The sequence below is a fragment of the Mastigoproctus giganteus genome, chromosome 10, assembly GCF_048544385.1.
Source record: "Mastigoproctus giganteus isolate SK-2022 chromosome 10, ASM4854438v1, whole genome shotgun sequence".
Lineage (NCBI taxonomy): Eukaryota > Metazoa > Arthropoda > Arachnida > Uropygi > Thelyphonidae > Mastigoproctus > Mastigoproctus giganteus.
Genome location: NC_143584.1, coordinates 70,912,957 through 71,057,135, shown reverse-complemented (window position 1 = coordinate 71,057,135; position 144,179 = coordinate 70,912,957). Strand labels below are relative to the sequence as shown.

Here is a 144,179-nt window from a genome sequence, read left to right as displayed (position 1 = left end):
TAACAACTCTCTGTCTTCCACACCCTTTTATCCATAGCAAGAGAGAGAGAGAGAGAGAGAGAGAGAGAGAGAGAGAGAGAGACATTCGTTGTTTCGAATGTGTCGACGAGTGTGTAGCATCTGTTACAGCCTGCAGAGTCGCCAGCTATGTCAAATGCTCATGTCGCTGAAGTGCCCTTCATACCTTTCCTGCACAATTTGTATCCAGTCGTGCTATTCATATCTTTCGTACACTGCCTCTTTAGTCTGGTGCGACGTAAGCACTAAGGAATGAATGAACTTGTTTCGCAAGAATATTCAGATATACCCGTCAAGTGAGAGGTAACCCAAGGACCATACGAAAACAAGCTACACTATCGATAAAGTAGATTCAGGATCCATTGTTTCATGCCGATTCCTTCACATCCCTACCCCCATTTCATTCTTCCGAGTTCTTCAGCAATCATTGCTGTTGTTCCTCTTAACCTTGCTGTGGTGATAGGAACGAAACCAAACCGATCCATCAGTTCAGCATACGCATGAGAGCTTTCACATTGCTATTAACCTGCATAGACCAATTGTTCTGAAATCCCTGCGTACTGTACTGGTAGAAACGGATTCTTGCAGTTCGGTTTTGAAGGGTATGGCAATATGTTTGCAATGTTGCTTTGCGATATTTTGGTACAAGGCGGGAAGACGTGTGGTTTCCATCGCGGAGTATTTTCTCGTTGCCACTGAAGACTCACTGACTGTTGACTCAAGAAAAAAAAAAGACTCATGGAAAATATTCGCTACTGCTTATAATGATGGTCGTGCTGCAAAAACATGTATGATTATGTCTTTCGTTAGGTCGCTGATGTCACTTGCTTTCCCCATTAGTACATTTTTAACGACTCCACTATAGTTCCTCTTGCATATCTTTCGTACCACATGACCTAGAACGTTGCGAGCTAGTTCATTTGCCTGCGAATATCGAAACTCTGGATCTTCTACTCACTTTAGCAGAGTACATCGTCTACATTAGATTCCAGTTTTTTCCCTATGTTTTCGAACTCTCTTAATCACTTTTTAATTATTATATGTATGTATGTATGAGTAAAGCTTATCCTGTAATATGAACTTTTCTTTGTTCAGGACAGTCGCCTGCTCTCGGCATTTGTGAATATCACGTGTTCCTCGTGGCATCTGCAATATTCTTTGTAAGTGATTTGTAATGATACATCAAACGTTTAAATGTAGTTTAACTTTTTATAGTTAAAGCCTGTTTTAGACTGCATTCACCACTTAAGGAGACTCCAGTACATGTGGTTACGTAAATAGATTTGAAATCTTCAATAAATCTATACTGCTAAAGAATATATAAGAGTGTTTTCAAAATTATGAAAAAGTAGGAGGTGAATTACTTTTCATCTTATCTTATGTTTTTGCGGCTGGTTGCTTTAAATTATTTACTAGATGCAGTGATCTCCATGCTCCCATCTGCGGTCCTGTGGTAACGTGCATGGACGCCGATGGATTAGCACAAAAAAAAAAAAAAAAAAAAAATGAACGCCCTTGCTAAATTTTACATTGATATTTTGCTACAGTAAAGGAATTACGATGAAATTGTGAACTCCTCAGGGGTTCGATCTTGGTATCAACGGAAATTTATTTGTTTTATTTATTAGAAAGACGCCACTTTTTTTTTTTTTTACTTTACTGCGTGTTGCCGTGGCATTGAACTGCTTTTTTAAACAAATGGCGTTGGCAAAAATTTAATCTGCCATTTATTTAAAAACTATTATTTAATTATATTTATTACATTTATTAATTATTTATTTAATAAAATTATGAAAACATTTGAAAATATTAAAATATTGAATGTTAAAAATTAAATATTAAAATATGAAAATATTAAACATTTATTTAAAATATTATAAATATGTGGATTCTTCTTTTTTTATCTGTTTTCTTAAAGTGGATTATATATTTAATCAACAAGTACATAATCCACTAAGTATATACGTATTTAGTATAATGACATTTAACTTGTTTATGGATATAATCGGACGATGATTTGTTTTACAAGTTATTGTTAAAAATAAACCACCGTCAGTATCAGTCGATTTAGTTATTGTTATGGAGAGGGATTTATTTAAACTGTGGTATTTATTATTATTATTATTATTATTAGCCATATGGTGCAAGAAAGCCTAATGCTTATGCTGCACCAGGAGCGAGAGAGAGAGAGAGAGAGAGAGAGAGAGAGAGAGAGAGAGAGAGAGAGAGAGAGAGAGAGAGAGAGAGAGAGAGAGAGAGAAAAGAATGATGATATCCGGTTCGGGACCCTGGGTGTGCCAAGCCCATACTCACCAGATGTGAGCGCGCTGTCTAAATCTCATCTGTTTATTGCTCCATTCAAAACCAATTTGCTTAAATATACCTAGGGTATGTATATTTAAGTAAATTGGTTTCTCTTTATTTCCATATTGATTAAAGGATCCGTAGCTTTATAATTGTTCTAGTTTTTCGAATTGAATGAATTTCAAGCAATTTAATATTCAATATGAAGAATCACAGTTTTGACTTCATCTAGCCCAGTAACTGATCTCTGGTCAAGAATCCGCTGTTTCCTAAAGGGTAACAGAAAGTTTTTCGTTTTCATTTACACAGATTGGCTGTTACATTTCTGCCACATTTCATCGTTTCTGAAGTTATTTTAAAAAAAAGACCTAACTGAATGGTTTTTTTTAATTATTATATGTAGTGTATAACTGCTGTTAGTTTAAATATCATTGATGTTAGTTTAAATATCGCTGATGTGAAGAACGTTAATTTTTTTTTAAATAAAAGCAGAGCTTTTAACTAAATTTCATCTGGCTTTCAAATTCAACTCATAATATAAAATATTAAAAAAAGGAAGCCTTGCAGAGAAAGAAGCTTTGGCTCTTATTTATAATAGTCGTCATATTTAATCTTTCACATTTCAAGTTCCCCATACATTTTTCCTGTCGGTATTTGCACTTCAGTATATCGGAATTCGGCAGCTTTTGATTAATTTACTTGTAATAAATTTCTTTTCTGTGGCACTTTAAAAATATACAGTATGTTTTTTCACGTTGAATTAGGATGTAATGGTTCGGAATTGCAGTGACCTAAGAACTTGTACAGGTACACAGTAGTCTTAAATACGTAAGCCGTTATCGTTAAACATGACTACGATATGCACAGGACTGTTTGGATCGGCGGAAGGAATGACACGTATTAACTGTATTACATATTGTGGTGTATGTGACTCAGCATGTTAGAGTTGTGGCTCACTCGCTAGTCAATAACTTCGAAAAGGTGTCTGCAAACAAACACCTACATCCTCTATATAAAAGGCTACATTGCCAACAACGCTGATTTACTAAAGCAGTGCTCATGGTGAAATCTTTGTGTTGAACAACTACAGCGGAAATGACATGCGTGTTAAGATTACAACACTGGTATGTTATCTGTGATAAGGTTAACTTTACATTTGTATATTCTTACCAGGTTACATCACTAACTGATCATTTCTGATAGAAGACTTCCTCATAAAATTCCCTTATTTATCAAGACTGCAAATATAAGAATGAAATATACATACAAAGGAATACCTCACCAAAGGAATTGGGTGGGAGAATAATTAGTTAATCAACATTTGAGTTGGCGAAAGGGAAGAAATCAGCAATATACCGATTCTCCTCAAGGGATGAACAGTAGAGTAGATAAATGTGAACTTTTATTCGTAAGCTGCACTTTATAAAAATGTGTTTCTTCGCACACTATATTTTTAGCGAAGTTTCGATATTTCTACAAAAAATATTAAAGCCTTCATTGAGGATTAAGTGTTTATGTTCAGAAACAGACTAGCATTTTAAGAAATTCAAAGCGAAGGGTGTTTTTAATGAATTCATTCCCTTGAATGAAGATATTTGATTTCCCAATTTTTCTATTTTTGACATATAAACTTCGGAATCCAGTGTTCTTCCCAGAAAATTTTTTCAGCCCGGTGACATTATGAAGTATGGTGGGGAAGTGTAATACTTCGCAATATTATAAAATTTTCTGTTATTTATAAATGTGACTTAAACGATCCAGAGCAAAAATTAATAGCATAATTTACCATTCCTGTATATGCTCCTATCGCATTGACCTCGATCGCATAGTATGTTCGAATTAATATTGATCGAGATCAGTGAGCAGTACCATACGGTACCGAGAGAATTGCATAAATTTTATCCGGGCGGTCATTTAAATTCACCGGGTGGTGCGCCCATTCGATAGATCCTGGGGAGGAGAACACTGAAATCTGTAAGCATGATCAGGATTCCGTTGAATTATCATTAGTAAGACAAAATGATGCAAGTAAGCGGACTTTTTCTGCATTAGCCAAAGTAAATAATTAAAATAAAATAATAATAGCAAAATAAAATAGAATATTCAAATCATTCTCACAAGGTAATCAACAATTCTGCTTTGAACTTAGCCAGATATTTCTACAACCTGTTGCCCACAGGTGAACTCCATGCAGTCTTCTGTTATTCCCTGAGAGTTTACATCAGTGCCTCTGGTTCTTGTTGCACTTACTCAGGAGAAGAAACCGTCCTCATATATTTTACTCAACTCCTTCGGCGCTCAATACACTTCAGTTGGATCTCGCCTTAGATGTATAGTTGATTGTCACACTTCTAAGCTGTTCTTAGTTTGTGCTTCGATTTGTACTCATCACTAAACTGGTTGCCCGTCTTCGAGCTTTTTTTTTTTTTTACGTACGGTCTCTAGACCTGAATGCCCTCGTGGGTAGCACAGTTGGTAGGATCATCCTCCTCCCCACACCGGGTGAAAAAGACCTTATTCGAGTCCCATCAATGAAGAGAGGAATTTTTATGGGCCGTTTTCACAACGTGGGTGAGTTAGTCGGTTTCAAGCGTGGGTAGCATGAATTTTTCTCCCGGAAACTGGGGTTTTTTATGCAGCAAACAAAATCGACCTCAGGACACACCTAATTTACAGACTATATACACATAGCAATAAAGCTTAAAACTCTACAACAGCAACAACCAGACCTGAATACAATATTTCAAATGTAATCTAACCATCGTCTTGGGCAGAGGAATAATGACATCCTTTTCCCTAATAGCAAAGGTTCTATAAAACATGGAAAGGACACCATGTGCCTTCCTAGCCACCTGTTTACACTGCATAGAAAACTTCATGTCATAATAACATCTCTTTTTTTTTTCTCTCGTCTTGAACCACCTTTAGCTTCTCTTCTCCTAGTTTATAATATGTGACTCTGCAATTTCTGTTCCCCAGATGACGGACTATGTATGCAACCGATCATTTTTCGGACTATGTATGCAACCGATCCAAGTCTTTTTGAAGTATTAAGGTCTGCCTCGAATCGTTAGCCTCTCTTCCCATTTTCAAATCATGAACAAACTTTGACAGTTTCTCTTGGATGCCCTCGTCAGTCAAAATCATTTAGGAAAATCAGAATTAGGTACGGATCCAACACCGAGCCTTGAACGATCCAACTTGTTATACCAGTCAACCCCGAAGGCTGGCCATTTATGACAACCTTCTGGCTTCTATCTTTTAGCAAGTATGCGATCCAGTATAGGATTTTACCAGTACCTCCAACTTCTTTCAGTGTATCAACATCTTTCAATGAGGGACGGTATCAAAAGCATTATTGAAGTCTAGATATACTGTGTCAAAATTTATACCTGTGGCCAACTATTTAATGACAACATCGTAGTGATTTACAAGATTGGTCAAGCATGACCGTCTTTTAACGAAGCTACGCTGGGATCTATTTAAGATAACATTCTTGTTGAGATGTTACTGAATCTCATCCTTAACCACAGACTCCATGCCTTATCACAAAAGTCAAGTTAATTGGCCGATAGTTTCCCAACTCCTCTTTAACACCGACTTTGCCGATTGAGGAGATATTAGCACTTTTTCAGCCCAAGGGATCATCCCTGAGTTTAATGACGCTTCCATTAACATTCCCAGCGGTTCGATACACTCATCCTGTTTAATTATATACCATTCTCCCCGTGCAACCTCGCCCTACTCTAACCTCAGTATTTTTTATAGTAAATGCTTATCTGAGATCATTATATCAGTTATTTTGCAGAAATCTGACTCCTTTCCGTTCCCCAGAGATTCTGCTTCTTTCGACTGTACTTATCAGTGAGAAGTACTGTGTTTGTTCAACTCATTTTGAATTTCTCTAGGCTATGAACTTTCCAGATGTTCATTGCAAGAAATTAAGGGACCTATTTGATTTACTATCTTACTTTTTTTTGTATTCACCCATGAGAACTCCTTATCTCTGCTTGTAGCTCCGTTTGCTAGTGCTTTCTCGTATTCAGTTTTCGCTTGCCTTAACCCATAATGGTTCTTATAATACCTTACAAATAGGAATCACGTGATTGTCTATAACTATCCCATTTTTTGGTTTTTTTGCTCAGTTAAATTCTTAACCTCGCTCGTTTTCAACCCTTTGAATATTTCGCATACATTTGTATGTGAAATATTCAAATTTGTATCCGACACCAGGAAATACACCATTCCATTATAGTCTCCTCTCTTTAAATTGAGATTCTCGCCTTTATATTTTACTGCATAGGTTTCTTTAGATACCACCCATTTTATGGTATTGTGGTCACTGCCTGATATTGGTTCAATTTTTTTTATACGGTTAGACTGCATATGGTTGAACATCAGATCTTGGATATTGAAGCTTTTTGTATTCTCTCGGACACTTTAAGAAGTAGCAATCATCCAATTTGTTCAAAAATCTGTTGCTATATAGTGCATTTTCGGTCCAACTCATAAGAGGAAGGTTGAAGTTGCCCATAATAAGACAATCGTACTTAATAGTCCATTCAATCTACCTAAAGAGATTTTTGTCATACTCCCAGAGTCATTTGGCCTGTAACATATCCCAACTATCACCTCCCGTTTAGCGCATGTTATTTCACACCACCCGACTTATCATTCATGTTACTTTGAACTGACTCAAGGAATATTCTTGCCACCTAAGATTAGAATCCCCTTTATGTCTAAGAGCTTGGTATATTCTTGCAGTGTGCATGCCGTATCCAAAAATTTAATTTCTTCATACCCCACTTTTCCTTACTACTGAATGAACTATGATTAGTAACATTAATATAAAAAAAAAAAAAAAACAACTTATCTGCGAAAGGAATCTGAACCTCTAAAACACTTACTTGTTCATTTCACAAATATGCGTAGTCTTAGTTCCAATCCCAATGATGTCTATTCCCACTTGCAGTCTTCAAAGTCTCACTTCCTTTTTCTGACAGAATCCCAGAATCAGTTGATTCAACCACTGCTCATCTCATTAAGCATTAGTAGAGGCATACGATGCAAGAAAGCAAGCATCAGCAAAAAAAAAAAAAAAACAACCGCTCCCATTTCACCCCTCCGTTCGTTCCAAATACCTGTCCAGCTCAGCCTTAAATCTATTTAGGCTATCAACATCCACAACAAAAGATGGAAGTCTGTTCCACCAATCAACTACCCGCTGGCTAAAGGCAAACTTCCGCAGATCTGTCCTACAACTGTCTTTCCTCAATTTGAATTTATGCCCTCTCAGGTGATTATTCTGAGCAAGAGGAAGAATCCCATCAGCACTGAGCATGCCCAAACAATTCAAAGCTTTATACACCTCAGTCAGATCACCTCGCAGGTGCCTAGTCTCCAGACACTGTAATCTGCAAAACTTAAGCCTTTCTTCGTAAGAGCAATCCTTCGTTCCATTTACTAATCTTGTTGCACTTCTCTGTACTCGTTCCAACAGCTCTACATCCTTCTTAAAATGAGGCTTCCAGACCTGTATACAGTACTCAAGGTGGCCTGACTATTGCCTCATACAAGGGGATAATCACCTCCTTATCCCTGCTAGAAAAATTGCAATATATCATTGACAGGACACCATGAGCTACTCTTGCAGACCGTTTGCACTGCTCAGAAAACTTCATATCTGCCTGTACAATTACCCCCAGGTCCTTTTCATTCTCTACCACTGTCAGTGTACTACACTGACAGTGGTAGAGAATGAAAAGTACCACAGAGTTGATACGTTACTTTGGGGTTACTGCTTCCCATATGTAGTACTTTACATCTGTCAATGTGAAACTTCATTTGCCACCTCTCAGCCCATCTGCTCAACTTTTCTAGATTCTGTTGCAGCAGCGTACTGTCATTAGTATCGTTAAGAACGCTGCCAACCATCGTATATTTTGCAAACTTGGACATTAAGCCTGATATACCATCATCAATATCATTTATAAATACAGAAAACAACAATGGACCCAACACTGAACTCTGAGGGACTCCACTAATAACATTAATCCACGAAGAGCAGTGTCCATTGATTACCACTCTCTGTCTTCTCCCACTCAACTATCCCTTTATCCATAGCAGAAATTTGCCTCCAATGCCACACTGCTCCAATTCGTGCAGCAGTCTTTCATGTGCAACAGTATCAAAAGCCTTTCTAAGATCTAAATATATGATATCAAAGTTATTCCCTGCATCTAGTTCCTTTGTGACCACATCATAGTATCCAATCAAATTGGTCAGACAAGACTTCCCATGCTGTGTCCGAGCTATAACGGAAGTCTTGTCTAGATGGTCCTGCAATGCTTCTTTAACCAGTGCCTCCATTAATTTCCCTGGAACAGAAGTTAAATTAATAGGTCTATAATTACCTGTCTCCCTTTGATCCTCTTTTGTGGATTGGGGTCACATTTGCACATCTCCAGTCCATGGGTACCTCCCCTGAGTCCAAGGAAGCTCTCATAATTATGGCTAAGGGTTTGCTTACTTCCTTTGCGGCCTCCTTTAATGTAATTGGATAGATCCCATCCACCCTGGGTGCAATTGTCAGATCAACAATTTTTCTTCCACTTTCCTCTCAGTTATTACAAAATCAGCTAGCTCACTGCCAAGCACCTGTTGCTATTCTTAGCTACCCTAACACAACCCATGTGTTTACTTGTACCGCAATGACTCCCAGCACTCTCTGAAATACCCTACATCTTGTTTTCCAGGCTGCTGCTCATTCCAATAGAAGCAGTGCAAGAATCATTTTCACCTCTGCCAGCGGCTACTGTTAGTCCGTGTTCTATTAGTAGTCCTAATTATTCGCTGTACCATTCCTTTCGTTTCAGAGGTGACACGTGTGCATGTCCTATCTGATATTTCTTGTCACAGACGTAATAATTTGAAATCTCTTCTTTTCGATCTTCTTTGGCTTCTTTTGCAAGGTGATATTCTGGCATATGTTGCCCATCTATGGACAAATTCAATGGAAAAGTTTTGAGAAACTCAAGCAGTTGCTCTTGACCTTTCAAAGATTTTTGATCGTGTTTGGCATAACGACCTTCCAAATAAGCTTCCATCGTTTGGTCTGCCAACTGCTTTTTTGTAATTGGAAATCCAGTTTTCTCTCTGATCGTTCACTGCGGGTAATTGTAGATGGCTCTATGTCGTCTAAATTCTCCACTAATAGTGTTCCCAAGGTTCTCTTTCCAACTCTTTTCTTCTTGTGTATTAATGACCTTCCATTGACCAGAAATTCTAGCCATCTGATGATAGCACATTGCATACACTTTCCAGTTTGAGAAACCTTGCTCCTGCACAAACAGTTTCCACTTCTCGAATATCCAATATCAGATCCTTAAATTCTGATCTCTAGGTAATTTTGCAGTGGGGCAAAGATAACTAGTTACTTTCAGTCCTTAAAACTCAGTCTTGTCTTATATCTCGCCAAAAGGATTCTTCTGCTCCTATGGCGACACTCAAATATCTAGAAAACATATCTCTACTAGAGAGTGCCCTGATTTATAATCTCCCTTGGCATAAACACATCACAAACATCATTTCTTTTGCATCCAAAAAACTGAGGTTTCTCCTTCTCTCTCCGTGTTAACTTTCTTCTAAACACATTCTCACTCTGTGAAAATCTCAATTTCCTCGCTACCACGTAACATTGTTCCCACACGTGGGTTGGTGCCCCATAACTTCTCCCAGGCTTCTAGATTCCATTCAGAAGAGGGGTAGTTTCATTCAGAAGAGAGGTGGAAAGAGGTTAATTAATGACGTACAAAATTTTCTCCACTATCTGTGTCATCTACTCTGAATTGGCTTTAATAGTTCCTCTTGTCCGAACACGTGCAGCAACCATTTAGCTTCCTTTTTACTGCCTGTTTCAAACTTATAGGACAAACTTTTCTTGTCCCTCATTTATTCTTTCAACTTCTGTTTTCTGTAACAGACTCCTTTCACAGGTATTTCCTGGAAATTACTACCAAATCATTTTGTACCAGATGATCCATTTCTGGAGCTCAGAAGTACATCGCCCGAATATTAGCATGGACGTTAGACAGTCTCTGACGAGCACCCTGAATGAATTTGCTCCAGGGCATTAACTCGCTTCCTCAGAGACTCATTTGTGCTTGACAGTATGTTAAGTTTTGAATTTGATTCGCCCGCATTCCTGACATTTTGCACAAAGAAATTACTCCTCATCAGCTAGCGAAAGTTCAGCATACATGTGACAACGAATGTAGTTCAAAAAGGCCGTAACTCATAAAAGAATCTCCGCTGCCATTTCCGCCGTCAGTCGTGGCACTTTTTAGAATATTTACAACTAACTTTTTAGGTGAATAAATAATCCATTTAAAATTACATAATATCTAACTATAAATTCAAAGAAGCATTGGTTAATTATATATACATAATATGTGAGTGCATGATTTATACTATTTAGTAGTATGTAAAGCTCCAGGAGAGAATTCTTACTTGACGACTTACGTATTTCCCGCCAAAATTACCGATCTCAATGATGACAAACTCAATGACGACAACGACCCTTTGAATATTAACCTGTAACTTTCTAAATACGTAGCAAAATACGAAAATTAGCTACCTGCTTGACCAGCACTCAAAGCTATTTATTTGAAACACTGCAGTTGATTATGATTACTACAATTTATCAATTATAGTGTTCCGCCAAAATTACAAATATCAAAGACTCTATGAATATTAAGCTGCTGTAACTTTTTATATACATAGAAAAATGCAAAAATAAGCAAATCTATGCGATTAGGGAAATTAAAACTATTTATTAACCACAATTTATTATGTTAATTTACTAAATAAAAAGCTCAAAATTGTTCCCAAAACAAAGGAAGCTGTTTGTTTGTTATTTGGTTTTTAGGAGCATTAGCAACTAAGGCCATATTGCTCCGGGAATATGCGGTGGTCATTCCCTGACCTTTCCGCAGCTTCCGTATTTGGTGGGCACGGGCTCGAACCCCGGTCTAATTAAGAAGCGTGTGCTACGCACTGCTGCTCCTGCCCACCTGGACAAAGGAAGCGTAGCGAGTGAGCCGCCTTGTGTTTTTATCCTTACTATAGATTTTTATCCTTTTATTCGTTTTTATTCTTACTATAGATATCTCCCACAACACTCAAAGTTGTCATCATGCTCATTCACATCGTATACAATGCCGGATAAATTGATAGCAACTAACCCATTTTTTTTGTATCTTTGCTCAAAAATACATGTTAATTTTTATACGAACAAAAAGCTGTTGGCACTACGAAATTCGTATTCTTAGAGTATATTGACTGAAGAAAATATCTATTTCGGAAAAAAAAAAAAAATCAGGCATGTATTATTAATAGACAAAATAATATGAAACCAGTACAAGTTTTTTAAGTTTTATTACTCAACTATATAAGTAATATTTAGTCGGATATCGAAGAGAATTTATGACATCTTTACAAAACTGGTGTGGAGCCCATGACATTTTTTGTTCCTTGTGGTATTTGTGAGCATGTGAGACTGATCTTCAGAGTTTGGTAATTTGATCCGTGTGCGTGACCATGGTACCTCTTGTATTCCCTCAGAGCTTGGTATGTTAATATGCATGCGAGAGTTTAATCAATTTAATGAACATGGCTGAGGGGAGGCTGGGGAGGAGCTGTTAGCAATTTTGAAGGCTGTATCTCTTAAGAATTTCTGGATCATCAAGTGTGCCATTATGGTCATCAGAATCAAACTCACAGGGCCTCTCATTGAAATGACCAAATTTCTATTGTTTGAAGTTATGTCAGGTCGACCAAAAGCGCTAAAATAAACATGAATCCGATGATTTATAGCGGGATAAATCTTTTTCTTTCTCATTTATATTCTAACATGATAAAATAATTTTATTACGGCAACAGTATTTTCTACTTTATTTCAAGTATTTATTGTAATTTAGTTTTTATCTAGTATTTTAATTTCAGTTTTAATTCCTTTGCTTTTTTTTAATATTTAAATTTTTTAATTTTATAGTTTTACTTATTTTTGTCATAATAAGCCAGTGACAGTTCTGCTTGCTATCATTTTCATGCGTCAAATGGCACACTGCAGTTTAAAGATGTTTTAAAAAGAGAATCAGTACATGTTTTATACTTACATAGTATATCGACTTTTTATAGACTCACTTTTATAGACCCTTTTTATAGACTCACTTTCAATAAATTTATTATTTATTCTTTAAACATACACTACTAATCGTAAACTGTAAGTTGGTAGTGAATATGGTATATAAAAAGTTCAGATGTCTTCACTTGAAGCGATTCCACCTATTCCAAAATCAGCAGGAATAAAAATTATGTTGCTACCAAACATGAAATTCACAATCATCATATTAGTAATTCATTCATTTAGCAGATATGCTGTCCATGGGGAAATAACAGGATACGAATAGGAATTTGTGAGATATGAATGAAAAGATGAATTCTGCGTGTTTAATGCATCCAGAATTCATCTGGATAAAATTGGAGGTATCCATTTCTAATGCTGATATGTAAGACAGGGAATACTTAATTTCACACAGGCACGAGAGTTTATTCTCCACCAATTTCGATGTTGCAAATCGAAAAATGGCTAAATTCGGTAAATTCGAGCGTTATGCCACATTGCTATACTGTAAGGCGTTCATAATTTTTAATTGTAAAACAAATATAAATTTTAAATTTATATTTAAAATTATATAAGTAAATGTGAAAACCCGTTTACCTTTTACTGCACCATACGATTCATTTTAACACTTCAGAAAGTAAAATTTTAAAGTCAAATTAAAGCACAATTTGAATACTTAATTTTTAACCCTCAGTAGGTGTCTTTGGTGTTTTTGCTTGTAATTTTAACAGTGTTAGCGAAATTCATTAACAATGTGTTGGGTATCCAGATATTCTTCTTCATATTGATGTTTCAGCTCCCGCGCGTGCTTTGCAGTTTGAAGGGTTTATTTTACTCTTTGTGCTTTGTTAGAAGTAGTGAGAGGTTCACTGTACTCTATCAGCGTTTAAATGTTAGTAAAAGGAATATGTCCAGAAATAATGCTAAAATAACGGTTATACTTGGAAAGATGTGCTTCTGATAACTGAGCATCAAGATATTCTAATATAAAAAAATAAATAAAAATCATAAAAATAAGAAAACGTCAAAGCAATATTCACCCCCAGCAGTGCATGATTCCTCCAAGGAAACTCTCCCTCACACCCACCAAGTTATGAGTGTCAGGGAACTCTCAGCACAACCTCTTCAGCACTCGTGAACTCCGAAAATAGTCTTGAAGACTAACCACGTTTCTCTTTAATAGTAAAGTTTAATGCTGGTTGGAATTTTTATGAAGCTTTTTTATTTCTCAATAAATATTTTTGAAATATAAAAAAGTTCGTTTTGATTTCCTTTATTCCAAATAATTATGCATAGTGCCTGCTGGTGAAATTTTCTGCCTGTTAGAAGACTGTCTAAATTACAACTGTAATAAAAGATTATTTTCTGAAGCTAAAAGTTTTGTTGATCAGGATCATGAAGAAAGGCTTAAGTTCTGCAAATTGCAGCTTATGGATACTAGGCACCTGCGAGACGATCTGATTGAGGTGTATAAGGCCTTGAACGGGTTAAGCAAGCTCAGTGCTGATGGGATTCTTCCTCTTGCTCAGATTACAAATCTGAGGGGGTACAGATTCAATCTGAGGAAAGACAATTGTACAATAGATGTGCGGAAGTTTGCCTTTAGCCAGCGGGTAGTTGATTGCTGGAACAAACTTCCATCTGTTGTTGTGGAAGTTGATAGCTTAAATAAATTCAAGGCAGAACTAGACAAACATTTGGAATGCATGGATCATCTGCCTTGCAGCACGTGCCTCTACTAATGCTAATTACTACCATCAGTCTTCTTCAGAGGATGCTAACAGCAAAGGAGAAGATTCTTCTATTTCAGTTGTCCAGTCCAAATAAAAATATTTACTTGAAAGTGATATATTTGAAGGTGTATGGAAACTGTTTCGCTCAGGTATTTTGCCATATATTGCGGCCAATAATGGCACCTCATCCATCACACGAAAAGAATTAACATAGTTGTAATTGTTTGCTACACTTGTAAGGAAGGTGTCACTAGTTTGTTTGCTTCAGATAGCACAGTAAGAAGATATTTTTCATACAACCATGAGTGTTATGAGATTCTTGTTCATTTTTCTGGTACTCAGAGTTGCTTCTGCTTCTACTAGCATTTTTACTAGCTTTTAGAAGTTTTTCTAGAGATCCCACAGGAATTTAAGCCACATCGCAATCGAGCAGTTACTCTTAACTAAATTCTTATATTTTTTTAATATTTTAAAATTTTTAAAAAGAAATTTTCATATAATTCCAAACATTGTAAGTAATCAGGCCTTTTTTTTTTCACCACGAAATAAAATTCATGACTAAGTTTTCAGCTTTTTTTTTTTTTTTTTTTTTATGTTAACCTTGCATTTACATAGTTTTATCAAAATATAAAACTACATTGCTAAGTTAATTTACGTAAACTTGACATAACATATGAATACTATGTCGTGTGTAATTTTATAAAATAAAACATCGTGCTTCTTACATTACTACCGGGGATCTGACAGGTCCCATCAGCATGTGTGTGTACCATTTTTTTTTTTACTAGAAAAAATTAAAAGGGTTAATGATAAGGTTGGTTTAAAAAAAAATAGGGTATTGAAGTTGTAAAAATTTCATATCTATTCTAAGTAACTGCTTCAACAGGTAACTGCACTTGTACTTTTTAATAAACACGCAAAGGGAAAAGTCGCTAAAAAAAGTTTCTTTACTTGTCATTAATCTCAAATTGTCAGACTGCTGGCCAGAACTGTCTCACTGCTATTGTAAAAATAAACAGTAGTTTTCGTGAAGAGGGGTACCGTATAATGCTGCTTCTTTGTAATGTTTTGCCACCTGTTTGTTGTTTACCATATTTATTTAAAAAGCGTGTGCAAACGTTGCCTTGTATTTAGATAATAAGGTCAGCTTAACAACTAGCAGATCTTATGTTTTAATATGTTTTCATGAGTTCTGGCTTCCGAAACCTTTTACATCTCATTTATATCACTTCGTTCAATTTTCTGTCAAAATAATCAAGAAATAGTTAAAAAAAAAATAAGAAAAAAGCGCGTATTGCTGGATTTAATTACGTATAAATAAAAACACATTTATCCATTACACTACGGGTTAAACTGTTATCATCGTGTGCATATCAAGATTTACAATGTGAGAAACTAATTTGTGCAAAAGCATCAATTACTTAATTCATATTTAAAAATTACCTAAATAAATTGTGGTTTATGATAAACCTATTTCTGGTTGAGACTTCGAATGAATGTGGTTTATCATTTTGAATGCAAAACTCGAGACCAGTATCTTGAAAAACGTATACAACTGTTCAAGAATGGTTTTGATAACGTATAATATATTTTTTAACTCTTCCTTGGATCTTGTATCTCTCGTGTTAGTATTAGACATTACGTCTAATACTATAATGGTATAATATACTATAATATTATACAGTTTTATAATCCCTTAATACCATTCATTGTTTGAATTGGGTGGGAATGCTTTACTGGTTGATAAGCTAGTTTTTTGTTAAACTAAGCATAGTGCTTAGTTTAAAAAAATGTTAACTTATGAAGACAGTTTTTCAAAATGTCAAGGTGATCATTATCGATTAATGTGGTATGCGATTACTTACAGAGAATATCTGTAATTAATGAACCTGTACAAATATGGGAACCAATGCGAATTGGTGTATAATGGTTGCACGCGTGTGTTGGATAAGCTTTTTCACAAAACAAAAGAAAACGGAAAAAAAAAAAAAAAAACCCTGTATATTTAATCTTGTTTTAATTACCGAATATATTTGTGTTTCGGTTGTTAATGGCTTCCAGTTCGATCACTGATGCTACTATATAAATGAAAGTGACATCAAGAGGAACATTCCCATTTCAGATGTGTATTTGAGGGGGGGGGGGAGTTATGCCTTTAAAACTTCGTATACATCATAGGCTGAAGGTCTGGTTTGCTAGCACTGCCGGATTAAGACCAATGGGATCCGGAGATGAAACGAAAACCAAGCTCTTCTTTGTATTATGTAATAAATGAGTTTTGCTCTCCCGTGAAGGCTGGGGTGAGAAACTGTGTATCCATAGCTTTTCATATGTGATTAATCGAGAGGTTACTAAAGCCATGATGCATCTGTATAACGGATGTTTTCTGGGGATATTTTTATTAGTTTTTGTGGATGATGAAGGCATACTACAGAATTTCTTATGAGAAAACCCTTATTCTTTTTTCCTGAGATTGACTAACACAGTACAGAGGGAAACAAACCGTATTCTTATTATGTAATAATTATTCTTTAAAAGTGGAATAAATATGCTTATTACACTTAATCACATAAAAGCCTAACTTTGAAATAAGGAAATGCTATAGTAAATCGATATGCAAATCTCCCCCCCCCCCCTCCTGCCAATTCTCAATACAAAAAATCATGACGTTATCAGGATATGTAATTTGGGGGACAAGTGGGGAGAAGAGTATATATTGTGGGGGGGGGGAGACGAAGCGTTTAAATTATAGATAGATCAAAATATACAATAGTTTATTTAATCTGAAAGCGTTTTTAATCCTTAGTGAAACTTCAGGAGGAAAATGGGAGATACCGGTAATATGATTTGAGATTTCAGTAGCCCATTCTAACTGGCTTCTGATCAAATAGAGAAGTATCCCTGATCAGTTCACAACGTATCACGTGTATTTTTTTTTTTTTATTTAATCTTTTAAGTTTTATTGTATTACACAGAAGACTTGAAAAATAATATTTAGTGATCTTTTTCTTTTTTCTATGATTGAAACCATGATTTTTTAATATCGAAAATTTTAAAAAATAAAACTTGATAAGGGCCTTGGCTCCTTAATGAGTTTAAACTGTATTTTTGATTGATGCTAATAATATTGTACTGTATATTGTATTGTTGATTTTATTATTGGGTAGCCAAAGTCGAATTTATATCTATCGAATTAAACTGTATATATAGTTCCTTTATTAAATTTTTAACAGTTAGGAAACACATCAAGCTTTGTTCGAAGACAGAAATGCCCTCTGTAACCCGCAGATTATAAATGGACTACACGTTTAAAAATATCGCGGTCGGACCTTAAACTTGAGAAGCGGAATGAAATTTTAACAAATGCACAAAAAAAAAAAAAAAAAAACTTACCTCCTATGGAAATGCATGCAGCTAACGCGGGTGCTACGTTAGCATTCTGAACGATAACACTACTATTCAGGGGGTGCGATGTTACATTAGAGACAGTGGCTGCCGGCCCGACTAATACTCCAGGCGTCGGGTGATGATCTTCGTTCATGTTTTGCAGCGGGTGGGCACCAGCTGACAACAAGACTAACAAACGGGTGTGCTGTCAGGGTCAAATTTCAGTCCGAGTCGCGGCACTTTTGGACTTGCACCTTTGGGGCTGAAGTACAGCGGTCGCCCTCAACCTGAGTACGCCTCTAGACAACTGCACAGTTTTACCTGCGTTAGCACGTGACACCTTAAGCACTGAGGGCGCTTCAGTCTTGGCCACGTGATAAGAAATTGCGTTTGGTTTCCCTTTCGATTCAAGAGCAAGTCTGTTATAGTAATGCTTTCATGCGGAGTTCTGTTAGTTGGGTTTGGTCCAAATCCAAGCTGCATTGAAAACTGCATGACACAATTCATAACAGTTAGAAATCGTTTCAGGAATTGAAGAACTTCTAAAAAAAACAAAACAACAGCGATACGAAACACCGAGCAGTGAGAAATTATTTTAGGAATTGAAACGAATTCAACTCATTTTTATATCTGTTAGTTCCTTAGCTATAGCATATTGATAATATCGCTTCATAAAAGTTATATCATTATTATTGATTAATCGACTTTAATTTTAAAAAAAAACTTATCACAGAGTTTATTTATTTTTTTTGGATAAATGTACGCCCTATCAGAAATAAATAGCAAAATGTAAATAGTCTAATTGGTAAAAAGATGGTTTCTGCTCATACTATAATTATTATTCACAATTACTTGATGTAGAAGGAAATAACAAAGAAAATCAGTAAAAATAAATTTGTACCTGCTTTTACGCACTGCTTAGTGCGTAAAAACTTGTGGGCAATCTTATAATTCAAATTAGACTGAGAGTAACACACGTCTTGGACGAATAACTGCCAGTTGAACGACACTCTCTCTCTCTCTCTCTCTCTCTCTCTCTGGTAGTTATTTTTCCTTCACTGTTATTCGCAATTTGGATGATATATATATACTAAACTTATATTTCTTATTATTAAATTTGATTCTACGTGGGAACATCAGGTTTGTTGTGACCCCCAACCAACCCACCAGTTATATATAAACTAGCCCTGGAATGGATAGCCTAATGTACCATAGATACATATTAATATATAATAACACATCGAAATTAATGTAAAATTTAAAGAAAATTAGAGAAATTTAAAGAAAATTAATGAAAATTAACATTCTCCCTCTTGGCCATATATCTGCTACTTCCACCAAGTTATGACCTAAAGTTATCCTAGCAAAACTAGTATAGAGATTATAGAGGCTATGTGTCTGCTCAAAGCCTCTATGGAAGTGTATCTGTGGTACATTAGGCTATTCATTCAAGGGCTAGTTTATATATAACTAGTAGGTTGGTTTGGGTCACCATAAACCTGATGTTCCCATGTAGAACCAAATTTAATAATAAGAAATATAAGTTTAGTACATATAAAAACTATGCACGTATAATGGCTAATTGTCCCTATATAGCATTAACGTGGCACATAATAACTCTATTAACACCACTTAATAATTAAAAGTCATCAGACACAACTCATATATATATATATACGCACACAGTAGGGACCGCCAATTAATTGTTTTCGGGATCCTTATTAGAAAATATAAAACTCATCGCGGTTGGATCTCTTTTTCAGAATAAAATTAATAAATCGTCAAGTAAATGTTATAATAGCACCATTTTAGTTTTCATTTATTCCATAACACTTATATAGGAGTATTATTACTGAACATAAAGAAAGGTGCATTTCAGCATGTAATGTGATTTATTTTTTAAAAGTCACATGGCATATTAAAGGAGCTTAAAGAAATTTAAAGTTAAAATAATTGTTTTATGTACGAGTTGACTTAGGTTAAAATTATCTGGGTCACGGTCCCTGATTTGGTGGGTAAATTTGCAGTACTCTGACACTTTTTTTTTCATATTCTTCATGTGAGTGAAATCTTTCACTTAGTTCTTCCCTAACTGCATCAAGGGTATCAGAGAAGCGGTAAAGGTGGCTATGAGGAAAGTGAAGCTTCAAAAGCATATTGCAACAGAAGAGCTGTAAAATTGTAAGTATAATGCAGCGAAATCGTTGTATGTAATTAGCGTCTTGATCTCTGGTCCATCAAATTCCAGCTTTGAACTTACCAGCACCGGTCTGAGGGTAGTTTGTAAAAAGATAGTGAAAGCAGTTTCCATGTTCAGTTCCAATTTTATATGAAGTGGTAGGAGAATTCCATTTAGAGACACAAGAGCTTCATTGATATCCTTTTTTGCTTTCAGGTGTAAGATTGGTTCTTTTGGGCACTTTTTTTATTTTTTTATTTTTCTGTGAACAGATTTATCTCTGTTGTCTCTCGCTGACACAGAAAACTGAATGTAACTGGAATATTGTGCAGACCTCATTATTTGTAAAATTCGTTTTTCGTTTTGTCCAGCTTTTTTCAAATCGCAACTTTCTTTTAAATATACAAAACGGCGACAAGAAATAGTGCTGCGAGAGACGTCCAGTTTTCCAGTTCAGTTATCTACCTATATGCAAATACTGATATATAAAAAAACTGTAATTTCATCATACCTTCTTAAATATGTATTTTATTTGCGCAGGTCCAGGTCAATACAGTGAAATACGGAAGAACAGAAGGGATTTAAATTTGCCAAGCTACTCTAAAACTCTTTTTCGTGATATCTTCTTTTTGTGATTAGAAAAAAAAAAACAGCGCACAGACACACACACATCCTTACCCTACAAGAATTTGTCTAGTTCTTCCTTGAATTTATTTATTCAAACCATCTAATTCCACAACAACAGATGGAAGCCTATTCCAACAACCAACCACTCTCCAGCTGAAGGCAAACTTCCGCACATCTATCCTGCAACCATTCTTCCTCAACTTAAATTTATGCCCCCCAGTAGGGAACGCCAGTTAATTGTTTTAGTGTAATCTTAGCCAGAGGAAGAATAACATTCACATTCAATCCATTCAAGGCCTTAAACATCTAAATCAGATCACTCAGCAGGCGCCTAGTCTCCATACACTGCAATTTTCAGAACTGAAGACTTTCTTACTAGGATCACCCCTTTGTTCCGCTCACTAATCTCGTTGCCTGTCTCTGTACCCATTCTAGCAGATCTACATCCTTCCTAAAGTAGGGCCTCCAGACCTCTTTATTATACTTTAGATTAGACCTGACCATGGCTTTGTACAGAGGGATAATCACCTCCTTATCCCAACTAGCAAAGTTCCGGTATATCATTGACAAAACACCCTCAGCTATCCTGGCAGCAGGTTTGCACTGCTCAGAGAATTTCATATCTGACTGCAAAATTGCAAAATTGTCCTCAGGTCTTTTTCATTTTCTACTACGCTGAGTGTAGTTCCACAGAGTTGATAAGTTACTCTGAGATTACTGCTACCCATATGCACTACCTTGCATATGTCAATTTTAAAGGTCAACTGCCATTTCTCAGCCCATTCACCTATTTTTTCTAAATTTGGCTGTAGTAGCATACAGTCATTACAGCCTTTAGAAAAAATAGGTGAATACTCACAGAATAAAAATAGGTGAATAGTCACCTATTTGTGGACTAGTCACTCACAGACTAGCAAAATCTTGCTAGTCTGTGAGTGACTAGTCCACAAATCCTTATGGCCTTAGCTTCATCAGCTAAGGCCATATTGCTCCGTATATACTGTCTGTAAATTGCGTGTGTTCTGTGGTCGATTTTCTGTTTGCTGCATGAAAAACCCGGGTTCCCGGGATAGAAACCATACTACGTCGCCTGAGTCGACTAACTCAGCGACGTTGTGAAAAAGGCCCATAAATTCCTCATATCATCGACGGGACGAACTCGGGTCTTTTCCACCCGGTGTGGGGGAGGACGGCGATTGTACCAACTGCGCTGCCCATGAGGGCACCTATACCTCTACCTACGGCCCTAGTTAATCTATCAGTCTCTGAATTCCCCCCCCCCCCAGCTAGCAGTTTTAAGACTCACTTATCACTATCGCTATACCATTAGCAGCTGGTACAATTGCGGTCTTCCTCACGAGTGGAAAAGTCGTGAGTTTGAGTCTCGTGATGTCGTTAGGAAGTTTTATGGGTCTTTTACACAACGTGGCTGAGTTAGTCTCAGGTGAGGGTAGCACGGTTTCCCTCCGGGGAACTCAGGTTTTTCTTCCAGCAAACAGAAAATCGACCTCAGGACACGCAATTTACAGACAGTATACTCGGAGGAATAAGGCCTTAGTCGCTGATGTTTCTAAAACCACACTACGACAACTGTTCAACTTCAAACTTACTGTAAATAACTTTTCTTCTTTCTCATTTATTCCTTCAATTTCCATTTTCTGTAACAATATCTTTTTCTGAAAAATGCAATCTACAGAAATTCAAGTCTAATGTCAAGTATTTTCCTTCATCGTCTCAACTTTCAACCCACGCACTGCATTAGGCTTTGTTTTTGGTGCGAGGATTGCAACTTAATTTCTAATACCGGTCTTGCACTCATAGAATCAATGTACATTACACTCCGTATGTGAAAGCTGATGTTGTCTAGGCTGATTTTTATTTCTTGCATTTATGTCATAAAACTGTTGAATTCAACTGTGAAAGATATAAAAACGGTATACGAAGGAAAACATCGCCGCAAAACCTAACGGCTGCATCAGTTTTCGAGCCATCTGTGTGCTAGAAGTTTTAATTGTTGATAAGAACATGAACTTCAAGTTATTTATTGAATATGGTGATTTTGGTTTTTCAGTGTTTTTCAGCTCATTGTCAAAAATAAGTTACAGAAAGCATAGTTTACAAACGAGTTTGATCATGTACGTTATTCTCTTGAAGTAACACGGAGAGACCACTTTGCTACCTACGCTAGCTGAACAACGAGGTGGTTCCCCCCTTTTTAGCCCTCAGAGCAGCCTTGATTCATCGTGGAAAACTCAACGAGGCGGCACAGGAACACCAAAAGAAATCCACTAACAGCTGCTGAGTTGGACTAAGATCTGGTGGGAGATGGGCCATCGCAGCAAGCGATGGCCTCTCCATCACACGACGCATTGTCCTCGGCAGAAACTATTCGCAGATGGATAGACTGCAGCTCTGAAGGGATGCGCCTGGTTGTAAGCCCTTGTCACATTTGGTAGGATTTTTTGAAAGCCCTTGTGGTAGCCCAGTTGGTAGGATTTTTTTGACTTTGTGAAAAGCCCATAGGGCTTTACGTAAAGGCAGGTGGCGTACTGATGGATTTTTCTCCCGGAAACTCGAGTTTTTTGTCCAGAGAAACAGAAAATCGACCATAGAACACACGCAAATTAAGGACAGTATACACGGAGCATTATGGCCTTAGTCTCTGATGCTCTTAAAACCCTACTACAACAACAACCTCGTAGTAAATACCAGGTGTATCCTGGTCTTTACAGTAAAGACCAATTATGACCACTCTCATCTGTAATGGAATATAGCTCATAGCTCGTAGTATAAAAAGTGAAACAGCTTTGTATGCTAGGCCAACGGAAATTTGCATCTGGTTGTGCAAATCAGAGTGATAAAGTAGCAGTTGTTGGACGTAGTAAAGATATCACTGAGTTTCACAAGGGCATGATTGCACTGGGTATGATTGCAAAAAAAAAAAAAAAACCACTGTATTACTTGTAGGCCACCCGGATAATTAAATTCATCTGCCGTGCATTGTGTATTTTATCCGTAAATTGTGTATTCTATGGTCGATTTCCTGTTTTGTTGCACGAAAAACCCCAGTTTCTGGGGGAACCCTTGCTATCTACGCCCGAGACCCACTAACTCAGCCACGGAGTGAAAAAAAAAAACTCATAAAGTCACTTGCATCGTCGATGGGATTCGAACCCGGGCCTTTTCCACCTGGTAACGATATCACTGTGCTACCGCGCAGACGATGCTACATATCAGAAACGACACGTCTTGTTAGTTGCTCACGGCCCACTGTGGTTAAGGTGTGCAAAGAATGGTATCGAACGGCCAAACCACTTCCCGCCGACAGAATTATAAAGGATTAAGCAAGATGGATATTCGGTACGCGAAGGGTACTGCGAGTTATATGGGCTCAACGGCAGGTCACAGTACGGCAGCTGACATCGCAATATAGTATGGGAAATGCAATAACAATATCCCAAATGACGATGCGCAGCACACTCAGACGTATGGGGGTTCCACAGCAGACGGTTCAAGAGACACGCTCTCATAGCCAACGGTGGATGCTGTGGTGTCAACGACATGCTAAATTGGGCACTGAAGGACTGGAAATGAGTATGCTGGTCGGATGAATTCAAATACTTGGTGTAACACGCCGACGAACGCCTTCGTGTGTGGTGCAAGCAACACACGAGTCCATTGACTCATTGTTCATGGTTCCCACTGTCCAGGTAGGTGGCGATTGTTGCTTAATATGTGGTATGTTTTGGTGTTATGAACCAGGATTCATGGTGCGTATGGACCAGCGTTTCACTGGTGAGGTCTACGGGTAGCTCTTAGGAGATTATATGCACCCTTTCATGTTGCATTTTTTCTGGACAGAAACAATATCTTTCAAGACGATACTGCGCCCTATCCTCCTGCCTGCAATGTGCATAAGTGGTTCGGGGCACACACGTGAAGGTATAACCTTGTTGATTAATGAACAATGTAATAAATTATTTTAAGTTATTAAAATAATTTATTTACATAATGAACAATGTATTTATTTATCGTTTTAGGTAAAACTTTTAAAATTAGGAAAATTCCCAAGCTTGAATGAATTGTTTCCTGAAAATTCTGGATTGGATGTGCTCAACGGTAGCTGTTAAAATTATAAATAATTATTTTGGATAAAATATTTTTGAAACACAAATATTTAGAAGTAAAACACAAATGTTCAGAAGTAAATGGGACAAAAACTTATACTGAAAACTGTATTTTGGATGCACTAAGGTATATAGCCAATAGATTATAGAATATAGCCAGAAAAATTATAGAAAATGAACAGAAACGTTTCTGAAATTTAATTACAACAGAAATTATTTCCATCTACTTATAAGAAACTTACTTTGTACATAATTCTTATGTATATTTTGCTGTAATAATTATCCAATCAGTAGAGAAAGCTTTCCAGTGTAAGATTAAAACTGATGATTATTTTGGTAAAAATACAATTGGAATTAGTACATAGGAAACTAGGTACATTTTTTTGTTGCGTTTATCCAAACATGTTGATTGTTGGTAGTGATTCTTCTCTCTCTCTCACTGTGAAAAGAATTTCAGTTGATCCAAAAGCTTCAACAATAGTCTTATCCATTACTCGATAATCATGCACGTCCCAGGTAGTTGCGCGTACTGATCGTTTGGTTTGCAAATAAAGCCCTCTCCGCAAGTACCGCCATGATTCAGCATGCCACCACATTCTTCTCCAATACCCTGAAAACAAATTAGAGAAGTAAAGTATTAAAATACTGAAAAGCCGATTATGGGATATAGATTTGGGAGTTTCATTCTTATAAAAATTGATTTCGTTTTTATTGTTTTTAATGCGTATAATTTTCTGGATTCTTAATATTTCAGTCTGCGCGTTTGTACAGTGGTATCGTCAACACCGGGTGGAGAAATCCCGAGTTCGAATCCCGTCGATGACGCGAGGAACTTTAATGGGCTTTTTTTACTCCTTGGCTGAGTTAGTCGGTCTCAGGCGTAGATAACAAGGTTCCCCTCCCAAAAAAAACTAGGGTTTTTTCGTCCAGCAAAACAGGCAAATCGACCAGAGAACCCACACAAATACAGGTAATTGCCGGGGGACCCTAATATAATACTTTGGTTCTTAATGTTTCATTAAAACTGAGTTAGTCGGTCATATAACAACACTACATGACACACTTAAGTGCGTCTATTTGATGTCGGTCCTCGCAGGTAACACTGTATTTATAATCACCGTCCTCCTCACACCAGGTGGAAAAGGCCTGGTTCGAATCCTGTCAATGACACGCGAGGAACTTTTATGGGCTTTCTTTTTCACTCTCTGGCTAATTAATTGATCTTAAGCGAGGATAGCAAATTTTTATCCAGGAAACTTGGGTTAAGAGATTTGGTTTATACAATGTGTATGAGGAGGGGAAGTTCCCAAGCAGTGGAAGAGAGTTTGTGTGAAGTTATTGTTAAAGTCCTGAGAAGTTGGAGGAGGATATGACAGTGGAAAAATTTAAGTATTATACTGTTGCTGGATTATAGTCAGAGATTGTATGGATTTAAATAGGTTTTAGTACCGAACAAGTGTTGGTTAAGTTGATGAACTTCGTTAAAGAATCAAATAAGAAGTACATCGTCTCTCTTTATCGATTTACAGGGAGCCTTTAATAATTGTGGTGGCCTGAAATATTGCAACGTGTTTTAAAATCGAATTGCTCAAAACTGATATTTATTGTTTTTAAAGAATATTTTAGTTAGTGAATACAGACAAAACAGTAAAGACTAAATTTTGAAAAGTATTAGAAACTAGTTACGAAAGGTTGTTCGCAGGGTTCTGTTATGAGCTCTGTGGTGGGAACTCCGTCATACATGAACTTCTAGTTGTGGTTCCACATGTACATTGACATATGTGGATGATTTTCTTGCCCTGGTGGAGAATGACTCAAGAAAAAAAGTTAGAAAAATCTGGGGAAGTTTTGAAAAAGTGGACGACTGGCGTGATGCGGTCAAGCCTGTGATTTCGCAGTCAGAGTCCGCAACAATATACGTATTAACAAAGGGTCAATTGTCTAAAGGTCAGTGATATCCTCATATTAACCTTAATGGGTCAGTGCACTGTCTTGCCGCATCTCACAAAATCACAGAGCACATGCCATCACTTTGAGGAGCCTTTCTCGATTTAGGCTCCGAGTTTTTGGGAACAGATAATCTCCTAAAATCTTAATATCGCTAATGTCAATATTAATGTGCCTTGTGGCATCATTTTTGATGCCACATTAATACCGCTGCAGTGGAACGAATCAGACAGTGCATCCAATCTGGCAGCGAACATTTTTAGCAGTTATTGGTTAAACTACGTAAACTACAAAATATAATTTTCCTGTTTGGTCAATGTATTGTAATGTAATTTTTTCAATGTACAATGCCCTCGTGGGTAGGACAGTTTGTATAATCGCTGTCCTCCCCACCAGGTAAAAAAGACCTGAGTTCGAGTCTCGTCGAAGACGTGAGGAATTTTCATGGGCCTTTTTCACAACATGGCAGAGTTAGTTGGTCTCACGCGAGAGTAGCGTGGTCTTTTCTCCCGAAAACTCGGGTTTTCCTTTCAGCAAACAGAAAATCGACCGCAGAACACACGCAATTTACAGACACGGAGCAATATGGCCTTAGTCGCTGATGCTCCTAAAACCTTACTACAACAACAATGCACAATGTAATGTAATCGTTTTTTCTAATAAAAATATTTTTTTTAATACCAAATTCCTTCATGCCAAGTTGCACTTCAAATACCCATAGCTCAGTGGTTGTTGTTGGTGGTGTAGGGTTTTAGTGTGTTCGCTGATTGATTTGCCTATTTGCTTGTCGAAAACTTAGTCACGTTGTAAAGAGAATCAATCAAAATTGATGGACTCTCTTCACAACGTGAAAAAAAGATGACGGGATTCGAACCCAGGTCTTTTCCAGCCGGTGTGTGGATGACTTTGCTACCCACGAGGGCCATTGCTTTTTTACTCAGAACGACCTCAGTAATCACCTCCTGAAATTGTCACAAAGTCCCGGGACACTGTTTATGAATTCAAAGAAGCCATATTGTGCCGTATATATTATGTGGATAACCTGCATGTGTTCTGTGGTTGATTTGCTCTACAAAAAAACTATGCAGTTCTCGCCTAAGACTGAATTAATTAGTTAGTATTAACCGTATAATACAGCAAGCTTTTGCTGCATTGGCTAAAAATAAATGAAAATAAAATACCTAAATGAAAATATTCAGTGATCATTCATAATTCAGTGATCGTTGATTTATGACCATCCCATCCGTAATGGACTATGCTGCATAGCTCGCGGTATAAAAAGCCGAACAGCTTCGTATGCTAGAGCGGTGGGCGGTAATTTCCATCTGATCGTGCAAGTCAAAGTTATAAAGTATCAGTTATGGAACGTAGTAAAAATATCACGGAGTTTAAAAAGGGCATGATTGTGGGAGCCCGTGCGGCGGATGCTTCCATATCGTAAATGGCACTTCTTGTTGGTTGCTCACAGCCCACTGTGGTTAAGGTGTACAAAGAAAGGTGTCGAACGGGTCAAACCACCTTCCTCAGACAGAAGTGTAAAGGATGTTTTTTTTATTATATTATATTTAGGCCACCGGAATAATTAAATTCATCTGCCGTTCTGTGTCTTATGTCTATTAATTGCGTGTATTCTATAGTCGATTTGTCTGTTTGCTGGACGAAAAACCTAAGTTTCTGGGGAAAAACCTTGCTATCTACGCCTGAGACCGACTAACTCAGCCACGGAGTGAAGTGTAAAGGATTATTCAAGGTAGATTTTCGTGGTGAGCGAAGGGTGCACCGCGTTGTACGGACCCAATGGCAGGTCACTGTGCGACAGTTGACATCGCAATGCAATATAGGGAATGCAAGACAACATCCAAAATGACGATGCGCCGCACGCTCAGACGTATGGAGTTCCACAGCAGTCGACCAAGAGACACCCTATCTTCGCGCATGCCGTAGTATCAACAACACGCTGGTTGGACACTGCAGGACTGGAAACGGGCGTGTTAGTCGGATGAGTCCAAATACCTGGTGCATCAGGTCGACGGACGCCTTCGTGTGTAGCGAAAGCAACACGAATCCATGGATAGATCCATCGTGCATGGTGTCCACTGTCCAGGAAGGTGGCAGTGGTTGCTTAATATGGGGTATGTTTAGTGGTATGAACAAGACCCCTGGTGCGTATCTACCAGAGTTTCACTGGTGAGGTATTTTTTTTGTGTGTTTCTTGTTTTTTTCTTTTTTTTTTTTGCGATCTCCAGGGTTCCCCCAACACACACTGCTGTATCATCTGTACTAGCAAATTCCAAAGCCTACTGTGTAAGTGTAATGTAGGTTTGCAAGTGTTATGTTTGTTGTGTGGCGGCACCTGGCAACTTCGCAGCCAGGGGGCAATAGACCCGGTCGGCTGTTCCCTGACTCCCAACCTCAGCCACGTGAATGCGCGCCAGAAACTATCCCGGACGGGTCTCGCACCGGACTTTCCAGAAAATTCTAGAGAAGTCCAAAAGGAACATTAAACAGAAGAGGAAATAGTTGGTGAAGAGTGGGGTAAAATGGAGGGGGGGAGAGTAGACAGAAAGGTAGGGGAAGAAAGTAGGAGACATCCCCAAGAAAAGTAGAAGTTACAAGTTTAATGAAGGAAAGTACAAGCAAAGAAAGTCTGAACAGTGGTATCCGTTAATTGAACTCCCGAAGGGGTTAGCAGAAGATTCCCACCTCAGGCTACCAAGGCCGGCTGGTCTCTAAGAGGGTTGTCTATCTTCCTGCTCTGAGCCGAGCATCAAAACTAGCAAAGATCCCAACCCAGCTGGATTGCTGGATAAGCAGGAGGGAGTTCCCACCTGTGGAGGTAAGGGTCAGGTCATCAGTTGACAAGTCCGGGTGATCTCAGGTGGATCAAAATTCTAGTCCAGTGAGCAGTGAGCAGTGAGTCCGGGTGTGTCATTATAGGTGGTGAAATCTCAGGTCAGTATCGTTTTGGATCAATGTTTGTAGTGGAGTCTGCCGGTTAGTAAGCATGATTAAAATGGACAGCGAAGGCTGTCTATGTGGGTATCGAAGTTTGTCAGATGTAATCCAGTTCAGGTGGGTCTCTTCGGATAGTGTTACATCCACGTGGAGAAGGCATGTATATCCTCTGTAAAGACACAGAATATCCAGGACAATTCATTCAGGGTTATATGGTGTTGTTCAGCATCAGACGACTTCTTCTTTTGAAGACTTTGTTGGCATAGTGAGAGAAAGCATTGCAGCTTTCCCTGTAGTCTAACAAAGCGGGTGCTTCTTGAAGTGAATAAACTTCAGTTAGCAACTGAAGAGGTTGCCGAAGATCAGCATAGTGTGAACATTCTAGTAGTATGTGCGCTGCCGTTTCCTGGGAACCACATGTGCAATAGGGGGTTTGAGAGAGGTGGAAGCTATGCTGCTTGGCATTCAGGCTACCGATTCCAGTGATGTTCACATACAGTACTGGGTTGAACCAGGAGAGAAACTGTTTATTAAGCTCCCTGACTGATGTTCACATACAGTACTGGGTTGAACCAGGAGAGAAACTGTTTATTAAGCTCCCTGACTGAAGGAATGAAGTGGAATATGGTTCTACCAAGTAGGCTGTTGCTCCAGTTCTGCTTCCAAATTTGGACAAATTGGGCACGGATCCTCCTCAGTTCAGTTGCCGGTGCAGTCAGGTCCAAAGAGACACCATTTATTTCTGCTAGATTTCCAATTCTCAGGTGATATTTGAGATATGAATGCATGATCTCTAGGTGGATGGGCAATTTTCCCCGAATAGCTTGCACGAATAGGAGACAGTTCTGCAGACTCTGGACACTGTTAGGAGGATTATCCTCTGTGCTTGAGTTCGCTTTTTCTGAATAGACTTGTTCTCAATGCGGTGTCCCCATGAGCCAGCAAAGATCAGAATAGGCAGGAAAAGAGATTCGTAGTAGATCCGGAGAGTACGGGGTTTAAGACCCCAGTCCATCCGCGTGATTCTAGCCATCTTCCCAGTTATATTCTTGATTTTTTCCTTGATGAAGTCTAAATGCCAAAACAAAGAGTTGTTGTTATCCAATACTACTCCTACGTATTTGTATATTCCAGTGTATTTGATCTGGGCATGTGTGTATTTTACTGTCGGTAGTCGTTTGTTTACTTCACACCACTCTGAAAGATCATCCAAGATGCTGTTGGCATCAGTCTCAAGTTGAAATCTGGAGTTTCCTTATACTATAATGTCAAGATGATCAGCGTAAGCCAGCTTGACAGTGTTGATATGGGTTCTTTTTAGCCATTTATCAAAAACAGCATTCCAGCAGAGAGGCTCTAGGACAGAGCCCTGAGGGCATCCTCTGGTAATGTGCCTGATTAGCTGGGAGTGAGTGGTTCTGACAATGAGGCTTCTGTTGTCAAGGTAACTGGACATGAGTTGGTATATGGGTTTGGACACCTCAGCTTTCCTGAACCTCTCCAGTACACTCTGCCACCAAAGGATGTCAATGGCCCGTTTGAAATCCACAGAGGCCGAGGGCATATTTAATATCTGTATTTCTTGCAGTAAGGAGAGCGTGAATTTAATCCTCCACACAGTGACCCTTTTTGAAGCCGAATTGCTGGGAGTATAGCAAATCCTTTGCCTTGTAGGTTGCAGAGAATGTCTGAGCCAATAACTTTTCTAGTATTTTGCGGGGGATAGAGAGCAGGGCAATTGGGCCATACAACTCTGGTTGATCCTTTGGTTTGTCTTTCTTAAGCAGAATTTTAAGATGAGCACACACTTCCAGATGGTGGGGAAGACTCCATCACGCAGTAATGGAGTCTTCCCCAGTTCTCTCCAGCTATACTGCAAAAGAGAGAGCTATACTGCAAAACCCTTTCAGTATGACCCCATCATACTGAAAGGGTTTTGCAGTATAGCTGGAGGGAACTGCCAAATCTTTTTGATAACTTCAACCTCAGTTTTGGTCTGGACCTGGGCATTTCCCAAATTTAGTAGTAGCTGTTGCACTTTCAATTTCCTCTCTGTCAAAGTTTCTTTCATAGGGGTTTCTTTGATAGGCAAGATCATCAATATGCATGTCAGTCTGGATGTTTGATTATTTTCTACCATCATCCTGGTGAATGATGGAGTCCAGAATCAGAAGCTGATTGTTCCCATGAGAGGGTATCAGCATTGTTTCTGGATGAGAAGATTTTATTGTGTAAGGTATATTTTTGTCATGCGGCACCAGGGGTTTCCCCCATCTCCGCGTTGCTTTCTTTGTGGGTGTACCAGTTTCCTGGGAGTGCCAGAGGTTTAAAAGTGTGTGGGTATTGTACCTGTGTAATGTCGTGTACCGTTGTTCATCTGGTCATTTAGCCGCTGGACCCCTGCTGGAAAGATCTAAACCTCCCAAGCACTTCCTAATTCATTTCACAAATATACGTGGTCTCAATTCTAATCTCAACGATATCCATTTCCACTTGCAGTCTGCCAAACCCCATGTACTTTTTCTGACAGAATCTCAGTTATCGGTTGATTCAACTACTGCTCATCTCAGATGCCCAAATTATTCGCTGTATGATTCCTTTTGCCTCAAAGGTGGTACTTGTGCATATGTCCGTTCTGATATTAGGAGACCATATGCACCTTGCCATATAGCATGTTTTTCCGGGCAGAAAGATCTTTCAAGACGATAATGCGCCGTGTAATAATGGCCCGCACTGTGCACAAGTGATTCGAGGAACACAGTGAAGATATTACCCATATTGATTGGTCTCCAAATTCTCCTATTGTTTTGGTGTTTATTGGTGCATTGACAACGGAGATCATAATGCGCCAGTTCATTTATTATACCACACGCTTCTTGATTAGACCGGAGTTCGAGCCCGTCACCACCAAATACGGAGGATGCGGAAAGGTCAGGGAATGACCACCGCATATTCCCGGAGCAATATGGCCTTAGTTGCTAATGCTCCCTAAAACCAAATAATAACAACGACAACAACAACAATTTATTATAGTATGTTCTCTGTATATAAATATTGTTCGAATGTAAGAAGGTTAAATATTTCTGTGGTATTATATTATTATTTACAGCAGATGGTATACATTAATTGTTTATATGAATCTAAAAATATCTGACACGTGTTCCTTGTCACCAAAAAAATAGCTTTAAGGGGCATAATGATGAAAAAATTCGTTGTCTATCATTTTCATATGTTGAGCGTTCTGTAAGTATATGTTTAACTGTTTGGATAGTATGGCGCACTTGGCATCTTGAGGGTTCTTCTGCACGTAATAGATAGCCATTTGTGAAATGCATATGTCCTATCTGCAATCTGGTCAGAACAACTTCTTCTCTCCTTGATTTCCTTATGCTCGTTTACCAGTGCTCAACTTTTGGTTTTATTTCATATAATTTATTCCATGTTTGTTTTTGCCAGAGTTCTTGCCATTGGGTTAGACAGCGATTGTTTATGATTGGTTTGTAGTTCTTATGTGGAACTGCGAATTAGTGTTCTTGAAGGTTAGTAGTTGATTTTGCAATTCTGTCCGCTTCTTCATTTCCTTTTATTCCTTTGTGTCCTGGTATCCAGCAGAAAAGTATCTCTTATTTTTGTTTTGTGAAGTTTGTTAGTATCTCTTTGATTTGCCAGAGTACTGGTTGAGTTATATTGATTGTGTTTTGTATGGCTTGGATTACACTTAATGAATCAGAGTATATTACTGTTCTCAAGTGGTAGGTAGTTCTGAAATGCTCCAGGGCTATCTGAACTGCTACTAATTCTGCAGTGTAGACACTGCATTCTTTCGGGAGTTGGCGTGACAGTGTAACGTCTGGAAATACTGCTGATGGTCCTACCTGGTTCTCTGATTTTGATCCGTCTGTACATATTGGTATGTGATTGAGATATTGCATTCTATGTGCTGCATGCAGTTGTTGAAAGTTGATGTCTGGTAAAGGATTTTTATTCCAGTTTTGTGTGAAGAGGTCATAAGCTGGGGAAGGTTTATCCATGGTGGAATTATATGTCCATCTAGATTTGCAACATTATCTATTTTGTGATCATGTGTTATCAGTAGTTCTGGTAGTCTGATGCCTAGAAGCTAGTTTGCTCTTTTGTGGTTCCTATATATGTTTTCCCATTTCGGTGAGAATAAAGTTGTCGAAGTCGGATGTACTCTTATGAGTCTTATCCATAAGCATACAGCAGTGCCAACTGTTGTTTCCTCAGGAGCAGCGATGGTTCATTAGCCTCTGTATAGAGACTGTATGTAACGGATGTGCGGAAAGCTCCTGTTGCTATTCGTGTAGCACTATGGCGAATCGGATCTAACCATTTGAGGGCGCTCTTTTTTTGCCGATGCGTAAACCGGTGATCCATAATCTATTTTTGACCTTACTAGTGCTTTGTACAGGTTGAGCAGGGTATAACGATCTGTCCCCCGCCGCCCAAGATGCTGTTGTTAAGATTTTAAGGATATTAAGTTTCATACATTTTATTCATATTTGTTTTATGTTCTACAAAGATTGACTAGAATGAGTCCAAGAAATTTTACACTTTGTTTGACTGGTATTATGTTACGTTGCAATGTTAGTTCAGGTTCAGGGTTCAAATTTCGTTTTCTATAGCAGTGTACACAGACTGTTTTTTTGTTTTGATATTCTAAACCAGTTTTTCTGGGCCCAATGATTGTTGTTGTTAATTGCGCGTTGTAGTTGTCTTTCTATTGTTCCCATCTTCTGTGCTTGATATGAAATACTGAAGTCATCTACATATAGTGCATACATTTGTATGACACTGCGGGTGGTAGTTGTTTTGTGATGCTATTTATTTTTATGGAGAATAGTATGGCACTCAGGACAGACTCTTCGGGAACTTGTTCTTCTTGTTTATATGATTTTGACATTGTGTTTTGTACTCTAACTTGAAATGTTCTATTTTTCATGAAATTTTGGATGAATAGTAGTAAATGTCCTCTGAGTCCTGCTTCGGGATGTCTTGTAATATACCGTGTCTCCATGCTGTGTCATAGGCCTTTTCTGTATCAAAAAATACAGCAACCATATGCTTTGAGGTTATAAATGCATCTCCTATATCTGCTTCTATTCGTGCAAGGTGATCTAATGTGGATCGATTATGTCTAAACCTACACTGCATACTGATGAACCAGTTAGTTGTCTCAAAATACCAGACTAATCTTTTGTTGATTATCTTCTCTAGCACTTTGCTTAAGCAGCTAGTGAGAGCTATCGGTCGATAGTTGTTTGGGGCCTTCTGATCTTTATTGGGTTTTGTGTTTAAGCATATCATAGTGTATATTGTCTGGTCCAACTGCATTTGGTTTTGTTTGTGATACTGCGTGACGTAATTCATGTATTGTAATTGGTTGGCTATAAGGGTTCAATCCTTTTTGTATTAAAATTAATTCTGTTTTTTTTTTTTTTTTTTTTTTTCAGTTTTCTCCTTATAGGTCAAAAATTCTGTAGTGTAGGATTGTTTTGACGATACTTCAGCAAACGTTTCTCCTAATATATTAGCTATCTCTGATGGTTCGGTAATGCTTTCTCCATTCCAGTGTAATACTAGTGATGGCTGGGTTTTATACTTCCCATTCAATTTTCTTATTTTATTCCATATTATTTGTGTTTGTTGTTCTATTTATTGAGGAAGTAAACTGGATCCAGGAAGTTTTTCTGGCTTGTTTCCGTGTATACCTCAGCTATTGCTCGTGCTTGTTTATATTTTATCAGATTATCCGTTGTAGGATATCTCCGGAACTTATTCCAAGCTTTGTTTTGTTGTCTTCTTGTTTTCATGCAATCTTCGTTCCACCATGATTTTGGGTGCAACGGAAAACGAGTTGAAGTTGTGGTTATTGTTTGTTCGGCTGCTTGTATTAAGGTATCTGTGACATGCTTCAGAGCTTCATCGACCGATGTTTCTTGGATGATTTTTGGATTAAATATTGCCATTTCTCTAAATTTTTCCCAGTTGCCTTTTTCTATTTTCCAGCGGGATGGTCTGTTGGAATGGTAAGGAGTGTTTCTGGTCAGTATGGTGATTACTGTGTAGTGGTCACTGCTGTTTGGGTGTTCTATTACTTGCCACTCTAATTCCGGTAGAAGGGAAGGTGTGCATATAGTTAGATCTACTGCTGAGATAGAACGACTAGGAAAGTGAAAGTATGTAGGTTTACCGTTATTGAGTAGAGAAAGGTTATGATGGTCTATTATTCGTCCTCGTCTGTTGATGCCAGTGTTTCCCCACCGATGACTATGCCCATTCAGGTCTCCCATTGTACAGAAAGGTAATGGGAGTTGGGAGATTAGTTGGTCTATTTCTTCAAATGGTATATCTGGTTTTGGTGGAAGGTACACTGAATAGATGGTTACCGTAAATCTCAGTGTATTCTTACTGCTATTGTCTCTACATTGCTGTTTAAAGGAATGTGTTCGGTTGGGATGTGGTTATGGACCTCTCCTCCACTTGCCTGACCTTTCTCTTATTCTGTCTTTCCTATACATTCTATAATTTTTTACTGAAAGGGTGTCTTGTTGTCTAAGGTATCTCTCTTGTACAAAAAAGCATATTGGCGTATGGTGTGTTATTAGATAGTATGAACCAGAGCTGTAGATACTGGACATCGTCGTAATTGGCTCGTAGTCCTCTACAGTTCCACTGGATGAACTGCTCCATTATTTGGTTTTCCTAGTGCTTTCGGGGTGCTTCCGAAATGGAGAATTTTTATACTTTGCCTTATCTTTTTTAGGGTAGTCTGGCCAGTCCATGTCCGTATTTTATTTTGTGAAAATTTCTAGTACTGGTTCTTCAGATGTGTTTATTTTTTCTATTTCCATCTGTTCGGTTGCTTTGGTGTTTGTCAGTTTAGGTCGGTCTTCGTTGTGATGCTGATTTGTGGATATCTGTTCTGTGTGAATAGATTGGGGTATTCACTGTTTTCTGTTTTTGTGCCTTCAGTCCCGTAAGTGATTTTTTTGGCAATTTCGGTTTGAACTTCTGCTGATTTATATTGGATTACTGCTTGTGCATATGTTTGCTTGTTTGTAGGCCATAGCTGTATTATTCTCCTTGCTTCTTGGTACGTTGTGTTGTGTTCTGTTTTGTATTTCTGAATTAGTTTTTCTTGTTTCCATTTTTCGCACGTTTTTGAGTAGGCTGGGTGTTCCCCTTTACAGTTTGTACATTTCAAGATGTTTGCAGAGCGAACTGTAGTCTCGTGTTCTTTAGAATCACATTTTGCTGAGTTTCCCATGCCATTTTTCGAATGTCCAAATTTCGGACATTTGTAACAACGTAGTGGATTTGGCAGTTCAGATATCCTGCTTTGACTGTTGTTGGAGGTTTTGGAGTATTAAAGGTTATATTAAGGGTTCTTGTTGGTATTATATTTCCATCACTTCGGATATTAATTCTCTTCACTCCTGTTACTCCTTGGCTTCTTAATTCTGTGAGCTCTTCCTCTGACACATTTAAGAGGTCCCACTCTGAGATCACCCCTGTGGAAGAATTCAGCGTGTTGTGTGGTGTTACAACTACTGGCATTCTTCCAAAAATTGTTGTTGATAGCAACTTCTGGGAGTTTTTGGGATTTTCTGTTTCCACCAGTATGTCTCCGGATCTCAGGCGTCGAACTGACTTTGGAGATCTTACTAGACCCTCTAATGTTTTCTGAATTACGAACGGAGACATACGTCCTAATGTCTGATCTCCTGTTGCATGTATGTCGGTATTTTTGGTGGGTCCATATCTGTCTTTTGTCTCTTTGACTTTGTGTTTTCTGTATCACTACTTGGTAGGGCTCATGTTTGCTCTTTTGGCCCAGGGAGTGTTATTTCCCTCTCCCAGGTTACCAGCCAAGCCACTAGGTTACCAGCACTGTGGACCAAATTCTCCTGACTTCAGTCCAATTAAACTCCTGTGGGGAATGGGAAGTGAGGCAAATGATCACACACACCGTCATTTTTTACGACATTGAGGAAAGCCTTGCAGGCAGCATGGCTGCAGATCTCTACGAATGTCTTCAAACATTTAGTAGAGCGGAGTCAAGGCAAATAGTGGCTGTTATCTGTGTGAAGTGGTCCAACACAGTATTAGGTAGGTTGCCACAATTCAGCGATCACTGAGTGTATACTAAATAAATAAAAATTAATAATAAAATAAACAACTTATATGTTTCTCTGTTCGCATAGATAGCTATCCAGCTGACCTTTGAATTTCCCCTGAATTTTTGGCCCCTTGTTCTGGAATCATTTATAATGAAAGTTTGGTTTTCATTCATTTTACTTTCCCTCTCTCAGCCTCAATAATGAAGCATAGACCTCAATGAGTTCTCTGTAAAGTGCTTGGTTGCCAAGCCCTGTAGCCCACATATTCGAAGTCTTTCCTCATCCAGGTGCCCTTATGCAGATCTTAAGTCCCAAACCAGTTGCCTGTCTTTAGCAAAGAGAGAAGCTCTGTCTTTTTTTAAGGTGTGATCTCCATACTTGGATACTGTGTTATAGTTCCGTTATGCAGTGGGTTTGTGACTTTCCTACCTCTACAGGCAAATGTTGGATAAATCATCGATAGGACACTATGGGCCTTCCTTGCTACCTGTCTATATCACTCGGATAACTTCATGTCTGCCCGTATTGCAAATCCGAAATCCTTCATTTTTTCCCCTCTACCGTTTTTAATTCCTAAGCGTATAAGTTATTTTGGGGTTGAAAACAAGTGTAAGACCTCGCATTTTGCTATATTCAAACATAGCTGCCACTTTACTGACCATCCAAGCCTCTCTAGCTCATCCTGAAGGAGCACTGCTTGTTTCTGGGAGAGTAACCACTCTCCCGATCTTCACATAATATGAAAATTTTGACACCACGCCCTCTATCCCTTCGTCAACGCCATTTTTAAAAATCATAAAAAAACATTGATCCCAGTATTGAATGTTGGGGAACCCTAAGGATAACCTATATGTTCCTGTAACCTATATGAATAAACAATAAGGTTGTTTGACTTAAGAGGTTTATTCTATTTAAAATAAATGTAATGTTCTATTTACATGTTAACAATGCTGCATTGTTATCGGTATTTTACTCATTGCGATGTTTTATTGGCAGAGTATACACCGATGAGCCAAAACATTATGACCAGCGAGTCGTTATGTAAATCGAAGCAACTGCAGGTGAACTACGGCGCGTGAGCGGGTCGGGACACGTTATAAAAAACACCCGATACTGAGCTCCGTTAATCAGTGTTACTCTTGTTCTTCAGATTGGAAAGGCAGCGGACTTAAGCGAGTTTGACAAAGGCCAAATTGTAATGGCCAGACGACTGGTTCAAAGATATCCGAAACGGCACGGTTGGTGGAATGCTCACGGTCAATCGTGGTTAGTGGTCCGAGGAGGGGGGGGACCCACGAACCGCCTGCGAGGTGTTGGACGACCATGACTTATCGATGCTCAAGGTGAGCGAAGACTCTTCCGGATGGTACGTGGCAACAGAAGGGCGACTGTGGCGCAACTCGCCGGTAATTGGAATGCTGGTGACGGGAGTAATGTCTCACAACACACGGTACATCGAACCCTGCTAAAAATGGGGCTGCGTAGCCGCAGGCTGCTCTGAGTGCACATGCTAACCACGGTTCACCGACGACAGCACCTATAATCGGCACGCGAGCATCAAAACTGGACCTTGAGTGATTGGAGAAGGTCGTCTGGTCCGATGAATCACGTTTCCTGTTGCACCACGTGGATGACCGGGTACATGTTCGTCATTTATCTGGGGAAGTGATGCGCCTGGATCCACTATGGGACGAAAACAAGCCGGTGGTTATGGTGCGATGCTTTTGGTTATGTTCTGCTGAGATACCCTGGGTCTCGTCATCCATGTGCCGGGCACTGTGACGTCTACCGCCTACTTAAACATCATCATGACAACGTCGGCCAATAGGTCAGAAGTCCAACAGGCACAACATACTACACGACACATGATCCACACACTTTTCAATCTCTGGTATTGACAGAGTACTGTCCCTCGATACAGTGAACAATCGCGAAGATGGGAGAAATACCTGGTGCCGTTTGACCCTCAACACACTTTGTACCTAAACATCATTGCTGACCAAGTACACCCTTCCATGGCAACGGTCTTCCCCTCTGGTGGTGCCGTCTTTCAGATAAGACTGGTTCGTGGAACATGAGGAAGACTTCCAGGCATTGCCTTGGCCTCAAAATTCCGCAGACATTAATTCTCGTCTAGCATCCGCGGATCGTGTTGGAACAGCAACTCCGATCTGAGGCGTCTCAACGTTACAGGAGTTAAAGGATCTGTATGTTACGTGTTGGTACCAGATACCACAAGACATTTAGAAATCTTGTAGCGTCCATGCCTCGCCAGGTACGAGCTGTTTGTCTGCATGTGGAGGACCAACATCATATTTGGTAGTTGGTCATAATGTTTTGGTTCATTAGTGTATATATACCGGGTGGTTATGAAATAAGTTTCACTATTCAGAAGACCCTAGTGTCAAAACGGTTAGATATAGCGCTGTGAAAATCGGTGGGTATGTCATTTAGGTTATGGGGAAGCGATTTGTTGAAGAAAAAACAAAATTAATTCAAATTTCTTTCACCAGGAGAGAAATTGGCACTGTAAACATGAGAGGGAATACTTAACTTAGATTTAGATTTTAATATCAGAACTTAGAAATCTACAAAAATTTCTCTGTGTGCTTTCCTTCACTTGAGATGACATTCTGAAAATGGAGGACTGCGTGCATTTTTTTTTCATTTATTTGTACACACAATTCTTTACAGATTATATACAAAAACTTACAGAGAAGATATATATACATTTTATATACAGTAGCATTCTCATTATACATATAAAAAATATATATATATATACTGTATTATATACGAACACGTGTGTGTGTGTGTTTTACCTGTATCAAGGGTGGCTCCTAGGCCTTAGCCCATCTCCACCTTGCACGTCTGTGTTGGTGCAGAAACTCTGCAAAGCTTTTTATCGCTTGTGTACGTCCACCTTGCCACCAGGGAGCAGCCAACACCTATGCAGCCGCTGCCTGCCCCCAGGCACAAGCAGCCTGCCTGGGTCTACTATTACCTTTAGTGCCTTGGGCACAATCCCTCACTCACCGGAGATAGTGCAATACCGGTGGGTGCCTGCAATACCGGTGGGTGCCAGCAATCCCGTCTCCAGGTTGCCCAAACCTGGAAACCAGCAAAAAAAAAAAAAAAAAAAAAAAAAAAAAACCAAGCCTCTGCAGATACAAGCCAGTTTGGAAACTCCAATAAACTTAGCGAAGTAAATATTTACATTTGTACAAAAGATAATAGAATTTTAACTCTAAATCCTAGCAATACAATTCAATTTACATCTCTTACAAGTCATCCTATTTATGTTTAATGGGATACGAACATTTATATTAACTTCTCAGCTGTCAGATTTATATTCGATTTTGGATTTGAGTTCTTAGTTGAAGTCTTTTCTTAAAGACCGATTCTGCAAAGGTCTCAAAGTTTGTTTTGTTCTCAACTAGTATTTTCACATTGTCCTCAGCTAGACCTGGAACCTGATTAAGTAGCAATACTCGATGGTCTGTATATTGCGGACAAAACAGTAAGACATGGATCCAGTCTTCCATTTGACCACAGGTGCAAAAAGGATCCGGCTCCAAACCTTTGTCGAATAGTTTGGCCCTCAGAGATCCATGGCCTGTTAATAAATACGTCGTAAACATGCTTGGTGCAAACCACGAAACAGAAGGTTGAGTAGAAGCAAACTCAACATTTTCAATATACTGTACTTCTTTGTGACTTCACCGTGCACAGACTCATTCCATCTACTTTGCCAAATACTAACCATTTCACTCCATAATCTTTTCCGTTCTGTCTTTAAGTTACTAACTGGATCGGTTGTAGTTCCCATAATAGATACCTGCAGTCCTTTCTTATGTTTATAAATCATGCCACGGTATAAGATAAATAAATCTAAAGGCAGTTCTCCTCCAAGGATTTGGAGGGCATTGTTTGATACTGTACGAGGGGCATTGTTTAGTGCCAGAAGCATTGTTCTTTGAATTGATAGTAGCTTATTTTTAATTTTCACCTTAACGACGTTCTGATGCCAAATACCTGCAACGTACGATACTATAGGCAGAAATATTGCTTTATAATATAGTTTCATGGTCTTTTTATTCAAACCCCAGTCTCTTTTGGAGATTTTTATGACCGAAGCGGTAAACTTTCTAAATTTTTCCTTCAGTTTGGTGACATGAGGGAGAAAGGTTAATTTATCATCGAGAATTATGCCAAGATATTTGTTTTGAGGAACATAAGGTATCTGTAAACCATTCAGTTGAATTCTTGGTGGTCTTCCATAATTAAAGTGGTTTTTAAATGTCATGAAATTTGTTTTACTCGAAGATATCTTGAGCTTGTTGATGTCAGCTCATGCCACCAAGTCATCTAATATGGGTTGAATTTTGTCCTCTAATACCTTACGTGACCTTCCTTCTATGGCAATAACGAGATCATTGGCGTAGGCCACCTTTAGAGAATCTTCGTGTGTTTTCGTGAGCCACTGATCTAGTACGGACTGCGTGCAACACAGTTTCACGTAGCATGTCATTGGGGATGTTGGCTGCATGCTGTTTAATATTTGCTTTCAAATCGACAAGTGTCTGTATGCCGCCACGGTAAACTCTGTCTTTCAGGTATCGCCATAGCCTCAGTCTTTCAGGTATCACAGGTGAGATCTGTGGTCGGGCTGGCCAGAACTGCAGAAAGTTCCTAGAAATGATGCGATCATTTCCGAATGTTGGACGGAGCAGTTCCTTCACTTGTCGACCAATGTGGGGAGGGGCACCATCTTGCATGAACACTATGGTCTCCAAGCATTGTCTTTCTTGCAGAGTGGGAATAATGTGATCTCTTAGAAGAGCACAGTACCGTGCACTAGTTACCTGAGTGCACTTTACGGAGCCATGAGGTGTAGACTCTTCAAAGGAAAATTGTCCGATTATAAACTCTGCTGTGAATGCACACCTCTCTCAGTCTCAACACAAATATGGACTTTGTATCTTTCATGCAGAGCAGAAACGAGAAGTTCCCCTTATTCGACAGTGTTTTGTGCATTTACAGCTCCATGAAGAGTGAAATGTGCCTCATCAGACCACAAGATCATTCGAGTCCATGTATCGTAAAGTTCCATACGAGCCAGAAATCGTAGAGCAAAGTCTATTCATTGTTGCTGACGACAGGACTTTAGTTGTTTACGGGAACCACCGTAAAATTATTCGAAGCACTTTACGTACAGTAGACCAAGGAAGGTTCATGTCTCTTGACACACCTCTGGCACTACTGACTGATTGTGTTTCGCATTGTGACCATTGCATCCGCTACTGCATTCACTACCTCCGTTCCAATACATGGTCGTCCCTGCCTGGAATTACACTTAACTCCCCAGTCGGTCGCTTCAAATTTCTTTATTAGTTTTCGAAACCCCTCTGACACCAAAGGTCCTTTATGCAAGCCCTTTAAGTTTACGATATTCACGTAGTGCCACATTAGCGTTACTATTATTCTGGTAGAACAGTTTTACTAAAAGAGCACGTTCCTTTTTTGCAAGAGCCATAATGGTTATTGACGATGGCATTGGCTTTTCTGCTTTTATCTAACAGCATCCTGTTATTTGTCATTTGCGTAAGCAGCGTGTCTTGAAGTAAATGACAACTTTTACATAAAATGTGCAGCGCAGTTTTCTCCTAATGGCGGAAATTTGAACTAATTTTTTTGTTCTACAAATCGCTTCCCCATACCCTAAATGACATACCCAGCGATTTCCACAGCGCTAAAAAGGTGGAGATGGGCTTATGTCTAGGAGCCACCCTTCATATCAGGACACACACAATCAATCTTAACCGTTTTGACATTATTAAACTTATTTAATAAATGCTTGCTAGAAGGGCTTTTACCTATTGAATGGAAGCTTGCGCTCTTAAAAATCTTGCATAAACGGGAAAGGCAAAAAGAAACACCAGAGCATACAGGCCAATCTCTTTATTGGCCAATCTTGGCAAATTATTTGAAAGGATGATTGCCCCAATGCTTTTAAAATTATTTACAGAGCATAAACTCTCCTCTGATTGCCAGTTCGGATTCAAAAAAGGACGAACCACTGAGGACGCAATCTCAACCTTGCTGACATACATTCAGGACGCAAACAGCAAATATGTTCTTGCTGATTTTATTGACTTTGAGGGCGCTTTCGATTCCCACTGGTGGGTGAGTGCTCTCAGGTCACTGTAACTGGCAAAGTGTGATGACTATCTGTTCAAACTCCTTAGATCTTACTTTAAGGACCGACAAATTAGAGTATGTGCAAAGCATTTATCATACACGACTACCGTTTCAAGAGGATGCCCTCAGGGTTCAGTCTTGGGACCTCTCTTCTGGAATGCAGTGCTAGACCAGTTGCTCACGAAGGATAGCGATGAGTTCATCAAAGTTGCATATGCAGATGACTTGGTGGTGGCAATGCAGGGAGGATCAAGACAAATTCTCGAACAAAAAATTCAGTCAGATTTGAATAATTTAGTGGCATGGGCGGGTTTAAATAAACTAAAGATTTCTGTTACCAAGACCAATTTCATGGTGTTTAAACACCACTTCGATTATGAAAGGCCGCCAAAGGTAACCCTATATGGTACTCAAATTCCATATGTAGAGAACACCAAGTATTTGGCTTTAACTTTAGATGATCGTCTCAGGTTTCATGTACATGTCAATAAAATCAATGAAAAAATCAAAAGGTTCGTAGCTGCAGGTGTTAGAATTTCCCGCAAGGAATGGGGTTTATCCCAAAAAAACTCTGGTATTGTACTACAAGACGATATTTCTTCCCATTGTAGTTTATGGTGCTGGTATTTGGTTTGCGGCTACTACCAAGGTTACAACTAAAGCCAAGCTTCTGTCCCTGCAACGTACAATGCTGCTTACAGTTATATGCACTCCCAGGACAGTGTCGACAAATGCCTTACAGGTTATTGCAGGTACCATCCCCTTGGATTTACACATTATTTTCCGAGGTATTGTATATAACTTAAAGAAGGGAAGGGCGTTACAAATACAGAATATCACCTCTAATTCAAATAACAACATAAAGGAGGAAAAACGTAGAATTTGGTGTGAGCTTGTGAATTGCTGGCAGCAACGTTGGGATTTGAGTGAGTATGGAACCATTACAAGAGGGTTCATTCCAGCCGTAAGCTTTGCAATGGACAGGAGGGTGTCTTCTTAGTTTGCTCCCATCATGACCACGAGTTACTTAATCACTGGATATGGCTTAAGGGCCAGACTATTTGAAAGAGGATTAGAACCTGACCCCTACTGTTCGTGCGGTGAGGCTGAATCTTGGAGACATGTCATCCTTGAATGCGGAATGTATACTTCAGACAGGCAGGGATTCCTCAATAGGTTACCAAACCTCACGGAGAATAATTTACCTCTCTTGGTTCAGAGGTGGGACATCTTTGCTTTGCTTCAGAAATTCTCGGCAAAAGTTTTTAAAAGAAGACAGGAGTTAAGAAATCTATTGCAAGATACGAATTAAGGGAAGTGCTGCACATTTGACGACAGAACGCTTCGTGTACTGTCATCTTTATAGGATGTTTCTGGTTTACAGTGCGAGTTGATCTTCTGCTCCTGGATACCCAAATGCAGGCTTGCATTTGTGGATGGACTCTAAGTGGAGATAATGTTAATCTAAGTGTTAATGTTAATGTTTTCTAACTATTATTGTTAAGTTAATGTCATTCTAAGTATATGTATTTACTATTTACATGTAAATAATTGTATAATGTTGCTTTTGTTTCAACAAGTATATATTGTTCCTAGTTGGAATTTTTTTATTATTATTATTTTTTTATTTATTATTTATTTATTTTTTTCCCTGGCCTCCAAGTTTGGGCAGCCTTGGGGGCGGGATTGCTGGCACCTACCAGTATAGCACTACTTTCGGTAGGTGTGGGATTTGTGCATTACAGCACACACAGAGAATGGTTGATCCAGGTGTTGGTTAGACCCTGGTGGCGAAATGGCCTGACATAACACTCTTTTTTTCAGGTCTGTTTTGCAGAGGTTCTGAGCTTTTGCAGGAGTAATAGTGGAGATGGGCTTATGTCTAGGAGCCACCCTTCATATCAGGATACACAAAAGCAAATGCACAGAAAGACTACAGCATATATAAGAGTATGTATATAAAATCTGTATATAAATCTTGTATATAAATTCATTAATATGTGTTATTAATATATGTTATTATTCATTAATATATTCATTAATATAAATTCATTAATTCATTAATTAGATGCTAGAACTAGGGGACATAAATTCAAGTTACGGGGGGGGGAAATGTTTAGGTTGGACTGCAGGAAGTTTTATTTTAGCCAGCGAGTTATAAATTACTGGAATAAGTTGCCTTCATGGGTGGTAGAGGCCGACAGTTTGGGGAAATTCAAAGGTCATCTGGATAGTACTTTCGGGTAAGGGAAGCGCATAGGATGATATGTTTAATTTCTTTATTTATAATTTATTTTATTTATATATATATATATATTTTTTTTTTTATTATTTATTAATTATTATTATTTAGTTATTTATTTTATTTATTTATTTTTTGTTTTTATCATTGTTTTGTTTGGATTTTTTTTTTTTTTTTTTTTGGCTGGTGCAGCATAAGCCATAGGCTTTCTTGCACCATGCGGCCGTTACTAATACTAATACTAATACTATGTATCTTGAGAATGTATATACAGTTGTATGTTAATAAATAAAATAATAAAATAACCGTTTTGACACTAGGGTCTTCTGAATAGGGAAACTTATTTTATAACCACCCGGTATATATATATATATATATATATATATATATATTATTATTTTTATTTTATTTTTTATTTTTTTAAACTTATCACTTTTGTGACTTTCTTCATTCTGGATAGCATTTATTTGGACAATCATCCTCTTTTTATACACATTTTTGAAGTCGCACATTTTAATTATAACCTCCCTTTATAAAAAAAAAAAAGAGAGACACTTACTTTGGAACAGACACTACAGCATTCACACATATCCAAAACTTCTCCATAGTGACACTCATTACTAGGTGGACACCGATACTCGCTGCAGTCGGGGCATAACAATTCCAGAGATGCTGGCAGGCAGCTAAACAATGAAATATGCATGCAAGTGATGAATATTTTATTTCAGTTATGCATTACAAATCATCTCTTTTTAACAACCCATGGATATGGAACCATCATCTCTTTTTAACAACCCATGGATATGGAACCACATCAGTGGGTTGTGATGGAGTGCATTGGAAACTATGGAAATAGAAGGATTGAATGAAGAGGTAAAATTTACGCTATGCCTTCTTATGAAGTGTGGTAGGAAACGCAGTTCGTTTGGGGAGGGGAAGTTTATCGTAACCTTATTGCTGCCTTTTGAATAGTGATAATTTTTATAAGGAAATTTTCGGGGTAGAACGCCATGGAAACTATATTGTATGGTAGATTTGGGAGTCATAGAAAGTTAATACATTTTGAAAAGAGAATTCCGAGAGGGAAAGGCAGTGCTCTAACAATTTTTATTTGTTTCAATGCCCAGGCTTCCTATCCACCACGGAGTCCAAAGAGACGTCCACTTTACACGGAAAGCAATAAATATGCTCTAAAGTAGGAAGCTAGGGTGCCAGCTTCCTACTTCCTACAAAATTCAGGTTGCCAGCCTGAATTTTGTTTCTCAGACCATAAGGGGAGAGACATGGCATTGACACAATTCACCCTTGAGGACGAACTAACTGGATGATTGATCCTGGGCGATCCATCCCAGAACTTCCCCTGTCGTTGAAACAGGAACCAATGATGTGTTGAAGACAAGCTCCTCAATCAGCAGATTCTCCTTTCCGAGTTTCCACGGGTCGCAGCTCACCGCAAACATGCGGATTCTTATGGTGTTATCCCGGAACCCAGGCTGTTGGCATTGGATCCCAGTGATGCTAATCTGGAGACCAGGAGTATCACTGGGAGGTCTCCTCGCCACGTATAAGTTCCCGCATGGTGTAACGATTTGCACCTAACGTTATACTAGACATGACCCGGAGTATATTCATTTTCTTAATGCAAATACTTTATAAATGTTTAACATGCTCTTGGAAGTCTAGCTTGTTATCAAAAATTAGCGCTTGTTATCAAAAATCGTGCTTGGAGAGTAATTGGAATCAATTGCTCTCCAAGCACGATTGGAAAAGAATGGTTGACTTAAGTGTAACTCGGGTTAAAATTGCTTCTTGCAGATGCAGATTTCTGGTTTGATAGTCTGTATCCATTTTGAGCTGCTGGAATGAGTACACGGAAGGGCAACGAGGTTGGTGAGCGGAAAGGCTTCAGTTCTGCAAATTGTAGCGTCTGGAGACTAGGCACCTGTGAGGTGATCTGATTCAGGTCTATAAAGCTTTGAATGGGTTAGCGAGGTAAACGCTGATGGGATTCTTTCTATTGCCCAGGCCACACACACACACACATGAGCGGTCACAAATTCAAATTGAAGAAGGACGGCTTTTGTGTGGAAGTTTGAAGAAGAATTTGATTGATAGGAACTCTTGAGTCTAAGAGTATGGCTACCTCCATGAGCACTATTTTTAAGAGACCTGCTTTCTTGAAAGAGAATATAAATTTTACTGAAGGGGACACTTCTGGTATTAAATTTGTCTTTTTTTAAGCAGATATCCACAGAATGATAACGAATGATTTGTTCATAGATGTCATCTGTGTCGTTGTGAAGCTTCTGCAAATTCGACTGGAATTTGCAGATGAATTCTGAAGTTCCAGTGGAATTTGCACAGAATTAATCATTCACCATGTTGTTCATTTATTTAGGTTTAATTAGAAGTTGAATCTACTTACTTTTTAAGGGCGGTCTATTTGGGACGATCAGTATTCACTTTTTTACTTTTTCTGGAAGAGTGGACCTGTTCCATATCGTCTTCCGCATAGAGATGTAGAATGACTTTACCTTGTAATTCTCAGCGATATCCGTAAGGGAGGTATCAACTGATTTATTCATAATACTGTATAGTAATAGTATTCGTCAAGGTATATTCGTCATATAGGTAACTATCCAATTGACCTTTTTAATTTATTCAAACTGACAGCCTGAACTACCTGGGAGGGCAACATGTGTATCGATTAACATCTGAAGTGCCTGGTTGCAGAGTTCTGTAGCCCACGTAATCTTTGTCTTTCCTTTTACGGTCGTCGTTTTCTGATCTCGCCATTCCAGTTGCCCGTTTTTGGGCCCTCTCAAGAAGCTCAGTGTCTTTTTTTCAGATGTGGCCTCCATATTTGAACACAGTATTCCTCCATATGTGGTCTTTCATTGCCTTATACAGTGTGATTATGACCTCCCCCCCTCTCTCTCTACAGGATAATGTTCGATAACGTTCGAGCACTGGTGGGGGGAACCCTATGGTAGCCGAAGCTACAGTCAGGAAGAGCCCAGTAAAAAAAAAAAAAAAAAAAAGTGGAAGTTAGTATTGGGAAGACAGGAAGTGGAAGGGGGGTTACAGTAGTAGAGAGAATGAGGAGGAAGTAGTGAAGGCGCCCACCTGGTTGAAAGTGGAACAGAAGAGGAGGGACCCCAGGCTGGATGGCAGTGGGGTTACCCACCAGGTGAAGGGGGCCACCCAGGTTGGGGGAAGGGGTTGTGGAGTAAGAGAACAACCAACCCAGGTGGTAGGAGTGAAGGATCATAGGGAAAGGGATCCCTATGTTGGAGTGCCTGTTTGCTGCTCGTTCCCACGCTGATCAGCGTCTGCGTCTCACAACACGCCTGCTAAGTAGTTAGTGTGCTGTCTGTTTAGGTGGTCCTACCAGTCCTTTCGGAGGAGGGGTTAGGGGACAGGCAATTTTTTCCACTCATAAACCGCATTAATTCTCTATTCTTATTCTGGTTGTGTAGTTTTTTTTTCTTACGTTTTACACTAATTTATGCATTTTTCTTACACTTTCTGTTAGGTAATATAGATTTCCCCACCCCACATCCATCCATCTTCTTTCTCACACCGGCGGGAGGGAATGCAATGGTGTATAGTGTACTTGCTATACTAAATATCTAATAATTAAAATTAAGTGGCTAGAGACTAAGGGTTAGTAAATACTTAAATTAATATATGGTTTGCACCCTTTCACGGTCACAGACATACTCTCATTTATACAATTCTTTTTCAATTAAGGTGCAGCCCCAGCTGCAGATTATGAAAACTAGGGGGGGGGGTACTCTGTGTGTTGTTATTAGTATAAAGTACTGTATTTCTAATAAATATATTGTGGTTAACTATGAATGCATAGTGCAGCCAGTTTTATCGTTCCTTCACTCACTCCCATTTACCACAGCACTTAATCACTCTCTCTTGCTCTCTTGCTTCCACCTTCATTCATTTTACTAATCCCTCTCAGAGCCTTATAAACCTCAGTCAGGTCACCTCTGAGGTGCCTGGTTGCCAAGCTCTGTAGCCAACATAATCGGACTCTTTCTTCACACGGTCATCCTTTTGCCGATCTCACCATTCAAGTTGCCCGTCTTTTGATCCTTTCAAGAAGCTCGATGTCTTTTTGTTTTTCAGATGACGTCTCCATACCTGAACAGAGTATTCCAAATGTGGTCTTACAATTGGGTTATACAGTGGGATTATGACCTCCCTATCTCCAGAGGATAGCGTTCGAAAAATCATTGATAGGACGCCATGGGCTTTCCTTGCTGTCTGTTTACACAGTTCAGAAAACTTCATATCTGCCCATATTGTAACTCCCAGATCCATTTCCTCCTCCAATGTTTTTATTTCAACCTCACTAAGTGTATAGTTTACTTGTGGGTTGCTGTTCCTCAAGTGTTAAGACCTTGCATTTAGCAGCGTTAAAATATAGCTGCCATTTCTCTGGCCATCTTTGAAGTCTGTTCAAGTCATCCTGAAGAAGCGATGCTTGGTACTGATCATTAACAATTATGCCAATCTGTACCTCATCTGCAAATTTTGACATCACGCCTTCGATCCCTTCGTCAATGTCATTTATGAAAATGAGAAACAGTGGTCCAGGAAGAGAACTTTGAGAGATCCCATTCGTTACACTAATCTGAAGAATATCCATTAATCACAAACCTCTGCCTTCTGCCCTGCAGCTACTCAGTAATCCATCTTAGAACCTTACCAGTAAAGTCAACATGTAAAAGCTTATATAGCAACTTCTCACGAGGCCCAAAATAAACTACGTGGAAAATTATTCCTTAAATCCAGCTCATGAGTAACTGTGTCAAAATAGTACTGTTAGTAAAACATGATTTATTCTTAACAAAGCCAGCCATGTTGTGTGTCCTTCAGAATGCCATACCTAGGTAAATGTTCCTGGATCGCACTCTTAATCACTGCCTCTAAGATTTTTCCTACCACTGAAGTCAGACTAATCGTTCTGTAGTTACCAACTTCACTTTTAGAACCGCTTTTATGTATTGGTGAAACATCGGCACTTCTGAAATCCAAAGGAATCTCCCTTGAATCTAAAGATTCCGCATAATTAACCGCAATGGTTCAATACACTCCTTTGCGCTCTCCCTTAAAAATTACAGGTATATGTCATCAACTCCGGGAGCCTTTATGCTCAAAAAGTTTTTTGTAATACACAATCATTTATAATTAAGACATCACTAATTTCATATGGCTCAGCTTCTTCTCAGCATAAAGGCTGTATGATTAGCACAGGTTTTGAGAACAAGTGGAGAAATACCATCGGGACCTGGAGCTTTCTTAGCATCAAGATTCGTCAAAATCCTTCTGACATCCTTTTCACGGAAGACCACAGGAGGCATTGAATGGAGCGTGTTGGGAATGGTGGGAGGTTTTTACCAAGATCATTAATACATGAGTTGGAAGAAAAAAGGGATGCTAGCAGGTCAGCTTTATCTTTGTCTGAAGTGACAACAGAACCATCTGGTTTGGACAGAGGTGGTAGCAGAGATGGGCAAAAGTTGCGGCCAATAGCTTTGGCAAGAGACCAGAATGCTCGGCTACCATTAGGGCAAGAAGCAAGTTTTCTACTCTTAGCCTGTTCAAACTCTAGTTTGGACTGATTAATAACTACTTTACAATTGGTGCGCGCTTTGGTGTAGGCAAAAAATGAAACTGAAGAATTAGAAACAAGCCAATTACGATATGCAACATTCTTCTCTTGAACAGCCTTAGTACATATCTTGGAAAACCACGGTTTAGATAAAGTACGAGATTTTAAAGTGGAGTGTGGGATAAAGGCTTCCATTCCTGCAAGAATAATTTCACTGACACGATTTGAGCAAACGTTGATATCAGAAGTTTTGAAACAGTAATCCGACCAAAGAAAAGAAGAAAAGAAATGTCGCAGGTCATCCCATTTTTCATTCTTGTAATGCACAACACGAGGTTGGGAATAGCCATGAGATAAAGGCTCCATTGGAGAAGAGACAATCACCAAGTTGTGATCTGAAGTGCCTAAAGGACCTCTCACTTCGACCGTGTATTTAGAAGAGTTGTTTGTGAGAAAAAGATCAAGCGTGTTGGCTGTATGATTACGATTGTCCAGTATTCTTGTAGGTAATTGAACAATCTGTGCAAGGTCATTAGAAATTGCAAAAGCCGCAGCATCTCGACCAGCTGGGTCGGTGTGACTAGAAAACGGAAGCCCAGCTGGTGCTGTGAATATTAAAATCACAAAAAAAATTACCTCACTGTTAGGAACGTTGGACTGGAGAAAGTCAAGTTGGAAAGAGAGGAAGTCAAAGAACTCCAAGTGATTAGTGGAGTTGGGAAAACGGTAGAGACAACAGATGAATTTGACACAATGAGGTAGAGAGATTTTAAGCCAGAGAAGATCAAAAAGAGGAGATTCCAAATTGCCAAGTCTCTGACAGGGAATATCAGAACGGACATATGCACAAGTACCACCTTTGAGGCGAAAGGAATCATACAGCAAATAATTTGGGAATCTGAGATGAGCAGTAGTTGAATCAACCGATAACTGAGATTCTGTCAGAAAAAGTACATGGTGTTTGGCAGACTGCAAGTGGAAATGGACATCGTTGAGATTAGAATTGAGACCACGTATATTTGTGAAATGAATTAGTAAGTGTTTGGGAAGTTTAGATCTTTTCGCAGATAAGCTTGCTGTATTAGTTTGACAATTCATGGTGTATTCAATAGTAAGAAAAAATGGGTGGGACATGCTGTATGAAGTAATGAAATTTTTGGGTATGGCGTACGTATGGTAAGAATATACCCAGATCCTTGATATAACGTGGCCTCGACAATGTTCCCCGCATACACACTACTCGGATTCCCACCAGCCCGAGTAGTGTGTATACACTAGTTGATCCGGAAGCCTCCTAGAGAGTTACCAATAGTTAAGGTCCGGTGTACTAACTAGCGGCCGTCCTGCGAACACCGTTTTAGAGCTGTACCCTCGAAATGTAAGGAATATTGGATCTCGCCACGATGTTCATCATAATCTCAAAAGTCATCAATCATACTGCATGATGGAAGAGATAGGGAAGGGTTGACCGGAACTTAACTCTAGAGACTAAACATGGGTTCCACCACTTCAAGCCTCCAATAAGCAAAGTGGTGGTATTGCACCGGTTGATGAGAGTCATCTACCACCTAGATTTTAAAACAATTATTCAATTGTTTTAAAATCACTCAATCTGGTTTTAAAATCATCAACAACTTTCTCAATTTCAGAAACACATTTCTCACTATTAAATTCAAAAACAGGATATTTTTGCAAATGATCTTAATATTTGCAAAATGATCGAATTTTTTTTCTTTGAGAACTTTAGCCATTGCGAAAATTGACATTTACATGCAGAAATACTACTAATCATGCCACCCACATTTTTATTTTTTTCCTTGTAATTCCGAATTCATATCACTTAATTTGCTGGTGAAATCTGCCAAAAAAAACCAGATTACACAACCACTCTGTATTTTTTTTGCTGATAATCATGTCCCCTTTGATCAACAAATTTTTTAATTTCATTCAGCAAATTTCGAAATCTCTGTAGAAACTTGCTCCGACCCAGCCACCTGACATCTGTGTGTAATATCAGATCTGGTTCATTTTCATCGAGTTGCATTTTGAAAAGTCCCCTTTGAAGAGATTGTGCCCTCTGATGGAATTCACGATATTTAAAGCTATGTCCATAACACTTTTAGTATTTAATCTTTTGCTGGTTAATACTTGATGGTGGATGATACAGCGGTAACTCAAAAAATCTGGGAATTCATTTGGGAGAATGCGATGAATCCGTCAAGATGCCCCGTCATTGCTTTAGCTTCATCTGTTTTTATTGATACGATCTTAAATAGTGGAAATTTAAGTTGTTCAATGAAATTTTTGAATGCATTAAATATATCAAGACCTCCAGTTCTTTCTTTTAACGAAATCACACCCAGCAGTCCTTTTCTAGTGGCAGAATCATCAAACACCATACGAATAAAAACGAGCAATTGAGCTGTGTCACTGACGTTTGTAGATTCACCCAGTTGTAAAGAAAAGGACACACAATTGGCAATGTGAGCACGCAATTGTTCCCTCACATTTTTACTAATTTGTTCGATGCGTCGCATCACAGTATTTCGTGATAATTGCAGATCTTGAAGAGCACTTTTAATTCCATTTTTGTTCTTAAAATTTTCAAAAAGAGAATCTGTTATTTCTAAAAATGCGTCTTTGATGAATTGACCATCAGAAAATGGTTTGCATTTTTTTCCAAGAAGATGATGCTGCGATTAAAATGGCTGCACTTCAAATGATGCTGCAGTTACTTTAGATTTTAAATTAGGTGTAATGAGGAAATTTTGTTGTGCGAATAATCTGGATTTAAATTCTTTTAATTTATTTTTTCTAAGGTCACTATTAGTCGGATAATCCGATTGGTATTTACCATGCAGTGCGTTGAAGTGCCTTTCTAAATTTCCTTTTTTGAGTATAGGCACGGAAGCATTGCAAATCAAACAACTTTACAAAAAAGTATTCTAGTTCCCATTCTTGATGAAAATGATACGTTTTACTGTATTCCATAGTATTTATTTTAAATCAGAGGGTATTAAATTAACTTATAAGTATTGTCCAGTTATTAATATTAAGTAAGCTAAATAAGAATTCGACACATACACTATGCTCTCCACAATGTAACTGCACGAATATTCACTAGACAAGCCTAGCGACAGCGTGGCGACAAGAGTAGTCACGTGGTTCAGCTGATTTGTAATAAGCTTACGCAGTGAGGCGCATAATAATAATAATATTTAGATTTTGACTAATCAATTTTTTATATATATTTAAAATTCATTGTGATCGACCGAAATTAAAGCCGCGTTCGACTTGTTGGCCACCCCTGTCGTATAGGATAGGTGAGCCCAATTGTTGGCCCACTTTAAGACCCAGAATTCTAGACCCAAAGCGTCTTCAGATTGGACATGGAAGCAGCGGACCTAATTTCACTACCATACTTCAATCAACACTGATGTTAGATATGGTTGCAAGGAGGTTCGTCACTGTGGATCGGTTTCGGATGGCGTAGTGAATCTGTGGCGGCTTATCTCCAAGAATCTGATTCCTTAAGGTGGGCAGCATAGTTTTTCCCATGATTTTCAGGAGCGGTGAGGAGTTAGATATCGGCCGAAAGTGCCTGAGTAGAGTGGGGTTTCGGTTAGGAAAAATTTAGGAAAGGCTTTAGGAAAAATTTTTGTGGTTAGAATTTCGTTGAAGATGGACCTGAGCGGTTGGAGGATGAACGGACTGAGGCATTTTACCATGAATTGTGGCACTTTATCGACCCCCGCGGTAGCTGTCGCTGGAAGGGAGTTTGTCGCTGCTGTCAGCGTGTGTATAGAGATGGTGATGGAATGCAAGTTGTCTTGTTGTAATTCATTGTCAGGACATAAAAGAGAGTTTAGTTGACCTGCAGGCGTGTTGAATCTGGTAATATGATCTAGCCATTGAGTTGGGTCCAGCTGACTAGGAAAGCTATGGGATCTGAAGCGGTATGGGATTTTCCCTTTCTGAAGTTGGGCGCCCAGGTGTGCTGTTATTGCTCTTGATTTCTCCGTATTAAATTGCGCTCGTGCTCTAGAATAAGGTATCCTTATTCTAGAGCACGAGAACTTGTTGAGTACTTTTCCAGATCTGGTATAGCTGCTGCTTTAATAGGAAGCCATGTGTACATTTGGATTCCACCAGGTTTTAGAGTCAGATGAGATCCTTATCTTCTATGATGCGGAATACAGTGCAATAGTGTTTATCCAGTTTGTTAATAGTGTTACTGCAAGCGAGACGTCACATGTTTCAAGGACATGCCAAGGTATAAGGGTGGTGGCTTGCAGGCATTTTTGGATGTTATTGAGCTTGGGGCTGACGATGACGGCGGTTTGAACGTTTTTTCGGGCAGGTGGTCCCCGAATAGGGGACCACCTGCCCGAAAAAAATTAATTTTGCGTAGATAGGTTGGTGATCCGATTTGTAGTGCGTCTCAGGTGGTTCTTCAGTCATACATGCTAAGGAGGAAAATAGCAAGTCAAGATAGTTTTCTTCTCTAGTAGGGCGGTGATCGATTAGGTGTATATTTGCTGACTTTAAGTAGTTAACAAGGATCTTCTTGTGGGCCGTGAACTGTGGGGGTGAGGTTGAAATCTCCGATGACGATATGGTGAGCTGAGGGGGGATAAAAGTGGGTTATAGCCCAGTTGCCTGCGTTAGTTATGATATCAATAGTGGGGGATATACATTAAGCACATATCTATTGTGGATGCGTTTCTGAGCAGTGTGATGGCTAGGGCTTCGAAATGTGGTGAGTCACTGGAGATAGTGTTGATCAATTTGAAGGCCGCGTCTTTGAAGAACATAGCAACACCACCTTCCCTTCTATTCCTCCTGGAGGCGAACTCCGCCACATAGCCTGCTGGTGTAGCTATCACTATGTTCTGTTTCTCATGCTCAAGCCATGTTTCGGAAAATATCGAATTCTCCTACTAGCAGCATTTGCTTCGTAGTCTCTATTTTATTTCGCAAGCTCCTAACGTTCTGATACATTACACTTACGGTGTTAGAGCGGGGCACTTGAATTTAATATTTGGACCTCGAAAGAGGAAGTACCACATGAGGTTGTGAGTGTTTCATTGTGATCACTGTTGGGATCGGCCAGCGTAGCTTGTCTTACTTGCTCGGAGACGGGCGCCTCTGTAGCCAGGTGGGCAGGAGCAGCAGTGCATGCACATGCTTCTTGATTAGACCGAGGTTCGAGCCCGTGACCACCAAATACGGACGATTCGGAAAGGTTAGGGAATGACCAGTGTATATCCCCGGAGCAATATGGCCTTAGTTGCTAATGCTTCTAAAAACCAAATAACAACAGCAACTTGCTCGGAGAATTTGCACTATCCATAGTGCAGCGTTTCCCAATTAATTTTAGTCACGGAACCCTTTTATATTTTGTACAATATAATGGAGCCGACCGGGCTAGCCGGGTGGGTAAAGTACCTGCCTAGCAACCCAAAGGTCGCGGGTTCAAATCCCGCCTCGAGCTCGGATCAAAAGTATTGCAAAAACCTTGGGAGGTGCATTATGGCCACAGAAGCCGATGCGCCAACAACTACCAAAAAATAATAATGGAACCCCTTAAATATTTTTAGCGTTGCACTTAAAAAAAAAAAAAGAAATGCGCCGCAGGGGAAAATTTTTCTTGGTTCAAGGTCAAATACCTTTATATTGAAAATTACATTTTTGCAGGGGGAAGGCAACTACACGTTTTGTCCTCTTTCATGTGCCATTAATTAAATGCAGCCACTCTGTATACGTGCCTGTCAGGGAAAAAATGATAAGGTTTTACTTTAAATTGAATGATAATTATGATATCAGATTCTTTGTTTATTATTAGTAGTATACAAAAAATAGAAAAAAAGTCAACATACATTTTAAGTCGCGCGTGTAACGAGACATTGCTAAAAAAATAGTACCGGAACGCTCGTCGATTAACTAGAAATAATTACCTACGCTCTTTTCATTTGCAAAAATAAATAAGTCAACGATTAGAATATTTGTTCAGTATTTATTTATAACTATTAATCAAAAATTGCAAAAGTAAAAAAACAAATACAAAAAAATTTTAAAAATTAGAAAAGAAAAAAACGAAAACAAAAACTCCAAAATAATATAAAAAATACTGTTCAGAAGAATCATAGAAATTCTTATACAGGATCGATTACGTATTGTTGTGTGACTGCCCTTTTTGTTTCTTGGTCAACAGCAGAACGATGAGACCGCAACTAAGTTCGGACATAAAAATTTGGATTCCATAATTCTAATGGATCCCATATTCTTGTCGAACATGTGGCAACAAACTTGCCACATGTTCGACAAGAATATGGGATCTTTTCTCAGTTAATATTAAATCCATATTGCTGCTCGCATTCAGAAGAAATGCAAGCTATAATTTTGGAATAAGTTTTTAAATGTTCCAAATCTGTGGGCACGCTACGACCACCATTAGCTAAGTAATCCCTGAAGGCATTCAAACATTTTGTGAAAGATAAATTAAAACGTTTACAGAGAGATTCTGTTTCATTTTCTCCAAATCCAAGATCAATTTCAGATGACCATTCGCTTGGTTCAAGAATTCGCAACTCTTTTATAATGTCTGAAGTTGAAATTCCTTCATATTATTAATAATACTGTTTAGAAATTGATCTCTATGAATTAATGTTACTTTGTTATTGTCTCCGTTAATGTTACTGAAAATAATTGCATTTTTTCAATAGCATCTGAGGCTTCTAACAATTTTTTTCCTTTTTGAGGATCTTTTAAAAATTCCGAGTAACGAATTGTACGACGAATCAATTTGTCTGTATACTATTGTCGTATCTCTTTTTTTCAATGACTCTGAATGAATCGATAGCTCAAACAATACATCGTACATCTGGGCTAAATTTAGAACAAACTGTTTGGATGAAATTCATTTATATAATCCATTGAACATGGATTGTTCAGTTTTGTTTCGGTTGTTATCTTTACTGGCATTTTCAAATGCCAGCAAATTTTGCATAAAGATGCAAAATTTTGCCAAACTGCTGATACAGTCCTAAAGGAGCTGGCCACCTTACATTAAATATCCGTCCAATCCTTTTAATTTCTTCGCTGATGCTGGTAGCGCATGCTTCTATTTCTCTGTGGTTTTTTGGAGATTGACTGTACAAAGTGTAGAGCTTGTCCATAAATATTTGAAAATGGTTAATTCCATGAACTTCTGATATTGCATCTCCAACTGATAACTCAAGCCGATGGGTTATTGTGAAATCTGTTTGATCTGACAATTCGATTAAATCAAGAAGCAAGTAACGTGGATCTTTCATTTTATTGGTTTCACATTTTAAATAAATAATCAGAGTAGATTTCTTGCTTAGAGTGGTAGACCCATCAAGGAGAATTGATAAGTTTCCACGTATATCCACAATTTGTTGGCACAATTTTAATTTCATTTGCCTTGCGACATGCTCTATTATATGAGTAGCACTTAATCTTGAACGCAAACCGTGAGCAATAACAGTGCCATTGAATTCTTTAAGTTGTAACAACTCAAAATGGTCAGAATATGGTCGATCATGTTTCGCAATATAATATGCAGTTCTAAAAACCTTACAGGTGCTAGAAATTTCGGTCATTCATTTGATCAATTACTGTTTCTAAATGTTCATTTCATTTGCAGCTTGCAAGATTTTTTCAGCCTGTATAGTGAAGTACTTTTTCAATGTTCATAAATTTTCTTACGCAAAGATGTCAATTGTGCACTTATATCTTTGCCATAAGATGATACCACTATCAAACTCCATTCCTTTGAAATGCTAACTCCCGGCGAGACGGCCCTAATTTTTTTTTTACAGCAGCACAAGTCAAACATCCTAATTTTCTGGCGTCGCTGTAAGCCAAGGATATGCCTTTTTATTCTCAGTCCACATGTCAGCATTCCAAACGTGGGGCCAATTAAATTTTAATTCTCTCATCTTTAGATCTTGATGGAAAAGAAGAGGTCATATCGTTATCATTTCCACATGTTTGTACATTTTCTTGCACAGTTTTCAGCTTTTTATCAAGAAATCTAATGTTGTTTGCTTGCGTTTTTCGCTCATTTTGTATTTAATGAAAATTTCTTCTTTTAATTTTTAAATACTGAAATTACGTAAATTTAAATTTATATATTTAATCCCGTAAAATTAATTTTTATCGTAGAAGAAACTAATAAATAAATTAATTAATCTGAATAGTAGAGATCGGTCATAAACTCACATGTACATATTATATATATAATACATATATGAATGACAAAAAATAAATCCTGTATGTCGTTTTCCAGAAGATTATATGATAACACCACATCGACTGTACAGTAACTGAATCAGACTTCAGACTCACGGTTCATAGAACAATCAGTTCTAGCGTTCAGCTCATGGCGAATCAAAATGCAGCTTTCGCACGCATCACAGTACAAAGGGTACTAGGAAAGTTTTGCAATACATCTTTGTTTATTTAATTTTTTCAAAGTAATTTCCTCTACATTCAATACACCTCTCCATCCTCCGAAACCAATCTTTAAACCAGTTCTGCCAAGTTTCACTAGGGAGTAAAGCACACTCGTTGTCCCAAGCCCGTAGAAGGACCTCATCACTGGAAAACCGCCTCCCTTTTAGCTTCATTTTCACATGCGGGAACAGTGCAAAGTCGCAGGGAGCAAGGTCTGGACTGTAGGGAGGGTGCTCGAGAAGTTTCAGTCCTGTCGTGGTCAAATATTCGGTGCAGGCTTTGGCGCGGTGAGCTGGATCATTATCGTGATGGAGGTACCAGGTGTCCATTCTTGACTTTGGCCGCAGGTTCTTCATAGATCCAATGACTTTAGGCAGGCATTGTTCAGTATACCACTTAGCTGTGACTGTCTTCTGCGTGTCCAAAACGACACGTTCCACAATTCCACTCGATTTGAAAAATACAGCTATCATTTTCTTCTTTACAGATCGGGATTTTCTGACAATTACGGGTGTGTCGTCATCATCAAAGACCCAAACTTTGTTTTGAGCCTTGGTCGGCAGATCGTAATAGTACAGCCAAGTCTCGTCACCTGTCACGATGTTGTTCACATACCGAGATTGTCCCTTATCAAACTTTTTTAACATCTCCCGGCACCAAGTCACACGTCGTGTCATCTGCTCTTCAGTCAGTTGATGCGGCACCCAGAGGGAACAAAGTTTCTTCACGTGCAAAGGATCTTGCAGAATCGAACGAATTGCTGGTGCATTTAGGCCCAAAGTATCCTCTATCTGTTGGTAGGTCACTCGCCTGTTTTCGTCAAGCATTTTCCTCACAGCAGTAACGTTTTCCTCCGTAACTGACGTTCGTGGCCTTCCCGGCCTCTCAGAATCCTCCAGAGTGAAATTTCCCCTTTGGAATTCTCTATACCACCTGAATATCGTTGTACGATGTGGACAATCATCATCTAGTGCAAGAGTCATTTCTTCTAAGCACTGGTCTATGGTTAAATCACGCACGAAATTATACCGCAAAACTGTCCTTATCTCATTTCGTGACCACGATGCCATCGCAAGAACTTGACACTCTCACATAATAAAACACGCCTGTGTGCTCTGGATTCATAATTTATTTATCTTATTTTTGTTACACAGAGCATTAAAATTATGATAAATGAATTAGCTTCGGCTGGGTGGCAGCCTTCATCAGATTAAAATACTTTGAATGGCAGTTAGAATAGAGATGCACTGCCAGGATGGTACGTGAGACACGTGGTTAATTGTTTGTTGATGTTTGTGGCTGTGACGTATGGTGGTGACGTGGCCAGCGTTTGTCTATGGACAGAATTACTGCTTCTGTGATGGGGTTAAGTTGACAACCACTGTTCCTGTTCAACGAGGTATCCGAGCATTTTATACTTAACGATTCCAACCAGGTGCGCCTTAAGTAATGGTGGGACTTGTCTACAACCACGACATCGCGGTGTGGGTCGATGTCGTGGTGGGTTGTCCAGACATGCTCGGCAATAGCTGAGTGTTCTACATCCGCCAAACGGATCGCCCTTTTATGTTCTGAGAGGCGTTTCTCGAGACGACGACCAGTCTCTCCAAAGTAGCAGCTCGCGCAGTCACGGCAAGAGATGCGATAGACCACACCACTCTGTAGAAGGGTGGGGACAGGTGTTTTTATGTTGGAAAGGAGAGAACGCAGTTTCCTGCCTGGGAGTTGGATGCACTTCACCCCATGCGATCTTAGGATTCTACCGATCTGCTGTGACAGGTTGGGGTAGTATGGGATGAATGCCCTCGTGGAAGACTCGTCACTGTTGGTGTTGCTGTTGGTCGTCACGTTGTCGCGTGCTTGTAGATCACATCTGTTAAGGACATCGATGGGGTAGCCACACCTCGTAAGGTCTACTTTGACTCTGGTGATCTCTTTGCGCCTTTCATCTGCAGAGCTGGAGTGTGTCCAGGCGCGAGTTAGCAAGGTTCGGGCGGTTGAGAGGAGGTGGCCCCGTGTGTGTGCTGACTGGAAGTTGGTAAATTGGCCAGCACACATAGGCTTACGATAAACCGTTGTCTTCAAGCATGTGTCTTCGCGCCGGACAAGTGTATCTAGGTATGGTATAGAGTTGTTCGACTCCAGCTCAACCGTGAATTTTATGAAGGGTGACAGTGAGTTGAGGTGGGTTAGGAGTCGCTGACTTGAGTCTCTAGGGATCACTACGAACACATCGTCTACCTAGCGACACCAAAAGGCGATGTGATCCGGTGCGTGTGTAAACGCACGTCCCTCTAACTCCTCCATCACGATGTTTGCTGTTACCGAGCTGACAGGGGAACCCATGGCTGTGCCATGTATCTGCTGGTAGATTGAACCATTAAACATGATTGCACCCCCTGTTAAGCACAGTCTGAGGGCGGCGGAAATGTCATCAGGCGTCAGCTTAGTTCTGTCGCTGAGGGTTCCATCATTGTCCAAGAGTTGTTTTGCGCAAGAGATGGCAAGTTCCACAGGGATGGAGGTAAAGAGTGATACGACATCGAACGATGCCATGACTTGATCTTGCGAGATGGATATAGTGCGGATCCTTTCTATGAACTCAACACTGTTGGAGACGGTGTAGGTGGTCTTGCCAACTAGAGGAGAAAGAAGTCTCGAGACAAATTTAGACAGCTCGTAAGTCGGTGATCCACAGCAGGATACAATAGGTCTTAGTGGCGTGCCTTCTTTGTGCACTTTCGGCAGGCCGTAAAACCGTGGGATCTGACACCCGGAGGCACGGAGGTGATTACGGGTTGACTGTGTGATTTTCCCTTGCTTCAGCCAAGTGTTGGTGAGGATATTCACCTCTGACTCCCATCGTTCCAAAGCCTTGTTGGGGTCGATGGTTAGGGGTTTGTAGACGGTAGTGTCTCGTAAGAGCAGTAAGGCTTTCGCCATGTAATCAGTGTGGTTCATTACAACTGTACGACGGCCTTTGTCCGCCGGTAGAATGACGATGGACGAATCCCGTTTCAGTGCCTTGAGGGTAGAAATCTGTATACGGCTGAGGTTTGAAGAGACGGGGCGAGCATGGTGTAGAACTGCTGCAGTCTTTAAGCGGATTGCGTTGGCTACATCTTCTGGGAGGCGTGATAAGCTTGCTTCCACACCCAAGGCGATGTCGGTGATTGGTGGGTGCTTTGGAAGAACGGCAAATGTCATGCCAAGGGTCAACAAGTTTGTTTGTTCTGCAGATAACTGCTTGTTGCTTAGGGTCAATACGAAATCCGTGCAATTTGTGGGAGGGGCATTACGCTGGCGCCGAAATTGACGGGATTCATTAATCAAAGTATTGAACTTACGTTTCTGTCGGGCACAATAACGATCTGATTCTCTGACGGCCTGGCAACATAAAGTATTGATTACCTTGGTGTAAATAGGATCGGGAATCAGAGCCTTAAGGTCGGCAAGTAGGGCTGCTTTGCTCGCTGAAGCACGTTGTATGTCACGATGGAGGCAGCCGATCCATATGCGTAGAGTTCTGAAGCCGAAGTTCCGACAGGCACGTCCCATACGCTCACTAGGAAACGGTTGTTTGTAGCGAAACCCTTTCGGTATAATCCAGTTAGCTTTGCATCTATGTGCAAACCTCAGGTGTTGCCTGCTACGGGCTATGAAGATAAAATCTTTCTGGAGTCTCACGACCATATCATATGTTGGTTGGCCAAGAATAGTCCGTACATAATAAAACACGCCTGTGTGCTCTGGATTCATAATTTATTTATCTTATTTTTGTTACACAGAGCATTAAAATTATGCCATTGGAATCAATGATCCTGGATCCTGTTGAGCAGTTATTAGAATTCATAAGCATGTTCCAAAATTGCTTCAGGTCTCCATTCACTGTGAAACTGTGTTGAACTGATTGAATATAACGAGCGTACTGATTTCTGATTATCCTTTTAATGTTGCTTTTATGTTCCTTGAATTATGCCATATATGCTTCATCATGTGTCGCCCTAAAGTGTTTTCTGCACTGCTCTTTGGTTCGGATAATCGCAGTTATGTCTGTCGTGATCCAATGAGGGAATCCATCCCTGTAATTTTTACTGGGAGGTAAATTATAAAATTATGTCAGAGGTTTCTGGTCATTTCGATTGACTTTGCGGGGCGTTTTACACCATTTGGTGGCCAACCATCCACACAAGACTGAGACAGGCTTCTATACCAAGGAACCTCTATGACATTATCGCATGCAGCAGCAGCGTCCAGGAGACGTTTGAGTGTGTCGGTTAGTGGAGATTCCGGGCCTGAACCCAAACTGGTTCAGAGTTGCAAGTCTGGCCGCGTCGTAGTGGAATTGTATTAGCATTAGCATTAGTAGAGGCATTTGATGCAAGAAAGCAAGCTTATGCAGCATCAGCCAAAAAAAAAAAAAAAAAACCCACTTCCACTTCACCCCTCTGTTCGTTCAAAATACCTGTCCAGCTGAGCCTTAAACTTATTTAGGCTATCAACCTCCACCACAAGGGATGGGAGTCTGTTCCACCAACCAACCACCCGCTGGCTAAAGGCAAATTTCCGCACGTCTATCCTACATCTGTCTTTCCTCAATTTGAATTTATGCCCTCTCAGGTGATTTTTCTGAGCTAGAGGAAGAATCCCATCAGCATTGAGCATGCTTAAACCATTCAAGGCTTTATACACCTCTATCAGATCACCTCGCCGGTGCCTAGTCTCCAGACACTGTAATTTGCAAAACTTAAGCCTTTCTTCGTAAGAGCACCCCTTTGTTCCATTCACTAATCTTGTTGCCCTTCTCTGTACACGTTCCAGCAGCTCTACATCCTTCTTGAAATGAGGCCTCCAGACCTGTATACAGAACTCTAGGTGTGGCCTGACCATTGCCTTATACAATGGAATAATCACCTCCTTATCCCTGCTGGAAAAATTCCTGTATATCATTGACAATACTCCATGAGCTACTCTTGCAGCCCGTCTGCACTGCTCAGAGAACTTCATATCTGCCTGCACAACCACTCCAAGTCCCTTTCATTCTCTACCACTGTCAGTGTAGTACCACAGAGTTGATACGTTGCTCTGGGGTTGCTGTTTCCCATGTGTAGTACTTTACATTTGTCAATGTTAAACTTCATTTGCCACCTCTCAGCCCATCTGCTCAACCTTTCCAGATCCTGTTGCAGCAGCATAGTGTCAGTAGTGTCCTTGACAACCCTGCTAACCTTTGTATCGTCTGCAAACTTGGACATTAAGCTTGATATACCATCATCAATATCATTTATAAATACAGAAAACAATAATGGACCCAACACTGAACCCTGAGGGACTCCACTAATCACATTAGTCCACGATGAGCAGTGTCAATTGATTACCACTCTCTGTCTTCTCCCCCTCAACCACCCCTTTATCCATAGCAGCAATTTGCCTCGAATGTCACACTGCTCCAATTTGTGTAGTAGTCTTCCATGTGCAACAGTATCAAAAGCCTTTCTAAGATCCAAGTATATAATATCAAAGTTATTCCCTGCATCCAGTTCTTTTGTGACTGCATCATAGTATCCAATCAAGTTGGTCAGGCAAGACTTCCCCTTAACAAAACCATGCTGTGTCTGAGCTATAACTGAAGTCTTGTCTAAATGATCCTGCAGTGCTTCTTTAACCAGTGCCTCCATTAATTTTCCTGGAACAGAAGTTAAGCTCACAGGTCTATAATTACTTGTGTCAGCCTTTGATCCTCTTTTGTGAATTGGGGTCACATTTGCACATTTCCAGTCTATGGGTACCTCCCCTGAGTCCAAGGAAGCTCTCATAATTATGGCTAAGGGTTTGCTTACTTCCTTTGCTGCCTCCTTTAATATAACTGGATAGATCCCATCCACCCCGGGTGCCTTTCTTGTGTTTATCTTCAACAGTTTCTCCTCCACTTTACTCCCAGTTATTTCAAGATTCTGTAGCTTACTGCTAGAGTTGAATACACCTCTGTCATTCCCCTTGCTGAATAACTCCTCATGTGTGAATGTCGATGCAAAATATTCATTTAGTTTGTTAGCTACCTGAGCAGGATCATCAACAGTTGACCCATCAATATCAAGTTGACCAATCTGATTCATCCCCTTCCTCCTAGAGTTTACATAAGTAAAGAACTCTTTGCTGTTTTTCTTTGCATCCCTTTCCAAAGATTTCTCGTAATTTGCCTTCGCCTGCCTAACCTCCTTTGTAACTTGGTTGCATATCAACTTGTATCTATCATAGGCTTCTGTGTCACGTGTTAATTTGTAAGTATCCCATGCATTTTTCTTCTCTGCCATATGCCTCATTAGTTCATCTGACATCCATTTTGGCCTAAACCTTGAACAATATTTCTTAGTTGGTATGTAAAGCCTAGTAGCTTCCAAGATAAGTTCTTTGAATGCTTCCCGTTTTGAATTTGCTGTTGGTAACATCATCAGTTGGTCCCACTGTATAGAATTTAAATACTGTCTCAGTCCATCGTAGTCGCCTTTACGGAAGCAATAACCCTTCCCTTTACCCCTAATGGTAGTTACCTCTTTGAGTAAATCCCACTTCAGCACACTGTGATCACTGCCACCTAGTGGTTCATTTATCTGCAGATTCTTAATGCATGAAGAATCACTGCTGGTAATCAAATCAAGAGTATTCCTCCCTCGAGTTGCCTCCCGAACATGCTGATGTAGAAAACAATCATCCAATAAATCCACAAAAGCCCTGCTAGTGTGTGAGTGACCAGCCCCCAAATTCCAGTCAATATCTGGGAAATTAAAATCTCCCATTATAAGACTCTCTGATTTACTGGCCCACTCTATTTCCCTGTACAGTTCCTTATTATACTCATCAGAGTCATTAGGCCTATAGCACACTCCTACTCTCAATTTTGATCTCCCAATGCTTATGTCACACCAAACTGACTCAACACTGCACTGTCCAGCGATGTCGACTGGCTTCACTTCCTTGGTTTTTATGTGTTTCTTAACTAATAGCATAACCCCTCCCCCCTTCCTATCCTGTCTATCCTTTCTGTAGACGTTGTACTCCCCAAATTGCAGTTCTGCATCCCTTATATCTGTGTGACACCACGTCTCTGATATCTCAACAATATCTGCCTTTGATGTTTTGAGCAATACTTCCAATTCAAATTTATTTACTAAACTCCTAGCATTTGTGTACACGCAAGTATACCTGCACCTGTTTCTATTCTTAGCTACCCTAACACAACCCATGTGTTTACTTGTACCACAATGGCTCCCAGCAGTCTCTGAAATACCATGCATCTTGTTTTTCAGGCTTCTGTTCATTCTAATAGAAGCAGTGCAAGAATCTCTTTCACCTCTGCCAGTGGCTACTGTCAATCTATTGGTCTTTGTCCCCCCCCCCCCAAGCTAGCAGTTTTCCGACCCACCTAACACTGCCTCGATAGCATCAGCAAATATTCTTGCACCCTTTCTATTTAAGTGTATCCCATCCCTGTAGAAGCAATCTCTCCTGTTAACAAGTACAGTCCAGGCTGAAAAAAATTCTACCCCTTGAGCCTTGCACAATCTTTCCAGGGTCGAATTGATCGAAGGCTCTCATCATATACTCCCTCCTATCGTGTCTGGGCAGAATTGCAGACACTTTCAAATTCAACCCTAATTCTCGACTTTTATTCAACAGTGTCCTGTACTTGTTAAGTAATTCTGCCGGTCTCCTACTCTTAATATTATTAGTGCCAACGTGTACAACTATATCACCTTTTGTGCCCTTAAAAGATGATATTCGCTCTACAACGTCATCAACCTTTGCCCCTGGCAGACATACCCTGGTCCTGTTCCAGCTATCTTTTTTACAAAGCATGTTCCCCGTTTCCCTGACAATAGAGTCACCAACAAATACTAGTTCCTTCGGGACCAGCGCATTCTGCCTTGGGGGTTGCCTCTGTGTCACGCGATGCCCAAGTGCAAGCTCTGGCGTTGATGTGGGCAGCTGAGAGCTTGATGGGCCCCTCAATTTAGTTTCTTCGAGGGCATCCACCCTGTCCTTCAAGCTCTCATATAGGCCCACAAGAACGCCGAGTTGTTGCCTGATATCGATACACTCCTTGCATCGCGCACACACAAAGACATCCCCCTTGTCAGTATCATGTCCTGTACCCGATTGCTCTGCAAACATCAAGCAAACAGTGCATTTTATAAGGCTGTGAGTCAGAGGACAACTGCCCCCCTCAGTTCTGCTCTGAGCCACAGCACTTCCATTAGCTTGAGCCTTTTGCTTTGCTGCTCTGGTCTGAGTCATGATTCTATTAATTTATTAATTAATTATAATTATGTTATGTTATTAATTATGTTAAATATAATTAATTATATTACGTTTGTAATCTAAGTCGTTATATGTATTTATTTAAACGTAGAATTTAACTGCTAACGAAGTTCAACTAACGCTATCTAGTACGGTATATAACTATCGTATCACAAAGGCGGGAAAATTACGAACGGTAGCGGAGTTGAAACACGTGGAAACCTTTACCGATACTTTTATGCAATTACAAGGCCGAGTAAAGAATAAATACACCAAATTAATCAGAAAATCACAAAATAATGTTATACTACTAAATTTAAATCAAAAGTTTTAGAAAAACAATAATTTCAAATCAATAAATAAGAAAAATCCACTTAGCGGCTTTGAACACGACCGTCTCTAGTAGCCTCGTCAGCAGACCAGGCTATTCTTCTGGACAGCATCCTTTCAAAGAGTTTGCTCGAAACTGTTAGCAAGTCAATTTGCCGGTATGAATCTGGTCTGTCTACGATTTTTTTAAGGTTTTTCAATATCAGTTTCATGTTCACAGTTTTCCAGACTTCAGGAAAAATACCTGTGTTGATGCATCTGAGGTAAGCGTGTGTGTTATGTCATACAGCACCACACCAGGGGTTCCTCCCATCTCCGCGTTGCTTTCATTGTGGGTGTTATGTCATACGGCGTGTGACATAACACCCACAATGTGAGGCCTGTATTCATTGTGGGTGAACTAGTTCACTGGAAAATGCCAGAGATTTAAAATTGTGTGGGAATTGTTCATGTGTAGTGTCCTGTACCGTTGTTCATCTGGTCACTTAACCGTTGCACCTCTACTGAGGCCCCACTTACGCCCTGTGGAGGCAGACCAGGAACCCAATAACCTTAGATTCACTCTGGCAGGTCCTGCCGCTTAATTTCCTGGGATTTCGGCGGCAAGAACCTAAAAAAAAAAAAAAAAAAATCTGTGCTATCGTAAGGGTAATATCGCTTAGGTTTGCTAGGCCGAGTTTTGGGCGCAAGGTAATTTTATTATGTTAAGTTTTTGATGTGCATCTGAGGTGTTAGCAGCGCTTGGTAAATAGCATACGATATCAACGGCGTTGGTCATAAATGCAGGTATCTCATTCATTAGCGGTAGAAATATCATCGAAAATCACACTGCCAACAAACATCCACCTTGGGTTATACAGACTTCCACCTGCTTGGTGATGCACTGATTCGCTTGCTGAGAAATCTCTTGGTGGACTTCTGAGAAGCTTAGAGATATTACTCGTGAACCCGTAGTAGTTCCCCAGGAGGCACATGAGAGGATTAATCTGTACTGAGTCAAAGGCAGCTTTCAGATCCAGGAGGACAGCATGAAGAACAGAGCCTTAATTTCTTAGGCCTGAAGGGTTTAAAATTCAGAGCCTGTAGACATGTATCACCAATAACATGACTTTTGCACCTACTTCAAACTGAGTGTAGACTTTTCTTCTTATATTTTAATGAACCATTCCCTCAATAAATATTGATGTGGATGTCAAGGACTCCCTGTATATAGCTGTCGTGGTTAGCACAGTTGGTAGAATTGCCTTTCTCCCCACACCGTGTGGAAAAGATTTGAATTTGAGTCTTGTCGATGACGTGAGGAATTTTAATGGGCATTTTTCACAACGTGACTGGGTTATTCGGTTTCAGCCGTGGGTAGCATAGTGTTTTTTCCCGGAAACTCGGGATTTCGTCCAGCCAACAGCAAACCAGAACATACGCAATTTACAAACAATATACACAGAGTAAAATAGTCTCAGTCGCTGGTGCTCCTAAAACTGTTATATGGTTTTTAGGAGCATTAGCAACTAAGGCCATATTGCTCCAGGGATATGCGGTGGTCATTCCCTGACCTTTCCGCATCCTCCGTATTTGGTGGGCACGGGCTCGAACCCCGGTCTAATCAAGAAGCATGTGCTACGCACTGCTGCTGCTGCTGCCGACCTGGCTACGGAGGCGCCACCACTCCTAAAACCCCACAACAACAACAATAACAGCCTGTATACAGGGTGTCTCAAAAATACACGGCATAACTTCAGGAATGAGTTCCTCATAGGGAGACAATAAAAATATTTTATATCAACATAGTTTCGGAAATGCTTGGTTCCCGAGTTATTAACCGGAATGTCTTATCTCCCGCAGGTAAGATCCTGTGGGAAATAAGATCCTTCATCACAAGGTACTGACAGAATCTGGTGGTTTTCCATTCCGACCATGTACTCAAATCAGGAGCAAGCGGATATGCATTTTATGTACGGTTTGGCGGACGGCAATGCTCTGGAGGCTCGTTTGTACCACGAAAGGTTCCCAGAACGAAGATGTCCAGACAGGAAAACGTTTGAAGGTATCCATCGCCTCATTTGTGAATATGGGACCTTTACACCTCGTGCTGCCGACAGAGGACGACCAAGATCTACGACTCCCGAAGTAGAGGGGTGGACCAACTGCTTGGCCTCCACGCTCACTGATTTAAACCCACTAGATTTCTTCTTGTGGGGCCATTTAAAGTCATTGGTGTATTCGACTCCGGTAGCTGATGTGGAAACTTTCCGCAATCGAATTGTGGCAGGTTGTGAGACAATACGAAACATGCCAGGAATTTGGCATCGTCTTCACGAATCCATGAGACGTCGATGTGAGGCCTGTATTCAGGCAGAAAGTGGACATTTTGAACAATTACTATAAGGTGACGTGAGCAGTTAAGTGTCATAGACTTCAAAACTCGGAAACCAAGCATTTCCGGAACTATGTTGATATAAAATATTTTTATTGTCTACATATGAGGAACTCATTCCTGAAGTTATGCCGTGTATTTTTGAGACACCCTGTATAATATCGAAACTGTACAAGAATGCAGTTTATGCTGCAATATCCAGGTGATGTTGTCCTGGATGGCCACCATCTATGAGAAGTTCAAACACTATATTAGTTCATCAGTTTTGTTAATATTTTGTTTTGTTATTTCGTCCGAGTTTGCACTCCAAAATTCACAGGGTACTGGAAATGGTTTTTTTGGAGGATTATTTATCTTATACCCGTGCACAGTCGATATGAGGCGGTTAAAGATGTGGAACATATTGTATGGGAATATCATTTGGTGAGATTTGAGGTGGCTCCGCCTAAGAAGAATGACCAGATAGTGCTTCGTATGATTTGGTGTAGGTTAAATGGTCGAGTGAGAATTTCTACCATGGAGGATGCTTCCATTCTATGGGAGATCAGTCTTGGCAGAGTGAGGATGTTGGTCTTCATGAGTAAAATTGGCCGGAGTGGGTGTGAATCCTTACACTTCCATAAGGAACTTTCTGAACACTTTCTAAATGTGACCTTCATGTATGAGATATTTGATTCTAGAGGGATTATTTGAAGGATAAAGTGTACCGGAACAACATTGAAATCCGGCAGACGTAGAAGACAGCATAACAAGCCTGCTGGAAAAATTCTAGAGATATTTTTTGAGCAAGAATTGACAATTTGTAATGGTTCTACGATTACATTATATTATGACACATGTAGAAAGTCTGGCGAATATTAATAGCCGAAGCGGGCGTTTGCGATCTGAATAAATTATTGCATAGCCATCAACTTGATAGCCGTCTTGCATAAAATGTACTGTACCATTTCGCTTGTCAGCACTTCATAAACTTATATTTTTGAGCCATTCCTTTCCACACTTCCTGATTAAGTTCAGCTGTGTGATTAGCCATATTCCTTTTAAAGCATTCAAAGTTATGTAGTTTATAACTTTCCTATACAATATATTTATCTTGTATATTGTCTTTCTATAAGCAGAGTTTTGTTATTATTATAATTACACCATCATTCAGTAGCAAAATTTATTTGCATTTTTAAATGCTCTTTAGTTAGTATTTAAAATTAGTTTCTAATTTTTAATTAGTCTAATTTAATCTAATTATAAATTAGTTTCTAAATGTATTAAAAAGTAAAGAAAGTTTAAGGGAAAGTGCAAATGAAAAATGATTAGTGCAGAAGTCTGGTAGAGAAAGATTGAAAGGAAAGCTATTTCTCTTACCTGATGTACGTGACCGTTAGAGACACGATAAATATTACAATCATTGATGTCCACATGTTTCTTCACTGTGTTACTAAAGCATGAAAGTATGAAATGATTATATGAACCAGTAAAAAAGTAAAATACAAATCTACAATCTGCACTGATAAAATATGTTCGCTTATTTCTGCATGAGGTGATGAAACTGATACCTTTCGTTCACATCATTGGGATAAAGTACTGTATACAGTATATCAAAAAAAAAAAAAAAAATGTATATACAAAATAATTGATACAAGTCAATGAAGACTGATATCAGAGACCATAATGAATATTCATGTGTCACGTAATAATAGAAGGGGAAAAAAAAGGCGTCGATCATCTCCGTAATAAAATGATATGAACTTTGTTAGAATAAATATATATATAAAAATAAGAAGTGCATATAAACAGGATACAATAATATATACAGGATACAATAAGCTAAAAGCACAGAATATAAGTGAGAATAAATTAAGTTAAAAACATGAGTGAGTCGCTTTCAAGGCAAGGCACATCTTTGTAAGCTAAACCGTGTATGGCGCAATACAATATATGTATATAAATAGCTGGTTTGTCATGTTAACCCAAGCCCTTGCGGTCAGCATAGTTGGTATAATCACTGTTCTTTCCTCACACCCAGGGTGAAAGACCTGAGTTCGAATCCTCTCAATAACGAGAGGAATTTTTGTGTGTCTCTCTTTCGCAGCGTGGCTAAGTCTCGGGCAAGGATGGCATGGTCTTTTCTCTCGGAAATTCGGGTTTTTTTTTTTTTTCATCTGGCAGACAGCAAATCGACCACAGTACACATACAATTCACAGACCTATTATACAATATGGCCTAAGTTGCCGATGCGCTTAAATAAACCAACCAACCAACCAATGTCACCCTAGAACACAATTATGTCTCAAAAAACAGCAATTCATCAGGATCATTATCGTGCCATATGCTATGTAATAATAAGATTCTTTATTAACATAAATTGTATACAATAGTGATTCCTTACACAGCAAGCCAGAGGAATCGTTGTTTATACAAGTGATTTTGTTTTATAACAGAAAAAAATGAAATAAAATAATAATAATAACTAAATAATAATTAATAGATAAAAACAAAGATGATAATCAAAATGTAAAAATGAAGTAGTAATTACAGTGAAAAAGGACTACAAGTTGAGCAGAACATGAAATGACATCGGCTAACTAAGATCGGCACTTACATAAATGTCCTTTACAAACAGCAAGATAGGAGAAGATGCCATCGCGATATGCCTTGTCTGTAGTCCATAGGTCGATGTCGATGTTGAGAGTGTCCAGAGTCACATTAGGGAGTGTCTCTTGAAATTCTGTAACCGCTGGAGCCTTGAGCAAAAGGAGGGGGTCCTACGGAGATGCCTGCCTGGAAAACCCCAACCAACCGTGTTCCAGATGTTGATGTGATCCTGCTTAGCTGAGCACAGATGAAGGAATGACTTTATTTTTAGCACATGGGCTCTGTGAACCATGGGCGTGTATTGCAGGTTGCAGCAGAGAGTCGATTTAGATGTTGTGTAGATCTGGTGCGACCACAAGTTGGCCCACTTCAGCACCCAGAATTCGAGGCCCCATAGTTTCCTGAGGCTAGTGGGTGGTGCCGCCGACCAAACTTCCACGGCATAGGAGAGCACACTACAGAAGTAAGTTGCAAGGTATTTCTTGATTATTTGCTTATTGTGCGTTTTGCACAGATCAATATTCATTCCCCAGAACGCTCTCAGGGCTTTGGAATACTGAGCTTGGATTTGTTTTTACTTCTTGGAATTTGACACTGTCTGTAGGAGTCAGAACATTTCCTGCCAATTCCGGAAGTAGAGAAGATACAGTATCAGCAGAAGTCATCCGACTTGGCGTAAAGATGATTTGTTTGACTTCTCTGGATTGACTGACAGGCCAAAAAATTTGGCATACTTACAGAATGTATTTAGATAGCTGTTTACAGATTCAGAGGAGGTTTGTCTTTCTTGTGAATCACCAACATGGCGTTTGTATGGCAAGTAGCAAACAATATCATCAGCATACGATAGGAAAGCTGGAATTTGATCCATTAGTGGAACGAATATTGCTGCAAATAGCAAGGCTAAGAGAGAACTACCTTGTGGGATCCCTACTTCGACACTTTTAGTGACTGTAATGCCATCGTCTTTGAAATGAAGCATTCTCCTGGATAGCAAATTATTGAGGATCTCGAGCATATTTCCGGATATCCCGTAGAATCTCTCAAGTAAGGCAAGAAGGGGTGTTATTTGGACTGAGTCGAAAGCAGATTTCATGTCCAGAAAAATGGTGTGAAGATCTTCGTTGTCATTCCAGGCGTGAAGTATTTTCTGTTATAAGGACTGTAGGCAGGTTACAGTAGATCTATTAGGCATGGCATAATGGGTATATTCTGGCCTATGCGCAAAGATTGCGAGTGCTACATCATTATAGATGCACTTCTTGAGGCATTTCAGGAAGGGAGAGGCAATTGATATTGGCCTGAAGTCAGCCGGTCTGGCTTCTTCGGAACTGCCACGACTCTGTACTTTGTTGTAGAGTTGAGTGAGCTCTTTGCTGATGAAAATAAGAAGCAATTTTTAGACTAAAAAGAGGTATTGCGTCAATTCCTATGGTGGTGAATTTATTCACTACTTGTCAGGTAGTGAATTTATTATTTTCATTAGCTGTTCTTCAGAAATTTCTGTATTACTAGAAGGTGAAGAAACGTTAAACGTTTGTTCCAATGATATGCTTCGGACACACGGTAATCTCGCTTAAAACGCAGCACATGCTCACACCGTTACCGGACATCTAAAGATAGAGGGGGGTGCAAGTATGACTTGTGGACCACACACGTTTATTCTTCTGGAAATCCATCCTTGCTTTGGAAAATTTGGCATACGACTCTCGTGAAGGCGACTTCTTGTAGGAGACATGGGCTGCCTGTTTTTCCCTAAAGGCTTTGGTCAGGAGGTCATTCCACCATGGTCTTGAGTGGGGACTAAGGATGCAAGTTTTGGACATTGCAGACCTTGCAATGAATTCCATCTATCTCGAAAGCCAGTAGGCAGCCTCATTTATATTAAGTTCAGCCAGTATGTTTCATGGGTAAAGTTGGAAAAGGGTAGTAACTTTTCCAGTGTTGATGTATTTTGGATTGTATACTCTCCTGACTGTTTGTTTTTTTGTATTTGTGTACGTTCATCCTTAGGTGCCTGCAGAGATATCATAGCAGCAATCGGAACGTGATCGGACAGGAGGAAGTTCTCAGTTTTCCTTTACTAAACAGTTTGAGAAGATGCGCTGCAGGGTGGCATCGCCATGTGAGGAAGGAACATGAATAAGATCAATGCCCATTTCCGACATGTTCAATTACAGTATATCTAAGAGCTTCTTTGTGTTTTTAATTGAAAAAGATTCACCCCATCCCACTTGTTTTTTTTTTGTTAAGGTTTAATCGCATCGCGCAAGAGCTGTACAGTCGAGATCTAGAGTGCGGCACAAAATTAATATTATTAGGGCCACCCGTGATCCATTACATGAACCCTATTTTGTGTCTGTAAATTGCATGTGTTCTCTGGTCGGTTTTCCTGTACGAAAAAAAACCCAGTTTCTGGGGGAGGGAAACCTTGCTATCTACGCCTGAGACTGACTAACAGCCACGGGATGAAAAAAGCCCATTAAAGTTCCTCGCGTCATCGATAGGATTCGAACCCGGGCCTTTTTCACCTGGCATGGGGAGGACTGTGACGATACCACTGTGCTACCCGCGCAGATAAAAAGGTGCGATGCAAATGAAGTAGGGTGAATCGATTAGCACTCCATGTCAGACTGAGATAATTCTAAGTATATTAATCTTTTTTTTTTTTTTTTGGTACGCTGTTCGGATATTTATTGTCTGCGCGGGTAGTAGCACAATGGTATTGTCACCGTCCTCCCCCACACCAGGTGTAAAAGGCCTGGGTTGGAATTCCGTCGATGATGCGAGTAACGTTCATAGCTTAGCTTTTATCACTCCGTGGCTGAGTTAGCAAGGTTTTTCGTCCAGCAAGGCTTTTCGTCCAGCAAGGCAGGCAAATCGACCAGAGAACACACAATTAACAGGGTGAAATTATTTTGAGAGAGATTATTTTGATAACGGAGCTGAAAAGTATGGCATTGTAGGAAGCTGTATTAAAGAAGGTAAATATCCTTGTGGGCCGAGCATGTCTAAATCTCCAACACCAAAACGCCAAATGGTGTTAAAAGCCTTCTGGATATCCAGGCATAGAATGATCAGCTGCTGTTTTGCTGTTTTCAGGATATTTGCCCCAACTTTGAGCATGAAATCTAAGGAGAATATCTGTTTGTCCGAAGTCCATACTGACTTTTGGTACATCATTGAAGAGTGCATCTGAAGAGTACATCATCACCTTCAGCATTGAAGAGTACATCATCATTGAAGTTTTGCCGAGACAGCTGATGTGTGTGTGTGTGTGTGTGAGAGAGAGAGAGAGAGAGAGAGAGAGAGAGAGAGAGAGAGAGAGAGAGAGAGAGAGTTTGATCTGTTATACAGATCAAACTCTCTTTCCTGGTGTTTGGGTAAAAAAGCGAGAAGGGTTAAGTGTTGCAAGGAGATGGGGGTATTAATTTTCAGAGAGAATTTGATTGAAGAAAATCAGCAAGGAATGAAGGGAATTGGCATGTAACTGCGGTAACATGATATAGAATACCAGGACCAGCATTGTTAGTTGAATTATTTAAAGATTTCTGCAACTCTTATATTGTAAATGGTTGGTCCTACGGCAGTGAGTGTTTTGTGTTAAAGTTTATTATCTGTCTCTCTGCTTTCTCTTTAGAATTTTGAAAGCTCTGAGAATGTTTCTGCAAAGGCATTCACCATTTCTTTGGGAGCTGATGTATTCTGCATGTTCCAACTGACGATTGGGAGAGGAATTGGTGATGATTTTCCATTGAGTTCATTATTTTTTAAAAATCAGACGGGTATCAGTATCATTTGTTTAATGTTGGATGATATAAACCGAATCCAGCTTGCCTTTCTTCTTACTTGGCGAGCTTTGGCACTAGATCTTTTACAGTTTATGAAGTTATTGGTTGATGCGTGTTTCATGAATCCATTCCATGTTTATTTTTTATTTTTTATGCATTTGTGCATTCTGTATCCCATCAGTTGTTAGGGTATGTGTTTGGTGTCCTGCATCTGACTATAGTATTGCGACATTGGCTTCCGCTATTATCTGCTGTGTTGTGTGTTCATTTATGTCGTCTGTTGATTGACAGAGAATACGTTTTGTATCAAGTGAAACGTGAGTGGCATATTTTTCCCAATCAGCTTTGGTGATTTCCATTTTCTTCGACTCTCAGCTTCAGGTGTAGTTGTTTCGATTCGACAAAGTATAGGGTAATGATCACTGTTGAAGAGATCATCCAGCACTGACCAGTCAATACTTGGATATAATACAGGAGAAATGGTAGTAGTAGTAGGGTTTTAGGAACATCAGCGACTAAGGCCATATTGCTCCGTGTATATTGTCTTTAAATTGCGTGTATTCTGTGGTCGATTTACTGTTTGCTGGAAGAAAAACTCAAGTTTTCGAGAGAAAAAACCATGCTACCCTCGCCTGAGACCGACTAACTCAGTCACGTTGTGAAAAAAGGCCCATAAAAATTCCTCCCGTCATCGACGGGACTCGAACGCGGGTCTTTTCCACCCTGTGTGGGGAGGACAGCGATTCTACCGATTGTGCTACATACCAGGACAGGAACATATGGAAAGGTCGATAGTAGAGGATGAACCTGTAGGAGAGTGAAATGCACATCAGAACCAGTGTTAAGTATAGTAAGGCTGTGCTTATCAAGTGCAGTAGTTTCCTTTGCTTATTTGAGGCGATCTCCAAAGGCGATAGTGTTCATTAAAATCTCCTAGTAGACAGAATGGAGTCGGTATCTTCAGATCGAGGTCATCTAAATCTGCATCGGTATAGGTGTGATTTGTTCGGAGATATAGAGAGACACGGATAAATGTAATGTGAAGCGCAAGGCGACAGCAACTGCTTTAAGGAAGTATGGAGAGGTTACATGTTTGGAGTGAATTCTAGATGTTACTAAAATGGCAACGCTTCCATTTTTTTTTTTTTTTTTTTTTTTGCTTCTCTCTTTCGTCTGTAAAGTGTGTATTTTTTAACTGAGGGAGGCACTTCGGCAGTGAAATTGGCTTTTTCACATATCACTTAAGTTGATGTCATGAGTTGTATTATTGAATGCATTAAGTTCGGAGTGAATGCTGGGAATTTCTAAACGAAATGTTCACATTTTGGCAAAACTGCCCTCAGTCATATGTTTCTTGCCCTTGAGAGCTCCATGCAGTTTATCAGTATGAGCTCAGTTATTTTTTAGGTTATGGGGTCAAAGTTGTGCTGAAAAGTGAGTAAAATGTCTTCACGCAAGTGTTTGAACAATCCGAACTTATTTTGTCATATTTGTGAAAGTTATGTAGTCTTCAAGCAAAGATAATTCGTCAAAATCCTTCTGACATCCTTTTGACGGAAGACCACAGGAGGCATTGAATGGAGGGTGTTGGGAATGGTGGGAGGTTTTACAAAGATCATTAATACATGAGTTGGAAGCAAAATGTGATGCTAGCAGGTCAGCTTTATCCTTTGCTGAAGTGACAACAGAACCATCTGGTTTGGACAGAGATGGTGGGAGCAGAGATGGGCAAAAGTTGCGGCCAATAGCTTTGGCAAGAGACCAGAATGCTCGGCAACCATTAGGGCAAGAAGCAAGTTTTCTACACTTAGCCTGTTCAAACTCTAGTTTAGACTGATTAAAAACTGCTTTACAATTGTTGCGAGCTTTGATGTAGGCAGAAAATGAAACTGAAGAATTAGAAACAAGCCAATTACAATATATGCAACGTTCTTCTCTTGGACAGCCTTAGCACATATATTGGAAAACCAAAGTTTAGATAAAAGACGAGATTTTAAAGTGGAGTGTGGGATAAAGGATTCCATTTCTGCAAGAACAATTTCACTGACACGATCTGAGCAGAAGTTTTGAAACAGTAATCCGACCAAAGAAAAGAAGAAAAGAAATCTCGCAGGTCATTGCATTCTTGTAATGCCAAACAACACGAGGTTGGGAAGAGCCATGAGATAAAGGCTCCATTGGAGAAGAGACTATCACCAAGTTGTGATATGAAGTGCTTAAAGGACCTCTCACTTCGACCGTGTACTTAGAAGGGTTGTTTGTGAGAAAAAGATCAAGCGTGTTGGCTGTATGATTAGGATTGTCCGGTATTCTTGTAGGTTAATGAACAATCTGTGCAAGGTCATTAGTAATTGCAAAAGCCTCAGCATCTCGTCCAGCTGGGTCGCTGTGACTAGAAAACGGAAGCCAACTGGAGTTTTGAACATTAAAATCACCAAGGAAAATTACCTCACTGTTAGGAAAGTTGGAAAGAGAGAAAGTCAATTTGGAAAGAGAGGAAGCCAAAAGCTCCAAGTTATTAGTGGAGTTGGGAGAACGGTAGAGACAACAGATGAATTTGACACAATGAGGTAGAGAGATTTTAAGCCAGATAAGATCAAAGAGAGGAGATTCCAAATTGCCAAGTCTCTGACAGGGAATATCAGAACGGACATATGCACAAGTACCATCTTTGAGGCGAAAGGAATCATACAGCGAATAATTTGGACATCTGAGATGAGCAGTAGTTGAATCAACCGATAACTGAGATTCTGTCAGAAAAAGTACATGGGGTTTGGCAGACTGCCAGTGGAAATGGACATCGTTGAGATTAGAATTGAGACCACGTATATTTGTGAAATGAATTAGGAAATGCTTGGCAGGTTTAGATTTTTTCCCAGATAAGCTTGCTCTATTAGTTTGACAATTCGTGGTGAATTCAATAGTAAGAAAAAGTGGGTGGGACAGGCTGTATGAAGTAATATTTTTGGATATGGTATACATAGGGTAAGAATGTACCCAGATCCTTGACATAACGTGGCCTCGACAATGCTCCCCGCATACACACTACTCGGACTCCCTCCAATCACTATCTGGCAGAGTAGAGATAACAAGGTTATACACTAGCTGATCCGGAAGCCTCCTAGAGAGTTACCAATAGGTTCGGTCCGGTGTACTAACTAGCGGCCGGCCTGCGAACACCGTTTTAGAGCTGTAAGGAATATTGGATCTCTCCACAATGTTCATCCTAACCTCAAATGTCATCAATCATACTGCATGATGGAAGAGATAGGGAATGGTTGACCGGAACTTAGCTCTAGAGACTAAACATGGGTTCCACCACTTCAATCTTCCAATAAGCAAAGTGGTGATATTGCACCGGTTGATGAGAGTCATCTACCACCTAGTACTGCCTGGTAACATAGAGGGGCGGCATTCCGCCATGTGGTGTGGGCCTCACACCTCGACCTGTGCTTGCGTTGGTTCATGCCTGGGTGGTCACCCGCCATGTACTTGTGCATGGGGGTTATACCCACGATTACTAACAGTCCCAGCATCTTGAAGGTGCAAGCAGAGGATTTAGCTGTCACAGATTGTCCGGACTTCGCCGAAATTGGGTCCACTTGACTAGAGTGTCACCCGAATATCAGTTCCATCAGGGTTTTAGACTCTCAGGTAGCAAGTACAGCTTGTCTGGCATATCTGAGAGAATGACTGTGACAACCTCAAGTACCAATGATGATGCAGGTGTGTATTCAGGGGTGGGCAGAGAGGGCATATGCGTCCCTTCAACCAAAAATTTGAAATTAAAGAAAATGAATGCAGAAGGCGTTCTAAAAAAAAAACTCAAAAACCTGGTCGCCATGTCCCCATTACGATGATACCTTGATGGTCGCCATGCTCCCCCTTATAATGATACCTGGATACGCCACTGTGATGATGTACATTTTATCAGGCAGTCGGAAGGTTCTTCGCAGCCCGATCAGGGTTGCATATTTTTCGACGGCATTGTACCCAAAATTCACTAATCACTACAGGGAGAGATATGGCAAGGTTGCTGACAAAGTAAAAGCAGAGTACTTACTGACCAAGGAATGTTCCTTCAGGCATTAAGTCGGGTGGTTAGAAGCTGACCGCTTACTTTTCGCAGTATGTGAGCTCCAACGGGTAACGGAACAAACACTACTCACAATGGCGAACAACAAGGTCCGATTCAACTTTAGCAATACTGCCAGAAAATCCGAAATTACCGGACGATTTAATAGCAAAAAGCACTTCAATAATCACACGTCCCAAACCATGAATATAAATCTAAGACATTCGATGAAAATTAAGATGGTTACACTAGTTTAAGAAACTAAAACAATTGAAATAACGGATCGTGTAAATCACACGACCTACGTGCCCCCAGGGATACGCGGACCCCAGTTTGGGAACCGCTACTGTAGGCCAGTGGGGGACGCCCACGCCTCATCAGTGGTGGTGTAAAGTAGGTGCTTCCCCTTGTGCGAGTCGATGTACGGAAAATGGTGAACGGCAGACCATAGACCTTGGCCTGCAGAACAGTTTCGTATGCTGCTCTGCTGGTTTTAGTTGGAGTTTTACCTCTCGACCTCCATGTGAATATAAAGACCTTTCCTACAGCTTAAACCATGCAGTTCCAACCGAAATTTTAGGCATTACCTGCCATGTAACATTGATTCAACAAGATATTAAACGAGAAAAACGCCGTATCTGGACCGAACTACTAAATATCTGACAAACCCGTTGGGATACTAGTGCTTACAGGATAGGTTCATCTCGCAAGGAACTTTTTAAACAAAAACCGTAAACTGCTGGTTCTCTCCAAATATAACAACCACCTATTGCAAATGTAACAACCACCTGTTGTAGCAACCACTATTGCAAATGTAACAACCACCTGTTGTAGCAACCACTATTGCAAATGTAATTCCAAATGTAACAACCACCTATTGCACATTTCTAGTTGGGATCCACCACTAATGGTGGATCCCAACTAGAAATGAGCAATATCTCGAAAAATATTCACTTAACGATCCATGTTTACTAGGCTTTTTTTGCATATTGTAGTCTGTACAGTTCACCTTTAAATTATTGACCATCACTTTTGAAACACCCTGTATATACACTTAGTGATCACTGAATTATGACCACCTACCTAATACTTCGTAGGTCCTCCTTTTGCCCTCAGTACAGCAGCTATCTGACATGACATTGATTCAACAAGATGTTGGAAGCGTTCGGGAGGTACGGCCAACCAAGCTGTGTGTAATGCAGTCAGCAATGCAGGTATGGAGGTGATTGGTGTATCCAGACGCCTGATATACCTTTCCATGGTGTCCCACAAGTGCTATATGGGATTGATATCGGTGGTGTTCGGAGGCCAATCGATATGCTGGAAATCAGAACTGTGTTCCTCAAACCATTCCTGCGTATCAAGTGCCCAATGGCTGGGCGCATTGTCATCTTGGAAGACACCATCGCCATTCGGGAAAAAGTGGAACATAGCTGGGTGTACACAGTCAGCAAGCAGTTAACGATAGCAGAGAGCAGTGATACGTTGTTCCACATGCACCAGGGGTCCAAGTTTCTACCAGTGAAACATGTCCTACACCATAAAACCGCCTCCAGCGGCATTCACCTTTGATACCATGCGTGATGGATGAAGTGCCTCATGTTATTGACGCCGGATCCGTACACGACCATCCACGGTGTGGAGTAAATAACGTGACTCATCCGACCAGCACACCTTCTTCCAGTCTTTTAACGTCCAACTTCCATGCTCCTTGCACCAAGCGAGTCTTTTACGCCGACGAACCTTGGTTAGGAGAGGATGCCGTAGGGGTCATCTGCTAGTATAGCCCATACGTGCAAGTGTGCGACGCATGGTCATGCCAGATATTGTTCCGGGTTGGCCCATGTTGTATTGGGTAGTCAACTCTTCAACAGTGCTGCGCCTGTTCGCCTGTACGAGTCATCGGACCCGGCGCTCACTTCTAACATCAACCTTTCGCTAACCTTTGCAGTTTTGCCGTCGGGTCTTTGTTTGACCATTTTGATGCTAGTCCTGGTACACTTTAAATCCGGTGGCTCTCGAACACCCCACTAGTTCAGTCGTTTGGGAAATCGAGGCACCAGCTCGTTGAACACCCGCAATCTGTCCTTTATCAAAGTCCGATTTATCGGACTTTGGTAAAGGACCGATAAAAGACTTCCTTTTACCCATCAAGCTCGGAATTTTACTACTTACCGAACCATTGACATCTTATCTATGCTACGTAGGTCGACTAACTCCTCACTATCGTACATAGGCCGCCGTAGCCTAGTCGTCAGGCGCGAGGGTGCATAAGTACATGTGCCTTGAGTGACCGGGGTTCAAGCCCGTGACTGCTGAATATGGTGCTGTTTCTTGTATTCTGTCTATCTTGTGAACTCCTCTGACCGTTTGGTCGTCCCGTAGTATAAACAGAAAAATTATTAATTTTTCTATAATAATTATTAATAATTCTATTATTATTATTACCTCACGTGGTCAACGGGTCGCATTTAGTTTTCATAATTCAGTGATATATATACACTCAGTATATATATATATATATATACATAGTGGCGGACAAAAAACTGCATCACCTTCAAAAAAGTAACATTTTTGTAGTGAACCGTATAAGATATTGTTTGATTACAGTCATTTTGTTTGTCGGAAAGAAAAGGTTTTGCATCAGATAACGCTTCTTTTGCATCAGACAGTAACTGCAAGATATTGCATCCGCCATTTATATAAATACTGCGGTGGAAGGGTATACACGCTCATTAGTATTCTGTTTTGCGGAGGCGTAAGCATGGTTCCATATGTTCAGCTGGTACTATGAAAAAAAGTTTAGCTGTTGCTCTGACCCAGGAAAGGCTTTGCGCATGATATTGCTGATAAAAGAAGCTACCACAAGTCAACAGTATCCTGGGTGCTGAAATTAAAGCGTGAAACCGGTGATGTGATGTGAAGAGAAGACCTGGATCAGGCCGTAAGCGAGTGACTATGCCTTCCCAAGATCGATATTTAAAATTGCTATGCCTTCGCAATCACCATGCTAGTGCTCCTGATCTAGTTCTTCTTCTTCTTCTTTGAGGTGGCCTCTAGTGTTGAAACAAGTGCACGAACTATCCAAAGATGGCTATTGGAATGTGGTTTGCATTCTTATCGGCCCAAGAAGCCTTTGTTGACCAAACAAATGAGGAAGAAGCGACTTGCTTGGGCTAAAACGCATTTCTCGTAAACAAAAGAGCATGGGACACCGTCATCTTTTCCGACGATTCGAAATTCAACCTGCATGGCTCAGATGGGAAGCAATATGTCAAAAGACGAAAATCGGAGACATACCAGAAATCCTTGGCAAAAGATGCTAAGAAAAACAGCAAGGATTTCTTTACTTATATAAACTCTAAAAGGAAGGGGATAAATCTGATTGGTCCACTTGACATCGATGGTTCGACTGTTGATGATCCTGCTCAGATACCCTGTCTTCTCGCACTTAACCATCCTTTTATCCATTGTAGCAACTTACCCTTAATACCATTCTGCTCCAATTTGTACAATAGTCTTCCATGCGCAACAGTGTCAAAAGCTTTCCTGAAATCCAAATATATGATATCAAAATTATTTTTTGCATCCAGTTCCTTTGTAACCACATCATAATATCCTATCAAATTTGTCAGACAAGACTTTCCCTTAACAAACCCATGTTGTGTCTGAATTATTGCTGCAGTCTTGTCTAGATGGGTGGTAATCAATGGGTGCTGCTCTTCTTGGACTAATGTTATTAGTGGAGTCCCACAGGGTTCGGTGTTGGGTCCACTGTTGTTTTGTATATTTATCAATGATATTGATGAAGGTATATCAGGCTTAATGTCGAAGTTTGCAGATGATACAAAGGTTGGCAGGGTTGTTAATGACAGTAATGGCAGTGTGCTACTGCAATAGGATCTAGATAATTTGGGCAGATGGGCTAAGAAGTGGCAACTGAAGTTTAACCTTGACAAATGCAAAGTACTGCATATGGGTAGAAGTAACCCCACTTAAGTACTACACTTCAGGTGGTAGAAAATGAAAAAGACCTGGGAGTAATTGTGCAGGCAGATATGAAGTTTTCTGAGCAATGCAGACAGGCTGCCAGGGCATGTCATTGGGTTTTGTCAATGATATATAGGAATTTTGCTAGCAGGGAAAAGGAGGTGATTGTCCCTCTGTATAAGGCAATGGTCAGGCCACGCCTTGAGTACTGCGTACAGGTCTGGAGGCCTCATTTTAGGAAGGATGTAGATTTACTTGAGCGTGTACAGAGAAGGGCAACAAGATTGGTGAGGGGAATGAAGGGATCCTCTTATCAAGAGAGGCTTAAGTTCTGCAAATTGCAGTGGCTGGAGACTAGGCACCTGCGCGGTGATCTGATTGAGGTGTACAAGGCTTTGAATGGGTTGAGCATGCTGAATTCTGATGGGATCCTTCCACTTGTTCAGATTACGAACCTAAGGGGGCATAAATTCAAATTAAGAAAGGACAGATGTAGAATAGATATGCGGCAATTTGCCTTTAGCCAGCGGGTGGTTAATTGCTGGAACAAACTTCCATCTGTCGTTGTGGAAGTTGATAGGTTGAATTAATTTAAGGAGAAACTGGAGGGAATGGTGTCGTTTTTTTTTTTTTTTTTGGGCTGATGCTGCATAAGCTCATACATTTTCTTTCTTGCATCACATGCCACTACTACTACTACTACTACTACTACCATCCCGACTGCATAATACCGACTGTAAAGTTCCCCGCTGGTCAGGTCTGGGGATGCATAAAAAACAAAGGGGTGGGGCGAGTTAAGTTTATTAACGGAATGGTGAATGCAGAAATTTACACTGCTATCTTGGAGTAGAGCATGAAACCTGCTATTAAGGATCACCACACAGCCGTCCAAAACTGCATTTTTCAACAGGACTCAGCACCTTGCCACACAGCAAAATTGGTAAGTTTTATGCTATTTAGATTTAATGATGAGTTTGTCTTCTTGTCTCACAAGGCTTAAAACATACTTACACCAATGTTTTCCTTCGTTTTTCTCCTTAAGGCGCAGTCATACCTCAGAAATGCTGGTGGCATTACAGTGTTCATCTGGCCCTGCAACAGTCTAGATTCAACCTGCATGGCTCACATGGGAAGCGATATGTCAGAAGACCAAAATCAGAGGCATACCATCCTGTCTACATAACACCGACTGTAAAGTTCCCCGCCGGTCAGATGGTCTGGGGATGCATAACAAGCAAAGGGTTGAGGCGAATTAAGTTTATTAATGGAATGGGGAATGCAGAAACCTACAATGTTATGTTGGAGGAGTGCCTGAAACCTCCTGTTATTAAGAATCACCACAGAGCCGTCCAAAACTGCATTTTTCGACAGGACTCAGCACCTTGCCACACAGCAAAATTAGTAAGTTATATGCTTTTTAGATTTAATGATGAGTTTATCTTCTTGTCTCACAAGGCTTAAAACATACCTTCACCAATGTTTTCCCTCATTTTCTCCCTTAAGGTGTTGTCATATCTCAGAAATGCTGGCATTACAGCATTAGACTGGCCCGACAAGTCTAGATTTGAACCCTATTGAAAATTCTTGGTACATAATGTCGTCTAAAATTGCTCAAAAGAAGCCAACAAGTAAGATTCAGCTGCAGGAGAGCATTGTAAGGGTGTGGTACCACAAAATTGGGCAACCGTATATCCAAAAGTTGATTAACTCTATGCCAGATTGTTGCAAGGCCAGCTCGAGGAGGAACAACAAAATATTGAGGACCCATTTTGCTGATTTACAGTACATAATACTATTACGTTAACTTGTCATTTCAGTTTATGCAATAAAATGTATGTTTGGTTGTCATGATTGCCATTTGCACGATTTCTCATATTTCCATTAATTACACATTTTACCCTTTGGGAAGATATTTATGGCAGTGAAGTATATCAGGTGGAGTCTTTTTATTGGATTTCATTCACAGAGATGTATATCCCATCTAACAAATGCATTTCGAACATTTCTGAAACCCACAGTGCAACGCAAAACACATTATTTGCAAAATTCACAAGTGATGCAGATTTTTTGTCCGCCACTGTATATACTGCATATATATATTTCCATTTTTTCCTTTATTTTGATTTTTCCGTTATCTAGAAAGTTTTATTTTTAATGTATTCAATGTATAGTATTTTATGTATTCAATGTATACAATTTATTTTTAATGTATTCAATGTTTTAATGTATAGAGAGATTAAGAATCCAATTTTATTAACTGCACATAAAAAAAATAAATAAATAAACATGTTGACGATCCAATGTTATTTTCTTCGATTATTACACTTCTGATTACGCCCAGTTCTATTTTCTTTATTATATCAAGTTGAGTCTGTGCGGGAAGCACAATAGTAACGTCACCATCCTCTCCACACTGGGTGGAAAAGTCCCAGGTTCGAATACCGTCGATCGTGCAAGGAACTTTTATAGGCTTTTTTCACTTCTTGGCTGAGTTAGTGGGTCTCAGGCGTAGATAGCATGGTTTTTTTTCTCCGGATTTCTTCTCTGGGCTTTTTTCTCTGGGTTTTCTTCTAGCAAACAGAAAACCGACCGCAGAACACACGCGATTTACAGGGAGTATATACGGAGCAATATGGCCTTAGTTACTGATGCTCCTAAAACCTTACCACCACTATTACTTCCTCTCAGATATCAACCCTTTGTAGGAATTTAACTTACTGTGGGGAAAAAGGTTTGTTAACGACTTCTGTGAATGTTTGGGGTTGGCGGTTTCCACTAGTATATCCACAGATCTAAGGCATCGAACTGATTTGGGGGGGGGGAGGGATTCTACTTAGCTTTATATATATTTTTTTTTATCACAAATGGAGACGTTCGTCCTAATGTGTAATCTTCTGTCGCATGTATGATGTCCACCAAAAAAAGTTGGCATTTTTGATAGTCCATATCTGCCGTCTGTCTTTTTGCCTTAGTGTTCTCTGAATTATATGCGCGTTGGTTACATGGGGCTTTATCTTGAACCCTGTGGAAGTAGTGGGTTTGCTACTCATGTTTGCTGTCTTGTCCGTAGAAGTGTTACTTTCTTTCTCAGGTTTCCATGAGCAGTGCCACTTACTGACCAAGTGGTTATTGGATTAGCTATATTAGTAATGTTAAAATGAAAGATGGAAACTGTATTTTAATTGCATAATTGAGATGAAGCCTTATTCTTTTAAGAGCAAGTGGAGTTCATTAGCTTCTGCATACAAGCTTTGAATTAGTGGCGTTCATTAGCTTCTGCATACAAGCTTTGAATTAGTGGCGTTCATTCGAACAGCATCGAGAGCTATTCTAGAAGCACTATGTTGGATAGTATTGAGGCACTGGAGATGGCTTTTTCGTGCTGAATCATAAACATGAGCGCCGTAATCAGAGCGCCGAGCCTGATTAATACTGAATATAAATGAAGCAAATTATAGCCGTCAGCACGCTTTGTCTTAGAAAAGATTGCTTTGAATTTGCTGTTAAATGTTTTAAAAAATTGAGTTTGCTGTTAGAGATTAAGCCCAAAAAGCGAATGGTATTGTGTGAGAGGTGTAAGATTTTCTCAGCTGTAATTTGGTTTTAGGATGCAGTTTGCATTCCTTGCAAAATTTGATTGCCGTAAATGTGAAATTCGTAGTTCTCTTTTGCTTTTTGTAATTTGAATTCTTCTCAGTAGTAGATATATTCTGTGAGCGGCACGGAATGGAGAGGACATCAGTATAAAAGATGCTTCTACTGTACATATTTGGAACGTCTTGAGTCATATGGTTTATTTTGATTGCAAATAATGTGGCACTGAGTATAGGCGTCTTTGGGGTCATAGGAGCATAGAAGAAGAAAGAGGCTCTGCGGGATTTCTTCTTCCTGGATCGGGAAAGAACATTTTGTTAGCGAACTTGGAAAAGTCTGGATTCTATAGAATCTTTAATTAGGAGTGGTAAGTGACTCCGCATTTAAGGATTCCGTAGCGCCATGTAATGTCAAATGCTTTTCAATATCCAAATTAACTATGACAAGATGTTTCTTTTCTATAAAATTATTTCGTATATTTGAGTTAACTTTAACCGTGAAACTACCTTTTGTAAATTTGTACAGATTACAATTCACGAGCGTCTGGAAATTAAGGTATTGAGTGTGGCGTTCATGTACGAAGGATGCTTAAAAACATTCAGAGAAGGGATTATAAAAGATATAGGTAAAAATTCTGTTCTTTTTTATTTCAATGTATCCACTTCGAAGTTCAATACACTTATTATATTTAATCTGCAGACTAATCCTTTAAAAAAATTCTTCAGGTTGGACATGAAACCAGGTTACATGATGAGACTTTTAGGTGTTCATGATCTTTAAAATAAATTCTATGAAGACGAGACTTGAGGTATCTGAACAAATAGTAACATTGAGCCACAATTGGACTGTACTGGGAGGTGATTTAATCTGTTTGCTTATGGGATTCAGTTTGGTTTTGCCTGTTCATTCTTGTTTTTTCCCCTTTTAGGGAATATTGGACTGCTGATGTCCATGTCTTCCTCCGCATATAGTTTCAAGAAGTGTTAATGTCCATGGTTTCATTACGGGATTTTTGATTCTCTCCTTCAGAACTTGTTTGCTTGTTTGGGTGCTGTAAAGAGGTGTTTTAACTGGAGGTATTGTCAGTGGTGTATTTACTGAGAGTTTTATGCTGTTGCGTAGTAAGGTAAGGACTGAGGTTTCTTTTAGTGAGGTAAGAACTGATCTTGCTCAGTCAGATACTAACGTGCTTGGAGGAACTGAACAGTCGGTCTGTGCCGTTTGGAGCGTAGTTGCTTTTGCACAACTGAAGCATAAGAAGGTGATTTAGTGAACACTAAAAACTGCTTCTTTTCTTCATGGTATGGAACTTTGTGTTCAACTCTGTATTTTTTGAATTTTCTTTTTTCTCTGCCATTGGGCGCACTCCTTTGAGTATGCCGAATGATTTCTTTGGCAATTTGGACAGCACTGCGTTTCAGTGTGTGTGTGTGTTATGGGGGTTTAGGAGCGCATAAGCTGCCGAGAATATAGTGCGCCTATTCATAGGAAAAAGCTAAAAACAAAGTTCAGACGTAACTCCTTCATTTTTATTACCAAGATCTTTTAGAATTTATGATATAATCCAATTTTTTTTAGAAAAGAGAAAAATTCATTGATGTTTGCATCCTCGCCAGTAATATGTCGTAGTGTCATCGGTTCTCGTAGATTTGTCAAAGGAAACAGGATGGATGTTCTGTCATGTTGATAGTGCGGACATTCAATCAGGATATGTTTCACTGTCAAAAGTGCTGAACAGTGTGGACATTGAGGATCCTCTCCTGTCAGTAGATGGAGGTGAGTCAGATATGTATGTCTTATTCGTGCCCGTGCAAGTACCACTTTTTCTCTTCGCACTGTTTTGGCGCTAGAGCGCCAAAGCTTTGGTTCCTGTTTTAATTGGTAGAGTTTGTCATTGGTTTGGGTGTGCCGTAGCTCTTTCCACTATACGAGACATGCTGTTTGTATGATGATTATAATCAAAGGATGGACTGGGACTGGGACGGAGGTTAAATCAAAAGTTGTTGTATTTTTGTCAGTTTTGTCAGCTAGTTCATTCCCCTTTATCCCCGAATGTGCAGGGATCCAGCAAAAGGTCACTGATTGGTGACTTTCTTTTCAATTTTCAATCAACTTCTGATATGATTTAACACAGGGTGAATCTTGTAAGAAGAGTTTTGAACTGCTGTAATTCAGCTGAGTGAGTCCGTGTATACTAAGTATTTTAGAGAAGGGTAGTGTAGTGATTCAAGTTTTCTAAGGTTAATTTTATTGCATGGAGTTCTGCTGAGAAGCTGCTATACTCATGTGGAAGAGCAGCCGAAATGATTGTAGAAGGAAATACTGCCGGTGCTCCAACGGCTGAATGTGATTTGGAGCCATCAGTACATATTGTCGAAAAATCAGCATACTTTTGAATATGGCTTGCATGGAGTTGTCTCACATTGATTATCGATAGGTGATTCTTTCCTCACTTGTGAAGATAAGTATCGCAGGTTAGTTGCGGAGAGAGAGTCCACGGTGGTTGAGAGTAATTTATTACTAGTTGCCTGTTCACAATAGGAACAGGCACCTCCGTAGCCAGGTGGGGAGGAGCAACAGTGCGTAGCACACGCTTCTTGATTAGACCGGGGTTCGAGCCCGTCACCACCAAATATGGAGGATGCGGAAAGGTCAAGGAATGACCACCGCATATTCTCGGAGCAATATGGCCTTAGTTGCTAATGCTCCTAAAAACCAAACAAACATACAACAATACAATAGGAACATTCCAACTCTGTGTTAATCCAATAAGGCATAAGCCTGCTGGTCTTATTTTAGTGGGGTTGTTTCTATAGAGATTTTGCGGTGGCGGATTAAAGAGGTATGGCACGCAGCCCACAACTTTGTATTCGGGCTGCATACTTAATAAGCAGCGTTTTTCTGCGGAGGTAAAGAGGGGGCTCATTAGCTTCAATGTACAAACTATGAGTAGGAGATGTCCTGAAAGAACCAAGTGCAATCCGCAGTGCACTATGCTGTATAAGATCCAGATGATCCTGCGGGCAGAATCATAAAGAGGAGCACCATAATCCAATCGGGTTCTGATCAATGCTCTATATAAGAGCAAGAGAGATGTACGGTCTGCTCCCAAAGACAAGGCAGATAAAGCTCTTACTATGTTCTGCTTTTTCAGGCAGGAAGTACGCACAAATTTAATGTGCTCAAGGAAATTTAATTTCCTGCCAAGGATTAATCCCGAGAATCTGATGTTATTAGTCACTGAAATGGTAAAGTTAGACATCTGAAGTTCAGGATCTGTATGCATTTTCAATTAATTACAAAAGTGGATTGCATCAGTTTTCTGCTGTGATAGACGATAGCCATTTAACCCTGCCCAACTTTTATTCAGGGATATCTGCAGTTGCCTTTCAATGGATCTCATGTTCTGAGAATGGCAAGAAATAGAGAGATCATTGGCGTAACGGTAGGTCTGAACAGTTTTTGGAAGTTATTTTGTGATGGAATCGATTCTAAGGGCAAAAAGGGTCGCACTCAGTACAGACCCTTGCACTTCTTCTTTCTGTAAAAATCTCGTTAAAAGCGAGTTGTGGTATCGAATTTGGAACGAACGATTCTGGAGAAAGTTCCTGATGAATTCAGTTGTTGTTGGTTTTTAGGAAATTTGGTTTTTAGGAGCATTAGCAACTAAGTGATGAAGGAAGGTTGCCTCGTAGACCAAGAGCATGCCACGACGCCAGGTATATCAAATGCCTTCTCTATGTCTATGGAAACCATAACAAGATGTTCATTTTTTACCAAGGCACTACGAATTTGCAGACTCAGCTTTGATCATGAGATCTAAGGAGGACCTGTTCTTTCGAAAGCCATGCTGATTATCATTCATCAGGTGTTGTGTTTCGATGGTCCTAACAAATCGATTATGGATCATCTTTTCGAATAATTTACAGAGACAACTGAAGAGGGAAATTGATCTGCAACTGTATGGACTGGTAGAATCTTTTCCAGATTTCAAAAAGGCAAGAATTGTGGCACGATGCCAAGAGCTGGAATAAATGTTTTCCATAAATATTCGGTTATAGTAGACCAGCAGTATTTGTCAATTTTTGTCACCAAGGTTTTGCCCAGCGGCACTGTTGCGTGTTGTTTTAATGGCGTGTAGAAGTTCAGAAAATTGAAGAGGCGGATTATACGAAAGGAAAAATGGAGGATCGAAAGTTGATTGCTCGTTATTCAGTCTTGGTCTTTATTTTCTGAAAATTCAGAGAAAAAGTTGATGCCGCTGAAACTTGGGGCAAAGGTTTTGCCCAAGGCATTTGCTGTGTTCCCAGGAGCAGAGAGTTCTTGCCCATTCCATGAAAGAATTGGTGAAGGGGTGGTTGGAAATTTGCCGGAAATCTGCTTGATTTTCTTCCATATTAACTCGGAGTTAGTGTTTCTATTTATGGTAGATGCACACCGAATCAAAGAATTCTTGGCTTGTCTTTGAATGAGACGTGCTTTTGCCCTTAGTTTCTTTTAGTTTATAAGATTAGCTGTGGTTGGGGATCTACGAAATAAATTCCATGCTTTATTTTTTTACTTCTTTTCATTTGTGCATTCTGCATTCTACTAATATTTAAGGTGCTGTCAGGACTGGGAGTTCGACAATGGAATTCAACATTTAGCTGCAGATAGTAGGTGTGAAGTGATATAATCTGTGGCTTCATCTATTAATTGTGTGGCGCCTCCGTAGCCAGGTGGGAAGGAGCAGCAGTGCGTAGCACACGCTTCTTGATTAGGCCGGGGTTCGAGCCCGTCACCACCAAATACGGAGGATGCGGAAAGGTCAGGGAATGACCACCGCATATCCCGGAGCAATATGGCCTTAGTTGCTAATGCTCCTAAAAATCAAATAACTAACTAACTAACTATTAATTGTGTTCGTGTAAATTTCTCATCCAAAAGGTGATAGCTGACTGAAATCGTACCCAGTTGGCTTGAGAGAACTTCCATTTTCTGCAGGGTTGGGCTAATAGTTGTTGTGCAATGAGCAGATCACAAATAATCGGAAAATGGTCACTGCAGACCATTTTCCGATCATGGAATGATGGATTGGAATTGTCTGTTATGGTTGTCCATAACAGACCATTCCATGATTGGAAACAGAATTGCGGAGCATATCGAGAGATCGATTCCAGACATTTTTCCAGTAGGCAATTGTATGTGAGTGGGTAGATCTGTATTAAGAACGGTAAGGTTTTGCTTATCCAGAATCGTTTAAATTAGTCGACCATGTCTATTTAATTTAGTCGATCCCCATAAGGGGTGGTGGCTATTATAATCCTCCAAGAGACAGACAGGTGAAGGTAACTGTATTTGCAGGTTTTCAAGATCTTAGTAAGAGAAGGTGTCTTGGTGTGAGATAGATTGATACTAGTGTTAAAGCAATCTGGGCTATCAAACGTACGGCAACAACTTCAATTTCAGTTTGTAGAACAATTTGTTTGGTTGGCATGTTTGAGCTAACCAAGATAGCCACACCTCCACGGGCAGCATTTGAAGTATTACGATCTTGTCGATAGATAGAATAGTTCTTTATGGTGGTAGACATTTGAGGAGTTAGATATGTTTCCTGTAGACAAAGAAATCCCCTACAGTTCCATTTGTAGAATATAAGGCATTATTGGTGTTTAGTAGAAGAAGCTGTATCTGACTGTTTTTTTAATGTGACTGGTTGAATGCGTTCAGGCTTCGGTTTTTCTTTTTTGGAGAATGGCCGACCAGTGTCCATATCTTCTTCCGCATATATTTCTAAGATTGAGCCTTCCTGTTTGGATGAGTTAATTGTATCCATGGATGTGTCCTGAATATTCTTTTTTTATGTGTGAGCCTCGATTATTTGATGTAGCATCAATCATTGGAGGAGGAGAAGGAGATTTCGCAGGTACTATAAGAGCAGTATTGCGTGCCTGGTTTAAGTGCTTGGGGATACTGGACTGTTGCTGAGAGAGAACAGTCCGAGATTGAAGTGTTGGAGGGGACTGTAACATCAGTTTGGGTAGCCACTGATTGATATTATTGCGCCACACTGGAGTATGTACGTTTAGAAAAACTGGGAGCAATTAATTTCCTTGCTTCTTGAAAGCTTACTTTATTTTCAATCTTGTATTTTACAATTTTCTTTTCAGTTTTCCGTTTGTCACATGTCCTAGAATAAGCAGGATGGTTGCCTTTACAGTTAGGGAAGGTCATTTCTGTTGCCGAGTGTGATCGGAGGACTCACAGTTGGGACAAACTGGGTTTCCTCTGCATGCCGTTTGAGAGTTGCCATATTTTTGGCATTTATAACAGCTCAATGGATTAGGTATGTAGGGTCAAATGCGGCAAAGAAGATAACCTGCTTTTATGGAAGAAGATAGGTTTGGGGTATTAAAAGTGAGTATAATGTTCCTTGTAGGTGTGAGTGTATTGTCCTTTTTAATCATGATTTTTTTACTGTAATTACATTTTGCTCCTGAAGCTCTTGACTTATTTCCTCCTCCGAGACATTCAATGGGTCCCAGCTGTTTATAACACCCTGTGTTTAGGGTACCATGGGGAGAAACTTTTACTGAAATTCCAGCAAAATTTGTAACTTTCAGTAGATGCTCCGAATATTTCCTGCTGATTGTTTCTACTAGTAGGTCTCCTGATTGCAGTCGCTTGACTGTTTTAGGAGATCCTGCAAGACCTTCGAGGTGTTTCTGGATAAGAAACGGAGACAATTTGTTGAGAGGCTGATCTGTAAGAGAGTGCATTATGAGAAATGTAGGAACATCTATGGCTGAGGAGTTGGTCTTAAACCTCTTGGGTTGAGACATGTCATGTTCAGTTTCTGTCTGGCCGAGAGCTTGTCTGCTCTAGAGGAGGAAACTTATTGTGTTCCATAATTGCTCCTTTTGGTCCTTGGCAGATTAACTGTTCTGCCAAGGTTTCCGGCCCCGCCACGGGGAGGCAGGTGCAATGCCTGGTGTGATCAAGCGTGAAGTAGTAGGTGCTGGTAATAAAAATATAAGAAATAAAGAAAAGTGGCTTTCCTTTCTTGCTCTGTACAAGTACTTTTTTAACAAAAGCTTTTATTAAATAAATATTTTTTTTAAGGACAGGAACGTAAAAGAACTATGAATCACTTTTTGGAAAATCGCACTTTAAGCACAGAGAAATCGCACTTTAAGCACAGAGAAATCGCTCAGTCACAATCGCTTGGCACCCAGGGCCATGCGTTTCAGTAGGTCAGTGTGTGTGTGTGCGCTTTTGAACCTCAGGAGGCACAGGTGGAGGAACACCTTTGGAGACTGCTTGGGAGTGCCAAAATTTCTGGCACTTAAAACAGCAGACTGGGTTAGGAATGTAAGGTCTAATTTTATATCTCAAATATCCAGCTTTTATGGTTAATGGCAGAGTTGGTGTATTGAATGTGAGAATGACTGTCCTAGTAGGAATAAGTACTCCATCTTTCTTGATGACTATTCTTCTCGCATTTATGACGTTTTGATCGTTTAGTTCTTGAACAATCTCTTCCTCTGGTACGTTAAGGAGATCCCGCTCTGCTATTACGCCTTTGGAGCAGTTCAAGGTAGCATGCGGGTTAGCCTTTGCAGTAAATCCACCAAATTTTGATATTCTGAGTGTTTATGTTCACTCATCTCAGCTAGGAGTTCTCCGGATTGAAGTCTTCGTGCCATTTTTGGAGGGCCAGCCACATTGTCAACACATTTCTGGATTAAAAATGGGGAAGCTTATTGTCAAAGAGTGCAGAATTAGAAAAAGAGGTGCAGGGTTTTCATTTCCTTTTTTTTTTTCTGGCTCTTTGCATTGGATGCATTTATATCATCCCTGGTCGATGGATCTGAATCAAGAATCTTTAATTGTTGCGTCTGTTGCTATCCATCATAGCTTCTTTTAGCCCTGGCAGAGTGAGTTTCTTCTTCTAGGTTACCGGCCCCGCCACGTGGAGGCAGGGGCGGTGCCACCAGTGACCAAGCACACACTGGAAATGCCTGCAGGCATTTCCGTTTGAGTCCGGATTTCCTGGAATTTGTATTGTAAGTGGATCTTGTGGCAACGGTAATTTAAGTAAAATTTGAACTTTACAAAGATTATGAAATTAAAATTTACAATATATTATAGAATTTATGTTAACAAAGTATTGCAGAAATTAAACCGTTGACAAAACTTAAATCACTAAAGAAGTTAAATTTTAGCAACCGAACGAACGTTACTAAATTCCGCTAAAATATCGATAACAAAGGCTATCTGAATATTAATTTGTACCTTTCCAATCACTTTACAAATTTAAACTTACAATATACTACGAAATATAAATTAATAGAGTATTACAGAAATTATACTGCTGACAAACTTTTAACCACTAGCGAAATTAAATTTAACCCACCCAATGAAAGTTGAAAAGTTCCCGCCAAATTATCGATAGCAAAGACTATTTGAATAATTTCGTAAGGCTGTAGCTAAATACAAAATAAACTTACCTACGTGATTATAGGAATTCAAACTGTATATTAACTACAGTTTAGTATATTAAAATTAAAAGAAAAACCTGAAAATAATTTAAAAATCTAACCTGGAATTTAAAGCCTCGGAAAAAGGCAAGCCGCACGCTTTAGCTTCGATCACAGAAAAACGTGAGAGAGGATGCTAATATAATAAATATTATTTATAATATTTGATTTGATCACTAGTAATGAGAGATATAGTAATGAAATTAATTAAGGTGAATATTCCATTAAAATTATTTATTGTTTTGATATATAATCGATCGAAAAAATAAAACTTCATGTTTAGAGCAGCCTCATTAGCAGCCTCAAACCATGGCCCCTTCGGCAAAATTTTAGAGGCAGATTCAACAGAAAAATGATTATGACAGATGTGCTTTCGTAATTTTATCTTATGACATATATTTAAGTAAGCATAATCAGTAATTATACTTTCGCGTTGGTTTTTAATGTTTCGATAAATGTATTACTATATAAATAATTGAACTTATGTACATGTCATTTGCAACTTATTACTGAGGAGAATAAACACTTAATCGTTAACAGACTTTCCAATACTTATTAGCCTAATGCAGTGGCCTCGACTTGTAGTCGCCTATAAAGTATTTCTCTTGTAATCTTGATTACATTAAAATCCATGAAGTGGTATATTCATAGCTCAAAATTATAACCCTTGAGTTAATATTCGAAGCCGAATTTGAGAATTTCATCAGCAAGGAAAATACACACTAACAAAACTCCTTCAACTATATTAAATCCAGTCTAATTAGAATATAAATAAAGCTTTTTTTAACACTTATATTATGAAATGCTACTAATAATTAAATTCTGATGTAGAGTTAAAAGTTTTAATTTTAAACATGAACTAATCGTCTACGTAAAGTATTATTATTGTACTTACTCTCTTTCGTGTTGCGTTTGTCAAGTCAATATGGTCCAGTAAAAGTGACGTCTTTAAGAAGCTGAGAAACGCCAGTTTCACTCTTAATTTCCTTTCCAGGAAGTCAAGGTATGGCGTTTCCTTCCGTTAATGCAGTTGTTAGAAGGCTGGCATTTAAGAAATTAATGACAAAGAGGGTGTTTTTCTTTCTTTCTTTTTTTTTTTTTTTTTAAAGCCTTCTACAAAACGTGTTCTACAAAATATTTAAAACGATAATGCGTAGAATAACGGTAGAGATATTCATCATATGCCATAAACGATGTTTTTGAAACTGTATTTCTTTTCTTTTATTTTATTTATTATTATTATTATTTTTTTGCAGTTGAAAGAGATGCTGATTTTGAATATTTTGTTGAATTTAACTTTTCGCTGCAAGCAGAGTCGGTGTTAAGAATATGCAACAAATGCAGCTGCACTGGGCCTCGCGCAATCAAATTATCTCTCTTCTGTAGTGGTAATGCAGGCTCTCCTTGAACTACGAATATTGACACATATAAACAAGACTTGCATGAGATATGTGTTTTTTTATTACAATATGGCCTTCGATTTTTTTAGGCGGTTTGCATTTGTATATTCTGAGCGTGTTTTGCCTTCATCATGTCCGTCCGCCCGCATGTAACATAGGAACTCTCAATGGACGGATTTTCATGAAATTTTGTATCTGGGCTTGTTAAAAATATTTGGCAAGCCAAACCAGATTTCATTGAAATCAGACAAATAGAAATTCGGCAGTTATTATTTTATTTTTTCCATACAAACTGTTGGTTATCAGCCGAAAACCCGGTTTAGGCCGATAACCAACAGCTACCAAGGCAGTTACGTCTAGTGGTGGGAAAGCTGTATCGGAATGTACCTTGATGATTTTTTTTTTTTTTTTTTTTTAAATTCTAAGAAGAAATATACACTCAGTGATCACTGAATTATGAGCACCAACTTAATACCGTGTTGTGCTACCGTTCGCACGGATAACAGCCACTATACGCCTAGGTATTGATTCCACTAGATGGCTGAAGATTTCCGTAGGGATATGCAGCGGAAAGCTTTGCAGGCTTTCCACTTATCGGAACATATGACGGTTGCGTGTCCATAAGCTTCACAGTGCGTAGCACACGCTTCTTGATTAAACCGGGGTTCGAGCCCGTCACCACCAAATACGGAGGATGCGGAAAGGTCAGGGAATGGCCACCGCATATCCCGGAGCAATATGGCCTTAGTTGCTAATGCTCCTTAAAAAACCAAACAGCATAAGCTTCACTTCTCGTTCCAAAACATCCCACGGGTGTTCGCTTGAATTGAGGTCAGAAGAATTTAAAGGATAATCAATATAGGTAATATGTTCACTATGTTGATCGAACTTCTGGTGTACAGTTCGTGCCCGAGGACACGGCGCACGAACTCGGTAACACGATGTCCTGTTAGCCGCCGTTAGACTTCACCAGTGAAACGTTTGTTCATACGTACCAGCGACTCATTCTAACGGTTTTCCAAGTACTATGCAGATGAAAACTTAACCTCTCTGACGCAATATGGATACAAGCCAGGTCTCAGCACAGAGGACGCCATATCGATATTAATAACAACATCAACCATCACTGATAAACAAGTAGTTGGGACAAGTATTTGCTTGCCATCATGATTGATTTTCCTGGGGCCTTTGACCGACTAGGTGGCCTAACATACTAAGGAGGCTGCAGTTTGCTAAAATTCCCCTTAATTTGTATAATTGTATTAAATCATATCTAAGTCACCGTCGGGTTGTTGTCACTGCCAAGTACCAGTCAGCCACAAGAATTGTCACTCGATGTTTCCCCCAGAACTCGGTCCTGGGACCATTTTTTTGATCCATTGTCCTGGACGAGTTTCTTGGAATGAGCCTTGAGCATGTTGAGTCTCTCGCTTTCGCTGATGACCTGGTCTTCGTGGTGAATGCTGACACAAGAGCTGGCCTGGAAACTATGCTAACAGTGCCCTTTCAAGGCTTCAGATGTGGACTCATCGGCTGATCATCTCTGGCGAAAAAACTAAGTCAATATTGCTTAAAGGAACACTGGAGCTAACTAGACCACCAGTCATTAAAATTGACAATATTTCAGTAAGGCTCTATCCGGAAGTCAAGTATTTGGAAATAAATATTGATATATGTATCAATATGCTAAAGTACTCGGCCGACAAGATTAAGAAGTACTCTGCTATGATTACCCGGATTAGTCGAGTGGACTGAGGCATCAAGCGTTCGGACCTTGATGTTAATTTACAAATCTATTTTCGTACTCATCGTCTCCTATGGTGCAGCTGTCTGGTGCACCAGAGCTACACTCTCACGAAATCGCAACAAACTAAACTCCATCCAAAGAACAGTTACTTACAGTTACCAGGGCCTGCCGCACAGTTAGCACCCCTGCACTCCAGGTCTTTGCAGGCTGCCTGCCGCTCCATTTGGAGGTCCTCGCAGGGATCTCTTCCAATGCTTGAAGAGGGGGATTCCAACGACAATAGCTGATATTACCCTTGACCTCACAAATGATCCCGGGCATGAAAAGAAGAAGATCACCAAATAACTTACCAGGACCTGGCAAGACAGTTGGAAAATTTCTGACGTTCATCCCATCAATTGCATTTACTAGTCCGAAGTCTCCTCCCTGGTATTCACCAGGCCTGCATGCTGCCTTCCTCCTTAAGCTTTGACTTTCAAGCTCAAACTGACAACGCTGGGGATTGAAAATGACCCTCTTTCTACATGTGGGGTTGAAGAAAGTTGGGACAACATTATGTACACTTGTCCTGTACATGAAGACCCCCGACTCAAGTTAATAACCAAAATACAGGAAAACATACAGCATAATGAGCACCTCTTATTGCAGGATGAGCTTTTTTTTGGAAGGTGCCTCCATAGCCAGGTGGGAAGGAGCAGCAGTGCGTAGCACACGCTTCTTGATTAAACCGGGGTTCGAGCCCGTCACCACCAAATACAGAGGATGCGGAAAGGTCAGGGAATAACCACCGCATATCCCCAGAGCAGTATGGCCTTAGTTGCTAATGCTCCTAAAAACCAAATAACAAACAAACAAACAGCCATCTGCGAGGAGATATACACAAGAAACCTCCGGCAACATCACAGACAGAGACCACGCAAGTGTATTGGTGCCTAAATAGCAAACCAACAGCGGGAATGGCAGTTCAATAAACTGGGTGGTCGGACTGGCTCCCGAGGCATGGAAGGTGATAAAAAACAAGAGAGGATATATATAAACTGGAGCTCCCACAGCTTCAGGGAACACATTGCAGTCCCAAAGTGCTTTCGGTGTTGCCGATTCGGCCACACCACCCACACGTGCGCCCAGCAGGAGCCAACTTGCAGACACTGTGCTGAGAAGGGGCGCAATTATGCAAACTGTCCAAATAAACAAAGCGACCCAGCTTGCGAAAACTGCAAGTGGCAAAAACGCTCCCCCCCACACACACACACTCAGTCAGAGATAACAAATACTCGGTATATATAAAAGCAAGAAGCGCCCAACAATCAAGAATATACTATCGGGACTCTTCCTAAAAGTTACAACAACAGCTGCATTAAATTCCTCCAACTTAATGCATAACGAGCCATCGCTGTAGCGGGACAGATAAGGCAAAGGGTCGAAGAAGAAAATCTAGACCTTCTCCTGCTGCACAAACCTTATACCTGTGCAGGTGCTGTCCGAGGATACCTACCCAGCTATAAAACTGTCCAAATGGATGGAGCAACACCCAGGGCTGCAGTGTTTGTACGAAACCCCAACATAACTGTCACCAGGATCTCACACCTGTGCAACGAGTGGGCATCCTGTGCACACATAACTTCTCTAGGGGAACTCTGCGTCATTTCCCTGTACTGTTGTCCAGAAGCAGATATCCTCGCGTACATTCAATATCTACATAAAGTGCAAACCGAACTAGCAGGAGCCAAGATCCTCGTATCCGCCAACTTAAACTGCCACTCACCTTTGTGGCATAGTAAGACCCCAGAGGCTCCAGAAATGGGCAACACATGGAGGAGTTCCTGGCCAATAGCAGCTTTGTTGTCATAAATCGTGCTAACAATCTACCAACATTCAGTTAGACTCTCTGGGAGGCCACACTGGATACCACCATGGCAACTGGATCCCTAGCCAGTCACCTCAATGACTGGAAGGTACAGGAGAATTGGACCTCTTCCGACCACAGGGCTATCACCTCTACTATGAGTAGGTCACTCCACCGTACCCAGACAAACTGCTACAAACAGAACAGATAGGCTGTCAACAAAGCAGACTGGGGAAAATTCAAAGAGGCCATCACTAGAAATTCACAAAACTTGCTATCCAACCAGTTCCACAAACAAACTCCGGACCAACACCAACGCGCTGTCACCAATGCCATTGTTAATGCGGCTAATTAAGCAATCAGAAAAAGAACACCTTGGCCGGGAGCCGTCCCATGGTGGTCGCAAGAACTTGATCTGCTCAGAAGAGAAATGAAGCAAAAGAGACACGCCTTCCAAAGAGCCAGAGGACCTGTCCCCCCCCCAAGGTGGAACCGCTCAGGGAACAGTACAGGGAGGTCTGTACTGTTGCCTGAAAAAAGCTGTCATTAAAAGCTGTCCTTGGAGCATTTGGTCTCTACTCTCGGCAACTCTGACCCCAGGAGTATCATCTATCGGATAGTCACAAATAAGCTGCCAAGGGGAGAGGTAATCCCCTCCACCATCACTCCCCAGGGTGCCATGACCATCAACTGGCACTATACTGTGAACAACGTACTAGATGCCACTTTTAAATCCATTGAAGAAGACAACACTTCTGAAGAACAACAACATTAGCATTAGCATTAGTAGAGGCATTTGATGCAAGAAAGCAAGCTTATGCAGCATCAGCCAAAAAAAAAAAAAAAAAAAAACACTTCCACTTCACCCCTCTGTTCGTTCAAAATACCTGTCCAGCTGAGCCTTAAACTTATTTAAGCTATCAACCTCCACGACAAGGGATGGGAGTCTGTGCCACCAACCAACCACCCGCTGGCTAAAGGCAAATTTCCGCACGTTTATCCTACATCTGTCTTTCCTCAATTTGAATTTATGCCCTCTCAGGTAATTATTCTGAGCGAGAGGAAGAATCCTATCAGCATTGAGCATGCTTAAACCATTCAAGGCTTTATACACCTCTATCAGATCACCTCGCTGGTGCCCAGTCTCCAGACACTGTAATTTGCAAAACTTAAGCCTTTCTTCGTAAGAGCACCCCTTTGTTCCATTCACTAATCTTGTTGCCCTTCTCTGTACTCGTTCCAGCAGCTCTACAAATCTTTCTTGAAATGAGGCCTCCAGACCTGTATACAGTACTCTAGGTGTGGCCTCACCATTGCCTTATACAAGGGAATAATCACCTCCTTAACCCTGCTAGAAAAATTCCTATATATCATTGACAATACACCATGAGCTACTCCTGCACCCGTCTGCACTGCACAGAGAACTTCATATCTGACTGCACAACCACCCCCAGGTCCCTTTCATTCTCTACCACTGTCAGTGTAGTACCATAGAGTTGATACGTTGCTCTTGGGTTGCTGTTTCCCATGTGTAGTACTTTACATTTGTCAATGTTAAACTTCATTTGCCACCCCTCAGCCCATCTGCTCAACCTTTCCAGATCCTGTTGCAGCAGCATAGTGTCCTTGACAACCCTGCCAACCTTTGTATCGTCTGCAAACTGCAACATTAAGCTTGATATACCATCATCAATATCATTTATGAATACAGAAAACAATAATGGACCCAACACTGAGCCCTGAGTGACTCCACTAATAACATTAGTCCACGACGAGCAGTGTCCATTGATTACCACTCTCTGTCTTCTCCCCCTCAGCCACCCCTTTATCCACAGCAGCAATTTGCCTCCAATGTCACACTGCTCCAATTTGTGCAGCAGTCTTCCAGGTGCAACAGTATCAAAAGCCTTTCTAAGATCCAAGTATATAATATCAAAGTTATTCCCTGCATCCAGTTCCTTTGTGACTGCATCATAGTATCCAGTCAAATTGGTCAGGCAAGACTTCCCCTTAACAAAACCATGCTGTGTCTGAGCTATAACTGAAGTCTTGTCTAAATGATCCTGCAGTGCTTCTTTAACTAGTGCCTCCATTAATTTTCCTGGAACAGAAATTAAACTCAAAGTCTATAATTACTTGTGTCAGCCTTTGATCCTCCTTTGTGAATTGGGGTCACATTTGCACATCTCCAGTCTGTGGGTACCTCCCCTGAGTCCAAGGAAGCTTTCATAATTATGGCTAAGGGTTTGCTTACTTCCTTTGCTGCCTCCTTTAATATAACTGGATAGATCCCATCCGACCCGGGTGCCTTTCTTGTGTTTATCTTCAACAATTTCTCCTCCACTTTACTCTCAGTTATTACACCAGAGGTGTAATAACTGAGAGTAAATAACTCCTCATGTGTGAATGTCGATGCAAAATATTCATTTAGTTTGTTAGCTACCTGAGCAGGATCATCAACAGTTGACCCATCGATATCAAGTGGACCAATCTGATTCATCCCCTTCCTTCTAGAGTTTACATAAGTAAAGAACACTTTGCTGATTTTCTTTGCATCCCTTGCCAAAGATTTCTCCTAATCTGCCTTCGCCTGCCTAACCTCCTTTGTAACTTGGTTGCATATCAACTTGTATCTATCATAGGCTTCTGTGTCATGTGTTAATTTGTAAGTATCCCATGCATTTTTCTTCTCTGCCATATGCCTCATTAGTTCATCTGACATCCATTTTGGCCTAAACCTTGAACAATATTTCTTAGTTGGTATGTAAAGCCTAGTAGCTTCCAAGATAAGTTCTTTGAATGCTTCCCAATTTGAATTTGCTGTTGGTAACATCATCAGTTGGTCCCACTGTATAGAATTTAAATACTGTCTCAGTCCATCGTAGTCGCCTTTACGGAAGCAATAACCCTTCCCTTTACCCCTAATGGTAGTTACCTCTTTGAGTAAATCCCACTTCAGCACACTGTGATCACTGCCACCTAGTGGTTCATTTATCTGCAGATTTTTAATGCACGAAGAATCACTGCTGGTAATCAAATCAAGAGTATTACTCCCTCTAGTTGCCTCCCGAACATGCTGATGTAGAAAACAATCATCCAATAAATCCACAAAAGCCCTGCTAGTGTGTGAGTAACCAGCCCCCAAATTCCAGTCAATATCTGGGAAATTAAAATCTCCCATTATAAGACTCTCTGATTTACTGGCCCACTCTATTTCCCTGTACAGTTTCTTATTATACTCATCAGAGTCATTAGGCCTATAGCACACTCCTACTCTCAATTTTGATCTCCCAATGCTCATGTCACACCAAACTGACTCGACACTGCACTGTCCAGCGATGTCCACTGGCTTCACTTCCTTGGATTTTATGTATTTCTTAACTAATAGCATAACCCCTCCTCCCTTCCTATACAGTCTATCCTTTCTGTAGATGTTGTACTACCCAAATTCCAGTTCTGCATTCCTTATATGTGTGTGACACCACGTCTCTGATATCCCAACAATATCTGCCTTTGATGTTTTGAGCAATACCTCAAATTCATCAAATTTATTTACTAAATTCCTAGCATTGGTGTACACGCAAGTATACATGCACCTATTTCTATTCTTAGCTACCCTAACACAACCCATGTGTTTACTTATACTGCAGTGACTCCCGGCAGTCTCTGAAATATCCTGCATCTTGTTTTTCAGGCTTCTGCTCATTCCAATAGAAGCAGTGCAAGAATCTCTTTCACCTCTGCCAGTAGCTACTGTTAATCTATTCGTCTTTGTCTCCCCCCAAGCTAGCAGTTTTCCGACCCACCTAACACTGCCTCGACAACTGCTATGCCAGGCCAACGATGCATACAAATCCCCCAGGATGGAGGAGTCTTTCACCCATGCAAAACTCCAAATTGCCATTAACAAGATAAGAAACAGAAAATCCCCAGGAATAGATATGTTCGAGCCGGAACTAGTAAGGAAAGTGGCTGAGTATACCCCGAATCTGCTCCTGGACCTTTAAAACCACTGTCTCCACTTATGCTGGTTCCGTATGGACTGGAAGGTGGCAAACATTAAATTGATCGTCAAAAACCCTTCAAAACCACAGCACAAGCCGGACTACTATCTGCCAATAGCCCTCCTGTCTGTGCTCAGCAAAGTTGGAACAGCTGCTCAGACAAAGGATTAAATTACACTACCTCACAACTAGCTTAACAGCGAACAAACAATTTGGCTTTAAACCTGGAAACACAACCCTCAACGCACTGGAATGTATCACGGCGGAGAGCTGCTGACAAAAATACTTTCTCTTCATCTCTAGACACTTTTCGGGGATGTTCGACGCCCTCTGGTGGCTGAGCATCCTCGCAAGACTCAGGGCAGCCCAACTGCCATCAAATCTGTAGTTTTTTTTTTTTTTTTTTATGTAAACCCCAAACATGAGAGTTATTAGATCCTATAGTACTTAGCACCATGCTTGGGTTGTAGGTTGAGAAGACGAAATTGGACTTGAACTTCTAGATTGTAATTTTCAGGAAATACGTATGAAAGAAGGTTGTTCCAGAAAACGGCAGTTGAATGAATAAACAAGGAAATGAAAAGTTGGTTCAGTGAATTTGAAGTTGGACAGTAAATGGATGTTGGCTGGTGGTGGCACGTGTTCGGACCGTTTTAAAAGAGAGAGCAGGAATTATAGAAGCTAATTCAGAAGAACAGTGCCCATGGAAGTATCTGTAGAAGAAGCATGCAGCAGAAACAGTACATCTATGAGACAACTAGAGGAGAGACTCTGTTAGAGATGAATCATTAATTAACCTAACAGCCCTCTTCTGAATGGAATCAAGAAGCCTGAGAGAGAGGTTTTGGGGGTACCACCCCAGATGTGGGAACAATATTCCATGGCAGGGCGGATTTGCGATTTATACAGAGTAAGCAGCTGTTTGGAAGAAAAGTAACGCCGAGAGCGAAAGAGAAAACCAAGTTTTTTAGATGCAGAGGAAGCAATATTTGTAATGTGCTGTGCCAAGAGAGATTAGAAGTCAGGGTAATCCCCAAAAGAGATATATCATTTTTCCTAGAAACCCGAATGTCACTAAAGATAAGCATAGGAGCAGAAGAATCCTTTTTGCGAGTTATAAGACAAGACTGAGTTTTAGAAGGGTTGAAATCAACTAAGTTGTCTTTGCCCCACTGGAGAATTACCTGCAGATCAGCATTTAAGGAATTGGTAGCAGATTTTCAAGAAATTGAAGCTGATTGAGCAGGACAAGGTTTCTCAAAATGGAAAGTGGAAGGCAATGTGTTATCATTGGCAAAACTTTGGATAGGATTTCCAGTCAATGGAAGAAGGTCATTAATATACAAGAGGAAAAGAGTGGGGGAAAGAACTGAACCTTGGGGGACACCGGCATTAGTGGAGAAGTTAGAAGACAGAGAGCCATCTACCATCACCCTCAGTGAGCGATCACAGAGAAAACTGGATAACCAATTACTAAAAACAGTTGGAAGCTTGTTTAGAAGACCTTTATGCCAAACACGATCGAAAGCATTTGAGATGTTAAGAGTAACTACTTGTGTTTCCCCGAACCTTTCCATTGAATTAGTCCATAAATGGGTAACATAAGCAAGAATATCACCAGTGGATCGACACTGACGGAATCCATACTGGCGATCGTTGATCAGACGGAAGCTTTCTAGGTAGTTTAAGAGTCTGCAGTTAATTGATTTCTCCATTACTTTAGAAAGAGTAGAAGTAATTGCAATGGGACGATAATTGGATGGGAGGGATTTGTCACCCTTTTTAGGAACTGGCTGGATATGAGCAAATTTCCAAGCAGAAGGAAAAACACCTTTGGAATAAGAAAATTAAAAAAGGCGACATAGAACAGGAGTAAGTTGAGGAGCACAAGTTTTGAGAACAAGTGGAGAATTAACATCAGGACCTGGAGCTTTCTTAGCATCAAGATTTGTCAAAATCATTCTGACATCCTTTGGCCAGAAGACCACAGGAGGCATTGAATGGAGCATGTTGGTAATGGTGGGAGGTGTTTTACCAAGATCATTAATACATGAGCTGGAAGAAAAATGGGATGCTAGCAGGTCAGCTTTATTCTTGGCTGAAGTGGCAAAAGAACCATCTGGTTTGGACAGAGGTGGGAGCAGAGATGGGCAAAAGTTGCGGCCAATAGCTTTGGCAAGAGACCAGAATGCTCGGCTACCATTAGGGCAAGAAGCAAGTTTTCTACACTTAGCCTGTTGAAACTCATAGTTTCGACTGATTAATAACTGCTTTAAAATTGTTGCGAGCTTCGTGTAGGCAGAAAATGAAACTGAAAAATTAGAAACAAGCCAATTACGATATACAATATTCTTCTCTTGAACAGCCTTAGCACATTTATTGGAAAACCAAGGTTTAGATAAATACGAGATTTTAATGTGGAGTGTGGGATAAAGGATTCCTGCAAGAATAATTTCACTGATACAATTTGAGCAAACGTTGACATCAGAAGTTTTGAAACAGTAATCCAACCAAGGAAAAGAAGAAAAGAAATCTCGCAGGTCATCCCATTTTGCATTCTTGTAATGACAAACAAAACTAATTTGGGATTAGCAGTGAGATAAAGGCTTCATTGGAGAAGAGACTATCACCAAGTTGTGATCTGAAGTGCCTAAAGGACCTCTCACTTCGACCGTGTACTTAGAAGGGTTGTTTGTGAGAAAAAGATGAAGCATATTGGCTATATGATTAGGATTATCCGGTATTCTTGTAGGTAAATGAACAATCTGTGTAAGGTCATTAGTAATTGCAAAACCCTCAGAATCTCGACCAGCTGGGTCGGTGTGACTAGAAAACGGAAGCCAGCTGGAGTTCTGAACATTAAAATCACCAAGGAAAATTACCTCATTGTTAGGAAAGTTGGACTGGAGAAAGTCAAGTTGCAAAGAGAGGAAGTCAAAGAGCTCCAAGTGATTAGTGGAACTGGGAGAATGGTAGAGAAAACAGATGAATTTGACGTAATGAGGTAGAGAGATTTTAAGCCAGATAAGATCAAAGAGAGGAGATTCCCAATTGCCAAGTCTCTGACAGGGAATATCAGAACAGACATATGCACAAGTACCACCTTTGAAACGAAAGGAATCATACAGCGAATAATTTGGGCATCTGAGATGAGCATTAGCATTAGCATTAGTAGAGGCATTTGATGTAAGAAAGCAAGCTTATGCAGCATAAGCCAAAAAAAAAAAAAAAAAACCCACTTCCACTTCAACCCTCTGTTCGTTCAAAATACCTGTCCAGCTGAGCCTTAAACCTATTTAGGCTATCAACCTCCACTACAAGGGATGGAAGTCTGTTCCACCAACCAACCACCCGCTGGCTAAAGGCAAATTTCCGCACGTTTATCCTACATCTGTCTTTCCTCAATTTGAATTTATGCCCTCTCAGGTAATTATTCTGAGCGAGAGGAAGAATCCCATCAGCACTGAGCATGCTCAAACCATTCAAGGCTTTATACACCTCTATCAGATCAACTCGCTGGTGCCTAGTCACCAGACACTGTAATTTGCAAAACTTAAGCCTTTCTTCGTAAGAACACCCCTTTGTTCCATTCACTAATCTTGTTGGCCTTCTCTGTATTCGTTCCAGCAGCTCTACATCCTTCTTGAAATGAGGCCTCCAGCCCTGTATACAGTACTCTAGGTGTGGCCTGACCATTGCCTTATACAAGGGAATAATCACCTCCTTATCCCGGCTGGAAAAATTCCTATATATCATTGACAATACACCATGAGCTACTCTTGCAGCCCGGCTGTACTGCTCAGAGAACTTCATATCTGCCTGCACAACCACCCCCCAAGTCCCTTTCATTCTCTACCACTGTTAGTGTAGTACCACAGAGTTGATACGTTGCTCTGGGGTTGCTGTTTCCCATGTGTAGTACTTTACATTTGTCAATGTTAAACTTCATTTGCCACCTCTCAGCCCATCTGCTCAACCTTTCCAGATCCTGTTGCAGCAGCATAGTGTCAGTAATGTCCTTGACAACCCTGCCAACCTTTGTATCGTCTGCAAACTTGGCCATTAAGCTTGATATACCATCATCAATATCATTTATAAATACAGAAAACAATAATGGACCCAACACTGAGCCCTGAGGGACTCCACTAATAACATTAGTCCACGACGAGCAGTGTCCATTGATTACCACTCTCTGTCTTCTCCCCCTCAACCACCCCTTTATCCATAGCAGCAATTTGCCTCCAATGTCACACTGCTCCAATTTGTGTAGCAGTCTTCCATGTGCAACAGTATCAAAAGCTTTTCTAAGATCCAAGTATATATTATCAAAGCTATTCCCTGCATCCAGTTCTTTTGTAACTGCATCATAGTATCCAATCAAATTGGTCTGGCAAGACTTCCCCTGAACAAAACCATGCTGTGTCTGAGCTATAACTGAAGTCTTGTCTAAATGATCCTGCAGTGCTTCTTTAACCAGTGCCTCCACTAATTTTCCTGGAACAGAAGTTAAGCTGACAGGTCTATAATTACTTGTGTCAGCCTTTGATCCTCCTTTGTGAATTGGGGTCACATTTGTACATTTCCAGTCTATGGGTACCTCCCCTGAGTCCAAGGAAGCTCTCATAATTATGGCTAAGGGTTTGCTTACTTCCTTTGCTTCCTCCTTTAATATAACTGGATAGATCCCATCCACCCCGGGTGCCTTTCTTGTGTTTATCTTCAACAATTTCTCCTCCACTTTACTCCCAGTTATTTCAAGATTCTGTAACTTACTGCTAGAGTTGAATACACCTCTGGCATTCCCCTAGTTGAATAACTCCTCATGTGTAAATGTCGATGCAAAATATTCATTTAGTTTGTTAGCTACCTGAGCAGGATCATCAACAGTTGACCCATCGATATCAAGTGGACCAATCTGATTCATCCCCTTCCTTCTAGAGTTTACATAAGTAAAGAACTCTTTGCTGTTTTTCTTTGCATCCCTTGCCAAAGATTTCTCGTAGTCTGCCTTCGCCTGCCTAACCTCCTTTGTAACCTGTTTAGAGATCAACTTATATTTATCATAGGATTCTGTGTCACGTGTTAATTTATACATATCCCATGCATTTTTCTTCTCTGCCAAATGTCTCATTAGTTCATCTGAGATCCATTTAGGCCTAAACCTTGAACAATATTTCTTATTTGGTATGTAAAGCCTAGTAGCTTCCAAGATAAGTTCTTTGAATGCTTCCCATTTTGAATTTGCTGTTGGTAACATCATCAGTTGGTCCCAATGTACAGAATTTAAATACTGTCTCAGTCCATCGTAGTCGCCTTTACGGAAGCAATAACCCTTCCCTTTACCCCTAATGGTAGTTACCTCTTTGAGTAAATCCCACTTAGCATTAGCATTAGTAGAGGCATTTGATGCAAGAAAGCAAGCTTATGCAGCATCAGCCAAAAAAAAAAAAACCCACTTCCACTTCACCCCTCTGTTCGTTCAAAATACCTGTCCAGCTGAGCCTTAAACTTATTTAGGCTATCAACCTCCACCACAAGGGATGGAAGTCTGTTCCACCAACCAACCAACCACCCGCTGGCTAAAGGCAAATTTCCGCATGTCTATCCTACATCTGTCTTTCCTCAATTTGAATTTATGCCCTCTCAGGTAATTTTTCCGAGCTAGAGGAAGAATCCCATCAGCATTGAGCATGCTTAAACCATTCAAGGCTTTATACACCTCTATCAGATCATCTTGCTGGTGCCTAGTCTCCAGACACTGTAATTTGCAAAACTTAATCCTTTCTTCGTAAGAACACCCCTTTGTTCCATTCACTAATCTTGTTGCCCTTCTCTGTACTCGTTCCAGCAGCTCTACATCCTTCTTGAAATGAGGCCTCCAGACCTGTATACAGTACTCTAGGTGTGGCCTGACCATTGCCTTATACAATGGAATAATCACCTCCTTATCCCTGCTGGAAAAATTCCTGTATATCATTGACAATACTCCATGAGCTACTCTTGCAGCCCGTCTGCACTGCTCAGAGAACTTCATATCTGCCTGCACAACCACCCCCAAGTCCCTTTCATTCTCTACCACTGTCAGTGTAGTACCACAGAGTTGATATGTTGCTCTGGGGTTGCTGTGTCCCATCTGTAGTACTTTATATTTGTCAATGTTAAACTTCATTTGCCACCTCTCAGCCCATCTGCTCAACCTTTCCAGATCCTGTTCCAGCAGCATAGTGTCATTAGTGTCCTTGACAACCCTGCCAACCTTTGTATCGTCCAAACTTGGACATTAAGCTTGATATACCATCATCAATATCATTTATAAATACAGAAAACAATAATGGACCCAACACTGAGCCCTGAGGGACTCCACTAATAACATTAGTCCACGATGAGCAGTGTCCATTGATTACCACTTTCTGTCTTCTCCCCCTCAACCACCCCTTTATCCATAGCAGCAATTTGCCTCCAGTGTCACACTGCTCCAATTTGTGTAGCAGTCTTCCATGTGCAACAGTATCAAAAGCCTTTCTATGATCCAAGTATATAATATCAAAGTTATTCCCTGCATCCAGTACTTTTGTGACTGCATCATAATATCCAATCAAGTTGGTCAGGCAAGACTTCCCCTTAACAAAACCATGCTGTGTCTGAGCTATATCTGAAGTCTTGTCTAAATGATCCTGCAGTGCTTCTTTAACCAGTGCCTCCATTAATTTTCCTGGAACAGAAGTTAAGCTCACAGGTCTATAATTACTTGTGTCAGCCTTTGATCCTCCTTTGTGAATTGGGGTCACACTTGCACATTTCCATTCTATGGGTACCTCCCCTGAGTCCAAGGAAGCTCTCATAATTATGGCTAAGGGTTTGCTTACTTCCTTTGCTTCCTCCTTTAATATAACTGGATAGATCCCATCCACCTCGGGTGCCTTTCTTGTGTTTATCTTCAACAGTTTCTCCTCCACTTTACTCCCAGTTATTTCAAGATTCTGTAGCTTACTGCTAGAGTTGAATACACCTCTGGCATTCCCCTTGCTGAATAACTCCTCATGTGTGAATGTCGATGCAAAATATTCATTTAGTTTGTTAGCTACCTGAGCAGGATCATCAACAGTTGACCCATCAATATCAAGTGGACCAATCTGATTCATCCCCTTCCTTCTAGAGTTTACATAAGTAAAGAACTCTTTGCTGTTTTTCTTTGCATCCCTTGCCAAGGATTTCTCGTAATCTGCCTTCGCCTGCCTAACCTCCTTTGTAACTTGGTTGCATATCAACTTGTATCTATCATAGGCTTCTGTGTCATGTGTTAATTTGTAAGTATCCCATGCATTTTTCTTCTCTGCCATATGCCTCATTAGTTCATCTGGCATCCATTTGGCCTAAACCTTGAACAATATTTCTTAGTTGGTATGTAAAGCCTAGTAGCTTCCAAGATAAGTTCTTTGAATGCTTTCCATTTTGAATTTGCTGTTGGTAACACTTCACTTCAGCACACTGTGATCACTGCCACCTAGTGGTTCATTTATCTGCAGATTCTTAATGCATGAAGAATCACTGCTGATAATCAAATCAAGAGTATTACTCCCTCTAGTTGCCTCCCGAACATGCTAATGTAGAAAACAATCATCCAATAAATCCACAAAAGCCCTGCTATTGTGTGAGTGACCAGCCCCCAAATTCCAGTCAATATCTGGGAAATTAAAATCTCCCATTATAAGACTCTCTGATTTACTGGTCCACTCTATTTCCCTGTACAGTTTCTTATTATACTCATCAGAGTCATTAGGCCTATAGCACACTCTTACTCTCAATTTTGATCTCGCAATGCTTATGTCACACCAAACTGACTCAACACTGCACTGTCCAGCGATGTTGACTGGCTTCACTTCCTTGGTTTTTATGTGTTTCTTAACTAATAGCATAACCCCTCCCCCCTTCCTATCCTTTCTGTAGACGTTGTACTCCCCAAAGTCCAGTTCTGCATCCCTTATATCTGTGTGACACCACATCTCTGATATCCCAACAATATCTGCCTTTGATGTTTTGAGCAATACCTCAAATTCATCAAATTTATTTACTAAACTCCTAGCATTGGTGTACACGCAAGTATACCTGCACCTGTTTCTATTCTTAGCTACCCTAACACATCCCATGTGTTTTCTTGTACCGCAATGGCTCCAAGCAGTCTCTGAAATATCATGCATCTTGTTTTTGAGGCTTCTGCTCATTCTAATAGAAGCAGTGCAATAATCTCTTTCACCTCTGCCAGTGGCTACTGTCAATCTATTGGTCTTTGTCTCCCCCCAAGCTAGCAGGTTTCTAACCCACCTAACACTGGCTCGATAGCATCAGCAAATATTCTTGCACCCCTTCTATTTAAGTGTATCCCATCCCAGTGAAGCAATCTCTCCTGTTAACAAGTACAGTCTGTCCTCGTATAGCACGATAGTTGCGTTCCTAGAAATCCTCGTGCAATGCAAAATCGTGCAATATAAACAAAACCCTATGGGAAAAGTAGGGTTAGGTGCCGACCACCCAAGATTGAACACACATTTGGAACCAAAACATTACCAAACACAATAATCGGGCAATTTTAATCGTTATAAAATACGTAAGTATTTTATAACGATTAAAATACGTAATAAAAATATTATATTATAATAAAGTATTTTTAGTATTTTTTAATACTAAAAAAAGTATTTTTTACGAATAAAATACGTATTTTATTCGTAAAAAAATTATTATATTAAATAAAATAGTCGTAATAAAATACTTACGTATTTTATAATACGTAAGTACTGTATAAATTATAATACGTAAGTCGTAATAAAATATTGCTAATGCTTTTGCTTCTATCGTAAGCAAACTTGCTTTTTGTTTGATTTTCTATCCAAACAGATGACAGCCGTTCCATCTCTTCCAATTCTTTGTGTCTTAATCTAATGGATTTTAATTACACTGAGTTGTTTTTATTTTCTCTGCATTCTTTCTAATTCTCGGCGTTGCCTGATTTAGGTCTATAGCACGTGCAATATCACATGGCCTTTCATTTCGCTCAAAGCGTTTCACAATTTCATATTTTTTCTCTATCGACAGAGGCGGACAGAAGCCTTACGGAGAAAACCACGGTGGGCCGGGGCCGGTGTGATTTTGGCCATAAACCGCAGTATGAGGCCACTATAAATTTTCCCTGTTAAGAATTTTTGATCCAGTCCGCCTCTGTTTATCGATATTGCTTTTCTTTTTCTCTCTGAATCTGCAGTGTCTTCACCGGGACGTTTCCTTTTCACACCTTTTAAGTATTTTACTCATTTTTAGGGAATAAAGCACAATTACACAATGAGGAGGCACGCTTGATACACATAAACAAAGCTGCGCGCGTGTAGCAACTGAATAAACAACACCGTAAAGGCTGAGATACACTATTAACACCTCACATTTTACTAAAGCACATTTCTGGGGTTACTACCATAAAACAATAAAAACAATTTACAGTTGCGTTTCTGCTAGTGAAATCTGTTATAAACTGGTAGTAAACTCCATCTAATTGCATTTGCTATTATATCGATAACTGGAATTGTGTTGGTTTTTACGTAATTAGGGTGAAATGTGTTTCCCCTTTACTGATATAAAAAGACATAAATACATTTTCAAAATCTTCTTCATTCTTAGCGTGTTGCGTTCAGTTGGGGTGATTCCGCGTTCGACTGCCATTTCTTGTAAACACAAAGGCGAATCGTGTATAAGCGAATTCGGTTCGTGTTATATAAGATAACGTTCCCCTATTTATAAATCGTGTATGATCGAATTCGTGTAATGCAAACACGTGTTATACGAGGACCGACTGTACAGTCCAGGCTGAAAAAAATTCTACCCCTCGAGCCTTGCACAATCTTTCCAGAGCCGAATTGATCGACAAGGCTCTCATCATATACTCCCTCCTATCGTGTCTGGGCAGAATTGCAGACACTTTCAAATTCAACCCTAATTCTCGACTTTTGTTCAACAGTGACCTGTACTTGTTAAGTAATTCTGCCGGTCTCCTACTCTTAATATCATTAGTGTCAGCGTGTACAACTATATCACCTTTTGTGCCCTTAAAAGATGATATTCGCTCTACAACGTCATCAACCTTTGCCCCTGGCAGACATACCCTGGTCCTGTTCCACCTGTCCTTTTTACAAAGCATGTTCCCCGTTTTCCTGACAATAGAGTCACCAACAACTACTAGTTCCTTCGGGACCAGCACATTCTGCCTTGGGGGTTGCCTCTGTGTCACGTGATGCCCAAGTGCAAGCTCTGGCGTTGATGTGGGCAGCTGAGAGCTTGATGGGACCCTCAATTTAGTTTCTTCGAGATCATCCACCCTGTCCTTCAAGCTCTCATATAGGCCCACAAGATCGCTGAGTTGTTGCCTGATATCGATACACTCCTTGCATCGCGCACACACAGACACCCACCATGGCAGTATCATGTCCCGTACCCGATTGCTCTGCAAACATCAAGCAAACAGTGCATTTTATAAGGCTGTGAGTCAGAGGACAACTGCCCCCCCTCAGTTCTGCTCTGAGCGACAGCAGTTCCATTAGCTTGAGCCTTTTGCTTTGCTGCTCTGGTCTGAGTCATGATTCTATTAATTTATTAATCAATTATAATTAATTACGTTATGTTATTAATTATGTTAAATATAATTAATTACATTTGTAAGCTAAGTCGTTATATGTATTTATTTAAAAGTACAATATAAGTGCTAACGAAGTTCAACTAACACTATCTAGTACGGTATATAACTATCAAATCACAAAGGCGGGAACTTACAAACTTTATATCTACGGACACTTAAGTATTAATTAACTTTCAAATCTCGCTGTCTCCATTCAGAATAAACTAACGATCCTTACTCGGTCTATAAGCTACTTACAGAAATAATTACTTACACCAAAACCTCAAAAGTCATCAGTCATAGTGCATGATGGAAGAGATAGGGAATGGTTGACCGGAACTTAGCTCTAGAGACTAAACCTGTGTTCCACCACTTCAAGCCTCCAATAAGCAAAGTGGTGGTATTGCACCGGTTGATGAGAGTCATCTACCACCTAGTACTGCCTGGTAACATAGAGGGGCGGCGTTCCTCCATGTGGTGTGGGCGCCACACCTCGACCTCTGCTTACGTTGGTTCACACCTGGGTGGTCACCCACCATGTACTTGTGCATGGAGGTTATACCCAGGATTACTAACAGTCCCACCATCGTGAAGGTGAAAGCAGAGGATTTGGCTGTCACAGACCGTCCGGACTTCGCCGAAATTGGGTCCACTTGATTTGAGTGTCACCCGAATATCAGTTCCATCAGCATTTTAGACTCCAAGGTTGCAAGTGCAGCTTCTCTGGCAAATCTGAGAGAATATCTGTGACAACATCAAGGACCAGTATTGTAGTCATAAAATTAGAAGTATACTCTGTGAACATTATGGATACAAGGAGTATACTGTGCTTATTAATCATGTAAAGTGTATACAGCATATACCCATATATATGGTATATTTACTTATTTATATATACGGTAATATATTCAAAATAATGAAACTATAAGTATTGTCTTTCTCAAACCAGAAGGTATAGGCTATTCTCCAAAAAAATTCAGAGGGTATATGGCTTCTACCCATATGATGTACTTTGCATTTGTCAATGTTAAACTTCAGTTGACACCTCTCACCCCCAACCTTGATAGATCTGAATGTAGTATTGTACTGTCATTAACAACAATGCCAACTTTTGTTTCATCTGCAAACTTGCACATTAAGCCTGCCATACCTTCATCAATATCATCGTTAAATATACAAAACAACAATGGGCCGAACACCAAATCCTGTGGGACTTCACTAATAACATTAGTCCACGAAGAACACTGTTTAATGATTACTACTCTCTGTCTTCCCCCATCGAACCATCCCTTTATCAAATAGCAGCAACTTGCCGTTAATGCCATACTACTGCAATTTGTACAGGAGTCATCCATGTGCTGTCAAAAGTAGTATCAAAAGCTTTCCTGAAATCCAAGTATATATCAAAATTATTTTTTGCAGTCAGTTCTTTTGTGACCACATTAGTACCCAATAAAATTGGTTAGATAAGACTTCCTCTTAACAAACCCATGCTGTGTCAGAGCTATAACTGAAATCTTGTCTAGATGATCTTAGAATGCTTCTTTAACCAGTGCCTCCATTAATTTCCCTGTAAAAGTAGTTAAACTAAAAGGTCTGTAATTACCTGTCTTCCTTTGTGGATTGGGGTCAATCAAAATTGCACATCTCCAGTCCATGGGTACCTCCCCTGAGTCCAAGGAAGATCTCATAATTATGGTTAAGGGTTTGCTTACTTCCTTTGCCACCTCCTGTAATATAACTGGATAGATTCCATCCACCACAGGCGCCTTTCTTATGTTTATCTTCAACAATTTCTCCTCCACTTTACTCTCAGTTATTACAAGATTATTTAGCTTACTGCCAGAGTTTAATACACCTCTGGCATTCCCCTCCCTGAATAACTAATGTGTGAATGTAGATGCAAAATATTCATTTAGTTTGTTAGCCGCCTGGGCAAGATCATCAATAGTTGAACCATTGATATCAAGTGGACCAATCTGATTCATTCCCTTCCTTCTAGAGTTTACATAAGTAAAGAACAAGATTATTTAGCTTACTGCCAGAGTTTAATACACCTCTGGCATTCCCCTCCCTGAATAACTCCTCATGTGTGAATGTAGATGAAAATATTCATTTAGTTTGTTAGCTACCTGAGCAAGATCATCAACAGTTGAACCATCGATATCAAGTGGACCAATCTAATTCATTCCCTTCCTTCTAGAGTTTACATAAGTAAAGAACTCTTTGCTGTTTTTCTTTGCATCCTTTGCGAAAGATTTGTCGTAATCTGCCTTTGCCTGCCTAACCTCCTTTGTGACTTGGTTACAGATCAGCTTATATCTATCATAGGCTTCTGTGTCACCTGTTATTTTATATGTATCCCATGCATTTTTCTTCTCTGTCACATGACTATATAGTTCATCTGACATCCATTTAGGCCTAAATCTTGAACAATATTTCTTAGTTGGTATGAAAAGCCCACTAGCTTCCAAGATTAATTCTTTGAATGCTTCCCATTTTGAATTTGCTGTTGGTAACATCATCAGTTGGTCCAACAGTATAGAATTTAAATACTGTTTCAGAGTACGACAGTCACCTTTACAAAAGCAAAAACCCTTCCCTTTACCCCTAATGGTAGTTACCTGTTTGAGTAAATCCCACTTCAGCACGCTGTGATCACTGCCACCTAGTGGTTCTTTTATCTGCAGATTCTTAATGCATGAAGAATCACCACTGATAATCAGAAAAAGAGTATTACTCCCTCTAATTGCCTCCCGAACACGCTGTTGCAGAAAACAATCATCCAATAAATGCACAAAAGCCTTGCTAGTGTGCAAGTGACCAACCCACAAATTGCAGTCGATCTCTGGGAAATTAAAATCCCCTTTATAAGACACTCTGATTTACTTGCCCACTTTGTTTCTCTGCACAATTGCTGATTATACTCATCAGATTCATTAGGCCTATAACACACACCTACTCTCATTTTTCCTTTCCTAGTGCTTATGTCACAAAATAGACTCAACGTTGCATTGTCCACCAACATCAATTGGATGCACTTCCTTAGATTTTATGTGTATCTTAACTAGCAGCATAACCCCTCCATCCTTCCTGTCCTGTCTATCCTTTCTTTACACATTGTACTCTCCAAATTCCAATCTGCACTGTTTATGTCTGTGTGACACCATGTCTGAAATCCCAACAATATCTGCCTTTGATGTCTTGACCAGCACTTCAAGCTCATCGAATTTATTAACTATATTCCTAGCATTGGTGTACATGCAAGTATACATGCATCTGTTTCTACTCTTAGTTACCCTAATACAGCCCATGTATTTACTTGTTCCACTATGACTCCCAGCAGTCCTGGAAATCCCCATTGGCTTGCTTTCCAGGCTACTGCTCAATTGCATTTCAAAAGAAGCAGTGAAAGAATCACTTTCACCTCTGCTAGTGGCTACTGTTAATCTATTAGTCCATGTATCCCCACCCAAGCTACCAGTTTTGCAACCCACCTAATTCTGCCTTGATAGCATCAGCAAATATTCTTGCACATATTGCTGATTGTGTCTCTTTTTCTTTTCAACTGGACGGATCTACAGATGTCAGTGATACAGCTCAGTTGCTCGTTTTCATTCGTATGGTTTTCAATGATTCTGCCACTAGAGAAGAACTGCTGAGTTCTAGAAAGAAAGAACTAGAGGTCTTGATATCTTTAACTCATTCAACCATTTTATTGAAAAGATTAAATTACCACTACTTAAGCTCGTATCAGTAACAACAGATGGAGCTAAATCAATGATGGGGCATCTTATGGGATTCATTGCATTGTGCCAAAAGGATTATGAATCCCCAGATTTTTTGAGTTAACACTGTATCATCCACCAACAAGTGTTAGCCAGCAAAAGATTAAATACTAAAAGTGTTACTGACATCGCATTCAAAATCGTGAATTCCATCAGAGGGCAATCTCTTCAAAGGAAACTTTTCAAAATGCAACTTGATGAAAAAGAACCAGATCTGATATTACACACAGATGTGAGGTGGCTGAGTCAGAGTAAGTTTCTACAGATTTCGAAATTTGCTGAATGAACTTAAAAATTTAAAAAATTTGTTGATCAAAGGGGAGATGATTATCAGCAGCTACAAGAAATGGAGTGGTTGTATGATCTGGTTTTTTGGCAGATTTTACCAGAAAATTAAGTGAAAATTACATGATTAGCGGTATTTCTGTATATAAATATAAATTTTTGGCAATGGCTAAGGATCTCAAAGAAAAAAAAATTGGCCATTTGGCAAATATGCAAGATGATTTGCAAAAATATCCTGTTTTTGAATTTAATAGTGAGAAATGTTTCTGAAATTGAGAATGTTGAAATATTTCAAGTGATATGAAACAAATTGCAGAAAAAAAATTGCGATTTTTCACATGGAGAAAATATTACTTGAAAATGAAATCATTACATTGTGAAACGATATCTTCCTAAAAGCCAGATCATCAGAAAACGTTTTGGAAATATGTTTCTAAGAAAAGTACCCAAACGTAAAAAAAATGCAGTGAACTTTTAAATTCCTGTTTTGGTTCCACATACCTATGTGAATCGGCCTTTTTGTATTTGAAACAAACAAAGATGAAGAATCGCTGTGCTCTTACTGATTTGCATACAGAAGATTCTTTACGGTTGGCCTTATCACAGTATATCCCCGATTTTGAAAGCTTGGCAGATGACATGAAGATACAAACTTTGCATAAATTAAAATTTTAAAATTTGTAAATAACATTTTTCAATATGTGTTGATTAACTTTTTAACCGTGTGCAATGAAATTTTTGAGATGGTAGATCGCGGCACATTTTGATGGAAAAAAGTAGATCGCATCACAAATTAACCTGTTAGTTTAACAGAATTTAAACTAATAGGTCTGTAATAAGTCCTGTCACACTTTGATCCCCTTTATGAATTGGGGACACATTTGTATAATTCTAGTCCATGGGGACCTCCCCTGAATTCAATAATGCTGCCATAATTATTTTTAAGAGTTTGCTTGCTTCCTTTGCTGCCTCCTTTAATATAACTCGATAGATCCCATCCACTCCAGTTGCCTTTATGTTTAACTTCAACAATTTCTCCTTCGCTTTGCTCTCCATTATTACAAAATCATTTAGCTCCCTGTTAGAGTTTAACAAACTTCTGTCCTCCACTTCTCTACAGAATTCCTCATGTGAATATAGATGGAAAATAGTCATTCATTTTTTCAGTTATCTGAGCAGGATCATCAACAGCCGAACCATCAATATCATGTGGACTAATCTGATTCATCCGTCCTTTTGTAGAATTTACATAAGTGAAGAAGTCTTTTTTTTTTTTCTCTTTGCATCCTTTGTCAAAGCTTTCTAATAATCTGCCTTCACTTGCCTAACTTCCTTTGTGACTATATTACAGACTAGCTTGTATCTACCGCAGGTTTTTGTGTCACCTAATAATTTATATGCATCCCATGCATTTTTCTTCTTTACTAAGCCTCATTAGGTCATCTGACATTCATTTAGGCCAAACCTTGAAACAGTATTTCTTTGTCATAGTTGGTATGAAAAGCCTAGTAGCTTCCAATATTAATTCCCACATCAGTACACTGTGATCACTGCCACCTAGTGGTTCTTTTTTCTGCAAATTCTTAATGCATGAATAATCACTGCTAATAATCAGATCAAGAGTATTACTTCTTCTAGTTGCCTCTCAAACATTCTGCTGTAGAAAAGAATCATCCAATAAATCTACAAAAATCTTGCTAGTGTGCCAGTGACTAACCCACAAGTTCCAGTCAATATCTGGGAAGTTAAAATCCTCCATTATAAGACTTTCTGATGTACTTGCCCACTGAATTTCTCTGCACAGTTGTTCATTGTACTCATCATTTGGCCTATAAGAGATTCCTACCCTCATTTTTGCTTTCCCAGTGCTTATGTCACACCAAACTGACTCAAAATTGTACTGTCCATCTATATCAACTGGATGCACTTCCTTAGATTTTGTTAGCTAACAGCATATCCCTTCTTCCCTTTGTATCCGTCTGTACACATGGTACTTCCCAAATTCCAATTCTGCGCTGCTTATATCTGTGTGACATCATGTCTTTGATATCCCAACAACATCCTTCATGTCTTGACCAGAACTTGAAGTTAATCAAATTTATTTACTATATTCCTAGCATTGGTGTTCAATGCAAGTATAAATGCATCTATTCTTACTGTTAGTTATCCTAATACATGGACCCTAACACAATCCATGTATTTACTTGTTCCACGAAGACTTCCAACAGTTCTTGAATTCCGCAGCACCTTGCTTTCCAGCATGCTGCTCATTTTAATAGCAGTGCAAGACTCACTTTCACCTCAGAAGTCTCTTCTGCTAACAAGCTCAGACCATGCAGAAAAAGTTAACCCCATGAGCCTTGCACAATTTCTCCAGATCCAAATTGATTGATAAGGCTCTCATGTATGCCATCTTATTGAAAAGGTCGCGCTGCGGTCGTGAAGGTGAACAGACGTGTCATCACTGGATAAATGGCAGTTAGTGGGTCGACGGCAGCTGAGAAAACGAGATTATTTCACCAGGGCCATACTTATAAATAGGTGCATGAGGTGCTAGCCACCGGCCTCACCATAGAGGGTGTCCTCGCATGGACTCTGTAATCTCAAAATTTTAAAGCGAACTTTGTAATTAACCAGGCCTGTAAAAATAATTGTTAAATTATAATAGTGAAAAATTTCCTTAATAGGAAGCATTGTATAACTAATCGGTATTGAGTTATTATTTAGTATATCCCAAAGAACATCTAATTCTTTAATTCAACATTTACATTTGTATATAATGAGGTAACATCTAGTGAGGATAAATTATCATTACTGCCAAGTCTACAGTCCTTAAGGTTATTAAATAGTGTATCACAGTTCTTAATCCCAAATTGTATTGCCTGTCTAAAGGGTTTTATAATGCTATATACATGTGTGGCCAAGGATGAAAATGCAGAGTTTCTGTAGGAAAGAATAGGCCAAATAGGAAATCCGGTCTTATGTAATTTTACCAGACCGAAAAGTGCAGGAATATTGTATGTTATGGCCTTCAATTCCTTTAACTGAGCCATAATAATGTAGTAGTTTTTTCGATAGGTAGTTAACGTTTTATTGTATTGATTGACCAAATTGGTAAATAGTGTTGGGTTTACTACTTCAAGATAAGTGGAGGTATCTGATACAACTGACTCTAACTTATTAATATTATCAGGTTTATTAATTATATGAAGCTTCCTATTAAGGAAATTTTTCATTTAATTAAATTCTTAGTTGAAGCCAACTATATCACCTTTTGAGAGAAAGTATACAAACAAATTTTTCGTTTGCCAATATTAAGCCTGAGTGGCTTAATATTGGAGATCTTTCAATGACTGAACATATACATTTGATGCCTTTTCTACATCATATCACATACCATGGGAGGTATTTAGACGATGTTCTAGTCATTACTGATAGTAGCACTATTCAAGACATTTTACATTCGTTTAATAATATTCATTATAGACTCAAATTTACATTGGAGAGGGAAAATACGGATACTAAGCCATTATTTTAAATTTTCTAAATTTCACGCTTACTCAGGATGCAAATAAAATCCAATTTAACATCTATAACAGCTATCACCCGTGTTATAACATCTAATTATAACAGCTATCACCCGTTTACCTACAAAAGATTGATTATCTTTAATCAACTTCTCAATGCTTATAAATATTCAATGACGGAATCTGCTTTGGGTTCAGAAATACAAATAATAACCACCAGATTCTTAAACCGGGGTTACCCACCTGCTACAATAGACAGAATTAGGGTACAAGCTAAGGATAGAATACAAAAAAATACACCAAGCAACAATAGTAATATCAAAAAATATTTTATTTCTGTCCCATATGTTGAACAGCGGCACAAACAACTTAAGATTCTTTAAAGATACCGAATTTAAAATTGTAGCTAGGCCAATACAGAAATTACACACTATACAGAACACTGCTCAGTCCTTTCCTTGTTGGCAACACAAATAAATGACCCAGTATACATTTCTTGCGGTGATTGCGACTTGTCTTATCAGGGTCTTATCTTATCAGGGTTCTATGCTGTTTCCTCTGAATTTTTGTGTTAATCAACACATGGCCTCAGTTTGTGCTTCTCGTTCAGCAGTGTCAGAATTATTCTTTCATGCCTTTAATGAAAAACATACTTTTTTATTTAAAGAGGCCAAAATACGTAGTGTCCAATATAATTATACAAGACTATTAATTGTAGAAACTGTCGAAATTAAATTACATGAGAATTGTTAATATTTGCCGGCCATATCTAATCTCCCACTCTCGTCCTTTACATGCATGCGCGAAGACAAATAATCCTTATTTAACTTCAATGCTCAACTCTATATGGTAATTTTCATTCCTATGATCACAACATATGGTTGAAAAGAGTTGTCAGCTTCAGGAAGGAAAATTGTTTTGCAATTTTTTTCATTAAATTAATTTTTAATTGTGTTCATTCGATTTTTAATTATTTATTACTGTAATGTAAGATTTTTGATTTTTTAATTGTTTTCATTTTAATTTCTGGAGAGTATCATACGGACGTGTTCTAAATATCATATCGAGGTAAACCTCTCTTATTCTTTTACAAATATTGACATCAACGTAGAATGTATTGAGCATTATGGCTCTGCTTCATATTATAAAAAAAAAAAAAAAAAAAGGCGAACCTAGAATTTGGAAAGGCTGAAAGAGGTTTATGAGAAAGCAGTTGAAATTTAGACATTGATTAGAATTTGGCAGCATTGTTAGGGATGTACTCGGTTGGTTTAGTTAAAGTGGGTGGGAGACTGAAGGAAACAGGTAGAAGGATGGGGACAATAGAGTAGGCATCCCCAAAGAGATCAGTGGGGATGAGCTCCACCAAGTATGGGAGAGGAGGGGAGGAGAGGAGATAGAGACCTGTCTTCTCCCCCCCCGTCTGGGCATGGGGATTTTAAAGGGAACTGGGTTTGAATACCCAGTTCCCTTTAAATTACATGGATATTTGAATACCCAGTTCCCTTTAAAGCAAATGGCATATCAGCAGCTGCAGTATCTCGGTGATCACCGTCAGGTCTTTGTAAGTGTTGAATCCATAGAAAGATCAAACTGCCCATCCTGTTCCATGGGTTGGGATGTTAGTGGCAGTGGGAAATCCACCAGACATACAATGACATAGTTATTGACATTTGTTTTTTTTTTAGGATCATTAGCAACTAAGGCCATAATGCTTCGGGGATATATGGTGGCCATTCCCTGACCTTTCCGCATTTGGTGATCACGGGCTCGAACGCTGACCTAATCAAAAAACATGTGCTACGCACTGCTGCTCCTGCCCACCTGGCTACGGAGGCACCACAATGACCAAGTCTAGGAAATATGTAAAATGGAAAGAAATTGGTGTTTGAAAATTATTAATGGAACATAATGCATAAATTTGCTACCTGTGTTTCTTTAAAAGTCCTGCCAGTCTGTTTTCCCTCTGTCCTTTTGTAGTCAACTGCCCTTGAGTATTCAAAAAGTTTTGGGGTTTTCAGGTTCTACTGTAGTAGCACTGATTAATTTCATTTAAAAATGGAATGTTATACAGTGATGCCACTTATTGTAATTGTGGATATGTTCATCAGTTTCATGAAGTCTCAATCAGACATATACTAATGCATAGGGGCAAAAAAGGACATTTACTGTAACCAGAACTTCTGTTTATGTTATCACTTTTTTGACTTATTGCAGTTTATGCATATGCAATGCAAATGATTATGTAACATCCCGATTTGTTCGGGAACTCTGACATATTATGTGTCCAGTTACTTAGGCTTTACAGTGACAACTGTGAACACTCATTAAAAGTATCAGTTAATTTTATCATGGTTATGTGACACACTCTGAAGTACTTCAGAGTAATGCTTATGGAATATAAGGCATCACATGTTACTGGTCATACGTATTTATAGTAACCAACTCTGTCATTGGTACACTTTGTGTAAATGCTAATCAAATCAAGTTTCCGTAAAAACCGAGGGGGAGGGCAGAACCACCATCACTTTTGTTTCAAAAATATTGAGTAGGAGATTACATATATATATATATACACATAATTCATATATATATGTATTATGTGGGATTTAAGCACCGTATTCTGTCATAGCATTTTATCCTTTTTAGGTAAGTGAAAACTGCATGTCAAATCTGTTGCAAAGTAGGTGTGATTTGGGCTCCAGCTTAATAAGGTGGTTTGCCATACTCCATTATAGAGGGCAGTCAACTATGATATGCTGGACTGTGATTTGTGCATGGCAGTTCAGACAGAGACAGATCTGAGAAAGAAAGAAGATAAAAGTGAGTAAGGTGTATATCCTATTCATAGTTAGTCTTGCAAGTGTGACTTCTTCCTTTCTGTCCAAGTGGAAACTAGGTGGCCAAGACTGGAAATCTGGTTTAATCTGAAGGAGTTTTTTTGCCTCCTTGGTTTTTCCAGATAGTACCCCAGGGGCTCACATCTGGTGAGTATGGGTTGGCACACCCAGGGCCTGAGCTGGATATAATCATTCTTCTCTTTCTTGGTGATTCCTTTCTACTTTTGACTCTCTCTCTCTCTCTCCCCCAGGATAACTCGGGAATTTTTTTTTTGGCTGCTGGTGCAGCATAAGCCTCAGGCTTCCTTGCACCATATAGCTAATAATAATAATAGTTTGCCAGTGATTCATACTTTACCTTATTCTAAGACTTTTATAGTCAGTGAAAGAGATTTTGAAAAACCATCGACGGGTTCTACAGTAGATTTGGCTGCATGGTCAGCACTCTCATTGGCAGGTATGCCAACATGGCTAGTAACCCAACAAAATTTTACTACTTTCATGTCCTTAACTAGGTCAGTCAGCATGTTTTGAATATTACCAAGTAGGTAGCTGTGATGCTTTCTTGGATGCTGTAAAGCGAGAAAGGTACTGAGAGTTAGTAAAAATAATACTATGGGTAAACTGGTGCAATTTTATAGTTTCTAGAGCCATATGTATGGCATGTAGTTCAGCAGTAAAGATACTGCATTCTAAAGGTAACTGACTAGAGACTATGGAAGAACAACAGCAGCAGCACCAACATGGTGGTCAGTTTTGGAGCAGTCTGTATATATCCGGGTATAAGATTCATATTTTGCAATTAGAGATTTATGAAGGAAGCTGATTTATATTCTGTGGAGAAAGAGTAGTTCCCCCCATTCTTGAAGGGACAGATCACAGGTAGAGGACAGCAAGCCCATGGAGGAGCAGTGGAACTAGTGGTGGATATTGTAGAAAGGTCTTGCTGCCAATTATCAACTAGTGATCAAAGACGTATGCTAGCAGGTCGATTTATTGATGGATAAACGGCATACAAGTTCTTCCAATCTGGAGTAAATAGATATTTCCACGCTAGATGCAGAGGTTGGCTTTTAATTTTGACAGCATAATTAATCAGTAAAATTTGTCTTCATAGAGAGAGTGGAGGTTGTGAGCTTCAGCGCACACAGGAGATGTGCGGTAGGCTCCAAGAGCAATGTCTAGGCCATTGTGGTGAATAGGGTCCAAACACCTCAAGATGCTGGGTCTAGCAGAGTTGTAAACTGTGTAAACTTGATCTTACAATAGCATGATATAAATGAAGGAGTGTATGACGTGGCTGATAATACTCTCAAAATGTTTAATTTCTTGAAACAGGTCGTTCTAAGTTGTTCGATATGGTCAATAAAGGTCAATTTTTTATCTAAGGCTAAGCCAAGAAATCGGATAGTAGGCACAACAGTGTTGTAGTTGCCTAGCTTTAGAATTAGGTCAGGATGGAGATTACGTCTTCTACAGAAATTAACTGCGACAGATTTTTCAGGTGATATGCAAAAACCATTATCTGCAGCCCACATAATCCTGTTAAGAGCACCTTGAAGTTGTCTCTCAATCATTCTCATGTTTTAGGAGTGACAAGATACACTAAAATCATCTGCATATAAGGTCGTAAAAACAGTAAGTGGAATGATTTTAGTTACAGAGTTGATTTTTATAATATTGAGCCCTGTGAAACACTTTCTTGGATGAAGTTAGGAAAGAGGGGGGATTAAATGCAGTTTCAGAAATGAACTGAACTTTGGCATATTGCCACTGAAGAATTCTATATTGCCAAGCTGTGTTGAAAGCTTTCTCAATGTCTAAATAAACTGTAGTCAGATGTTCCTTACGAAAGCATTGCAAATCTCGGTTTCCATTTGAATCAAGAGGTCTAAAGTTGTGTCTACCTGTATGAAATTCACACAATGAATTGATAAGGTTGTATTTGCTCAGCAACCAGGTAAGATGAGAGTTTACCATTTTCCCAATTATTTTGCCCATACAGCTGGCAAAGGCAATAGGCTGGTAGTGACGTGGATTTGTTGAGTCTTTGCCAGGTTTAAACAATGCTATGACATGTGCCTGTCGGCAGGTATCAGGGAAAGCATTTTCTGTAAAAATTTGGTTATATTGAAGAAGCAAGACACGAAATGACTCTTCGCTCAGCTCTTTTAACATGGAATAATGAACTCTGTCAGGTCCAGGGGCACTAGGTCTTGAACTGTTAAGAGCAAGCCGCAATTCAATTATGGTAAAGAGACAGTCGTATGATTGAAGGTGGTCAGTGCCAAAATTTAAGGTCTGTTTTTCAGCAAGGGACTTTAATTTCTGGAATTCTGGTGAGTATGAGGATACGGCAGAGGCTTGACAAAAAGACCTTCTGAGAGTGTTAGCTATGTCCTGAGGCAGTGAAACGTCATTCCCGTTTACATTTATATTGATAGATGTGGAGGAGGATATTTATTGTGCATTTTACCAATATTTTTCCAGATGGTTTGTGTTTTCGCAGACATTGTAATTGTTGAGGCTAAACATTTCCACAATCTCTTTTGCTTGCTTGCTGAATATGCTTTGGCTCTGGCTTTTTTTAGGCTAGATTAGCAGTGGTAGGATTCTTGCGAAAGTTATTCCAGGCTTTATTTTTCTCTCGTTTGGCTTGGTTGCATTCGTTGTTTCACCAGGGTTTTGGTCTTGTTCGCTGACTTATGGAAATGCTTGGTATTGTTGCTTCGGTGGCCTGCAATGTTATTGACACAGTTGCAACAACTGTTTTTTCTAGAATTGCTAGCTGCCTATATTTTTCCAATCAGTTCTTGCAAAGTTCCATTTGGCTGTCTGATTATGGTGGGGCAGTAAATTTGCTTCTATATGACAGAGTACTGGGCAGTGGTTGCTGCTCAGTAAACTATCATGAACATGACCAGTCAAACAATGGAAAAAGGGCTGGTGAGCATATGGAGAGGTCAGTTGCTGAGCTTGATCCAGAAGGCACATGGAAATAAGTGGGTAATCCTGTATTCAGTAGTGTCAGATTTAATTTATCAAGAAACTTTTCCAATATTTTTCCCCATTTATCATGTATCCTATCACCCCATAAAAGATTGTGTGTTAAAATCCCCCATGATGCAAAAGGGGGGAGAGAGCTGAGATACAAGAGTTTCAAGATCACTGTAAGAGATGTCTTGGTTAGGGGGAAGATATAGAGACAATGGTAAGAGCAAAACGAAAGGATAATCGAGCGGCTACTGCCTCAAGATTTGTTTGTAGCATTAATTGTCGGGAAGTGATATTGGAGCTGACTACAGTTGCAACCCCTCAATGAGCCGAATTGATTACATGAGAAACTTGATCTATTCTGTAGGTAACATGATGTTTAAGTGCGGTAGTAACAGAAGCGGTTAAGTTAGTTTCTTGAAGGCAGGGGGCAACTGGGTTATACTGAAGGAGATCCCAAATGTCATAAAGGTTGCTGCGATATCCTATACAATTCCATTGAAGGAAACCGGGCATTATTTAGGTGTAGTGCAGTCCTCATTTTCTGTCCGAGGAGCTATTGGCTTATGGTGAACTGATTTTCTTTTCGGAAAGTACGGTCTTCCTGTCTCCATCTCTTCCTCTGGGAAGAGGTCGAGAACTGGTTCTTCATGGCCAACGTTTCCTTCCATTTCTATTGAGTCAGTTTTAGTAGAATCATCTCTTTTGAGTATTGTGGGTTATTATTAATATACAGAACAGTGATTGGTGTAATAATAGCCTTGCTTGTCTTACATAATTTACTAAACAATGGCACAGATCCAAAATTGACAGAGCCCAATCTGATATAGATGTATTTGAGGGAAATGTAACTCCTGTTTAAGTACCAGTCGTTGATGCTCTTTGCACAGAACTGGTTACTGCAGTTGGCTTTTGAACTACTTCAGCAAAAGTGGGTCGGGTGTTAAATTGAGCCTGTACTGACTTTTTGGCTTCTTGGTACATGGTGTTTTGTTCTGCTTAACTGTTGGATGTTTTTTTCCTTTTTCCATAGAGGACAATTTGGAGTAGGCAGTATGTGGGCCACTACAATTTGAGCACTTGTGCTAGTCTGATTTTCATTCAGAGTGAATGTGCTCACGTGAACAAGTGGCTAAACCTCTTCACACATTTTGGGAGTGCCCAAATTTTTGGCATTTAAAACTATGTTGGGTTAGGGAATGTACAGTTTTAGTTAACAATTAAGATACCCTGTTTTCATGGATGTTGGAGGTTTGGGACTATCAAATATTAGTATTATGTTCAGAGTCAGAACTACAGCATTGTCTCTTTTTGGTGTATATGCACCTAAGTGCACAATTCCTTGGTCTTCTAATTCATTTTTCAACTATTTTTCTTCTTCTGAGAGATTTATGAGGTTCCACTCAGCTATCACACCCCTGGAGGTGTTTAAAGTGGCATGAGGGGAAACAGTGATGGATAGTCCTCCAAAGTATGCAACTTTTTGGAGCCGTTGCGATTGTCATTCATCTGAGACCTTAACGGGCAAGTCACCAGATCTCAGATGCCTGGTTGTTTTTGGCGATCCTATTAAATTTTCTAGATATTTCTGTATTTTAAAAGGTGAGAGACTACCTAGACTCTTCTTGAGTAGAGTGCAATACAAAGATGGAGCTCCTCTTTTAATAGTGTCAGTTTTTTGTCATTTGGCACTGCACTGAGAGTCTTCTATCTCATGAGTAGCCATGTTGGGATTCTTAGGTCCTGTAGGGAAGATTATTTTTCTCCTTTTAGCCCTAGAAAGATAACTTTCCTTTCCAGGTTTCTGGCCCTGCCATTGGGAAGCAGGAACAGTGCCACAATGGTAACCAAGTGACTGAGTTAGTTTGGTTAGTACTATTAAAGAAACAGAAAAGTTAGTTTCCTTTTTGGAACTCTGCCTAGTTCTTTTAGTGCAAAAAGTTACACAGTACAGCTAAATAATGAAAAACCGTATTTAAAACCAAATGAAAACTATTCGCTTTGCACAACAGTATAGAGCTCACTTGGAATCGCTTGGCATCCAGGGCCTCCAAACAATTAATCAATGTAATTTATAAGTAATAATTCTGGTAGCTGGCACCACAATCATAATGAATAACCAGGCACATGGCATTTGCTGTGAGTAAATGGTGATTTAGTAGCGGATAGTTTTTACAGATATCATTGACTGCGACAATGACAAAGTAACAAATATGTGATATTTGATCCATCTCCATGAAAGACTATCTATACTCCTACCAATCTGACTGTTTTACAGTACAGCCGTTTTCTAATTCTTGAGTTTAATTAAATTATTTTATATTGCTTGATTATAATGTTTTCTACTGTCCATATTTCTGCTCTGCATTAATAAACAGTATTGAGCGGCTGCATTTTTGTTTTGTGGATTATTGATATCAATTTAGCTGTCCCAAAGTAATCACAATAAGTGCCATCACTGTATATGTATGCTTTAAAACTATTATTGCAAACTTCAAATAGATATTTACAGAAAGGCATGCGTATACATCCCATCCTAGAGACAACCGTTTTATTGATGGATGATCACTGGCGTAAGGCAGCACACGTCCATGCTACAACAATGACGCAAGAGTAACGTGCCACACTTTGCTTGTAATGTATTCAAATTTGTCAGTTGATAAAGGGACACGTGTTCCGAAAGCTACTGAATTTGTACTTATATTTTATTTTATACTGGGTATACTGTAAATATCTATTTGAAAATTATTAAACTATGGACCCCAGTACTCCAGGCCCATTTGTCACTGTCACTATTATTGCAAACTGTTTTTAAGTTATGAAGTTGTTTGATATGTACTTTTGCCTATGTTTTGTCAATGTAAAAATGCACAGCAGAAGCCTTTATTTTATTTTAATAAACCTTGTATATTACATAATAGTGAATTAAAACAGATACCAACTTTGATAATTTATGAAATTTTTACTATTTGCAGAATAAAAATTTACAGCAAATATAAGCAAGTGATGATTTAATTTTATTATTACATGCTTGTGCTGACAATGCCTCTTGATGCCTAAACTTTATAAAACCAGCTTTTAAAAACATGAAATAATGGATATAATTAATAAGTGTTTTTGGTGAAAACAATGTGTAGTTTGTTTAATTTAACTGATATTTGTTGTTTCTCAGAATGATATTAAAAAAAAAAAACACATTGTAAAGATTTAGTAGTTTTTTAATTTAAGTATTTAATACACTTGTACAAACACTATATTATCAAGCATTGCAAATACATTCAGGTTTAATCCCTCCATATAAACAAAGTTTGTGCTGAACCATTCAAACATATTAGCCAGGGAGATGAGTGGTGTCCACATAGGAGGGAGATGAAAAGGGGAATATAGATTCAGAGGTATGCAGAAGGCACAAGTCCCATTCGGCAAACCACAATGGCCTCTCTTCCCTCTGGAATCACATTTTTCTACTTAATAATCACTACTTAGTGGGACATTTTTGCCAAACTATTAGCAAAATGTGTGAGTGGACAATACTGTCCCAAATATTTTGCATAACTCCCAGGTGACATGAGACAATTTGTCACAATAAACAAACAACAAAAGGAGAGCTGAAGGCACTGTTGAGGAAGAACTCTACTTTTTTTATTTACTAGTTTTTTTTTTTTTTTGTTTTATTGTTATCATTGTTTCTTGACCTGAAAGACTGGAAGAGCTCTTACATATGAGTTACTGTTCTGTAATGGGATTAAACCACCATGTGATATTTAGCTAACCATACTTTTTTTAACCTTTATATAATAATACCAAAATCTGTACCATTTGTTGTTTAATTGGGGAGTGGGGGGTGGGATCAGAAACAATTTCATTTCCAAAATGTGCCTACCTTTATCTTACATTATCGCACATGATTAACCTTTAATTTAAAAATTCATTTTCGTTCTTTTTGTTATATGTGACATCAACTTAAACAAGTAATGAGACCAATCGAAATATTAAAATTCTCATTCCTATTCCTTGGACAAAACCATTATATAAACAAGTATATAAATACACAAGATGCTAGCAGAAATCATGTTGCATGATTTTTCACATCTGCATAATGTACATTTCACATGATGGCTAAGGTACATGCACATACAATATACAGGAAGTAAATGTGTTCATTTTTTTCTACAAATAATTTTTCATGAGAAAATGAGTAGGATTGATGTACTAATGATACACAGAATGTGTCAAGAAAACTCAACCATAAGTAAACATCATATAAAAACCAACCATACAACTACATATGCCAATGAATGAATCTAATCTCTAAATGTTCAAATGGTCATTTAAAGCTGATGTGAACACATTTTACAAATGTCAAATTTTGCTTTTTGGCTTGCATGAATGATGAGAGAGTACATGATTGATGTTTCAAAAGTGTGCATGCACACACACACACACACACACTCACACACACACACACACACACACACACACTGCTTTGTCAATACAAGCACCAGCTGGCTTTATGAGCACAGCTACAACACTGCCTGAGTTTTACAAAAAATGGAACAGACAACGCTGGTGATGTAGTTCTTAGTTGTCTTCCTTCCTGTATTAAAATAAATAAGCTGCCTGTTTCAAAATAGATGGTATATACACAAGGCCAGAATTACGGAACTGCAAAAAATTACTACCAACTGGCAGCATTATTACCATTCATAAATATGAAACTCACTATGAGCCTCTGTAATGTTAAGTACAAGTTGCAGAACACCATGCTTTTTTCAGGAATGTTTTTCTTTCCCTACCCACTTTTATTTTTAATTTTTAAATCCCTTCCCCTATAAAAGACTGTAGTTTTCTTGAAGCTTGAGCACAACATTCAAATTCAGACATGTTAGCAATCTGGATCAATTTGGAGATATTTCCAAGACTGCACAAACTCAATTTAATTCTTATTTAGTATTTGGCAAAAAAACCAAAAAAAAAAAAAAAAACCACCCTTCTATAAGGTCTAATATTCACAATGTATTTATCATTCAGGTATTTTAACCAAAATAATAAAATTTTTACAAAACTGTTTTGGGTTCTGCAGACCTGATTAACTTTTTTTGATACTACAGATTTTAATGTATTTCAGTATGAAGAACATTCTGTAGCTACCAAAAGAAATTAAAAGTAATCACAAGCGCAGAGAGCCACATAAATTACATTTTCATATGCAGAGATATATCGCATTCTGCATAATTTTTCAGTTTAAATAACACAGATAAATCTTCACTATGATAGTTTTCCTTCGGTGTCTGTACTGTCTGAGGTAGGATCATCACTTAAAGTTTTAAGTTTTGTACCTTGCAATTGTACACTATGCCTAAAGTTAGCTATGCTGACAACAGGAGTATTACTCACCTCACTTTCTACAATTTTATTTGATGTTCGATTACTAGTCTGTAGAGAGGTGAATCTTGCATCTTTTTCAATTTTATCCTTTATGATACATTCTTTGTCACTATCATCTTTATCAAGATTGTCTGAAATATCTAATTTCCCATCATCCTCTTCCTCTTCATCATCATCATGGTTTCCCATAAGAGATTTTAAACTCTCATCATCTGAATCTGGTCCTTCTAAGAGACTTTGTGATGGCAGACTCCTGTTATCTGTAACACATGTTGCCTTAGAGCTTAATGAAGGTGATGTTGTAGTCTGAATACTACCAGTTATGCTTGCTGTAGTTGTAGTCAACAAAGAACTTGATGATGTAGCTATTGAAGTTGTGGTTAAAGATGAACCAATGCCACCTAATCCATTTACAAGACTATTCTGAGTTAATGATGCAAATGAAGCTGGCAAGTTTGGTGGTAATGTGAAACCACCCAACCCTAAAGGATTGTACAAAAGTCCTGGGGTTGGATAGAGAAAAGGGAGTGAGGTAGCTGAAGACAGGGAAGTGGAAGAATTAATGTTGCTACTTGAGTTTCCCAAACTATTTCCACCAGTTGGTGCTATACCACATTTACTCCGCACTGTGTTTGTATCACAAGATTTATCTCCACTTTTATTTTTATCCCCATCTTTATCAAGTTCTTTTCTCGATGAGATTCCAGATGAATTTCCTAGAGATGATGCACTTTGAAGACTCTGGAAATTGAAGCCAGGAAATCCAAATAAGGGATTTGTTAGGCCCATGCTTGCTAAACCACCAAATGGTAGAAATAGTGGTGGGGTGGATGTACTAGCTGAGGCAGCAGAAGTTGTACTTGTAGCTGCTGAAGTACTGCATTTTGGAGAATCCATAAAAAATTTCATCCCTGGAAATCCAGTCAACATTCCTGTGTTGGCAAAGCTAAGTGGGCTGATACTTGATGAAGATGGAAAGGCCATGGTTGTTGAGGGAGAAACCATGCCCTGATGAGCACTAGCCAATAAAGATGCCGCTGTGCGTCTTCCTCTTTTTTCAGAAGGAGTTACTATACGCTTCTGTAAACTATCTGGTAGTTTTCCCTGAAAGTAGAATTTAAAAAAAATTAAAGCACTAAAATAAAACAGAATTTTTCATAAAAAATAAAGATCGGTGTGTCATTACTTGCAAATACTCTGTGCAAGAGTTGATAAAGATTTTGCGCTGTTTATGACCAAAAACTATACCAATATTTGTCTAGTTACTGCACGTGTAAACTTGAGAAACACTATATACACAGCTGCCAACTTTTGAATTTCAAAAGCTGGAAATCAGGTAATTGTAAGCTGGAGGAAAACAGATTTTTAAGAAAAAGGAGAAGGTTTTTTTTTGAAGTCCACACTGCACTAGAAATAAAAGTTCACTGACAACGTATGTATTTGCAAGAAAGAAGTTCTGAACTCAGTTTTTTGTTTTTCTAACCTGGTTGAATATTCTTTCACACTCAGCATTGCTATAAAAAATTGTTAAATGCCAAGCATGGCTTGGGATAGTCTATTATATTTCAAGTTTGCTGTGCACTTTTTAGTTCCACAGTGAAAGATCACTTTCTTCTTCTTTCATAATAACATCTGGTAGGATTTCATGAAACAGAACCAACACCAAAAGTGACAGAACCAATGCTGCAAAACATATATTTCTTTAACTTTAGGGATGCTAAGAGGTATATGAAACTCATTCACAAAAAATTTAAGATTTGAAAACGAAGCACTACCAACTTGATTAAATTTGTGCTACTTCAGTATTTTTACAAGAGCATCATTTTTCAATGTAAACTTTTACAATGTAGTCACACACAGCCATAAAGTACTTCCTCAGTGAGCAAAAAGCATGGAATCTTTTATTTATGTTTTACTCTCAAAGGCCGTGGCAATAGCAATTCCTACAATGAAGTCAAGATCATTGTTCTCATTTAATCTCCTATGATAATCAATTTCCAAAATGGGAGCTGAAGATTTGGAAACTATTGATAAAATAAAATTGTACACAACATTCTTCAGCATATCTAGAAGTAATAACCTCAATACATGGTTGTGAAGTTGGATTGAATAGCAATGTTCAGATTGTGAAACGACATAACATTTAAAAGAAACAAACAAGCTTTATTCTATCTAGAAGAGTTAAAAATGAGCTAAAAAAGTTAAAATTCATCACAAGTAAGGATAACACGTTTAGAATTATCAGCTTGCTTTCACGATTTATTTTTAAGTTAAAGATCTTTTTCTTGAGTTCGTCAATTTTTCTTTTTTCAAAACTTGAGGATTATAAACTGGATTTGAACAAAAGTCAGTTCCACTCATTAGCAATCATTTGTTTGTACTTTTCAATATCTCTTAAAAGTACTCATATGGAATTTTTCACCACATCTTTAAACAGAATTGTCAACAAAGGTTGCCAGTTACAGACTTAAGGCAGCCAATGTGCACATAGATACTTCAAAAAATTTTTTTTTTTTTTTTCCGTGGCATGCATCCAGTGATGAAACAATCACACTGACAGGTTTACCACTGTTTGGGGAGGCTCCAGGCCCAAGGTGACTCAGTGATCAAGCATTCCATATAGCGCTTTATGTTTAAAAGATATATACAGGTAGTTCCTGACTTTACGAGTTAATTCATTCCTAGCGTGTGCTCGTAAAGCAAAAAAACTCATAAAGCGGCAATTTATTTCTCACAGATGTAAGGTTAAAAACAGAAGTTACATTCTCAACAATGAAATTTAACCATAGTAATGTTAAATAAAGGTCAACAAAACAATCGTTTGTGCTTAAACAATGATTTATTTTCCAAATAAATGAAAACATAGCCTTTAAAACCAAGCAAATTATAATAAAGAAATTATTTATGTCATACAAATGTTAAAGAATATTTATTCTTCGTCATCATCATCGACTAAATGCACACTTGATGGTTCAACACTCATTGTTGGCTCGGCATGGAGCACAAGAATTTGTCTTCTTTGGAAATGCTTCATGAGTTGTTTGTTTCCAAGACAGTCTTCTCTTTTCTTTATAAATTTCATGATAGCATGCATAAGAATTTTTTAAATCTGTAGCAACTTTTCTAGTGCACTAGAAATTTGAATCTTGTGACTTGAAAATCTCAATTGCTTTTTCTGCGTTGAAAAGCTTCCAAGAGCCATTTGAGAGTGAATGAATGAACAGGAGTTTCAGCTGTTAAATCTGCTTCCTCAGCTTCTTTACATTTTGCCATTTCAAGATCTTCATTTGTGAGCTCTCCATTGTGTGCTTGAAGCAGACCAGTGCCATGAGTTGTAGAAACGTCAAGCTGCAATTGCTTAGCAATATTAACGGCTGCTTCTGTTTCATTTTGTGCGATTTCTGCTGGTTCTTGAAATCCTTCAAAATTATCAAAAAACTGAGGACAGTTTATTCCAAACACCCTTCATGTTCTTCTCTGTAATTTTGTCCCAGGCTTGTTTTATTATTTTGATTGCATCTAAAATGATGTTCTCTTTTAAATCTTGACCAAATAACATGTAGAATCCATCCTGGAGTATGACACACCTATCATTCAGACAATCTTCAGCACTGAGTGGGTCTGAATTGGTAATGTCCAATTTGCATTAGCATTAGTAGAGGCATGTGATGCAAGAAAGCAAGGTTATATAGCATCAGCCAAAACAAAAAAAAAAAAAGCCCTTCCCGTTTCACCCATCCATTCACTCCAAAAGAGTTTGTCTAGTTCGGCCTTGAATTTATTTAAGCTGTCAATTTTCACGACAGATGGAAGTTTGTTTCAGCAATCAACCATCCACTGGCTAAAGGCAAATTTCTGCACATCTATTCTATAACTGTCTTTCCTCAATTTGAATTTATGCCCCCTCAGGTGCAGAATCTGAGCAAGAGGAAGAATCCCATCAGCACTGAGCCTGCTTAAACCATTCAAGGCCTTATACACCTCAAGCAGATCACCTCACAGGTGCCTAGTCTCTAGACCACATATGGGCAACCTTGGGCCCGCAACCAATACAGACAATATATTTAATATACCGTAAAGTGTAAATTCTGCTATGAAAGATAATTTTGTAGAAGTATAAGTGTTTGGTTAAATAAAATAAATAATATATAAAATAATGTTAATTCATATATATATATATATATATATATATGCCTAAAATGAAATAAAATTAAGTTAGCTATTTAGGCAAAATTGACCCCCATTCTAAGCAATTTTAACATGTATAAGTCCAGATTTGTTTTAGATAAGTTTACCCTCATATCCTTTCCCCTCAGCCATTTTCTCTTATTTCCATTAAACAGCTGATATGTTTTTATTTTTCTACTGACAACTCATTTAGGTGGGCTAGTAAAATCTTACTTTGTTCATATTTTCGCCTTTTTTTTTTAACTAAGATTTTTGTCAAACGCATAGGTTCGACAAAAATTGCTCTGAACTATTTTTAAGTAATTACTCAATTAATTTTTCGTTACAGGAATGTATTCCCCTTTTTTGGTGGTAGTTTGTGGCATTTCATGTTTTCTTGCAAACTTGAACTAATCAGCAACTTGGGTAAATGAGCTATGCGTTTAGACCGGCAACTGCAGTTCTGATGACTCTTGTAGTTATAATATCCACCCTGCCAACCTTTGTATTAACTGCAAACTTGGTGGACATTAAGCCTGATAAGCCTTCATCATTATTTTCAGTAAATATAGAACACAATGGACCCAGCACCAAACCCTGTGGGACTCCACTAAAAAACATTAGTCTACAAAGAGGGATCATTTAGACAACCTTGCAGCAATAATTCAGACACAGCACGGGCTTTCCCTTTCTCTTGTCTGACCAATTTGATTGGATACTATGATGTGGTCACAAAGGAACTGGATGTAAAAAATAATTTTGATATCATATACTTGGATTTCAGGGAAGCTTTTGATACTGTTGCACATGGAAGACTACTGTACAAATTGGAGCAGTATGGCATTAAGGGCAAGTTGCAACAACGGCTAAAAGGATGGTTGAGTGGGAGAAGACAGAGAGTGGTGGTCAATGGGTACTGCTCTATGTGAACTAATGTTATTACTGGTGTCCCTCAGGGTTCGGTGTTGGGTCCACTGTTGTTTTGTTTATTTATTAATGATACTGATCAAGGTATATCAAGCTTAATGTCAAATTTTGCAGATGATACAAAGGTTAGGAAGGTTGTTAATAACAGTAATGACAGTATGCTGCTGCAACAGAATCTGGAAAAGTTGGGTAGATGGGCTGAGAAGTGGCAACTGAAGTTTAACATTGACAAATGCAAAGTACTGCATATGCAGTAACACCGGAGAAATGTACCAAGTATGTGGTGTTACACTCAGGGTAGCGGAGAATGAAAGAAACCTTGGGGTAATTGTGCAGTCAGATATGAAGTTTTCTGACAGTGCAGACAGGCTGCCAGAATAGGTCATGGGGTCTTGTCAATGATATTCAGGAATTTTGTGAGCAGGGATAATAAGGAGGTGATTTTCCCTTTGTATAAGGCAACGGTCAGTCTATGCCTTGAGTAGTGTGCAGGACTGGAGCTTCATTTTAGGAGGGATATAGAGTTGCTACAATGAGTACAGAGAAGGGCAACAAGACTGATGAAGGGAACAAAGGGGTGCTCTAATGAAGAAAGGCTTAAGTTCTGCAAATTGCAGCTTCTAGAGACTAGGCACCTGCGAGGTGATCTGATTGAGGTGTATAAGGCCTTGAATGGATTGAGCAGGCTTAATGCTTATGGGATCCTTTCTCTTGCTCAGATTATAAACCTGAGGGGGCATAGATTCAAACTGAGGAAAGACAGTTGTAGAATAGATGTGCAGAAGTTTGCTTTTAGCCAGTGGGTAGCTGATTGCTGGAACAAACTTCCATCTGTTGTTGTGGAAGTTGATAGGTTAAATAAATTCAAGGCAGAACTAGACAAACATTTGTAATGAATGAATCAGTGAAATGGGAAGGGGTTTTTTTTGGCGGATGCTGTATAAGCTTGCTTTATTGCATCATGTGCCTCTACCAATGTAATGCTAATGCTAAAAGAGCAGTGTCCATTGATAACCACTCTGCCTCCTCCCACCAAACCATCCTTTTATCCATAGTGTTACTTGAAATTTAATACCACAATGTTTAATCCAATGTTTACAGCAGTCTTTTATGTGCAACAGTATCAAAAGCTTTCCTGAAATCCAAGTATATGATAATAAAATTTTTTGCATCTAGTTTCTTTGTGACTGTATCATAATATCCAAACAAATTGGTCAGACAAGATTTCCCCTTAACAAACCCATTCTCAGTCTGAAGTACAGGCGGGTCTCCATTAACGCGATTAATTCGTCGCGGGAGCGCATCGCGCAAAATGGAAACGCGTTAATCGAATATCATAACCATAGAAAAAATTATAATTGGTCCTTGACCTCCTGGAATGTCCATAAAGAATTTTAAAAATACCTTTTAAATAACTTTTTAACTGTATATAATGTAAAAGATAATGAAAATAATTATGGAATTAAATGTTTATTGCATAAAACAGCGGTTCTTAAACTGTGCGCAGCGGAATATTTTAAATTTTCAAAGGAAACACAGCGATACTCGACATCTGTCGGACACTGCGCAAACTACTAGCTCGAGGTAGTTCACAGTTTCAGCATTTCTTATTAAGTTGTTTGGACCTAACTACTAAACGAAACTGTTAGGTATTTCTTTTGGTCTGGGTGTGACTTAAAAAAATTACTGAGACGTTAAAGGCGCCGTGAACCGAGAAACTTTGGGAACCTCTGACATAAAATACACAATGAAGAAATTACTGTTGCGGAAATATTTGAACAGTGTTGACTTTCTCTTTTCATCAATCAATTTCCAATAGCCGACAACAATCAATAAATATCGCAGAGAACGTCAAACCTTTTGTTCGAGGTTCTATGCGATATGAAAGATTTAATCTAATTCTTTTACCGTTATGTCCTTCGCAGTAACAGTTTCATCTGGCTCATTTAAAAATTTGAATTTTTTAAATCCAAGTCTCCATTGACTCTATTAGCAGGAGACAAACACATCTTCTTCCGATGGTTGATGGAACACACCGAGGCGGGCAGCAGGCAAACGTTTGTTTATTGACCGTACGACTCGCGGTAAGCTTAAAACGCGTGATTCAAATCTCTTTTTCAACTATCGCATAAAAAAAAAAACAAGATCGCGTTAACTGGAAATTTTCATTGTGTAAAGTGAAAAGTGGTATCATTTTTCAAATAGCGTTAACTGAATATCGCGTTAATCGAACTCGCGTTATGCGAGGCCTAGCCGTACAACTGCAGACCTGTCTGGATGATCCTGCATTACTTCTTCAACCAGTGACACCATTATTTTCCTTGGAACAGAAGTTAAACTAACAGGCCTGTAATTATTCATGCTACCCTTTGATCTCCCTTAGTGAACTGTGGATACATTCACACATCTCCAGTCTGCGGGGACTTCCCCTGAATCCAAAGATGCTCTCATGTGTTTGCTTACCTACGTTGCAGCCTTCCTTAATATAATTGGATTGTTCCAATTTGCCCCAGCTGCCTTATACAGTGAAACTTCTCATAACGGACACCTCTTGTTAATGGACATCTCTCTACAACGGACATTTTCAAATTCTCCAACTCACCTCTATTTGTTTTAACGGGTTTTCAGCTTCTGCCTAGCGGACATTCTCTGTAACGGACGTGGACAGGCAATCTGCACTGTTTCGTTTAGATTAGCACTTAATTTGATCTCCCCATAACGGACAGCGGGCGAGCTTACAACCCTTTTTCTAGGAACTTTTCTTCCACGTATTGCCTCAATCGTGTGTTTATTTTCTATTTCTGATTCTCTGAATTTTATCAAGGTTACGTCACAGTTCTAAACCTTTTTACGTCACAGTTCTAAACTAAGGCACATGTAAAACTTCT

General features: G+C 39.4%; 2 protein-coding genes across 3 annotated transcripts in view; both read right to left on the bottom strand.

The window, feature by feature from the left end:
- Positions 1-24,868: 24,868 nt before the first annotated feature.
- LOC150079075 (single insulin-like growth factor-binding domain protein-2) lies at positions 24,869-98,708 on the bottom strand. 2 transcript variants are annotated; one of them, XM_090382663.1, is made up of 5 exons: positions 98,617-98,674; positions 97,784-97,857; positions 72,522-72,594; positions 46,607-46,730; positions 24,869-25,168 (listed from the first exon to the last, which is right to left on the bottom strand). In XM_090382663.1, exons 3-5 carry the CDS (start codon positions 72,575-72,577, stop codon positions 25,049-25,051), a joined length of 300 nt encoding a protein of 99 aa, XP_090238789.1. In that variant the 5' UTR covers positions 72,578-72,594; positions 97,784-97,857; positions 98,617-98,674; the 3' UTR covers positions 24,869-25,048. The 2 variants fall into 2 exon arrangements, with proteins under 2 accessions (XP_090238789.1, XP_090238788.1); XM_090382662.1 differs by lacking the exon at positions 97,784-97,857 and having other exon boundaries at positions 98,617-98,708.
- A 37,286-nt stretch (positions 98,709-135,994) lies between these two features.
- The window catches only part of kis (chromodomain helicase DNA binding protein kismet), a 1,089,809-nt gene continuing 1,081,624 nt past the window's right edge, over positions 135,995-144,179 (bottom strand). Inside the window, 1 exon segment of the mRNA XM_090383876.1 lies at positions 135,995-137,301. Coding sequence (XP_090240002.1) covers positions 136,078-137,301 — 1,224 coding nt within the window. The 3' untranslated portion in view covers positions 135,995-136,077.

Bases quoted from the DNA above. Each gene is read 5' to 3' on its own strand.
- LOC150079075 (XM_090382662.1), bottom strand. From the start codon at position 72,577: ATGTGGACATCAATGATTGTAATATTTATCGTGTCTCTAACGGTCACG. The intron at 46,731-72,521 runs GTAAGAGAAATA...TTCATTGTTTAG, and splicing joins CTAACGGTCACGTACATCAG to CTGCCTGCCAGCATCTCTGG. The intron at 25,169-46,606 runs GTAAGTGTCTCT...ATTTGTTTTCAG, and splicing joins GCTGTAGTGTCTGTTCCAAA to GGTATTGGAGAAGAATGTGG.